Source organism: Talpa europaea, assembly GCF_964194135.1.
Source record: "Talpa europaea genome assembly, chromosome: 6".
NCBI classification, from domain to species: domain Eukaryota; kingdom Metazoa; phylum Chordata; class Mammalia; order Eulipotyphla; family Talpidae; genus Talpa; species Talpa europaea.
In genome coordinates, this window is record NC_140072.1 from 57,050,738 (window position 1) to 57,194,916 (window position 144,179).

Consider the following 144,179-nt stretch of genomic DNA (forward strand, 5'->3'; position numbering starts at 1 on the left):
TCAAACTGGTCTCATCTTCATTGTCTCACAGAAATTCCTTGAAATGTCTGGTGTGTGGGTGGAATCATTTTTCAGCTGTGAATAATGACAGATTTCCCCCTATCATTATTTTCCTTTGGTTGTTTCAAAGGGAATTTGGAGGAGAGGCAGGATGGGGAGTTGAACGTGTTTGATTATCTGTCACAGAATGGAAGTCTGTCCTTGACATTTCAGTCTCTTTAGACAAAGTAGCCTCAGCCTTATAGACCTGTAGGATGTATAATCCCTTTCTCTCATCATTTATCCCCCTTGTTTGGGGATTCAAGAAGAGTTTCTCCTCTTCTATGCTTCCTTTATGGATCCCCATCAAAATTATTTTGAAATTTGACTTTGTCTTTCTTTGTCTCATGTCTTTTCTCTCACATTTTTTTTTCTTTTCCTCTGAGCTTAGGGAGAATTTTGAGTTTATCAGACTGATTGAGTTCTCCTTCCTATTTTCTTTTTCCTGCCTCGTCTTTACTTCTCTGAGAAACTGGGGAAATCTTCCCAGTCCTCAGAATGATGTGACAGCATGGTTGAAGCTGCTGGAGCTACAACAACAAAAACAGGATTGACTGCACAACTCTTCTGTCTCAAACAAGCTTAAGGGAAAGGCTTGCTATAAAATGTGCTGAATCCTTACTATTGATAAGGGACTGATCACAAAGATCTACAAAAGAGCTCAGGAGAATCAACAAAAACAAAGTAAACAACCCAGTCAAAAAAAAAAATGCTAAAAAGACTCTTCTCCAAAGAGGAAATGCAAATGGCCAACAGGCATATGAAAAAATGTTCAACATCACTTGTAATCAGGGAAATACAAATCAAAACCACAATGAGATACCGCCTTAAACCAGTGAGAATGGCACATATTAAAAAACTGGCAACAACAAATGTTGGCAAGGATGTGGAGAAAACGGAACTCTCCTACACTGCTAGTGGGAGTGCAAACTGGTCCAAACACTATGGAAAGCTGTGTAGAGGTTCCTCAAAATACTAAAAGTGGAGCTTCCATATGAATTGTTGAATTCCAATTGTTGAATTCCATATGATCCAACTCCTAGGAATCTACCCAAAGGACACAAAGACATTAATTCAAAAGGACACCTGCACCCCTATGTTCACTGCAGTAATTTTTACAATAGGTAAGCTATGGAAACAGCCCAAATGCCCAAAATAGATGACTGGATCAAGAAGATGTGATGTATATACACAATGGAATATTACTCAGCAATCAAAAAAGATAAACTCCTGTCATCACAGCAACATGGATCATGCTCAGTGAAATAAGCAAGAAAGAAAAAGAAAAATATGGGATGGTTTCACTTGTAGGAGGAATGTAAAGGAGCCAAATAAGGGATCAGGGAAAAAAGTAATTATAATAAATTATAAATCAAAATCAACAGGCAACTATAAATCAGACAGTCTGCAGGGGAGGAGGGGGTAGAAGAATCAAAGCAGGGTTGGGAAGAGCACAAGGGACTATGATGATGGTGCACAGGTGAATTGGTGGTAGGAATTTCCCAGGGACTACACCTGAGAGAAGAAAGCAAACATATACAAAAGTGAAGAATGATGTAAAATATATATAAAATAAAAAAAAGAATAGGATACATGTTCAAGTGTGGGGATTTATTAAATAAATCATGATTTATTCCTAAAAAGAAAAATGTGCCAAATCCTCTGGGTATCTCAACACATCCTGGTCATGAAGGTCCTTCATGAGCCATAGGAGAAAACAGTGTCTTTATTAGCAGGAATCAGATGGTAACCCCAAGTCTTAGAGACTCCCACCTAGTGCCTTGATGTATTGGGGCTGCCCAGACCACCTGTGGACCCAGCAACCTCAAGACTTCAATACCAGGGTGTAAGTCATCTTGTGGCATCCCCTGAGTGGATACAGTGTACACAGTTGCAAGGTAAACCTGAGCTAGGGGATGGAAGCTGTTCAGCATTACGTCAGTCCGGCCTTTGGGCAACACTGGCCATGAAAATCACCCAGGTAGCTGAGAACAACCAAATTCATCTCACGTAGTCTTACCTCTCTGTCCTCCCCCCTTCTCCCACCCTTTTATTATGCTGGTGATAAAAACTAAAAATGGATTCAGTTAAGGTTTCCTGCTTTTTCCTTTGCCTAGAGATAAGGAGCACACTAATTCTGAGACTTCAGAGCGGGCTGATACTTGGACAATAACTTTGGATTAGATTTCCTTTTCTAACTCCCTTAACATGTTCAAAACTCCTCACTCTGCCTAAACATAGTCTGCCAGAGTCCTTTATAAGACCTCGCCCTCTTTCTCTCTCATACATAGATGGTATCTGACCTTTGCCCTCCTATGACCTACTATTCCAGGCACCCTTTCCTGTTTTTCCTCTGTCCTCTGTCCCTCTGCTGCTACTGCGGTTTGTCTGCAGGAGTTGTCACCCCCTCCCTGAGGATGTCCTGTGCTATTTACTCCTTAAGCTCTTGGGTAGTTGCTGACCTACACAGCAAGTTCAGCTGGCCTGAATCATTTAGGGGAGACTCTGGTGTTTGTGGCCCCACAATCACTTCCACAGAAGGAGGGGGAGGCTGATTACAGTGAAAAAGGGTGCTCTTTAAACATACGCTCTCTAATAAGTATGTAGAGGAAAGGAAAGGGAAATCTACGACTGGTCTATGAGTAGCAGTGCTCTTGCTTGCACAGTGAGGGGAGACTATGCCGGCATGTTACAGAAGGGCTACAGTCCTTGAGTTCACAACCAGCTGGAGCAACTATGCACAAAGGCAGCCCCGGCATATTCCCAGGGAGAAGGCCACACATGCCATTACACTCTATGTGCACGCAGACACAGAAACAGGACCTTCTGTGGCCAAGTGAGACAGTGACAGAATGTGTAGGTGAAGGGACTTGTGCAATTCCAGCAGCTTCCAGGGGCAACAGCTGGCATTTTACTCAGCTTAGAGAGCAATGAGCTCCATAGAGTTAGAATACAAAACATCACACCACCCTTCAGGAAAAATGACTTCTTTGTTCTGAATCACATTCTGTAGTTTTTTTTCCCCTCAATTCTCTTATACCACAGACTGAGAAGCAAATTCATAGCTCCCAATTTTACCTGTGAAATCATTCACACACACAAACACACACATATGCACAAGCAAAGGAACTGATACGGAAATTATTAAATAAAGATAGAAGGGAAAGGTATATCCATGGAGAGAGTGCTTTAAACAATAGCTAGGTTTGTCAATATCAAATACTTTGTTAAGCAAGCAGATAAATTCTTTCATTTAGTCCTCACAAAATCCAATTCAATGAGTATTATCCTATCAAAAATGTAGAAACTGAGACCATGTAGCAGAGAAGTAAACATATAAACCTTGGAGCCGGCTCAGTTTGCTTTCAAATTCAGGCCTGCTACTTGCTGACTATGTAACCCGACAAGTTACTAATTCTCTAGGTCTCGATTGTTTTCATGTGAAAGGGGGGTGGTGTCACTCTCATCAGATTGTGAAGATCCCAAATGAGATATGTAAGATGCTGAAGCTAGACTGTTAACATTTTAGAATATTAGGTTTCCTCCTAGATCTATAAATAAATGTTCAAAAATCCATTCAGTTCAGTTTACAAAAAAATTAGTGGAGATGTTTAAAAAAAAAAAAAACACCCGATTATCTGTCTGACTTAAATCAATTGGAAGATTTACAAAACTATATATATGGACTGGCTCTTGAAAATGTTGTGGGAGAATTAATGATTTCCAAGCATTAGAATGTACTTTGATTTGGGTACTCTTTAGTTTACAAGATGACAAATTATCTCTTGATTAAAAAGATTTTCCAGACCTTCAGGGGACAAACTCATTGGCTTGATTCTGCTGCTACTTCCTTCCACCCCAACTTTGTGTGTAGGCAGTGAGTAGAGGAGAGGAAACAGTTGAGCCTGGCCTTACCAGCTTGGACAGCCACGGTGAACTTGAAGTGCGTGTCCCAGCAGGAAACAAGGTGGCAAGTCCATTCTCTAGTCCTCCTCCAGGGCTCTGGAGAACAGGATAAACACGTGGAGAACTCCTGATTACATCCATCCTATAGTCATGCCAGGCTAGTCTAGGCAGGAGACAGAGGAACCAACAGAGTCGTCTGAAGGAGGTAGACACAGATACTGAAGGGGTCAAGGGGCCACTTATTAAAGACAGTGTGTGTGTCCCCTGGACATGCATGGGAGTGGACATGGGAAAAACATACCCAGGACTCACCATGAAACCCCCTGGTCATTAAGGATCACCAACATATCTTCTGACAAATGTATTAGAAGGACTGGTTTCTCAATGGAAATTTATACTACTTTCAAAATCCCTTTCTATGCTGGTGCTTCCTGCACAAATGTTTAGGCTAATGGCCTGGTGCTACCTCTTTAAAACTAGGACCATCAGCTCATGTGAAACAAACCTAGATGCCAGAGGAGGCAGTGGACTGTGCTGGAAGACGATCCACGCTTTGGTGGTAGTGGCATGATAAGGTACATTTGTAGAGGTGTGAACCTAAATCCCTAAAACATATACAGTATTGTAACTCAATGTTACCACAATTAACATAAGTAAGAAACAAACAGAAAAAGTCAACCTTGAGAGTCTGAGCCTTGGCCTGAGAAAACGTCAAAATTTTCTACCCCCACCCGACCGCCCAGCAGAGCAGGGGTCTTCTCCTGAGAAGTTAGGCTGGAGGGGTCAGGAGAAATGAGTCAGTTCCTAAGCTTGGGCTACCTGGAGAGTTAAGACTGGTCACTGCCAGTCTTACTCGGGGGACAAGATACCTACTATAGACCATCCCCAGAGAACCTTCTGTGCATCACCAAAGAACACACGGTCCTTCCATTGCCTGTTCCCATCACATCCCCAGATCCCAACACCACGGGTTAGCTCAAAGTCACACATCCTGAATGGGCCACCCAGGTGGCTCCAGAGCACACACCCCTCTCCGGTCTGGGGTGTGCTTCCTGCTCTTGGCCTCAGCTGTTTGTGGCGGGCCGGGGCGGGCTAGGGTACTGGTGAAGGTGGACAAGCAGGTGCCGGGTAGAAAGAGACCCCTCTTCATGATCAGCCCCAGGCCGGACTTAGGAAGACACAGATCTTAACAAAGCCTCTGGCAGGGCACGCGGGCGGCTGTGCTCGGGCGGCAGTCCTGCCTGGAATCCTGTTCACTGGGACGGGACAGGTGGGAAACCTGGCTTAACAAATTCTTCCCTTGATTCTGGGGCGCACTTTCCTTAGGTGAAGTCCTGGCAGGCGGCCCGAGAAGCGCGCAGGTCTCATTCCGGGCCGCGTCCCGGCTCCCTAGCCCGGAATGAACCCCCGCAGCGAGGTGGGTGCAGGTGACCCGCGCGCCGGCGGCTCCGCTCCGCCGCCTAGAGCCTGGCAGCCGCCACTGCGCGGGGCCGCTCGGGTTCCGCGGCCGGGCCCGACCCTGCGCCGGCACTGCCCTGCCAGTCTCGGGGTGGTGTCTGAAGTCGGGCGCTTCCTGCCGTTCCTCGGCCTGGGTGCCGGCTGGGGCGGCGGGCTCCAGAATCCCCGATCGCCCCGCCCCGCCCCGCCGCCCGCGCCCTCCTGGTGCGCGCGGCGTCCCCGCCCCTCGTCCCTAGCCCCCACCCCGTGCCCTTAGGGGGTACCCCACTGGGGCGGGAGGGTGGTCCTCCATGCCCCGGCCGCCGAGTGGCGGGGAGGTGACAGTAACCGCCTTCCCATTTCCGCCCGGCCGGCCGCGCGGCGGGGTGAGCACCGGCTCCGAGGCGCTCGGTCCTCCCCCCGCCCTCCGGCTCCGGGGGCTGGCCCTGCTCGCCGCCGCCTTTTTCCCCCGCACCGCGGCGCCGCTTCGCCACTCGGGCACCGCAGGTAGGCAGGAGGCTGGAGCGCCTGCTGCCCGCCGCCCGTAAAATGGTCACCTCGGCTGGACAGCTCGCCCTGTTCGCGCTGGGTAAGTACGCTGCCTGCAGCACGCCGTGCACCCCCTGCCCCCCACGACACCCCTCGCCCCCCTGTCCTTTCCAGCTCCCTTTCCCGGGGGTTTCCTGCGCTCGCCTGAGAAAGTGGAGGGAGGCTGCTGCTTTCCAGGGGCTGCAGGCTGGGACACAAGGGGGAGTCACTAGGGCTTGCTAGAGATTTGGGGAGCCCTTTCCAAAGAAGAGGACCGTCGAGCACCCAGGCTTTCCCCGAAAAGTGGCCTCCTCGGCTGTGCGTGAGAACGTTTTCCTGGGAAGGGCAATCGGTGTGTGAACGCGCTTGAACTTTCATCTGCCGCGGCTGGGTGTCCGCGCCCCAGCCCGCACCTACCTGCTCGCCGCGCGGGGGCCCCGCCTGCCCTCGCCGGCGCGGGCGGGTGCGGGCTCAGCAGGGGGGCCGCGGCCGCCCCTCCAACCGACCCGCCTGCCTTTTCGTGCCCTGCCCACCTCTGAGCCCGGGCGATGGACAGTTGTTCACGTTTAGCCGGGTCGCCCTCGATCTTGAACTTTCAGAGCTCTTGCGCGTTGGGGTAGGTTTTGGATTTTTGTGCGGATTAATTGCTCCTTTAATTAACTTCCCTGAGAGAAGTGGTGTAAGTGTCAGCGGAGGGCAGGAGCGAAACCCTAGACCGGGCCAGTTTCCTTAAGAGTTTGCTCTTGGAAGGGAACCCGCATGGGGGAAGGGTGGGCAAGACACACCCGCGAACTCGCGTGCGCGCTGAGGAAGGTGAGTTTTTCAGCCGCGAAGTTCGCTGGACGGTCAGTAAGTGATGAGAGTTCCCGCGCCGCGCGCAGCCAGGCCGCCCTGCCCCTCGCCGGGCGAGGCAGCTCGGGTGTTGAGATGGCAAATGAACAGCCCAGGTGTTGTGGTTATCCCTGCAGCTTCTCGAAATGAATTGTACTATATGTCCTCTGAATTTAACCTCCTAAAGCAAGTTGCTCGCTACAGCTACAAGGACATCTATTAGAGTTTGAGTAACGTGGTGGAATCCTTTCTCCCCCCAAAATGCCGTAAGCCACAACTGCACCCACTTCCATGTACAGTTTCAGGGGGTTCATGGACCTGCCTGTAATCCAGCCCATGAAATGATGATTAATAACCTAGCAAAAGGGGAGGTATCATCTAAGGAAAATGCAGAGTAGTGGTTGAACCCGTTGCTGCCAGTCGTACCCTCACCTGAAACTCACCAACAGGTGGCATGATTGTGAGCGAGCTTCTTATATTGATAATTGTTCTGATATTAGATTTTTTTTAAGCAATAAACCATCACTGCTGGGGCAGAAGCTTCCTGGATGCTGTGCCCTGTTGTAATGATTTTTTGCAAATACTAATAGTAATCATAATAGCCAATGCTATTTGAGCACTTACCCTGTGCCAGACACTGTTTCTGGTGCTCCATATGTAGTAACTCATTTAATTTTCGCACTAACCTGGTGAAAGAAGGCATTATCCCCATTTTATAGAGAACAAAATCAAGGTACACAGGGATCACAGGAAGTAGTTGGACCGGGAATACTAAAGAATATGGAAGGAGTTTGGATATTGAAAGTCACCTAAGTGTGGTCACCATAATTCCATCTCTCAGTTTGGAGACTTTTCCTTGAAGTGAGATTGTGTGGAATACCCTGGAATTTGCTGTTAAGTTGGGTTTTCTGTTGGACTTCTAGGATCTCACTGTGGCCTTAGGTTATTTAGTGAAAATTAGAGGTAGGAAATAATGATTGGCACATTTGAGGAAGCCTTGGAAAGTTGCCCCCCCCTTCCCCCATCATTCTATATGTGCCCATGAAGGCCGCATTCACTCATCAGTAATTTTTCTCTTTTGCCTAAGAGAAGACTACCATTGAAACCTAAAACTTCAACTTAATCCTTGTTTCCTTCCTTCAGGAAAAAAAATGTATAACCTTAACAAGATTGATCAGTATGTAAAAGCTGCCTCATACTATTCCAAAATAAGAGCAGTTGGGAAAAGTAGAGAAAAAAGAAGGTAGGAGTCATTTCTACCAGTGAGGACTCCTTTTTATTTATATTTCCTTTTTTTAAGCCATTAGTTCTGTGCATTTATTAGAACTTCTGTTTCTTGCCTCACTTTCTGCTAAATGACTAAAGACTCATCAGTGCCATATGCATCTGTAATTTGCACATATCCTCCAAAATTGCTTTCCTCTCTAAGTTTTTTTAAATGAGTTGAAGGCAGTTCCAGGCGAATCAGCCAGTGTTCCATCGCTAACCAAGATCTAGAAAACCTGGATCTCTTCCCCACATTCCTGGGGACAGTCAGAGAAGGAACCCGTTGTTAGGAGTCTCAGTCGGTGCTCCTGATTACTTGGAACCTGCGTGCTGATTGATGTTTTGGCAGAGAGCGTGTGGAGGCTATTGCTTAATTGGCAACATTGGGAAAGAAACCCAGGTCCCTGTGGCAGCTGCCCCCCCATGTCAGATTTCCAAGGCTGGCAGGTCGAACCTCACAGGGGCTTGGCACCTTCCATCCCACATCCTCCTTTGTGTCCAGAGAGCAAGATGTGTAATCTTGGGCAAGTTACTTATCTTCTCTGTGCCTTGTTTTTCTCGTCGGTAAAATGGTGGTATTAAAAGGGTTGTTGAATCTATTTAATGAACATAGAATGGTGCCTGGTATGTGGTTAAGAGTTTAGTTAGTTTTAGGCCCATCATCATCATCCTCATCGTTACTTTTGAACTCCATAGAATTGCAGTTATCATTGCAAATTGTGTTGATTCCGTAATTGGGAGTTTTAGTCTTCTTTGTCTCATGTCCTAGCTCCCCACCCTTCCTAAACCAGAAAAATACTACCCAACCTAAAAACCTATCTAATGATTTAGTGACAAAAGGGGGGTGTTTGTGGACACCACAGATTCTTTAATTTTGTTGCAAAACATTTGTATGTTAACATTTAGTCATCAGTTGTTTATTGAAATCAACACTAAGTTCCAGTTTCCTCATCTGTAAAACGGGATTAATCAAGCTGTATCCATCTCACAGGTTGTTGTCAGAATCAAATGTGATGGAGAATATGGTTGATATAAACTATAAAAATAAATGATTTTTATAAACTATAAAAGTAAGTGATTACACACAAAATAAAATTGATTTTATGATACGGAAATAATATACCACCTAATCCAGAAGTAAACATTATCCTTTCTATGCGTGGCTCCCAGAAGTAAGGCTGGATGTAGACGTAGGGCACATAGTGTCTTTAAGGATGGATAGAAATGAAATAGATCAGCTTCTCAGTGGATCAGGGACTGAGGCACCAGTGGGAGGCATGCAGTGCGTCATCCATCAGAGTAGGCATTGGAGCTTTGCCATAATCAGGGTACCATAATCAGGGGCTGTTCACTTGGACCACAGACTCTAAAGGTTTGTATATGGAAGGCTTAGAGGTTAAATTTCCCTTCTTTGCTTTCCCAAAATTTGATTTCCTCATTTACTTTTCTGTAAATACCCATTGTCCCCTGCAAAGGGGACTTTTCTTATAGGAGTAAATGATGTTTCATGTTACTATGGTAAAATATGAAAAACAACTGACTTTTCCATTGGATCTATCTCCAGGGCCTTTTAAAAGTGTTTTAAACAAGGTCCTGCTCTTTAGGCTGCCCACTAAAAGGAACGGACAAAGGGAAGTGGAGGTTGGATCAACCAAAGTAAGAAAAATTTGACGTACCGAATTGGGCATTTAGGGCTTGGTTTCACACTCATGCCCTCTGTAGTATCTGCCACAGCAGTGCCCTCAAAGCAGAACCGCCTGGAGGGCCTGGTAAACCAGAATGCCCAGCAGGAGTGGGAGAGTTTGCATGTCTGACAAGGTTCCCAGGTGTGGCTTCTGCCACTGGTGGAGAGGCAAGGGGAGAGACACTTTGAGAACCACTGCTCTGTAATCATTGCTGTTAGGGAAACATCTGGCTCAACCATTGGCATTTTATCTAAAGCATAGCCTGATGTTTATAAATGCTGCTGTGGATATATGAGCCATTATTAAAGGCCTTTCTATGGCCAGTCTTGCTGACCAGGGAAGGGGTAGAATGCTTGCTGAGATTTCCTAATTGTCACAAGTGTTCTTGGACATTATCCGTGGAGGATGCAAGGAACCCATGTTATTAAACTTATGCTGAATGATGCTAAGTCATGTGATGCTTTCTTTTTTGGATCGTCAGATATGGACTATTGTTTTGCTACCATTTCAAACACTTTTAATCACATTTTAAGGTGTGAACTTAACTACATGAGCCTTTAGCACAGAATGAACATTCCATCTAGAAAGAGGATTGGGGTGCTTTCATGGTGACTTGGTTTTGCTTGCTACCCCCCACTCCCACCCCCCACCCCCTGTGAAATATCAAGTATAAAAACCTTTCATAGATAAGGAAAGACAGAAATCTAGATTAGGAGAACTGTCTAGGCTCCCAGAACCATCTCTTAAGAGCTCTTCCTTTCAAGGGTAAGGACACTGCCTTTCAACCCACTCTAAAAATCTGGGTAAATTCTTTTGAAACATTTGAATTGGCTGCATTGAGTATGTCCTAAATCATTGTCATATGTAGACATGTTTAGATTGGGTTTAAAAAGAGTTGGAAGTTTATCAAAATGAAACTTTAGGTCATTGCTAGTACTTTTTTCCTTTAGTCAGAGGAAACACAGTTTCTCCTATTTATTGTCTCTTACTGTTTTGTTTATGCTATTTTCAACATACCCAAGGTTTTCATTTTTATGTAGCAGAAACCATCTTTCCCCAGAAGTTTTCCATCTTTACTTGTATAGTTAGAAAAACCATCCCTATCCTAAGATAGGCAAACATTTACTTATTTCTTTCATCTAATTCTTTAGTGCTCTTATATAGTATGTATTATTATATATGTTATATAGGTATATTGTACCATATTGTACATAGATAATATTGGACTATCTTATCTATAATTTATTTTGGTTTATGGTGTGAGGTACATTTCACATCTCATTTTTTTAAACTGCCTGCCAGCTAGTAATCTCCAATATTACTGGAATAATCTATCCTTTCCCCTACCCCCTGGTGACTTGAAATTCCATTTTTATCATATGCTAAACTCATAAAATTACTTGAATCTGTTTGCAGAATTTCAGTTTGGTTACATTCTTTTGTGTATTCGTCCTTTTTTTTTTTTATAGAGGCATGTTTTATTTATTTATTTTATTTGTTTGTTTGTTTTTGTTTATACATGCACTGGGTACAGTCAGAAGCGCAGGAGGGTGAAAGAATTCACCAGAGCCAGAGTGGGGAGCAGAGCAGGCAGAAGGACTGAAGTACACTGCTGAGGGGAGCAGCGGGCGGCAGGAGAGGTCTGCGCGCCACGTGGGATCCTCCTCCGGTGGCTGGGGAGCAGCCGGGGATCAAACCGGCACCACAGAGGCTGCGGGCAGCTTCGCAACCCAGTGCTCAACCGCTGCGCCACCGGGGAGGCCCTGGGTTTTATTAATTCTAATAGTCCTTCACAGGTGGATGATCATGTGATCTTCAATAGTGATAACTTTGCCTCCTTCCTGTTGAATATTTTCACCTCATTACTTTTTCTTACAGTGTTGAGCAGAAATTTAAGAATGACATTTTTGAAGACTGTAGATGTGCTTATATTTCTCTTGATTTACTGATAATCTTTGTAACATTTAACAGTTAAGTATGAGGTTGGCTTTTTGGTTATCTAAATGTGCATGTGCATACACTACATATGGATACACTCTATCCTGTTAAAACATAGCTTCCTAATCTACTGAAGACTTGGCATTATGCTTTTTTTAAAGCAGGTGAAATAATGTATGTGTGTAGGAGCAGGAAGGGCACTGAGCAGGTTTTCTATGATTTGGCAGAGCAGATAAAAGAGAGTCCTGGAGCCCTTGGTGACTTTCTCAGGCTTTTATTGAGCTTTTATATGTAGTGCAGCAACAAGGTACATGGCAGGGTGCCTGGAGGTAAGGGGGGTGTTGGGGGGGGGGACTGGGAGACCTCCAGGCCCCAGGCAAGTCTTCACTCAGGGCTTCTCTAGCGTTCTTTCTCCCCTTCTCCAGTTCTCTCTCCTGCCCCTTTCTCTCTTAGTGAATATCTCAATACTGAGCCATGGCCCGCAGAAGTAAACAACACAGCTTACAACATCGTTACAACTGCAGGTGCCCCATCAGGCTGGGCAATCTTAATGGCAGGAGGGTAGAAAAGCCTGAAAATCACTCACCCTACAATGTGTTTTCAGTTGCTCTGAGGATAATTATTGGATTGTGTGAGAGTCAGCCCTAACTCCCCACATGAACCTTCCTGGCCTCGTGGTCTCTGTCTCTCATATGTGCTGCTGGCGCCCAATCATTCTGCATTATTTGGGGCCTTATTTTCTTTTTTGGATTTTCATATCAGCATTGTGTCATCTTTATAAAATAAGTTTTAAAACATTCCATCTGTTTTGTGCTCTGGAATGGTTGAAACATCACGGAAGCCAGTGATTCTGTGAAGGCTTGAAAGAAATTGCTTATGAAGCGTCTGGGCCTGGTCCCTTTTTAGTGATTGGTTCAAATTTTCGACTTCTTGAGTCAGTGCAATAGTTACTTATTTTCCTCACAATCTATTTAATTCAGATGTCTAAATTTTTGGCACAGATTTATAAATGCTCTCCTTTTCATTTAATCTGTTCCTCTTGCATCTGCAGTCCCAGTGAAATGTGCCTTTACCAAATACAAAACAGAGTAAGTGCCTAGGCCACCTCAAATAAAAAATATCTTAAGGTTATTTTCCTCAATAATGATACTTTTGGGGTTAAAGAAAACCTTTTTAATCATTAAACCAAATTCAAGGGCAAGTTTCACATTTAATAGTGTTCTCAGAAGTCCAGGTAATAGCTAGTTTATTTGTGTAACTGCTGAGTTGTTACAGTAATGCCATTTCTGATTTGGATGATACATGACATTAAAATTTCTAGCAAAAGCTGCTAAGTAGCTTCCTGATAGCTCCCTAAGTTTCAAGGTTCAAAATCCTACAAATACACTGTGGTGTACATTAGATGCCACTGTAGTACTTGGCGCAAGATGAGCTCTGCTTATATGGGAGAGTTTGGTTGTTGTTTGCTTTTAGCCCATTTTTTGTTTGTTTTTAAGATCTAAACTTCTTAGCAAGAATATTGGATTCTTATTAAAAAAAAAAAAAAGACCCTATCTTCAGTTTGGGTTCTTGGGGGTACTTACTTTGAGCTTGAATGAGGTCAGTCAACAATTCTCCTGGGTGCTGAGAAGATAGATGCAACTTTACTGCTCTTTCGTCATCCCCTGCTGGGGTCTAAGGCATTCTCTGTGTAATCACTGCACTTCTAAGAGGTACAGGAGATTAAGTGGCTAAATGGTGCGTATGATGTAGTGACACAAAAGCAGTCAAAGCTGATAAATGAGAGGTTTGCAATTACATACTCTGCTCCCCTCCCCTACCAGGCCTTGGCAACCAGCATGGAAAACACAAACTTAGGGTCCTTTTCTTGGTTGAAAGAAACAGCTTAAGGCCTGTAACTTCTACCGTGGCAATGGCTTGTAGGTATCTGGAGGCATATGAACTCTGGAGGGACATAGCCTGTTCACCTTACTTGTCACCAAGCTCAGTTGGAAACTCTGGACTGGACCCCTTCTCACCTTGGGGTGGTTTCTGGGCTATTATTTTTGCGTCGAAGGAGTGCAGCATCAGGCCAGTGCGCATGCTGTACACACTCCCTGCCAGCAAATTTAAACAATGACAGACTTTTTTTGCACATAGCAGACCTTGGGTGTTATAATTAGGGTTTCAGGGGATAAATCATAGGCCCCTAAACTGGAATGAAAGCAAGCCTGGGGCCTGAGCATTTTTTTAGGGAGGTGAGGTAAATTCATAGATCACACAGATGGGGAGTCCTTCTGGATCTAGACTCTCTAAACCTCCTCAACCTCAAAGAAAACCCCAAACCAAACACACCTCCTCTCAGTTAGTGTGCAAACCACTTAGTGTTCATAGAACAGGATCCCCACTGGTCACCATCTCTCTACCCAGGCCATTCAGGAGATGCTTCTCTGCCAGCCTTGGTTAAATTCTATTCACTTTTTTCCCCAAACGAAATAGAAATAAGAAACTACAAACAAGCAAATCTTAAAAAAAAAAAAAACAACACACACACAAAAAACAAGTTCCATTCACCCTCTTACTAGGTTTGACTTGCAGTTATCCTATCAAATCTCTGTGTATAGATATAGATATTTGTTTATTTTTTTCCTTCAAAAATGGTGTTTGGTAAATTGTGTTTTGAAATCATCCTTTTACTTACAGTATATAGGAAAAACATTTCTGTGGCAAAAAGATATCTAGGGCCTCCCTGGTGGCGCAGGCGGTTGAGCACCACACTGTGAAGCTGTCCGCAGCCTCTGCAGCGCCTGTTGGATCCCGCCTGCCAGCGAGGGTCCCACTTGGCGCAGCAGACCTCTCCTGTCTCACCCGCTGCTCTCCTCAGCAGTGCATTTCGTCAGTCTGCCTGTTCTGTTCCCTGCTCTGTCTCTGGTGAATCCTCTCACCCTCCTGCACATCTTGCCTGTACCCCGCTTCTTGTATAAATAAATAAACTCTTTAAAAATATATATATATTTATACATATATCTCAACCTATTATTTTTTTAAAGACCATAACATAGTCCAATATAGGGCTTGTCATTGTTTATTTATTCATCTCTTATTGATGGAGATGTAGGTTGTTTCAGACTTTTAATGAAAGCCTGAAAGTGAAAATTCTTGCAGCTAAATCATTGCCAGCATCCTTTAATTATTTTCCATGGACAAATCCCCAGAAACGAATTACCAGGTCAAAAGATACACACATTTTTTCCTCTTAGTATGTTTTAACAATCTACCCTCTAGAAAGTCTATACAAATTTATACTCCTGTCACCTATGTGTGAACAGCTACGTATCAGCAAATTTAATGATGATGAATAGTGTTGTTTTCTATGTTAATTATGGGGGTTAAATGGTGTCTCACTGTTTTCTTTTGTATTTCCTCACTTAAAACCAAAGTTTGGTACAACTGAATATTCTTTCATATCTGAGTATTTGAATTTATTTTCCTGTGCATTATCTCTGTCCTATACAAATTTATACTCCTGTCACCTATGTGTGAACAGCTACGTATCAGCAAATTTAATGATGATGAATAGTGTTGTTTTCTATGTTAATTATGGGGGTTAAATGGTGTCTCACTGTTTTCTTTTGTATTTCCTCACTTAAAACCAAAGTTTGGTACAACTGAATATTCTTTCATATCTGAGTATTTGAATTTATTTTCCTGTGCATTATCTCTGTCCTTAGACCATTTTTTGAGTAGGCTTATTGATTTGTAAGCAATATTTAAAACTTTGTATATACAATATTTTCACTTTCCCTTTAAATATGTTTTGCATTTGGGTTTGCAGAATTATGCTTTTATTTTTCATTTTTAAGGACTTAAAATCCGTTCTTTATTCCATTATGATTTTGTGTCTTGGGGTAGGAAGGGGTTTGAGGTAGCCCTTTTGTTATCATTTCTCATTGCACTTTTATATTGTTACTTAGAGATCTAAATTTCAATTCTTTAGGAATGTATTTTGGTGTAAGATGTGAGATAAGAATCTAACTTGCCTTTTTGTCAAATGATTCACTTATTCTAGGTCATTTGAATGATTTGTTCTCTACGTAATGATTTCAAATCCCAATTTTGTCACTTGGTACATTCTTAGGAGGACTTGAAGTTTCTGCTCTGTTCCATGAGTCTGACACTTATCCTGTATTGAACTGTTTTTGGGGGTGGAGATCATGTCATTGACCCAGGAAGTTGGGCAGAAAATATTGAGAACTAGGAAAGTAGCAATGTGATCTCCATTTAATAACTAGACTTCTGCTTCTCTCCAATCTCAGTGTTGGAGAAGAAACATCTGCGTTAGTAGAGGAAGGGAACACTTACTATGGTGTGTAGGGAAGAATGACTTCCATGTTCCTCCTGGGGGAAGAAGAAAGACTTACCTCATTCCTCACCGAAGCTGAAGACTGATGAGCACTGGGTCTCACTGTTCATAAAGGCTTGGTGAACCTACCTGTCCTCTCCTATTCTTTCTGGAGCCATGTGCTTGTAGAAATTGGGGGGCCTGACAGGCCTGCAGTCTTCCATGTGACATTCTGCTTAACTGACACTGTATATTTTTACATCCCTTTCTCAAACAGAAGTACTATGGAATATGCTAGAACCACAGACCAACCCTGACACATCTCCCTGGGACAGGGAATAACTAATCAATATATAACTTAACTTGCAAGTCATAGCATTGTTTTCTGCATTAAAGCAAAGTCAGATATATCAGACAACAGAATGCAAGACTGAAATATCAAAATTAAGTTTTGGGAGCTAAGACTTCAGGTAAATTGTGATTTTCCCCCATGATTATTTCAGACTTATTCCCTACCCCCTGAGACTTTAGAGGAATGTGTATGAGATCTTTCTCTTTACTATTTCAGAAAAGTTTGAGAAGTACTGTCCCATAGGCGGATGGCTAATTTTCAGACTTAACGTAGAGCAAAACAGTTACTAATTTAAATAACTTCATCATTTGTCTGCTTACTTTGGATTTAATTTGAATTCAAATTTCTTAACATAAAAATTTAGGATCTTTCTGGTTTTTCTAGTATGTTCATTCAATAATATACATTTCCCTCTAAACACAGCTTTCACTGCATCCCATGAATTCTCATATTTCCATTTTTATTTGGTCAAAATATTTCCTTACTTCTTTTGAGATTTCTTCTTTGACCCATATGTTATTCAGAAATGTGCAGTTGATCTCCAGTATTTGGGGACTTTCCAGCTATATTTCTGCCATTGATATCTTGTTTAACTCCATTGTCGTATGAGAGTAGACACTGTGTGATTTCTGTTCTTTTCAATGTAATAAGGTATGTTTTATAGCCCAGGATGTTCATGTGAATGTTCATGTTGTTGCAGGGCAGGGAGAGGGGCACCACAGATCCCGCAAACCTGCCTGCTCAAAATAGGTTCTGCCATCTGCCACATCAACACAAACATATGAGACTTTAATGAAAAGGAACTTTAATACCATTGGTAAACAATACAGGAAAGGCAAAGAATATAGTTTCTAAATCAAGAACCCAAAGTTACCCATCCCCTCGTGGGTAAAAGTCCACCCAAATGGGATTGGCCCAGAGCAAGGCCCGAAAGCCTGCTACAAGTCTAAAGCACCTTTCAGTGGGGACCCACAGAAAAGGATCAGAAACAACTAGACAAGTCTGGGAGGAAAAGAGCAAAATCAAAATCAAGGTAAAAGTTGCCATTATTATCCTCCCCACTGTCTCTCACCCATATCTGTTTCAACCAGTCCATGACCAAAGGGCAAGCGCAGTTTCTTTACATGTCTCTCTGCTCCATGTGCCTCCTCCAGGTCTCCTTCTGGCTCTCCATCCTGCTTCCTTTCTTCCTCCTTCCCTTCTGCAGCTTCTTCTCCCAGCTCAGCTCCACCCTTCTCTGGGTAGGGCAGGAAACCTGAAACTTCCCCCTTTCCTAGGGACCACCCTGTTACATTGTGAGCTTCAGAAGAACGTGTGTTCTGCTGTTGTTGAATGAAGTCTATGGATGGAGAGATGCCAATTATATCCTGTGAGTGATGGTGGTGTAGAGTTCAGCTGTGTCCTTAACTGATTTTTACCTGCTGGATCTGTCCATTTCTGATGGAAATGTGTTGAAATCTCTAATGATTCAATACAACAATGGAATCATGCATTTATCCTTCTATTAACTTTTACCTCTTGCATTTTGATGTTCTGTTGTCAGGCACATGCACATTAGGACTTAACGTAACTTCATAATTCTTTAAAGACTCAGAAGCTAATTTCAGGGTCCCTTAGTATCTGAAGGTCATCACTTGTCCCCAGGCAGTACCTATAATTGATGTAAAACTTCCCTATTGCCTGTGAATGTGAAGTTTCAGTGAGTAGAGTTTTTTCCTGAGTTAGTTAAGCAGAATTCCGCTCTATTTTAACTTGTGAAGAGAGAGCAATAGGAAAGGCATTAATGAAAAGTTTCTGCACTGTGACCAAGGTAGTGGGACCTACTCTGCTGAGGCCATCATTTCAAATAAATTCTTATTTTGAAGACTCAGTAGGTTGTAGAAGGTTGCCACTAATGGACTGGTTCTGCACCAGTGAACCACTTGAAAGTTAGTGATTTACACTTAGGAAAACAACATCAACTCACTATGTAATGTGAGCTTCTTTTCTTGTAAAGTGCCTCTTTCCTCTATTGCGGAACCAGAGGAAAAAATAAACAAAACATCCCTTTCAACTGAATTAGACTTTTTGAATTGCAGATAAAAGGCAGGACGTTTTCCTTGTAACAATAACAGTAGGAGGCATGTGGAGTATCTCAGCTGTCATCCTGGATAGAATAAGTCCAAGTGGTCCTATAGTAGTTGTGATTTTTCCGAAGTGGGACTAACATGACATTTGTTTCTTAATTCACTCAAGGAAGCTACTGTAGTCACGTAGTGCTGTATTATAGAGCCAAAGAGATGAGGAACAAAAATAAGATCGCTCAGCTTAAAGAGAGGAGTGCTATTTGTTTGTTTGTTTAGGATATTTATTTATTTTATAGGTAGAGTGTTCACCTCAGCAACATTTAACTGTGTGTCAGATCCTCTGCTGGGTTTGGTGATATTAATGCAAAGAGGGTCATAACCAAGCCCTTGTCCCCCAACCCTTAAATGCCTCGTAGATTGTGGCAGAAGCAAACACAGTTTTCCACAATAATGTGAGGCCACAGTGGGCACTGTGGGCTACAGAGGAGGGTTCTTGGTATGGCAGGGCAATACCTTCTGAAGAGATGGTGGCCATCACTGAGAACAGTGCCTGGCACATGGTAGTCCCTTAAGGCGTCTATTCATCCTCTGAGATATTGTGGTTATCCTCATTTTACAGATGAGGAAACAGACACAAAAATGCCCAATCTCCCAAAGCCAACATGTGGCAAAACAAGGACTTGAACCGAGGACCCCGCCTGCCATCTTGGCCATCCTGCTCTTCTCCTTCTCTGTACCAGTCATGGAAGACTGTGAATGCTGAGCTACCTGGAATCCTTCATTTCAGAGATCACCATTTTGTAGCAGACCTTACACTTTCAGACAAGTTCACCCCTAAATATTTACTATATTGACAGTCACTGCCATGCAGGTAATTGTCATGCCGGCTAAGAAGCAATATGGCTACTTCCCAATGCCATGGAGCATCATAAAGAGACAAGTGTGATAGAGGTCTTTTTTCCCTCCTTCAATCAGGAGTTTAGATATTCAGAAGATAATCCCAAGTGATGTGATAATTGACATGTTCTGATGACCAGGCGCCCTCTAGTAAGAAATTCCTCCAAGTGGGCCTGTTTGCATTTCTACTTTACATTTTTATTTATTTATTTATTTATTTTTATACAAGAACCAAGGTACAGGCCAGATGCCAGGGAGGGTGAGAGGATTCACCAGAGACAGAGTGGGGAACAGAACAGGCAGACTGACGAAATACACTGCTGATACTCTACATTTTTAAAGAGTGTTTGTTTTAAAAGGTGATCTTGTCTGTTTATGCAGGGAGCCTGTCCCCCCTTGGGTGGTGTGCCTGAGGTTCTCAGCGCATGTAAGCTGTCACCTCTCACCATCCTCTCACCTGATCTGCTGTGCCTCTCTGACGTTTCCCCCAAGTAATATGGAAAGATGGCCAAGTCTTAACACTTTAACACTTTTAGTTCTTCACAGTCCAACTAAAGATAGAATTTGCAATAACAGAGTTGCTAATTGCTGGCTTACTTTCAGACTCTTTGCCCCAATTTTAGCAATGACATGTACCCACAAAACATAGGTGATTCCATGAACTGGGTAGAATAAAAGATCAGCACAAAAATAGCACTTGCTCTTCCACTTGTATGTAGGACCTTCCTTTACTCAGCTGGCAACAATTTTGATGGTGTTTGCTCCTCTGGGAGATGATTTAATATCTGGATCTGCAGGTTGCAGTGTGAACATTCCACAGATGTTTATTAAATGTGACTTTTTTTTTTACTTTAGGTAAAGGTAAAGGAATTATACACATCAGCAAACAGTGTATTACTAACGCACAAAACAGCTGGTGGGGTAGGCCTTGTATTGCCGTGTTTGAAAAATATGAGGGTTAAAAGCCTGGATCTTACTTAAAGGACTTTATTTGATAATCCTTTCCGAGAACAATCTCTCATTAATTTATTTGTAAATTAAATCCTTCATGTCTGATTGGCTTAAAGTAGATTGACTGCAGTGTGTTCCCCCACCCAAAGTTGACTAGTTAGAAACTGTGTCGCAGTCCACCCTGGGGGGCCGTAGGGGAGAAAAAGATGATATTTTAGGGATCCAGGAAGTTAAACTATCCCCTGAGATTTAAACACAGACATAGAAGCTCCTTATAAAAATTCTGTTGTTCTCAGAGCAGAAGACCTGTTTGTATTTTCCACGGGCTTCTCCACACTGCACCAGAGGCTTCCTTGATCTCCACTGTGTCACCTAATCTCCCAGTGACTCACTATCTTACATTCCGCCCTCTGGTTGATGCTTTTTAGTTGTAACATTCAAGAAAAAGAAAGAAAGAAAGGCTTAGCTTTTGGAACAGAGCGATCCCTTTGTGTCCAAATGTCTTCACCTTTCCAGCTATCACCCCATAACCCGAAGCTCCAAAATTGTGAAGCTGGAGAGTAACAGTGAGGAAAAGACTTGGTGAAATAAACCTCATTGTTTCCCAGCAGTAAGGGAAATAAATGTGCTTCATCACTCACAGATGCACTTTACCTATGACATTTTCTGGCTGTTTTCTGTTCTCCTGTGGGAGGAGCCCCCTGAAGCAGGCAGAGGGTTCTGCTCCAGTGGCTGACTGTTTGCAGGCCAGGGATGGAGATGGCCTGAGAGGCGCTCACAGTGCAGAGAGCCCCGCAAGCCTGCCCTGCAGATGGAAGGTTTCTCTGAGCTCCAGCCTTGAGAAGTGAGCCTTGGTGGTGGAGGGGTGAGGGGGTCGCATCCCAGAAGAGAGGATACGATATGCATCTTCCCCTGAACATTTTCATTAAACAGGACAGGTACTGGCCACCCTAAGTGACTGGGGGAGAGTTCCTGGCCCCTCCAGCGTGCATGGTCTCCATGTCTGAAAATGCCCAAGCCCAGTGGCTGGTCCTGGCTCACTGAAAAGATCCTCTGAGGGCCATGATGTCATCTGACTCCAGTGCCAGCCAAGCAAAAGTGGGCTAAAGGCCTTGAAGATGAAATCAGTAAATTTACTTTTGTGAAAAATTATGTGTTGACTCCCAGTTAGATAGCTAGAGAACATGAAAGAAATCTGTTCTTAGATTTCTGCACTTTAGCTTCTTTCATAAATGAGTCAGTGATGGTGTTCACCTGGGCTCCTTAGTACCTGATGGGCAGCTTTCAGAAGCTCCATAGGTAGAAATTTTCTGAAAATCTAGGGCTTTGTTTATATAAATATCTTGTGCTTTGAGGAGGTGATAAATCGGTATGAACCGCTATTATCCTTAGGGACTGTCTCCCTTACACAGAAAGGATAAAAAAGACCACTTTTATTTTGTAGTCATAACCAATATCTCTCTCTAGATGACCTCTTGAACCATTGACAATAGCATGAATATGTCTGTGTGTGTGTTTCTTCTAGAGCTTTTATTTCCTACCTCATGGCCTTTTTATTTCACCTCCTTTTGCCCTTTTTCTCAATTTTTGCTGTGCTTTGCACACTACCTAACATTTAATACTCAACTGATGTATTTTTATTGATGACAAATAATTTAGCCTGAGAGGCTCTACTTCTGTCTCCTTTTCCTACCCCTTCTTACCCTTCACTCCCACAACTAATTGACATAGAAGCAGAGGGTGTTTTCCGAGCAGGAGTGGGAAAAGGTTCCATCTTCTAGGCCAGCTGTGATGACTTGGAAGCAGCTGTTTAGAAGGATTTGGATGGTGCATCTGAGTTGAGGGGGTGACAGTGCTGTGATCATTAGCAGTGCTTGCTGTGAGCTCAGAATGGATGTGATGGTCCCTGCGCAGTGTTCGTGTTCCTGCTTGAGGTGGAGGGACATTTTTCTTAAGAATGAGAGAAAAACATGTGCTTCCAAGGACTGTGTTGAAGAAGTACCCACTTATGTTGCTTACATTTCATGCCTTTAAAAGTAAATGCTCCAATTTCTACAAAAGTGTTCTATAAATCTCATACTATAGCCTTGGAGTGTCCTGTTGGGCAGGATCAGCGTGCTGGCGAGGAACCTATGAGGGTGTGAACTGGTATGTCCTGTCATCGTCCCGCACACTGGGGCATTTGGTTCCCTTCAAAGTAAGAAGCAGAAAACCACAGCTAATGCTGGATGACAAAGCTGTGTTGACATGCAAGTCTGTTGATCTTGGACCCTTGTGGAGTGACTAGCAGGAGTGTCCTGGCTGCTTCCTACTCAGAAGGATCACTGGCTTCTACCCCTCTTCAAGGAAAGGACCCCTTTCCCAAGAGGATAATAGGCCCCACATACCCAACCCCAGCAGCCGGCTCTGTATCACTATACCCACATCATCTAGGGGCAACCTTCTCTCTTTCATTCTCTTCCACAGGCACTGGGGAGGATATGGAGGAAAGGAGGGAGTTGGGCTATGCCCACATGGGGCATCAGAAGTTTCTGTGGTGCCAATGCATTTAGAGCAGAGAATCACAGAGCAGAACACAGCCTCTGGGCCTGTGCATTGGCAGCTGCACAAGCTCTGGTCGCAGGTGAACGGGAGCCTATTTGCAGGCTCTTCAGGGCCTTCGTTTTGGGCTCAGTAGTCCGACATGACAAAGTAACCACTTAAGCTAAAGCTGACCCAGAGACTGGGGCCCTGCACTTTGGAACCTGGGATGTGTTAGGCCAACCTGCAGCTGGTAGCAGAGGGCATGCAGCAAGTGGGATTAAATACGGTATGAGTTTCCAGAAAGCCTTGGGGGTAGCTGTCATTTGTAGGCAGATGTGCCCCAGATGTTGAACCTGTGTCTTGTAACTGGTTAGGGTTGCCTTGGACTGAGATTTTCTAGGCTCTACCTGGGGATCATCAGGAGTAGAAACTTCATTTGAATTTTTAGGACCCTGGAAGACATCAAGGACAGAGGGCGGAACCGGAAGGGAACCATTAACTAAAGCTTTTTAGAGAAGTTTGAGAACACTGGGACCAAAATAAGATTAACTTGTGTATCTTTGACTCTTGTGGGCTGAAGACTGCTGATGGGTTTCTCTAGGCCTATGTTCTTGTGAATTCATTTGTTTTTTAGTTTTTTAACAGAAACAGGGTCCTCCATCTGAGGTGCTTAGGAAAGGTTTTTGAAAACACGGATGTTTGAACTTGAAAGTTAAACATGGCCTAGGAGGGCCTCCCTGGTGGCGCAAGGGGTTAAGACGCAACCTATGAAGCTATCTGCAACTACTACAGCATGAGTTGGATCCCCAGCAGCCAGGGAGTTATCCACATGGTGCAGCAGACCTCTCCTGACTCGCCCGCTGCTCCCCTCAGCAGTGTGTTTCGGTCAATCTGGCTGTTCTGTTTCCTACTCTGTCTCTGATGAATCGTCTCACCACCACCCCACACACACACACCTCTGACCTGTACCACAGTTCTTGTATGCATAAATAAAAAAATCCTTAAAAAAAAAAAAATGGCCTAGGAAGGTGAGGAAGATGAGAATAATGCAGATAGACAGAGGGTGAAGCGAGCAAGTCCCTGAAGGAAAGAAGCTAAAATCTACCTCCCATGTTCAGTCCTCACAAGTTCAGTGAGTCCTTTCAGCTGTTTCTAGTATATTCTAAGCTCTGACTGCTTCTCATAATCTCCCATACTTCCCCTCATGCTTCACCTGGGTTCTGCCAGAGGCTCATCTGCACTTTAGTTTCCAGTCTTACTGCTGCAAGGCCTCTTCTGATTTCCTTACCCTGAGTGATCTTTCTAACACATACATCAGATGCTGTCACTCCTCTGCTCAAAACCTGCCAGTGGCCATGCAGCTGGGCATCAAATTCAGACTCCTGCTTTACCCATAGAGATGTTTCACACCACTGTCCTCCAGCCACGTCAGCGTCTCAGAGCTCTTCCTTGAACAGGCCGCCTCAAGACCTTTGCATTTGGAGTTCTTTCAGCTTTGGATGTTCTTCCCTGCATCCAAAGATATTTGCAGAATTTGCTCTCTCATTTTATTTGGGCCTGTTAGATGTCATCTGCTCAGAAAGAACATGTATGTCCTTGGCCACGCCACCCTGAATGTGTCCAATCTCATCTGATCTCGGAAGCTAAGCAGAGTCGAGCCTGATTAATAAGCATATGGCAGAAAGGACATCCATGATGACTCTACACACATACATGCACACCATGATGATGAAAATATTCCAGTATATGCATTATTTCTTGGAGAACTGTCACCACAGAAAAATTCTAATGGTGTTGTCCTATTCCAGAGAAAGAACCTTTGTTCCACAAAGTCTTTAAAAAATGCTCCTACTCAAATAGGAGTTTCATCTTTGTCTTCTTTGGTTCACATTCCCTGGAGATCTCTTTTGAACTCTCTGGCAAATTTGTCTTAAGAAGGAACTGAACCAATTCAGCAAGTATTTGTTGAGGGCTGTCTGTGTCAAACACTGTTCTAGGCACTGAGAATAAAGCAAACCAGAAACACCCCACACACATTCACACACACACACACACACACATACACACACATTTAGACCCAAAGGGACAGAAAATAATCCAATAAACATATAATAAAATGTCAGGCTGTGACAGTTCTAGAATAGGGAGTGAACGGCTAGCTTCATTAACCTTGTAGGTACAATAGCTAAGCTATGGAAACAACTCAAATGCCCAAAAATAGATGACTGGATCAAGAAGATGTGGTACATACACACAATGGAATATTACTCAGCATTCAAAAAAGATAAACACATGCAGTTTGCAGCAATATGGATGGAGCTAGAAGGGATCATGCTCAGTGAAATAAGTCAGAAAGAAAAAGAAAAATACCGGATGGTCTCACTCATAGCAGGAATTTAGAAAACCTAAATAAGAGACCAGGAAAAAGACTAATCAATACAAAGTAATAATCAAAATCAACAAGCAACTATAAACCAGAGACACACTATGGGGGGTGGGGGGAAGGAGAGGGGAGAGGAAGAACTAGAGTCAAAATAAGGGGGGGGTGCAATTGTATGGGGGAATATAACCAAAATGAAAATGCATACATTGTGCAAAGATGAAAAATGATGTAAGAATTATTAAAAAAACAAAAACAAAAAACAAAAAAAAACCTTGTAGGAATGTCTTTCCAGAGGGTGGTGCTGAATAATGAAAATGCCCCCAACTCTCTCTCCTCCCTTTCCTGCCTGAAGTAGAAGAAGGGGCAGGGACAGGTGGGAGGGGAGTTCTCTATAACTGTAGCTTTCTTTTGTTATGGTAAAAGCAGTGTTTGACACCCTCTTGTGAGCCCAGTCTTCAATGTAACTGGAGGGTCAAGAAGTTGGGTTCAACCACCTTTCTGGAAATTCTTGTATTCTGCCCCTTCAGTCATAGAGCTGAATACCAAATGACAACAGATTGAATGTTGTATTCATAGCTTGTCCCCAGCTGAGAGACAGCACATCTAGGCTAGGCCTCTATTTTATGTTACAAACCACAGGAGCAAGACCAATTGCTCTCTGGAACCCAGATATCCAGATTCTAGATTTCCTCCACTATTTTGAAAGCTACTCAGGTTCCTGACCATCCCTGTCAATGTCTCTATTGAACTTAGTGGAAAACCCCTCACTCATTGCTCCTCCCCTTCTTCCCCTCTACTTCCTGCTCTCCACCCCCATACCTCTTCCATGGCCCATTTCCACAGACTGTGGCTCTGCCTTGCTCTCTGTGAAGCTCAGGGTTTATGGGGTCCAGCCCAGTCAGATCAGTCACTGGCCAAAGCTGTTCATTGCTTCTCCCTGGGAGCCAAACGTTTGTTGAGCACCACCTACCATACATTGCCACATTAATTGTGCTTCTTGCACTAAGTTTTCAGTGGCTAATTCCTGGTGATGGCAAAGCCTGGCCAAGAAGCAAGCTTTGTCATCTCTCTTAACACTTGGCTGAATCAAGGGGATGTTGTCAAGATCATGGAGCCAAGAGCCTCATGCTAAGAGCCATGGGGCTCTGTGGAAGTCTGAGCAGTGTCTTCTCTGTATTTCCAGAAAAGTCCAAACCAAGCTGCTTATGCATTGGCCTTCCTAGGAGATGGACATTTCATTTGAATTTAGGACAACAGTATAACTGTACAATTACAATTCAGAATGTAAAGTATTTCACCTTAATAGTGTTGTAATTGTCATCAGCTGTTATTTTTTTTAATATATTGCTTTCAGAGCATTTTCACATCTGTAGAAAAAATTGAGTGGAAAGTTGAGTTCCTATATACTCCTTTCCCCTACCCTATTCTTTCCCCTATAATTAACATCTTGCTTTAGTGTGGTAACTGCTACAATTGATTAGCCAATATTGCAACATTATTTTAACTGAAATTAATGTTATTTAACTGAAGTTCAATACAAACTAAAGTCCCTGGTTTACATTAGGGTTTACTCTCTGTGTTGTACAACCTGTCAGTTTTAACAAATGTATGGCATGTATCCCCTGTTGTAGCATCATACAGAATAGCTTTTCTACCCTAAAAAACCCCTGTGCTTTCCCTGTTCATCCTTTCTTCCCTTGTCCCAAACCCATGGCAATCCCTGGTCTTTTTACTCTTTCCATAATTTTGCCTTTTCCAAAATGTCCTATAATTGCAATCACATAATGTGATTTTTCTGATTGATATCTGTCATTTAGTGATATGCATTTAAGGTTCCTCCATGTCTTGTTGTGGCTTGATAGCTCTTTTTTATTGCTGCATAATATGCCTTTATTCACCTGGGTGTACTGCAGTTTATTCACCTATTGAAGGATGTCTTGGTTACTTCTAAGTTTCAGCCATTATGAATAAAGCTATAATAAATACTTGGATGCAGGTTTTTCCGCAGACATAAGGTTTTGATCATTTGGGTAAATACCAAGGAGCTTGATAGCTGAGCCATATGGACTATGTTTAGACTATGTTTAGTTTTGCAAGAAATCACTAAACTGTACTCCAGAGTAGCTGTACATTTCATCAGCTGGTTTTTGTTCCTACACAGCTTTCATGTAAATGAATCTGATTTTTCTAGTGAAGGTTTCAGAAATAGACTGAATTTAATAATCCAAGGCATTTTCTTACTGTGCTCTGATCTGGGACTTAACCATACAGACTGCCACCTACTCTTCTTTCTGTCATTCTCCTGTTCTCCCAGAGCTCAGACATCCTAGCAGGAATCTCCCTCTTTTCCCTGACCCATCCTCTCTTTTGCTTCTCATCTCTATCCTGTCTACAACTAAAGTTAAAGGTAAATAGGAAAAGTGGCAGGTGCAGAGTTGATGGGGAAGGCCCACTCCAATTTTTCCATAGAAGAGTTTCGTGTTTTCCCAAGGGTTCATTTTTTTTGTTTGTGTTTTTTTTTTTTCTCTGCCTTTAAAATGCTTTAAGTTGAGGGCCTCCCTGATGGCAAAAGGGGTTAAGATGCAACCTATGAAGCTGTCCACAGCCACTGCAGCACCAGTTCATTCCTCAGCCAGGGAGCTACCCACATGGCACAGCAGACCTCTCCTGCCTCCCCCGCAGCTCCCCTCAGCAGTGTATTTCAGTCAATCTGCCTATTCTGTTCCCCGTTCTGTCTCTGGTGAATCCTCTTATCCCCCACACCTCTGGCCTGTACCCCAGTTCTTGTATGCATAAATAAATAAATCTTTAAAAAAAATTTTAAATAAAATAAAATGCTTTAAGTTGATACCACTAAAAGGTCCATGATGCTCCCACCCTAAAATGTGAAGACAGGCATGTCTTGTTCCTTACTGGTTTGTCCCCAGAGTCAGCCAGTGAGGCATCCCACATGACTCAAATCCTTTTGGGGCAGTCACTGAACAGCTCTGCTACACGTGACCAAAAGAACACGCATTGGCCTAAGGGCGGCACATCAGGAGCCTACAATGAGACAGTGGACTGAGAGACAGCCCGATGCATCACCGCTCCTGCTAATTCCTTCCCTCTTGTGGTTCCTGGGAGACTCCTGGAACCCCATGACTATAAAACACTAGGAGTGGGTTTTGTTTATGGCTTGTAGGCCTTGTTACTTTATAGGTAGGCTTCGTGTTGTGCAACCCAAATGCTTCGGGTTAATACAGAGGAACAGACAGATGCACTTGAGAGTAGAGGGAACTGCTGAGTGGGAAGGGTGCGCCCCAGCTAGCGGAGGCAGCCCATCACCACGGTCCCACTCTGAAGACCATTGCAAGGCTTTAATGCACGGCCTGTCCATGGTGTGACTGACAGCTCTGTGAATTTCCCCTGAGTTTTCGGTGCTTCTGCCCATGTGCATTTGGAGGCAGACAGGCAGAGTGACCTGTGGTTGAAGGGACTTTCCCTGTTTGAGTCCAGACATTGTCAACAAGGTGAACCTGCAGCAAAGCCCTGCGCATTACAGAAATACAGCTTCCCTGACCTCACCCACTAAATATCAAGAGTGCCCCCCTCCCACAGTCATTGTAACAATCAAAACCAACCCCCATTTGTTTCCCTGCTGTTTCTAGCAGGCACAGACAGTGGTGCAAGCCCCTGACCTCAGGACCCATCTAATCTGGTCAAGGTTTGCCAGGGACAGGAGACCAGGCTGAGCTCCTAGACATCCAGGCCCTTTTCAACAGCTGGTACCTCACCCTGTCACCCTGGCCCTTTTCAGACCTGCTCTCTCCACTTCATCTACCTCCTCACATCCAGGGCTCAAGGAGAATAACAGAGATAGTTTAGCAGTCTGCAGGGTGGCTGCTGTGGGTTGAGAAATGCGGGGTTGCAAGAACTTCAGGGTATTTTCCCCTTAACTCCTGAAACTGTAGTTCCGGGGATTTGTTTCCTCCATCTGAACCCCGCTTCTCAGTCAGTGGCCCTTTTCTAGTCAAATGAGTTCTCTTAGGGGTGCTCTACAGTCAGCCCCAAGAACAGAGAACACGTGGGGTCAGAGCTGCACAGAGGTAACTGGCATTGAAGCAGATCCGTCCTTCTGTTCCCTCTCCTCTGATCCCCCCACCCCCGCCCAGGGTGCATGCATCTGAAATTCCACATGAAACACTGGTATTTTTCTTGGCCTAAACCCCATCCTGCAATGCCTTCTGCAGGGTGGTTCCACAGGTGTCCTGAGCGTGTGCAGTGGCAGGAAGACGTGAGTTTGTCATTGCCAAATTATTCACATGGAGGAAATGGGGCAGAGTTCAGGGAGTGCTTATTTTTTACCTCCTCCCCTCTCATAGCCTACTTCCTAGCTATGCACCATATGGATGGAGGACCTTGACAGAGCTGAGGGCGGGTCTGCCTTGGTTGGAGCTGCCAACATCTGAGATCCATAAGAGCAGAGCTGCTGCTGGGCCTGGACCTGGAGGATGGCGGTCCTGGGGCTACCACAAGGCCAGGGGACGGCGACATGGGGCCAGTGGGTCTTCATGGAGGTGGGGTTGGCGTGAGAAGGGCCTGTAGCATCTCAGGAGACTCCTCCTGAGCTGGCATGTAGTTCCTGAGGTTCCTGGAAGCCTGGCTCACAGCACTGAGGGCTGGGCCCTGCAGAGAGGACCGATGTACTGCCACTTTATCCCAGACATGTCTCTAGGCCACTCCCCCACCCCTTCTTTCCTCTGGGACTCTGGGAAAGTCAAGTACAGCCCTTCCACAGACACCTTGATGCCTCGAGTCAGTGTCAATCAGCTGGAACAGGTTTTTGGAGTGCCTCAGCTTGGCATAGCTTCTTGCGACCTCAGCTCTGCCCTGGTAGAGCCTGTTGATGATTCAGCAACTGGGGAACTCCAGCCAGCCCAGGAGGCTTGGCAATACTGCCCTGCTGCCCTGCAGTGCCTGGATGGGGGCGCTCAGCCAGCCCGCACTGAGCAGGCCCTGTGGAAGAGGAAGTTTGACTCAGTACCCAGACCCAGTCCAGGTCTTGATAAGGCTTTACCTCTGCCAGAGATGACTGCTTCCTCCTGGCCTAAAAGTAGTGCTGTAGATTCGTGCAGATGGGGGGTGAGCACAAATCTCGCCAAGGGTTTGTTCAGTGAGTCCTGGCTGTTTGATAAAGACATTTTACACCTGTGTGCTATTTGCTTTCTGGTTGGGTCTCCTCCCAGATCCCAGATGAGTGGGCAGCATTGTTCTAAGGCTTTGAAGTGGGCGGGGGGTGTCAGGAGCATGGAGAGGAAGATGTCTGTGTAGCAGCGCAAGGTGTTGCATCACACCTCCCAGTTCTTAGAAACAGTGGTGTCTCAACAGCCAGCACCCCCCTCCTCCTGCAAGGATCTCTGCAGCTTTTTTATTTAGTCGTTTATTTTTTGCATACTTTTCTGGAGGGTGGGCAGTGAGTGGGCAGTCGCCTCCTTTTACAGCCGCGTTGCTTCTCTGATGCCTGTGCACGTGGGGTCAGTCCTGGGTGTTTTTGTTAGAACCTTGACTCTAAAGAGCTCAAAGCACATCACCAAGATTTTCATTTGCCCTTTGAAATAGGGAAAGAAATACAGCAATCAGTTCTCCTCAGTCAGGTGGGAAATGAGGTCTGGGCTGAGAAAGAGGGAGGAACAGGAGATATCAGCCCCACAGGTGACTGGAGTGGGCTCCATGCCCGTGGCTGGTGCTGATGGGTGTGCAGAGGTGAAAGGAGAGGACGCTGCCTCAGGAGTGCTCGGGGAGTGTCTAGAGGATGTGAGGCCAAGCGAAGCCCAAAAGATTGGGTAGAAAGGTCAGGGCAGCAGGCGGGCTTTCTAGGGGGGAGAGTTGAGTTCGTGCGTGTAGGAGACTTAGGTCAGGCAGACATTTGCTTGAATTTGGCTTGACTAGGGAATGTGGGGGATACCTGAGAACACAGATGAGTGTTCGCTTCAATTGTGTCTCTTCTCTGGACTGTACATGTCTTGTGGCGCGTCCTGCCTTCACCTGAAGCACCCCCAGAAGTGAGTATTCAGTAAACAACCCCCTGGGCTGGCCAACTGGCCAACCAGGCTGTTCAGTGAGCTCTGGACTCCTTTTCTTTTTTGTTTCCTCCTTGAGGTCCTCAGGTGCAGGTCTTCCTATTGTCTCATAAAGCTTTCAGGATAAGCCTACACAATGAGTTAGGAGTCTGAAAATAAAACCTTCAGGGGTCATCCCATCGGGTGACCAAACATCCCATCGGGTGACCAAACATCCCATCGGGTGACCAACCTTGGCCCAGCAGCCCAGCAGCTTCGGGAGGAGGGTGGCACTTCCTCCCTGGGTTTCTCTCCTTTCTATGGTAGTGACACTGGCTCATTGAACTAAAAGCCACATTTTCACTGACCACCTACCTGAGTGCTAGTGCAGCCAGACATTTATAAGGAAGCTCAATATGGTGGTTTCCAAGAATCAGAAGGATAATTTCTCGTATACGGAGTATGTTGAAGATGTTGTGAGAGAAGGGACAGAAAGTGTTCCTCCACTTTTCTCTGCAGAACCCCCTACTGCCCCACAGTGGGAGTCAGTACACACTTACTGAATGAGTGAATGGATACCAGTTTTCAAGTGTTCGCCATCTCCTCCAAAACCAGAATAAGAGCCACGACTCAGGGCTGCAGCTGTGGGCATCTAGGCTAGAATCAAGGAAGGAATTCCCAAGGATCTGCCGCTTCCCCCACCCCCTGCACTCAGTACACACTGCACACGCAGTCTGCACACCCCTCCACCTGGGCTTTCAAGCTCCTGACCTCCTGGACAAGTTCAACTCAGCGTGATGTGAGTTGAAGGTATGAAGCCTTATGCCAGGTGTGATGATAGAGACGAGTAAGGCACAGTTCCTGACCACACTCAAGGGAGATGAAGACGAGATGTGAAAATTTCCAAACTACAAGGCAAAAGGCAAAATCAATTTAGTACCGCTCTGAGAAAGAGATGGTTATTTCTGACATTTGAGGGAGCCTTTGAGCGGCTAGTTTGACTCCCTGAGTGGAGACAGGCGCATGCTCGCTTGGGAGACCAGGGTTCTATTAGCTGTAACTAAACGACAGCAGCTCCCATTGTGGCAGGTTTGTTATGTGCTACTCAATATGCCACATGTTTCTCTTATGTCCTCCCATTCGTCTTTTCAATAACCCTGCACAGGAGTTAGATATCTTCATCTCTTTTTACAGTGAAGGAAACCAAGACTCGGGCAACAAAGCAAAGCTCACATAACCTGAAAGGATTGGGTTCAAGTCCTGAGTGCTCTGAATTCTCGGGGCAGGCCCTGTGCAGGGAAAGGGGAACAGTGCTGGGCCACTGGCATCAGATTCCCTACTGGAATCGATGGGAGGACCTGGAGGAAATGAGGCCCAGTACCAGCGTCAGCACCTTAAGTCTCTGCCCAGGACTTTAGACTGGGTTCTGTGAGCAGGGGAGCCCTCTGGGAGTCTACGGGAAAGGAGTGTGATTGTCAAGGACTTAGGAAGCTCACTCTGACTGCAGGAGCAAAGGTAAAAACACTGTTGGCATGAAAACCAGTTAGGCAACTATTGTGATAGCCCAGGAGGGATGATGAGGCCTAAATTGGGGCATTGGCAGTGAGGATGCAGAGGGGTGGATGAGACGACAGTGTGGAGGCTGGATGTGTAGGAGGCCTTGGCTTGGATCTGGGGTGAAGGAGAGGGAGGGGCTGATGATGGCCCTGGGTCTTTAACCCCACCCCAGATCCTCAGAGGTGGAGGAAGTGGAACAGGTCAGGGGATGAGATGGGTTTATTTTTGAACATATGGTTTAAGGGAAAGGCCTGTGGAGAGTGGTACGGGTTGGAGATGGTGCGTGGGGTATGGAAGCCGGGAAAGTGTCGCTGGCAATGTGAGATCTTCGTGGTGACTTCCGCAGCCCATACTCATCTAAGATGCCATCATTCTCTGATTGTGTGGTTATTGTTACAGTCCCATCTGGCCTGGACACTTTGAGGTCAAGCCAGGTTTGGTTTGTTTAGGTTTTGCCCATGGCACATAGATAGTCCATAAATATTTGATAAATTAACATAGGCAAACAGCAGGTTTTTCAAGTGCTCAAAAGGTGTAATATTCCAAGGGCAGTGCCATTGAATATCAGTGGCCTGCAGCCCAGTGACCCTGAAATCTCAAGTAAAGCCCATTGTTGAATTCCTCTTGGTGAATCCAGGAAAGAGGGCAGGGCTGGGAATTGCTGGCCACCTCCTCTCCTTCCTGGATTTCTGTGAAGTTATGATGCAACAAGCCAGGGAGAAATCCGGAACAGAACTGCATCTGCGTGATTAATGAGTGCTTGCAGTGGTCTAAGGATTTAGTGTACTGATCTCATTTCACTTGATCCTGGCCATAGTTGTATGAGGAGATGTTATCCTCACTTACAGACCAGGTTGGATAATGTAGCCTCTGCCCCACAGGTATGGAGTGGCAGAGCCTGGATTTGAACCAGGCCTGATCACAAGACTTCCTTCTGCTCTGCCTAATAGCCCTTCAGCCAGAATTAGCAAATGGGTGAGGGCTGCAATGTAGGTATCCATCGACCCATCAGAATTATCCTGAAAGTTCATTCTGAATATGCTGGTTTTTCCTATTCACAGATATTTTGAAATGGCTGTGGAAACTACCTGTATGCCTGGGTTAGCACTGGCTTATTTTCCATGACATCATAATCATGGGGTATTGTGTGAGTCTCATCAAGTTGGACTTCGCTTGCTGTGGCCACCCCGGGGAGCAGCCACAAGCCTGCCCCTGCCTCCCTTGCTGTGGTCACCCCAGTAGGAAGGGCAGCCAGGTCCTGAGTTCACTGACCCAAGTCCATTTCTTAGACTGCGAGCTTGGAATATATGACCAAGCCAACATCAAGACTGCACTGAAGATGCAGGACATGGCAAGAGCTCATTTAGTTTTAGAGACAGGATCTCTCCCATCTTCTGATATTTGATATAAATGTCATGCTAAATTGAAAGACAAAATTACCATAAATGGAGCACTCTCATTGAGACACAAATACGCAGCTTTCATTTTTGCCTAATCCTTTTCCAACCAGGAGATCTACCACAAAGTGTTCGAACATATGCTAAATGGTTGAGGATGATGGGCAGCCCTGTATCCACACAGGCACCTGGAATTTATAGAGACTGGCAGGTCTTCTGGTCCAACACTGTCATTAAAGATAAGGAACATGAGTTGAGAGAGTTGAAGTGACTTATTGGAGGTGACACCTTTTGCAAATGAGCCTAGTCTCTAGGCTCCCCTACAGCCTGTGTTCCTGTATCTTAGCACAGACCTGACCTATCTCCAGGAGAAAAGAGGAGGAGGAGGTACTTTCTAGCAAGTCTGTATTCTTCATGTGTACTTCACAGGGTAAGCAGAGCAGTGTGAGGTCAGCTGCTCCCTGTAACATGTCTGCCACTTACAAGCTGAATGACCTTGGGAAACTTAATCTCCTTACCTCTAAAATGGGGATGTAGCAATGCCTACTTCTTAGGACTTGTTTTGAGTATTGAGAGATAATGATGCAGGACATGTGGTAAGTGCCCAAGCAAATGTTGCTACTATTATTAATAATAATACCATCAGTCACGATGATGATCTACAGCTGAACAACGTGAAGAGGGAGCTGGGACACCAACTAGGCTCAGGGGTCTTTCTGCACCTCCTGCATTGAAACATCTTCCTGGTTAACTTGTCCCATGTCATGGTGTGTCCGGGCACTGGGGTCAGGACCTCACTTGAGGGATTGTAACTAAACCTGTCCACTCCCTGCATAGTTGGTTTCTTTGCTCGACACATCAGGACCTGCTGCCTGACATACAACACTAAACTTTTGACATAATTTCTCGATTAGACTCTCCTTGGGTAGCAGGGTCCAACCTGTGTTTTGAAAGCAGTGTTCCAGATGCTGGGATGGTGAAAGAAAGAAGCGTCTGTCCCATGATCTCGTCTACCCAAGGTGATTCATTCCCATGCCACATATTTCTAAACTCTCCATGCCTTCCCCTGAGTTTCCCTAATCCCGTTGGGCCAGTTCCTCCACAAATTCCTGCACAGCTTTGCCTGACATCCTCTAAAGAGAGTGTCACCGGTGCCTCTGTAGCAGGGGCAAATGTGTCACCTCTAACTTGGAGAGAAACCATGGCCTCTCTGAGGCTGGGGCCCTGGGGTTGCCACATGGCTGCCTTCAGTGGGGGCTTTTTTGGATTCACCTACAAGGGAGTCAGGGGCAGGCTTGTGGCTCTGGTCTGCCACCTTCTCTGTACACCCCTATCTCTGAAGCCAGCACCTTCACCTGGCTATCAAAACCTTGCATTTAAAAATACTGATAAAACAAAGCAGTGTTGCAGTTTTTGATAGTTTTAGTTTCGCTAGTTTTAGTTTCGCTGTCATGTTTGCAGATGAAATTGAAATATTGGCATATAATTCAAAAGGGAAGTTGCCTTAGAATTTGGGTCTTCTGTGACCCATTTACACATATTTTGTGCCCACATGGCTGCCTGTGGGTGTCCTGCAGACCTCAGGGTACCACCTACCCCTTCCTGAGTGGCTGGCTCTGCCCCTCATGACCCTCAGCCCCAAGCATAGTAGGAGAGGAAGGGGGGAATCTGGCTGCCCCCTGAACACACCCACACTCCCTTCTTGCCTTCTCTCCCCTCTTCCTCTCTTTCTCCTAACTCCTGCCCTTCCTGCTCTGCATTAGCTCTTTTTCCATATGCCTTCCTCGCCATCTCCTTAAATCCATGGCATCCTTCATTTAAAAGGTACAAATGGGCCTCCCCCGTGGCGCAGCGGGTTGAGCGCAGTGCTGTGAAGCTGTCCGCAGCCTCTGCAGCATGGGTTCGATTCCCGGCCGGCCAGGGAGAAACCCACATGGCACACAGACCTCTCCTGCCTCACCCGCTGCTCCCCTCAGCAGTGTCTTCAGTCCATCTGCTTGTTCTGCTCCCCGCTCTCTCTGGTGAATCCTCTCTCCCTCCCATGCCTCTGACCTGTACCCCAGTTCTTGTATAAATGAATAAATCTTAAAAAGAAAAAGGAAAAAAAAAAGACGCTCTACTTCTAAAAAAAATAAAATAAAGTAAAAGGTCCAAGAACATCTCCATCCTCCCCACATCTCTCTGGCACTAAAACCTCACCTTCCCCTCTTCACTCAGGAAGCCCAGCTCACAGGATCCCAAAATGGGGAAACGAGTGAGCCACACCGTAGAGAATAGGAGGGAACCAGGTAGCAAATCCTGGCTGTCACGGAGGCCCGACCAGGCCGTAGTCAACTCTGCTGGGGTGACCAGGGGCCCGGTCATGCTGCTCCCGTAGCTAGACACGAAAGCTGAGTGTCCAGCCACAGAGGAGGTGGCTGGTGACGATGGGGGATGTCCCGTGCAGAGACACAGCTGGGTGCCAGTCTTGGACAGGAGTGAGGAGCCACGTGGAGATGCTGGGGGAGGGAGGGGTGCCCTGCTCTGTGACCTGGGGGAGCTGGGTGCCTGGCATTCCCCGCTGGCACATCAGAAGATGAGTTTCACTCTGGCTTCATTTTGTGAACTCCCAAGATCAATAGGCTAGCATCTCTTCACAGTCTTCTGTTGGAAACTTTTATTTGCATTCCAAATGGCCCTGTCCTTCCTGAGGGCAGCCAGTCTATGTTAGGGTGTGGGGATCAGCCTTTCATAAAGTTTTTTCTGTTGTATGTGGTTTTCCCCTCAAACCACCTCCTTTTCTTTTCTTTATTCTTTTTGAACTCCACAAGCCAGGGATTCCCCTCTTTGGAGCTATTTAAACAGAAATGGGAAACTGGCAGGAGCAGCCTAAAAGGGACACCTGGTCCAGAGGAAGGTGGCTGTGAACCAGGGCAGGCGGGGTGCAGCTTTCAGCTTGTGACCCGCGCCGCCAGCTTCTGTCTGGACTGGGTGTTGTCTCCGTGGAACTGCTGTGTGTGCAGCTGTCCCTGGAGCTGTGCTGTCCCCACACAGGTGCTCCAGGGAAAGATTTCCTCGGTTTTTGATGAGTCTCAGGGTCTCCGAGGCCACATGCTTTTAGAAGGCCTCACACAGCCCAGCTTTTCCAGGCACAGCGTGGGGCCGGCACTGTGGACACCTGGGCTCCTGCAGACTGGGTGGTCAGGGGTTTGCACATTTACACCCTTGCCCTCAGCGGATCTTGCTCCTAGTGGGGCATGGGGAGGGGTTGGAGGCAAGGGGACGAAGAAACAAGGAACATGGCCTCTGGAAGAGAGGGACCAAGCCTCGCCTGCTAGGCCTGCTGAATCTGTCATTTGGATTCACTGGGGATTGTAACTGATAAGCATATACCTGCCGCATGTTGTGACAGCCACGGCCAGGAGGCTAGGTTGAGGTAGGCTGATTAAATTCTGTCTTGAGTAAGCGGGTCGGACAGACTTAAGTTTGGATTTGGCTCAAGAGATTGAGCACATTTCTGAACCTCTCTCAGCCTCAGTTTCCTCATGTGTAACACCAGGTGTCTCCACATGCTAGACCAGAAGGCAGGGGGCGAGGAGGTGCCTATATTGTGGATTCCTATGAGGATAGATAAGTTGGCACAGATATATCCCCAGTATTGGGCCTGGGACTGGTGCGTGGCCACCAGATGGTCCCCACCTGCCTGAGAAGTAACAGAGGCCACCCCGTCTCTCTGTGCTGGGACCCTGGTAGGGAGTTCGGCACATAGTGAAGGGAAGGGGGAGGCCCAGCCTCTCCTCACAGAGCCTCAGCTGAAGTGGTGCCTGAATTGAATCGGGATGGCAAGGAGAAGCCTAGGGCATTAAGGAATTGTTTTCCTTGGGAATGAGAGGGTATAGAAAGGAAGTATTCTTCTTGTATTGTTCAAATTATGAATAAAAACCCACTGTCTTTCATCTGTGGAACATGATTTTGCAAACACTAATTAGTTCCACAAACACCTTTGTGAGTTTGGCAGCTGCTCACTCACAGGTGAGGAACAGAGGGGGATGAAGTAACTTGCCTCCAAGGCTGGGGGAGCAGCCCCCTCTGCATGCCTAGCGAATAGGTATCGTCTCTCCTCCAGGCTGCAACTGCACAGTATTTGTTTCTTGTCTTGATTTTGCTTAAGCAGAGGTTGACACGGAGCCCAGGGATTAGACTGTGCTTCCTCTGACTGGCAGGACAGGGGAGGGAGTTGGCAGATAATTCATTCGTTAAGGGACAGTGTGTGACAGGCCAGTAGTGCTTCCTCTCAAGAGGTATGCAAAGCATCCCCGTGTCATTCTTTATGTTATTACAGGTCACTGGCTGCCTCTTGTCCAGAGTGGTTTGTGATGGTGCTGGCAAAGTCAGATCATGACGGGTCCCTAGTTGACAATGTGGAGCTTTAAGATTTTCCTGGCTTTGGTGGGAGTGTGTCACTTTAATGCTTGGTGTGTAGATCACAGACCCAGCCTGTTAGATATGTCCAGGGGTATGCTAAGAGCCACGCTTCCAAGCCAAAGTGAGTGTCGGCTCAGCGGAGAAAAAGAATTGCATCAAGAAGACAAGCAAATGTACCTTCTCTCCTCACCCACCCGTTCTAGCCAAATATCTGATTCAAGACTCTGTAGGAATTTTTGGGAAATCCAGGCCAGCCTTTTCAGTAAAAGCAGTCTGAAGTTTTTGTGATATTTCTCATTTTAAAGGCCTAAAGGAAAGTCACAAGCATGATTGCAGTATCTGCTCCAATTGTGTTTTTCTCCAGAGAGTCAAGACTTCTGTGTCTATACCCTGAATGAAAAGCTTCAAAATATTTGCATTGAATGGGGGATAAACAGTACAGATGTTTGCTGGCTTCCCATGCTGACTTGATTCTTCTGTCTTCTGGGACAGCCCATAGGTGGTTCAGCCGTATCTCGCAGCTACCGTGGCATCCTTATTGCATTTCAGTTTTAGGAAGTTATTCTAAGTGAGTTCATGTTGATTGCGTAATTCACAAGAGGTTCCTTCTTCATTGGGATTTTGCTGCTCTGTTTCCAGAAACCCCTGGTACTGTAACATGAGGGCATGTAAGGTTATCTGCTGGTGAGGGTGGCTCCATGGGCATGCGACTTCTGTAGTCACACAGTCTCACGCTCACATGGGCCCCAAGTTGGGGTCTGAATCCTGTGCTGTTGCAATCTTGAAATTTTTGATAGTCTTATCTATGAATTTCTGTCTTGTAAGTGAAGTCCAATGTCACCATGCAGTGGGGCCTTTGAAGACTTGACTCCCATGGTCCTGCCTACCGCACCTCCCTGGCTTCCCTGGGTGGACTCTACCACACCTCACCCCACATCCTGGACACGAGAATGGTTAGCGTTAGGAGTGTGTTCCTGAGCTATCTCAGGGAAAGTTGTGGTGGCTGCTGCCCACTGAGGACAGCTCCCTGGCTGTCACCTCCATGGCATGTTCAGAGGGGAACTAGAAGGAGCTGAGCCTCCCCCTACGACTGAGCCACATACCTCAGGCATCCTGGCACAGAGGTGTATAATGCCCTGGGGCAGTTACCTGTCCACCTTGGGTTGGGGTGGCTGGTCCCAGGGAAGAAGAAATACCTGAGTAGACTTCCCTGCCCCTAGGTGGTCCCTGCATGTCCATCCAGCTACTGGCTGGAGGGGAAACCCAGCAGGTGGCCAGACACCTGTTTCCTGGCTGGGTCTACCTTTACACCTGGTCCCGAGCGCCTGTGAGGAACTGTGCTCATCCTCCAAATGTGTGTCTCTCCTAAGAGGCAAGAACTTCTGTGTCTCTACCCTGAGTGGAAAGGAGAAAGGCAGCCCTTACACCTGCACAGCGGGGCTTTGCACAAGCCTCCTCCTACCCAAAAGGGAGAGACGACATAAATAGCAAATAAAAAGCATCGTGACACACAGAGCAATGTGAGTGTACTTTTAATACCACCAAATTGTACCCTTAAAAGTGATTAAAATAGCAAATTTTGTGTTGTGTGTATTTTACCTCAAAAAGTATATTTATAAAGTGTTGAAAAAAACAAAAACACCACAGCAGGTGGTGAAGAAGACTGTTGAAAGCAGGAAAAAGCTTTGTACATCATGGTACCTTTTTCCCGCTTTTTGAACAAGGTCCCTCTTTTCCATTTTGCATGGCACCCCACAAATGATGTAACTAGGCCTGCCTTTGACCGCTTAGTCAAACCTGTAGTTTTCCAAGGGCTGAGCCACAGATCCCAAGCAAGTGGTTTGCTGAGCCAACTCTTACCTTTTCGTTCTTCTTCCCCTAACAGGTATCTTGTTGGCTGTGTGCCAGGCCCTGGAGAACACCACATCGACCCTGAGCGGTAAGTGTGTGCCCTGGGTGTGGGGTGGCATGTGGAGTACAGGAAGGGAGCAGAGCCTGGCTGGTCTGTGGAGCCTGAGCTCTAAGCTTCTTTCCCAGGCTCCAGCTGTCTGAGCCCACATGGGCCTGGCTTTCCCCAGCTCTGTCATCTATCCAGGGGCTGAGGCTGTGCTCCTGGAACACTCCTGGGCAGGGCTGTTTCCTGCTCCCCCAGGGCCCTCTCCTACCTCCCTCCCTGTTTGAGGGAGCTGGGGAGCAGCCTTTAGGACCTGTGAGCTGGGGACCATCCCTATTTTTAACTCATATGATAATCCATCTAATGAACCCAGCCACCTGAACTCTTGTCTGCTTTCGTCTGGTGATCTTTGCTTAGTTATTTTCCAGTGTATTTTTGACATTTGTAGTCAGATTTTCCTGATTTCATTTTAAAGATCCTAGATGAAGAGATTGGAAAGATCAGGAAATGTCCGAGGCAAGACACTCATGGCCGAGCTCTGACAAGGCAGGGCCCTCACGCAGTGCCTCCTTTCCAGCCTCTGTCCCTGTGCACTAATATTCTCACACAAGTAGTCATAGCAAGAAATTATTTTGCTTCCTGTTTTTTGAACTCAAATTTTGGGTTGTGCATTTTTCCATGTTCTGGAAAGACTTGAAATGTATCCTTTTAAAATGTCATGATGTTCCAAAAATAGAATAAAATAAAATAAAATGTCATGATGTTCCATTAAAATGGACATATGTAATTGAATGAAGCATTCCCATTTGGATATTTCTGTTACCTCCAGTTTAAATTGTGATGCTGCATCTACATACCTAGAAGCTTTTTCCTTTTGGGGGGACTCTTTTGACCATAGCAAGAATAGCTGTATATATGGCTCTTGCTATGAATTACCAAATACCTTTGCAAGTGAATTGAATTATGCCAGCGAAGCATGGGTATGCCAGTTTTATCATTCTCTCATCGACATGGAGTGTGCCCCATCTGTTCCTGCAGTGGCCCCCTGCTCTGTCTCCCTGGCTATTTCAGAGAGGTCTATGGAGTGAGGAGAGGGTGGTTCTAACCAATCGCATAGAATCCCTGGTACTTTGATCTTCACCTCTTCTAGACCCTTCCCTCCTAACACACTGGAGGTGATGCTGCCACTGCCAGTTGGAACCATGGCTTCTGCAGCACCACGATTTCCCCTTGGAGCTATTGTCCTGATGCACTTGACCCTTAAGTCGTCCAGGCCACTGTGGTCTATGATGCCATAGAAGAAAATGCCTCTCATCCTCTGTGGGGTGCTTTGTTGGGGCTGGGGCTAGAAGGGTGTGTCTATCCCAAAGCAGAGCTTCTAGGGTCTGGTGTTTACTAGAGTTTCCATGAAGCAATTCTTTCACTTTTTAATTATCTCCCCCATCACCAAGTGCTCAGATATGAATTTATGGGGGTGGGGAGGACAGCTTAGTGACTTCACTGTGCTGTTTCCAAAACTGACCTGACCCCCTTCCTAGGATGCTTTACCTGCAGGTGCATCCTCAGTCCCTCATGGTCCTCTTGACACAACCAACCATGCGGAAGGAATATTTCCGGTTCACCCTCCTCCCAGTCCCCAGCCATTCGTCTGAAGGAGAAAGGCCTAGAGGGTGTCATACCTGAGCTTGTTCCCTGGGGAGCCTCTTGCCTATGAGCTTTGAGGTTTTCTGGTCACTCCTGAGCAGACATGGAAAGCCTGTTGCCTTTATTTATAAATGACTGTCCTTGCTATAGTAGTGATTGACTTCTGTTGCATCTTTCCTTTCTGGACCTCCTGTGAGAATGTTTCTAGTGTCAACAAGCACCTGATGTTTACTTTCCCTCACTGCAACATATGCCTAAAAAGGTGCTTGTCCTACTTTGTTGCGTTACCTTGTAACCAGCCAAATGACACTCTGTGGCCCATGTGGAAGGTGAGAGCAGAGGCAATGCCACATCCCCAGAAATTTGCCAACTCCATGTGCCAATCAAGGGTTGTATGTGGGCTCAAAGGAACAGGTGCAGATCCCTCATAGCTTTCTGGTGCTCTTTGAGAAATAAAAGTTCCACATTTTCATTGCTTGACAATTGCCCTGCCCTTTCTTGTTGAGGTTTCATTTCAGTCTTCCTTTCTTTTAAACCCCCTGTTGTAGAGAGTAGATGATGCCAGAGGCACAGGAAACTGGCACTGTCGCCATTAGTAAATGTTTCTCAGATATCCACCTTGGGCGGAACATTGAAGGGACACAGTGCCTTAGGCTGGGGGTCAGGAATCCTGGGTGGTGGGCCCAGATGATTTCAGTTTGGTGCAAATTATTCACCTGGTTCCTGTTTGAACCTTAATTTCCTCCTCTGTTGGACTTGATTTTGGAATACTAACATTTTCACAAAACCACACTGATGGGTTGGAAGGGTGTAAGGGGCAGGACAGGACACAGGGCAGGTTTTCTGATCCCATGCAGACCGGGTAAAGGAGGAGTCAGAGTCCTCAGTAGTTTTGCAGGTTTTTTATTTGGGGTTCACCAGGCATATGGCAGGCAGGGGTGCTGGCTGGGGGGCTGGGAGGCTGAAAGGCCTCCCAGCCCCCAGCAAGTCTTCACTCTATCTGGGCTCTCTGGAGTTGGTTCTGCTGCTTCTCGGCTTCTCTTTCGGCTTCATACTGCTGCTACTGCGGCTGCTGCTACTGATGCTGCTGGCGTCCCCCCGTGACGCCGCCCTTAAAAGCACAGTCTTAGCTCAGCTGAATCCCATCCACCTATGCCCACACCCTATTCCAGGTGCCCGCCATCAGGCATGCATTCAGAACAAGGATCCATCATCTATCCTGATGGCGGAAGGGCAGAAAAGCCTGATATTTTCTTTACCCTACAAAGGGTCACTTGGGAAGGTGTGTCGTGAAGGATTATGAGACTGTTAGGAGATACGACAGTCATCAATGGTGATGGCCCCAATCACCCAGGGCAGGGAAGTGGCAATGTGCCTGTCACTTCATTCTCTTACAACTACATCCAAAGAAGCAGTCCTTCTCTATCCTTATCCTTATCCTTATCCTATGTGGACCCCACCACACAGGTGAGCCCATAGCAAGACCTATGACATAGGCAGCTTCGGCTGGCTGCCTAGTGCCTGACTTAGAAAATAATATGACAGGAGTGAAATCAATAGTCTGGAGGTTGAGAAAGAAAACTTTTATGTGATTAGTTGTCAGTTTGTAAAACACGAAGAGAAACATTAGCTGGAGGCAGGGTAGGGGTGGCAGCACCTACAGCTCAGAAGAGCTGTCACACTCTTGAGGAAGGAGTTACGACTTGTATTCAAAACGTGCCTTTTAATACCCTTTAAAAGGGACAGAATGCACCCATTTAAGTGGCTGGGTGGCTGCTTGCTTAACCCTCCAAAATGTTGCCCAGTTCCCAGGCCGCCCATCTGGTTCTCATATTTCCATGAGACTCACACTAATGACCAAGGGGTGTGGCGAGGGCCTTGCTGAGGAAGCTGGAAGCCAGTTCCTGGCTTCACTCTGCTATCTGCCTTGCACGATCTGGGTGCTTAGGTGGCTCTTTAAACCTCTGAACTTCTGCTCCTTCCTCCAACCTGTGTCTAATGACACCCACCTGGAATTGGGGAGTGTTTGAAGGCTTGCTTAATTTAGTGTCTGGGAGACTTTTCAGAGGCAGTGATGAAAGAACATGAAAATTCACAGTGGTGTTATTCATGGGAAGGTCACCATTATCAGCTCGCTTGGGGAGATGGTGGTCAGATTTTGATGGGGACATTGAGCTTAACTATGTTGAGAGGGCAAGTTTAGACTGGGGGTACAGAGGGAGAGCAAAGCAGATTATAGGGAAAAGCCTTTGAAGGTGTTGCTTGTTTGGAAAACAGGTAGAACATGGGTCAGCCAGAAAGCAAGGGATCTGTTTATTGCTCATCTCACCTAACAAAAGCTTTTCAGAACTGCAAACTGCTTCCCCGTTCCATTGTCTGGAGCTTTCCCACGTGGAGCTGAAGTCATTCTAAAATTAGAAGCTCACGTGTTCTACCAGGTATAAGGTTCACTGTTCCAAATATGTGTCTATAGCACAAGAGATTTGGACTGTATTGGTTTGGGGATCAAAGCACATATACCTGCATGTGCTGGAACTCGCTTGCTTTAAAGAATGCCTGGAGCACTGAGGAGCCTTAAGAGAGAATGAGGGGGCCTCCCCGGTGGTGCAGCGGTTGAGCGCTGGGTTGCGAAGCTACCCGCGGCCTCTGCGGCGCCGGTTCGATCCCCGGCTGCTCCCCGGCTACCAGAGGAGGGTCCCACATGGCGCGCAGACATCTCTTGCCGCCCGCTGCTCCCCTCAGCAGTGTACTTCGGTCCTTCTGCCTGCTCTGCTCCCCGCTCTGGCTCTGGTGAATTCTCTCACCCTCCCGTGCTTCTGACTATACCCAGTGCATGTATAAATAAATAAATAAATAAATCTTTAAAAAGAGAGAGAGAGAGAGAGAATGAGGGATTCTTTCTTTTCTCCCAAGGATATTATTCCCTTGCCATCCAATTCTTCATTGCACATTCTGCTTTTCACAAGGGAAACTGCTGGATCAGAAGGAAGGTTGGGCAGGGTAGCAAACAGGCCATAGGATATAGAATCAATGATCATAATTCCACCCACCCACTGTGTGATCTTAGTAAGAGACGACTCTTAAATCTCCCTGAACCTCAGCTCCCCACCAATAAAATTAAGGAGTGGACCTCCCCGGTGGCCTAGGGGTTGGGTCTCAGCACTATCACCACTATAGCCTGAGTTCAATCCTGGCCAGGGAGCTAATCCACATACGGCGCTGCAGACCTCTCCTGTCTCACCCACTACTCCCCTCAGCAGTGTATTTCAATAAATCTGCCTGTTCTGCTCCCCACTGTCTCTGGTGAATCTTCTTACCCCTACACCCCTGGCCTATACCCCAGCTCTTCTACACAAAAATAAAAAATAAAATTAAGGAGTGGGAGTAAAGCAGTAACTTTTCAAACTGTGAGTCACAAAATAATTTTAGTAGGTCACGACCAACATTTTTCTTAAAAGAGATTGGATAATTTATTATGGAATAGAGCATTTCAGCATGTGTTCCATAAAGGAACAACAGTATTGCTTCATGCCCTTTCATTTCAGTTATGCACAGATTCACATGTTGGCATCTGCAATATTTTACTTGTATAATCTATACCCCCATTGCATCCTTTATAATTTTCATGTTTTATTTCTTTAGTGTAAGAACTTAGACACTTGCAGGGTAAATATGTAAATCTCTCTAGTCCTATACATTTCACACACTCAGCTCACACACCTAGTCTTTTGTAGTTGTCTTCTTCACCCCTAATTTGACAACAGTTCTTTTAATCTACTCACCTTCTTCCAAAACACTCAACTTAAGAGCAACAGCTCTTTGCTTATGCACAGATATTTCATTAGTTTACGTAATATGTAATTAAATTACGTAAATACAATTATGAGTACAACTGACATAAACAGGTTTGGGAACAAACACAAATGTCCTCTGGTAAATACGCAGCTTAACTGGTAAATACAGAAATAGGCTGGTGAACTAGTCAACTAAAAGCTTCTACGTCCTGAGGGCTATAGATGTTTCACAAAAGAATGGAGAGGATGAAACTGGGTAAATCAGAAGTTTGTTTTAAGTCAAGCTGGGTTAAGAGAACATCTACCATATTTGAAAGAGGGTTAATTTAGGAGTCAGCCAACCCTCAGGAAATCCACTTAAGCACTGAGCAGCCAGGCCCTAAGCTGAGAAGGAGAGAGACTGTCTGCAGGACTATTAGCTCTAACACTTCAGGACACGTAGTCTGTGCCTGCCACAAATACGATCATTCTAATACCGATCCAACCCATTTCTGTGCCCCTTAGCTCAGAGGCTCAAGAGAGAGTTGTTTGTCTCGATTGGTCAAGGACTCGCCCAGCAGCTGTGTCAGGGTTGAGAGGGGAAGGCTGAAAAGCAGTGAGTTGTCAAAGAGCAGCCCAGGCCTTGCAAGGCAGAGTCTCTCTTCAGGCCTGGATGAGGCAAAGACCAGCAATGCAGAGCACTTACGTGCCAGACCCTGGTCACAGCAAAGGCCTGCTCTCAAGGACTCAGACTCCCCTGGGGAAGATAGGAATATTGTAAATCTTTCAAAGTGACATAATACTGAATGCCAGCGTGTGTGAGGTGAAATAACTACATATATTGCTATAAATTGGATGTGGATATTGGCTTTCTGGGAAATAGCTTAGTATAAATGGGGAGCTAAATTCTTTAGAATTAGAAAGCAAAACCCTTACAATTGACCATGCCTTGTGACCCAATCGTTTCACATTTAGACATTTACTTTACAAAAATTATCAGAGATGTTAAGTGATTATCCATTACAGTGAAAGAGGGTCAATTTAAATGTCAATAAGTCGGAAATAGTTAAGGAACAGGATGATAGATGGGCTGTAACGAAAGCCTTTTAAAATCATGTCGATAAAGCATATTTAATGATAAAAGAATATTTAGTGATATGGGAAGTGTATATAAAATAGAAATAGAAAAAGTAGTACATAAAATTGAAGGATATCTCGATTTTATAAACTATACATCCGTTCAAAAATAAAGGGCAAACATTATATAGTACTAACATTTTACCTCTGGCTAATGGAAATATGGTTGATTTTATTATATTTTTAAATGTTTTATTGAACTTTGATGAATTGATTTCTTTTATTGCTTTTTTTTTATTGTGGTAATGTTGGTTTACAATACTGTATGTGATTCAGAGGCATAGATTCACACCTCTTCCGATGCATGTTACCACATCACACATACCACCAAGGCACCCATAATCCTCCACCATAATATTGTGGGGCCTCTCCACTTTTTGCTCTCTATCCTCCTCTTCCTCCTCTGGTAGTTATTTTTTTAAGATTTATTTTTATTTATTTATGCATATAAGATCTGGGGTGTAGACCAGAGGTGGGGGGGGGTGAGAAGATTCACCAGAAACAGAGTGGGGAGCACAACAGGTGGATATACACTGCAGAGGGGAGCAGTGGGCGAGACAGGAGAGGTCTGCTGTGCCATGTGGGTTAGCTCCCTGGCTGGGGATCAAACTCATTCCACGGTGGGTGGCCGGTGATAGCTTGATAGCACTAAGACTTTAACCCCTCACCACCAGGGAGGCCCACTGCTGGTCATCTTTGTTCTACAGATAGAGTTCCTGGACTTCAAGAGAGAGTTGTTTGTCTCGATTGGTCAAGGACTCGCCCAGCAGCTGTGGCAGGGTTGAGAGGGGAAGGCTGAAAAGCAGTGAGTTGTCAAAGAGTTCTACAGATAGAGTTACTGTTTTGGCTTTGACTGACCCTTTGTTTTGTTTTTTTACAGTCCACATATAAGTGAAATTATCTGATATTTGTCTTTCTCCTTCTGACTTATGTCACTTAGCATTATCCCCTACACTTCCACACATGTTGTCACATGTGGCAAGAGTTCATCTTTTTTATTGCTGAGTAGTATTCCATTGTGTGTATATATCACATCTTCTTAATCCACTCATCTGTCCTTGAGTACTTTGGTTGTTACCGTAACTTGACTGTTATAAACAGTGCTGCAGTGAACATAGGAGTGCATACATCCCTTCAAGCTGAGTAGTGTTTTTTGCATTCTTCAGGTAGATACCTAGGAGTAGAATTGCTGGATTGTATGGCACATCTATTTTTAACATTTTGAGAAACCTCCACACTGTTTTCCTTAAGGGCTAGACCAGACTACATTCCCAGCAACAGTGTACAAGGGTTGCTTTTTCTCCACATCCTCAACAATATTTGTTTTCTTCTGATCTTTTTGATATGGGCCACTCTCACAGATATGAGATGGTATCTCATTGTGGTTTTGATTTGCATTTTGGAATATAGGTGATTTTAAATTCCTTTGTACTCTCCTGTTTTCCACCAGGTATTCAGTGAGCATGTTTTAATACTATAATCAAAATTAAAGGGACTGTGTTTTTTAAAGTAAAGACAAGACAGTGGGTGCCACCTTGCCCTGCAGCTCTGTCTGGCAGTGTGGATTGAGTACTGGCCAATGAGGTCTTGCAGTCCCTCTACTGAACTACCACTGAGGCTCTGGCCATGCTGCTTCTCTGGGGTAAAGGGACCTGCCATACTGGCCTGCATGAGGGTTGCCCCTGCCCCTGCAGTTTTGATGTCCAGGCCTCATCCTCCTACAGAGTGGGTCCCCAGGGACTTTGCTGTCTGGGGAGGCTGCCCCAAGAAAATAATCGCCAATTGATCTCCCAGCTCTTGGTATGTGTATTGAAGCTCTTTGTCTATGGTCATTTCCCTCTTAAATCTTGACCCACTTTGCAGAAATGTTTAAGTACCTGATACTTCTAGGTTTCAGCCAAGAGGTTAGACTATTGTGAGGCCCCAGGCCTAGGGCCTGTCTCTAGAATGTGAAACCTGTGGGACTAGATAGGCCAAGTTCAAACTCTGCTTCTTCCATTTACTAGCTGTGAAACCTTAGATGGGCTGAGTTTCACCTGACTGAGCCTCAGCTTCCTTGTCAATGAAACGGGGGTAATGGTAGGACCTACACATAGGATTGTTGTGAAGATGAAGAGATTATATGTAAAGCACTTGGAGCTGTGTACACACTCATAATTACTCTCAGTGTGAGCTGCTCCTGTTGCTACTCACTATACTATTGTCAGTGCATGTATTGTGAAGCAAGAGCTGTATCTGTGTGTTGCTTTTATCACCTGGAGCTAAGTCCTAAGGAAGTGGTTCAAACACGTCAGGGTGCATAAGCATCTTCCTGCTAAATGAGTTAAAATGCAATTTCCTGCCCAAACCCATCAGCTTCCTTCAGAGGTTGCGATGCATTTTTCTGAAGGTAGCAGCATTTCCCTATCCCTGCCATTCTTGTTGGATGGTACAGTTGTGCCTTTTGTATTAAATTATATGTAATTAATTCATATATAAGAACTGCTATGAAAACTCAGTAACACTTGAAAGTTGTATTTATTGACCACAACAGAATTTATGGAGCCTTAAGGTCACAAAGTCCACTTGGATGACAACACAATTCTCCCCGCTTCTTTGGGTGCAGTTCCCCCTTGCTAGCTGCTTAGGGTCTCTATCCAGAGGTAGTGGTTTCTAGGTTAGAAACCTTCACTTTATTCCAAGAGCCTGTACTTTACTTGATTTCAGCTGTTCATTAACAGGTAAGAGAAGTATGTTCTTTCATCTATTTAAGTTTGGCTTGATGGAAGATGCCTAAAAATAAAAAAAAAAATTAAAGAAGCCCAATGGTTATAATAGAGTCTATAGTCAGACAGCATGGGTTCGGGTCTTAGCTGGGCCCCTTGGGGATTGTGACCTTGGGTGAGTTTCTTAACTACTCTGTTCCTCAGTTTCTCCATCTGTAAAGTAGAGGTAACAGCAGAGTCTACCTCACAGGGTCATTATGAGGATTTAATGAGCTGACATATGTAAACAATGGTAAGTTCAATCTAAGTGTTTGTTATATAAATCTTTTATAAAGACAGAGAGGGAGAAAGAGATGACATGCATGTAAGAAGTGATATTTGAAATACCAAGATGGCCCAAGCCAATAGGTGGCAGGCATATGAGTCAAGTTTAAAGTCGCCAAGGACTGTGACATGGTGAGCCACCTAACTCATGCTCAGGGACATGCCCTCGACACTTGGAGCGCAGACCATAAGAAACCCCACTCTGTCCCCAGGAAGTGGTGTTCTGCAAGCCGCTACTCCAGTAGGAGCCAAATGATGGAGCTTTCCTTTTTAGAATTACAATACCCAATAGTAGAGGAAATAGACTCTGCCCTTTCGGTCACAGTTGCAGGAGATGTGGGATATTGTGAGCAATGAGATTTAGGACTATAGAGAAATTGGTGAGAGCCACCGGGGATGCTGTACAGAGAGGCTGAAACAGCACAGAGGTGAGAAGGGCAGGGCCACTCCTGGGGTGCTTACTTTCACACTCGCCGCGTGGAAGCCCTCTGGCACCCACCTCTGTGTAAAGCAGAACCCGATGGGTCGCTCTCACTTCATAGGAAGGGTTCAGAGAGAGGTTGGTGATCATGTGTGGGGACTATTTATAGAGATTTATATGAGAAAAGTTCACTCCTAATTTCCCTTTTGACTCTAATGATTTAAGAATCTAAGTGGGAGTACAGGTTAGAGATGTTTAAAGATGGAGAAATAATTAGGTAGTTAAACGGAGAGTATAACTCTTTGTGGAATGAGAGCTATTGGGATTAAATGACTCTTAGGATTAACCATCCAGGTGACAACATGGAAGAAAATCTTATCTTCTAAAAAAAAGAAAAGGAAGGCCAAGTTCTTTGGTACCCTTGAGAAAGAGGGTAATAAACTAAAGGGATTTGGGGAAAAATTTGAGTTGGCTTTTTTTATTGGTGAAATATTGTTACGACTGAATATGGGTATTCACTGCCCAGGGCTGTGCTGGGCATAGGAGAGGGACAGGGCACATTAGGTAGAGCGGGTAAGGAATAGTGCGGCAAACTGTTACTTGAACTGAATGACTGCCCACAGTGTTGTAAGTGAACCTATGTCAGACAGTCCCTGTGCAGCTTGCCCTGTGCCTGAGGAGACTGCAGCAGGTGCCCTAGAGAAGCAGATTTTTAATCTGAGTACCACCATCATGGAAGACCTGCCCCATCTGAGATCTGGCTTTGGCAACAATAGAAGACTTAAAAATCTATGTTTGGTTCAGCATCCAGGATCCCTGGTCTGTGAACCTCAGAAAAGGGTATGCCCTCCAGACCATCTCTCAACAAGTTAACTTTAAAATATGTTGAGAATTCTGAAACAGAGTGAAAAGCCTTGACCTCCCATTTTACCCACATACACATTTTGTGTGTCTCTCATCAATTATAGCCACAGTTGGCTTTCCCAGAAGGATGAAAAGCATCTGTGATTAGGATACAGCAGAGGAGGCCCAAGTTGGCCTGGTTTTACTGAGCTTGAGGGAAGTTGCTCTGCTGAGACAGCCTTGCTCCCTTCCAATCACCTTTCAAGTTAAGATTACCTACCTCGGTAAAGAGTGTTGGTACCACAGAACTTTCTGAATAGTTACTCTCATAAAGCATCATACTGGCTAATTAAACCCAAGAAACCCAAGGAATTTTCCAAAAGTACTTTTTTGGCATTAGTGGTGCAGGTTGACTTAGTTTCTAAACCCAGCTTAAGGAGTACAATTTTGTAATTATATCCCCTGAACCAGGATATTGTTTGGAGAGAGGGCTTTGACAATATCAGTATTTGAAAACATCAGTGCATTTTTATTGGAGTTCAAAGGCTTACATAATTAAAATTCTGGCAACTGGAGAATGCTGAGTTCATATTTTGTTAAGTGAATGAGTGCCTAGTGCTCAGGCCACTTGCATGTGGGTCCTCCTTGAAATGAGTGTGTCTTTAGAAGATTCTGGCTGCTGTCTAACTGCGCTGTCCAATACAGCAGCCACATGTGGCAATGGTTCCCTCTCCACTGGCGTCAGCCTGGTGATTGCAGGAAACTGCTGACTCAGATTTAATCTCCATTGTGAAAATGTTCTGAGTAGGGAATGTTGAACTGTCCTTTAAGATCCAGGTCGGGCATGTGCTTCACAGTGTTTCTCTAGCCATCTCTGGGCAAAATGAATCTGTCCCTCCCTCTTCCATGTCCTTGTTTTTGAGATATTTGGTTTCTTTCCTTTTGTCTCCTCTTTCATGGTAAGCTCCTTGAGGGCAAGGGGACTATATTGTGTTCATCTCTATCTATACAAGATCAACCATCAGCTCAATGCCTGACACAATGGATACAAAGTAAAAGAATGAATTTGCTTTCTGTAATGCACCAATTTCTGTATAAAGATAGAAAACACAGAAAGCTACCATAGTGTTGGGATTACTTCTGAAAGTGGAGGCCTCTGGCTGCTGGCATAAGAATTGCCTAGAATGCTTGTAAAAAAAAAAAAAAATTAATATTCCCAGGCTTCATTCCAGACTAACAGGTTCCGTCAGGAGATGTTAGAATATACTACAGGGACAAAATAGCATTGGCTTCGTTGCAGTTTAGTTCTCACTCATTCAAAGTCCACTGTGGGCCCTGGTGACTCCTAGAAACTGCTGAACTGCTGACTCAGGTTTAACCTCTGTAGCAGCAGGTGGAGTGGAAGGTCCAGACACAGCTGTGAACCCTCCCACCCAGACCTGTCAGTGCTACACTTCGCTGCCCAAAGCAACTCGTGAGGCCATAGCTAACTTCAAGGGGTATGACGACCCAGCCCTCTGCGTGTCTGCAAGTAGAGACGTGCGTCTATTGTACAGGAGCCAGTTGTGAATCTCCGAGGTGGGCACTGGGACTCTGCATTTTAGACTGTTGGTGATTTATATTCACACTAGAGCTTGAGGGCCACTGGGTAGGACAGGAGTTCTCAACCTGGGCTACACATGAGAACTACCTGAGGAGTTTTAAAAACACTGATGCCATGAGCCTCCCCTGGTGACGCAGCGGTTGAGCACTGGGCTGCGAGGCTGCCCGCGGCCTCTGCAGTACCGTTCGTTCCCCGGCCGCCGGCGAGGGACCCACAAAAAATAAAAAAAAAAATTGATGCCATGACCCACCCTCCCCCCAGAGATTCTAATACAGGGGCTGGGGGAGAGGTCTCCAGGCATCAGCATTTGCTAAATCTCCCCAGGGGTTCTAGTATGTGGCCAGGCCAGGAAACCACAGATGTAAGAAAAGGAGCAAGGACCCATGAATCCTGATATGGATCCTGACTGAGCCTCAATTTGCCCGTCTGTCAGTGGTAGTGAAGATTGGATGAACGTGAACGTATGTCAACTGCAGTCAACTGCATACACTAACAGGTGTGGACTTCTCTATGAACTAGATTCGCGCTAACCCTTGTGTACACAGGCTGTTTATGTCCCTCTACCACATAGACAGGGAAGAAGGACATGTCCCCCTCACCTCTGCACCTGCCTCCTTTTATAGTAACTATGGGGGTCCATTCTCCCTCCCCTCCACTTCTCTGGGTGATAAAAGGGAGAAAAAAGAAGGGGAAACACTCCGTCCCTGCCACTATTATCTTCTTCCTAGCCTGTCCCCAAACCCCTAACCTAGGGTTTCTTATCCTGCCATTGCCCTTCCCAGATACATCCTCCTCACTCTTCTTTCAAGCTGAAACCTGTGCCTTATACCCTAGCCCCCTATCTCCACCCCATCCCTAAAGACCCATTCCCCAGGTGACACTGGGTCTCAGGCCAGGACAGACAGCAAGCACCCGGGCAGGGGGAAGCCTGTCCCAGCAGTCTCGTGGAGCAGCACAGGGAATTCATTTTCTCAGGAAATCGGACCCCACAGCTTGTCCCATGCAGTGTCAGGAATGGCTGCTGCAGCCACTCTCTGAGAGATAAGATGTACAAGTTTTGCTGAGCTAAGCCAGCCCTCTTGCCCACTCTGTAGCTTTTGTTTCAGATGAGATTGTGAGATCTAACAAAATGATTTGCAGACAAGCTCCTAAAATGCTATCATTCCGTCAGCTGGAAATTGCCTCAGAATTTGGTTTTCTTTGACCATAAAAATACTGCTTGGGCCTTCTTCCATGGACAAAGCTAAGAGTTCACGCTGGAATAAGCTGTTTTTAATTACGTTTCCTCTCATGTCACATAATCTTCAAGGCAGAACAATGCAAGAACACCTCAAAGGAAATAAATGCAATGCCATTTATGAAAATACAGACTTGTGCGTTTGATATGTTGTTGACTTTATAATAGGATTGAAAGACTCTCTCAGCCTGGACAGCTGTGATCTAGAAGCCTTCTAAATGATTCTTGCTGGTAGGGCTGATATGGGTGAGGTCCTTGGCAATGGAAGTTTTCATCAAGCATCAAATTACAGGTCACTCCATACTTTCCAAATGCATGTGGCTACCTTTTCCTTCCTGCCCATCAGACTGAGTGTGCGCACCATCGTTAGCTCTTAATCAGAAACTGAAGGTTCTGGAACGCAGTGTGCCCAGAGGAAAAAATGCTAAGGGGGCTCAGCCCCTTGCAGGCAAGGAGCACTGGCACAGCTTTCCATTTCTCCATCACCTCCCACACAGTAGGTGCTTTTCATTGTTTTGTGCAAGGTGTTAGCTCTGGTAGAGATTATGGAGATTCCCTGAATTGAACAAACGCTTAGCAATCTGAAAGTGAGCCTTCACAGATAAGATTTCTGTGGTGTACTTCTCTTGTAAATGAGACAGTCAAACATGTCATCAAGTGTCTGGGTTAAACTATAACCAATGCAATATCTTCCCCGTCACCCTGAAAGTTCCTGCTGCGTGAAACCCCCATCTTCCAGCAGCAATTTACCCCTGTCCCTCCTGACCCTCTGTGTTCAGTTCCACTTTCTTTTTCACCCTTCTTCTCTGTCTCTAGGCTTTTGTTCTTCCTTCTGCCCAGGACACTCTTTCCCCACTTTTGCCGTGATAACTCATGGGTGACCTGGAATCTCAGATCTGCTTCACCTCCTCAGAGAGGGCTTCGCTGAATGGAGACCCTTCTGCAGCTCTCCGACACACCTCTGTTTATCTCCTTCATGGCGCTGACTGCTGTCTGTAATGATTTCACGTGTTTATTTACTTGTCATTCGCCTGCCTCCCCCAGCAGACCAAAGTTCCTTGAGGGCAAGGATCTTGTCTGTCTAGTTCATTAGTACATCCCCAGTGCCCAGCACAGTGCTTGGCACACGGAAAGGACTTTATATTTTAGTGATGGAGCAGGTAATGGACAAAGGAAAAACTAAGCCATACCAAGTACTTCACATCATCTTTGTGTCTTTACAACAGTCACAGTTGATATGTGGGAAACTGAGGGCCAGAGGGTGTCAGTCACTTGCCCAAAGTCAGAATTTGAAACAGATTGCTGACATTTGCTTTCAGTCTACCTGGATGCAAAGTTCGTGCCAGAGTCAGGTCTGTGGCTCCGGTTCAACCTTAAGTTGCCTTTTTCTATATCTTCATAGGTATATTAGTAGGAAGTATTTTGCTTATTCCTATGACTCAAAACTTTTTGTCTATGGCCTTTGAAATAGATCATTTCCCACTGTTTTGCACAAAAGAACTCTTGGTAACAAGGAAGTATTCCAGTAGAAACATATTTTGGAGGGAGTTGTAGACATCTGCTCATTTATGGATGATTCTTATTTGAGAAAGAATGCATGTCTTAAAGTCTACTTTCTGGAAAACAAAACAATAACAATTAAGGCAGTGCTTGCAGATCAGGCCCAGCTCCCAACAACATTGAAGTTGGGCTAGTGAGGACACTCAGCCCCAGCGGGTCCCACGCATGGGTGTGGTGGCAGTGGCACAGAGGTTGGCAGCAGCCAGCCATCTCAGACTTGAGGCCTGACCAAGGGAGCACAGCAGACTGACTGGAAAGGAAGTAAATTACTCCTCTCACAAACTATATAATTGTACACCTAGAAACACAAGCCACAGAATGCCTACTAGAATGTTAACAATATCTGGTAGGGTGCAAATAAGAAAATAAGTCATCACTGCTTCCTTCAACCATCAATAACCAATTAAAAATCTACGATATAAATGGACTGTAATCTATCTAAAAAATATGTTCAAAATCTATTTGAAGAAGACCATAAAACTTTCCTTTTGAGGGAATTTATTTGACTAAATAAAAGACCTCTGCCATGATAGCAAGACATGATGTGATAAACTGTTAGTTCTTCCAATTATTACTTTAGAAACTTAAGGTAGTTCTAGCTAGCCTTTTCATGGGATCACAATAGTTAAGGCGGAATTTGACTCAATGATTCTAAAATTTGCCTTTAAAAATAAGGCATTTAAAAATGTTGATTAAAAAGGGAGCGTATTGGTACCACCAAGTATTAATAAATAATATAAAGCTGCACTAGTTAAAACATTGTGACACTGGCATAAGAATAGATACATGAGCCAGCATGGAGAGCTCCAGAAGAGAACCAATTACACACAGCAGGTTGACAAGTGATAAAAAGTGGCATTTCACTTCCCTGAGGAAAGAGAGGATGATATCACAAATAATTCTGTAGGATAAACACTAAAGAGGAGATATCATTAGATATGAAAATTTAATGACATTCTAAAATAAATTCTAGCTATTTTTGGGCCTCCCTAGTGGTACAAAAGGTTAAGCACTGTACTAATGGGGCAATCTGCAGCCTCTGCAGCATGAGTTCGATCAACCCACATGCTAAAGCAGACCTCTCCTGTCTCGCCCGCTGCTCCCCTCCAGCCATGTATTTCGGTCAGTCTGCCTGTTCCATTCCCCGTGCTGTCTCTGGTAGGTCCTTTTAGCCCCCGCATCTCTGGCCTGTACCCTAGCTCTGTGTGCATAGATGAATGAATTTCAAAAAAAAAAAATCTAGCTATTTTTTCACTGAAAATATAAAATTTCTCTACAAAATTAAAGATGAATATACAACTTACAAAAAAGGACCAATATGAACATTAAAGGTATATGAACATAAAGACCATAATGGAAAATAAATACACAGAAATTTTAATTTTCTGCACATTACCAAAAAAAAAAAAAACCTAAAATAAAATCCATAAACATTATTAGCCACTATTGGTATCCTAAAAAGCCAACTCTATACAAAGTATCTTAACACTAATAGTAAAAAATTTAACACACCAGTGGTAGAGTAAGAAGATTCTTTGAATAGACAGGTCACAAAATAACAACTACCTTTGGCTAATAAACATAAAAAAGTAGTCCCGCCTTGCTAGTCATCCAAGAAATGCAAATTAATTCAAGACATCATTTTCATTGATCAAAATAGCAATGATAAAAATAAGTGTCCATGTACAAAGTAGATAAGGTCAGACTCGTATTGATGGGTGTGTAAGTTGTTAGAACTTTTATGAGAGCCATTTGGTAACACTTATCATAAAGGCTTTAAAATGCCCTGTTTACCTGTTGACCCTAAAATACCACTTCTAAGAATTTATCCTAAGGAAATAAGCATGGGTAGATTTGTGTCAAGACTTTGCTCTGATGATATTCATTGTAGCAAGATAATAGGAAAACATCAAACATTGAAATGGTAAGAGGTGCTGAGGAGGTGTAGAGTTGCTTTGAAATGGATGGGCAGGGCCTGCCCCGTATCACCAGGCCACATGAAACTTTTAGTGCTCGGGTCATTGGCTGTGGGTCAAAGGAGGCATAATTTCAAAGACATGATGCATTTGATGGTCTGTCATTTGGGGTTTTTTTTTCTTCATTTGCTGGAAATTTTTCAGGTTTGAGTCTTTCAGGTTACTGTGAATTTGGCACCAAATCCTTCATTTACAGTTTTGTCACTGAACACCTGCTTAGATTTGAACAGTACAAGTGGGCATCATTGTCTGCTTGAACTTCTGACTTGTGTGGTCTTCCGGATTATAACTGTACAATCAAAAAGTATAGATTGCATTTTCCTACTGCTCTTCCCAGTTTTGCATTTTAGAAGGGTTATCAAACTTGAAAACGTTTTTCTGCAGACAGACAGAGACTGGACAAGCAGAAAAGAATTCTTTGTATCTGGTGTGGTAGGCTGAGTAATGATCCCCATAGATGGCCACATACTGAATCTCAGAACTTATGAATATGTTACCTTACACAGTAAAAAGAATTTTGCAGATTGATCATATTAAGGGCCTTGGTATGGGGAGATAGTGCTGGATTATCTGGGTAGACCTGATGTAATTAAAAGGGACCTTATAACAGGGAAGCAGAATGGCCAGAGGCCAAGCAGGAGAGGAGATGCGGGGAGCAGAGATTGATGCAGTGATGAGATGGAGAATCCTTGCAGCGGGAAAGAAAAAGAAACAGATCTCCCCCAGAAGGAACCAATGCTGATAACACTTGATTTTAGCCCCATAAAATTCATTTCAGTCTTTTTACCTCCAGAACTATAAAATGATAAAATTTGTGTTGTTTTAAGTTACTAAATTTGTGTGTAAATCATTAATAGCAGCTTATAGAAAACTAGTAACATTTGGGAGAGAAGAAAAGTTGAGGAGGAAAGTTGAGCTGGCCCTGGGAGAGACGGACCAGCATGCAGGTGGCAGCCTGGATCATCTAGATCATCTCTCTAGATCTCATTTTCTTCATCCCTAAGGTTCTCTTCTTGCTCTAAAGTTGTGTTCCTCAAACATTTGTTTACCATCTTTAGATACGTCATCGTTATGACACTGATAAGTATGGGTGAGGCTGGTGAGTAGATATTTGTTTATTTGTTTTGGAAGCTGACTATGCTATTGTTAGCATTTTCCTTTTGGGGGTGTGTGCCTGGGAGTGGGGTGTGTTCTCTCACAGAGGATCCAGGAGAACCGCGGCAAGTGCTGTGGAGGCAAGCGAAGACATACAGAGGTTAGAAGTTGCCAGAACCACGGCAGAACGGCAGCAAATCATATGCCTGAGATTGGGCATGCAGGCTTCGGTATTCCACAGTGATTGTAAATCCTTCTAGAAGGATTTTCTGGAAGTTGCTCCTACTCTGCCCCTGCTCCTATTCACTGCAGTTTGGCAAATACAGAATAAGTTTAAAGTTATAATGTCCCATCAAAGCCTGCAGCGGTGCCCGGAGTGTCCACAGGCACTTGCCCAGCCGACCTGCAAGCCCCGCCCAGAGGAAAACAAGTCTCATTCAGTCCTCTCTACACACACTGTCTCCTCTCTATCCCCCAGAAGGCACACAGTCAGTGCTGCCCAAGAGAACTGTCCAAACATTAGCAGTGAGAGTTATCACTTGAGAGCAGAGTATGTGCATGTTCAATAATTTGTTACCGGGCGTTTGGGGATTTTATCACATACACTCTTTCCTCTACATATAAGCACAAGAACCGTAATCACTATCCATTACTGTTTGAATTTGAATACATTAAAGATAAACATATACATGTAGTTTTCAGATTGGTGTTTATAATGATAAGGGTCCACCACCACAGTTAAAACTGAGAATGAATTAATCTTATCGCCAATGGGCACAATCTACTAGCATTTACACCCAAAGTAAAATTGTTTTTATCAGGGAATGACATAAAGACACCTTTGTTTTTTGGAGTACATTTGAAGCACAATTGATGATTGAGAAACATGCAAGAGTGTCATAGTTACAACTTGTCACCCCAACGGGTGGAAAATTCATGGAATGAAACAGGGTTTTGAAGTTAATATGGGAATATGGAAAACCCCTGCTTTATGTGAATTCAGTTCAGTAAGGAAAAGGGGAAAGTTTTCTCTTCTACTGAAGTTTTCCTGCACAGGTAAAGAACTTGGTTAATATTTGATGAAAAGATCTATAGAACTGAAGGTCCCACCTCTAAGATACTGAAGCGGTACCTCTGCACATTTCCTGGGTTTGTGATCTCTTCGTCATAAAGAGGATGGCTGGTGGCCTGGAGCTTCCCAAAGGACGAGGGGTAGAAACTGATAGCCATGGCATCTTTCCGGTGGCATCTTCCCTGTGGCAAGGAAGCTGTATGTGAGCCTTTTCTTAGCAGGTTGGAAGAGAGGAACAAGGGACTTTCATCATAGTAGAGGCCTTCCAAGAAGAAAGGTGGTGCCAACAGTTATGTCCATGACACCCCATCTCCAGCAAGGGGGCCTGACTGACGGGACAGGGTGACAGGGAGATGTCACAGTGTACTCCTGTGTTCCTTTTGAATTTTCAATAAGATAAAGGGAATGAATGTTTTTAAATACTAAGTTTCCTGTATGCCAGTTCACAGCCCAAGGAGATTCCTGGACACATAGGTGGGCTTGAAGGAGTCCCCTTGAACAGAATGACATGGTAGGGTGACTTCTGGATGGTGCCAAGCTAGAAAGTGGTCTGGCTCTGGAGGTTCATGGCCTCCTGAATACTAGGGAACTGAAAGCCAACCTCCCAACACCCCATTATTTTTCCTGGGGAGGGGAAGGGCCCATTCCAACCCCTTTTCTGACACTGTGTACCTCAAGACTGAATAGCCTGAGAATAGCAGCACCCAGCAGTGCAGGACCTCATCCTCAGTCCCACTCTCAGAGAACGCGCTGGGTTTCAGGTGGGGCCGTGGTCTCTAACAGTGCCTCCTTTAGGAGTCAAATTAAGGGTGGATGGGCTGGTGTGTGAACCCGTGCTGCCCCGGGGCTCGGAATACTGGATACTGACCATTTTTTCCACTGTCAGTTCCCACTGAATAGGGTCATGTCACATGTAAAACCTGATACGATTGGGGAAACGTGAGCCAGGAGTCACTTTATATTTTCCTGAGTCTAATTTATGAATGGCTGGGATTGAAAGGAACGGTACTTACTGGTACCCGACCCCCTGTGGTGTTGGCACCCCCCAGGATCAGGTAACCATGAGAGCGCTGGAAGCGCCCAGCCTGGAGTTGTCTTTAGTAGCCTGATGTGCAGCCTAGGGGCCTGGAGCGTTAGGGCAGATGTCTTTTCATAGCTCACCTATGAGTTTAAAGCAAAATAAGGCAGGAAGTAAGAGAGAGAGAGAGACCAATTCATACCCCCTTGATTATTTTTTCAACATGATGCTGAAAGACATTTGTGTTTTTTGGAAGTTCTGTCCCCTGGCAGTGAAATAAAACCTCCTTTCTAGGCTAGAAAGATTGATGTCCAACTACATTAAAGGACTATGTGAGTAAAAGGAAACTCTGTATTCTACAAGTGAACACAAGAACTTCCACTGTGCTTATGTAACTGTAGTGCAAAGCGCATTATCAGACCCGAAATTTGCAATGCAAAAATAAAATTCTGCTAATAAGACTGAAGCACAGAAATGTCCCATTTGCCATGGTTTGAAATTTGTTATATGAGCAGATTTCCGGGTTGTTTTTTTTTCCTCACAAGGTGAAGTAGATGCAGGAGAGGAAATGTTATCCTTTCCCTGAAGAGTATAATTCAACCTTGTTTTTATCTTTCTCTTCTTAAGGACAGTAAATCCCACCTCCTGTCTTAGCCACGGTTTCCCTTTCCTCAGTTTCAGTTACCCACAGTCAACTACATTCCAAAAATATTACATACAATGTGGTATTTCAGAGAGAGACTCATTCACATAACTTTTATTGCAGTATGTTGTTGTAATTGTTCTGCTTTACTTTTATTGTTGATCTCTTACTGTGCCTAATTTATAAATTATTATTTATACTAATGTATGTATATATGGGGGATAAAAGAGTGTATATGCGGTTCGGTGCTATCTGTGGCTTCAGGCATCCGCTGGGGCTGGGAATGTACCCCCCTCAGGAAAGGAGAAACTGCTGCGTAAAGGCACGCCAAACAAATCAGCGGTCATGCTTCTCGATGAATTTTACAAAGCTTTCTATGATTCCTTGTGTAGTCCAAGAAGGAATTGCTTATTTTTTTTTTCTTCTTTTTTCTTCTACTTATACTAATGGTTCTCAAACTTGGCTGCATAGTAGAATCACCTGGGGATTCTTAAAATACCTCAAGGTCCCAGCTGCACCCCAGAACAATTAAATCATAATCTCTGGGGGTGGCCCCAGTCATGGGTACTTTTCCAAGGTGAGTCCAATGTGCAGCCAAGATGAGGCAGCAGTAGACCAGAGCAGCTCTTCTCGAACTGTGTGGACACAGCCCTCCGGGTGGGGGGTTGGGGGGGAGGGCGGGCAGGCAGGGTTGGGCGACTGGTTAAAATGCAGATTCTGATTCAACAGCTCCGGGGTGGGGCCCGACACTCTGCATTTCTGACAAGCTCTCAGGCAGCACCAGCGCTGCTGGTGTGTGGACCCCACTTGGGGCAGTTAGATGCTAGACTGTAGGAGAGAACTTAGAGCAAGACAGTAGGTAGCAGGCATGGTGGTTGTAAATGCTGCACTTCTCTCTTGTCCCTTGACCACTGTCCCTGCTTTGAAAACCGGCAGCAGAGCCACCAGAATCTTTTTCTTCCTTTTCCTGTGAGGTGTTGTTTGTTTTTTCATTTGTTTAAGACCCCAAAACAAAAGAGAGGGGGGAAAAAACCTCTTTCTCAGACATTTCCTAAGGGACTACCAGTCAACCCCAGTGTGGAGATTGGGGTCCTTCCCCCTCGAGTGGGAGGCAGGTGCCAAGGTCTGCAGGGTGGCAACCTGTGTTCTCTGCGCTGGCGTCTCGCCCAGTTGTGGGAACATTCCCCAGGCTGCCCAGGGAACCCTGGTCTCGTGCTTCGTCTGGTGGGGAGGAGAGATTTCAGTAAACACTGCGTGGGAAGAGGAATGAAATGGGCAGAGAATGAGGTTAAGGAATGGGTGTGTGAAACGCCAGGTTGAGCGAGGCCAGGGTGCCTGGGAGCAGCATTCCAACACCCACCTCTCTGACAGCTGGTGGGAGAAGGTGTTCACCTGCCGAGGGAGGCAGGCCATGCGGGGCATCTGAATGCGAGTACCCATGAGGGCTGATGGGACCCTGACCATTTTGGCCTCACTTTGGGGTCCTGGCCTGAGCCACCCACCCCCTAGGACCCGGCTGTGGGATAAAGAGGCAGCTCCTACCCAGGCCCCCATTGCAGTCACTGCACAAAAAGTCTCCAGACCCCCTTCTGTCTCCTGGGTTGGGAAGGAACATTGTGCTCCTCATGGCCCCTCAACTCCTGGAAAGGTCTGCTTCAAGGCCACGATCCCTAACATTAATTTGTCTACATTGGCTGGCCATCCTTTGAATCAAGGAAATCTTTGGACCAGGCTGGACTTTCTCAAGTATGTCCTTTCTGTGGACAGTGGGTGATTCTACTACCCAAGACTGAGCTAAAAATGCACACAAAGGGAAACTGACTCAAGCTCCATTTTCCTGCATGGCCACTTTTTAGTCAAGAATCTACTAGGGGGCCTCCCTGGTGGTTGAGCGCAGCGCTGTGAGGCTGTCCACAGCCTTTGCAGTGCTGGTTCGATCCCCGCCGGTCAAGGAGCAACCCACATGGCGTGGCAGACCTCTCCTGTCTCGCCCACTGCTCCCCTCAGCAGTGTATTATGGTCACTCTGCCTGTTCTGTTCTCCGCTCTGTCTCTGGTGAATCCTCTCACCCCCCGCACCTCTGGCCTGTACCCCAATTCTTGTATAAATAAATAAATCTTTAAAAAAAAAAAGAATCTATTGGGGTTCCTGGCTCTCCATTGCATCAGATCTATTCTACCTCCTCCCACCTCAACCCGTTACCTTGTACATTTCCACAAACATTCCATATTAGAGGGAACTGATTCCCCATTTTTATTGCACCTTTGAAAATCCTGCATTCAAGTTCACCCTCTCCAACAAACTCTCAGGTTAAATCAGTCACATTTAAGCAATCAACTCTACATTCTCCACTCTTTCAGCACCTAAGCATAGCATTGATAATAGACCCATATTACATTTGAATTTCTGTGGAACTCCATCCTTCTCACAGGGGTCCCCTACCTACCTCACCTGATAGAATCAGAATTTTAATACAAAAAGAACCCTGGCTATACAGAGGAAACCCATTTCATTGAGGAGTATAACTGAGAACCAGCGAAGGTGTGATTTGGCCAAAGTCATCAACAGTAGGTATCCTAGCCATCACCAAGACCCAGATTGCCAGCTTATGGTGTCTTATGTTGCCATTCTTGCAGCCCTGGCAAGTCTCTGCAGACTCAGGTGCACAGTATTACCAAGGCTGACATGACCAGCGGCCCTTTACTCATCCTATCAGGGACAGTTAGCACTAAGTAGAGGCCATTCCACAGAAATAACAAATGCAACCAAAGTTATTGTGTGCAGGATTCCATGGAACTTTACTACAGGGGGCATGACGATTTGAAGATGGAAGTGTATAGTATGTTTGTGACTAGAAAAACTTCATTTTTAAGTAGGACCATTATCCCTAATTTGTAATGTCAGTCTCTGAAGATTTGGATATTGGGGAGAGAACTTGTAAATGATTCTAAAATTCATCTTAGAAAAGAACAGATGAGAATATTCTGTTTTTTAAAAAAAATGAGGAACAGAGAAAGACAAATTTGTACTGCCAGATATTAAACCATATTATAAAGTTACAGTATTAAAATGGTTTGGTCATGGTATAGAAATAGATCTCAGTAGAACTAAACAGAAAGACCACAAAAATTAGTATATGATAAAGGTAACATTTCAAATCAGTAAGGAAATAGTAAGTTAGTCTATAAATGGTATTGGGATAATTTGTTGACTATTTAGAAAATGAAAGTGTATATAATATACACTGATATAAATTATACATGGCTTAGAATTAAATGTAAACAATAAAAAAGTGGAAGCAAATGTAGATAAATATTTATGTAATCTTAAGGAAGGGAAGGCCTCTTTAATCATAGCTAAGGTGATTTCTACATAAACAAAACATAGACACAAACCACAAATTATTTGTAATATATAAAAAACAGGATACATAGTTATTGTTCTTATTATTTTATAGACCTCTTACAAATTAACAAGAAATAACATACCAGTAGAAAATGAGCAAAAGATACAAATAGCTAAATAACCAAACTTGAAATACAAATACTAGTAGTCATAAAAAAAATTCAACATCATAAATACTCATGAAAATGCAAATGAACATAAGTCATTTTTCATACACGTCTATGAAACTGGCAAGAGGGAAACAAAAGATAATATACGGTATTGGAAAGAGTACAAAAAACATTTCATCTCCCCCTTTCAGGAATATAAATTGTTATCTACGTCCTTGAAGGCAACTTGGCAATATGTCTCAGGAGTCTTAGAAATGAGCGTTCCTTTATTCCTTTGTCACAATTAATTGTGTTCCCAAGAAAAAATATCATAAATGTGCATGATCAAAAATCTGTGTAGAAGGATATTCGGTTCTGTATTATTTACAAGAGGGAGATAGTGCTAAGCTAGTACAATGTCCAACAAGAGGAGATTGGTTAAAGAAGACTTCAACCATTGAGGATTATCTTGGAGCATTATACTGCTAATTTGGGGAAATGATGATGGTGTCATTTTACTCCCCATTGGGGACAGAGTGGGGCCACTCTGGAGTATAATAAAACTTATACTCCAAAGTGATCACAGTCATTATCTGCGAGTGATGGACTTTTTAGTTGATTCAGGTTTTGTCTACCTTTGTGCTTTTCTGTTCTGTCAAGTTTTCTGCCTTGAACAAATGTTGCTTTTGCATTTTCAAAAGTTACTGAAACATGGGGGTGGGGAGGCAGCATGTACTAGTATAAGTATCTAGTAGAATTTGCTTAGATTTTTTAAAAGATTTATTTAGTTATGCATACAAGAACTGGGGTGTAAGCCAGAGGTACAGGGATTCACCAGAGAGAGTGGGGAGCAGAACAGGCAGATCTACTGAAATACACTGCTGAGGGGAGCAGTGGGTGAGTTAGGAGAGGTGTGATGCGCCATGTGGGTTTCTCCCTGCCTGGCCGGGGATCAAACTCATGTTGCAGTGGCTGGTGAGAGCTTGATAGTGCTGTCTTTAACCCTTGCACTACCAGGGAGGCCTTGCTTAGATATTTTTGAGAAACCACATAGGTACTTATAGTTGGAGTCTGGTACCACCAGGAAAAGTATGCCCTAGAGGGACCCAAACAAGGATCAAAGAGGAAATATCCTGCCCTTGTTCCCTGGGCCCTCCTTCCCATAAAGACTGCTGTAGACTAGATGGGGATGTTCAGAATTTCAACATGTAGGGCTACAGAGGGCATTTTTGCTATGTTGTCTGGAGGCAAAATACAGACCTTCTCCATTGGGCAGTAGACAGTAATGACTTCCTGACTTGGTGCGCTAGGAAGAATATATTCAAGATATATTAATTAAGAGACTTGGGTATGTGAACTTTTGACTTTCAAATTCCATCATCTTCATATCTGGGAGAGTAGAAGAAAGAGTACTCAATTCTAGGAGAGGATGGATGGGTGGATGGGTGGATGGATGGAAAGGGAGGAGAGGAGAGAGAGAGATGGGGAGGAAGAGAGAATATGAATGAACAAACCACAGCAAGATTCCAGCAAGAGATGGACTATGGCATGCAGAGACAGAGAAGTAAGTACATGGTACATATTTGGCAAATGAGTCAGCCAACTGATCACTATTTCCTTAAACAGAAATTTGGAGTTGATAAGATCAAATAAACCATAAACCTGTAGACTACAGAGAAATGTAGTTGAAAATTAAGCAGCACTCAGCCCCTTTGGATTGATTCCCAACCCTCAATTATAATATAAATATATTTTTAAATTTCACAAAACATTAATGGAGACCATGAAGTTATATTTATCAATTTAGGAAGGGAGAGTTTGAATTAAGAAAACAGTAAAGATGCAGAACACAGTAAATTATAAGTAATATAATAATAATATAGTATTGTATAGAATAATGATATATATGATATTATATTAATATAATAATACCTCAGATAACTGTAGACTTAGAGCTCACTTTGAAGGCAGTGAATAGATTAAGCTTGGAAATGTTTCTGGAAAACTGAAATGAATGGATGGATCCATTGTTTGGATAGGTGATTACAAGAAGCTGTGGTAGTAGAGGCTTGGTGGGAAGGAACATCATTGGAATAAGGCATTGTAAGTATCTATCTTGTTCTGGAGAACAACTAGGGTTCTTTGGCTGCAGTAATCAATTCCTGCTAACTCGGGCAAAAGTAACCTTGTCTGAAGGCTGTTGAAAGCTCCCAGAGTCGGCAGAAGAGCTGGACATTCATACCTGGAAGTTAACAGTAACCCAGGTGGCTCCAGGGAGCCAGAAATTGGAAATTTCAGAACCATCTCAGGACAGGCACTGTGCTCAGATGTCACTGTTACAATGCCCGAAGTCCACCACATTTTCTCTTTGCCTTCTTAAGATTCAGACTCTAGGAAGAAAAGATTTAAAGGAGGGTAATGCATTTGATCATGTTCACAAACCAGTATAAACTCATAAGGGAAGAGATAATTCCCCAAAAAAGACCTGGATGCTAAAGGAAGTGGAGACATGTTTGCCAAGGCAGCCCCAAAATGCTAAGCACAAATATGTTCAGCAGAGACCTGGAGGATTTTGGTTTTTTTTTTTTTTTCAAAGATTTATTTATACAAGCACTGGGTACAGTCAGAAGCGCAGGAGGGCAAGAGAATTCACCAGAGTCAGAGAGGAGAGCAGAGCAGGCAGACTGACAAAGTACACTGCTGAGGGGAGCAGCGGATGGCAGGAGAGGTCTGTGCGCTATGTGGGACTCTTGCCTGGCGGCCAGGGATCGAACCAGGGCTGCAAAGGCTGTGAGCAGCTTCGCAACCCAGCGCTCAACCGCTGCGCCACCAGGAGGCCCAACCTGGAGGTTTGATTCAAAATAATAAAGGAGGAACTATAAAAATTAACATCATCGGATCAATTTTATGGATAGGTGTTTCAGTCAAGTAGTTAATACTATCTGGATCCCGATTATGAAGCAGTCATAAGGATAGAATGCAGTTTGACAGCAAACTTAAGATTGGTACATTTTCTGGAAATCTCAGCTTACCACAAATTGAACACCTGAAAAATTCTTTGCATACCTGTTGCCTGTGGTGTTATTCAGAAGGTAGAGAAGACATCAGGGACAGCTGCTTCTCCTAATTCAGTCTTGACCAGAAAGGATAACAGGTTGCTATCTACATGTGTCCTTTAAATATTTGTAACAGTGAAAGAAGGAAATGCCAGCTAAAGTTCCACTTCAGAAAAGCAAAATCTAACAGAAATTCAGAGAAAAACCGGATGTGAGCCCATGAGGAGGCTTCTAAAAGCAATATGTTCTGGGGACATCAGGAAGTTTATAATGGTCCAAGGGTGCATAAGAAGGACAAGGAATAAACACTTGGGAAGACCCAAGTGCATCAGCAGAGGGGTTTTGTTCTGGCGTGCCATTTAATTAGTTGTGCGGCAAAGATCAAAAGAAAGACGTGTCCTAAGAGGTGTGACAAAGAATGGTACTGAATGGCACTTTGTTGGATGAGCAAGCATGTTGGTGCCTCCTGGGTGGCAGGTGTTACTCTGGGTGCTGCCAGGTGTTTATGAGAATGTCGGGAAAGCTGAAGGACAGAAGAATGAGGATTGCCCACAAGGCTACTGTATGTCGCGCGCGCATGCGCACGCACACACACACACACACACACACACACACACACACACACACACAGCTCTCTAAAGCTGTATTTGTGAAGAGACTAGTAAAAAGGGAAGGAAGAAGGGAGGAAATAAACCTACTCCTTGGAGCAGGTAGGATAAGGTTAGTACAGAACCAAGAAAAGATTTCTCCTGACTATAACTTTGTTTTCATATTTTCTGTCAAAGAGAAGGATCTTCAAATTAGAGAATATAAAACAAGCATAAATAAATGGAAGGCCAAATGAGGGTCCTAGAAGACCACCTAATGCTATAAATGAATTTATTTTCAAGAATGCAGATAAATCTCATTTCAGTATACTGAGACAACTTGTAGCAAATATTGCCACTGTTGGTAATTTTCAAGAAATTTTATAGTAGCAAATGTAAAAAATTCTCAAAAAGCAGAAAAGGACATAAGTTTCTGGCTTTATATAAGTAAAAATACTTGAAGATTCTTTAAAATGTGGATAATAAAGCTTGATTATACTCTTGGGAAGCGCTCCCAAATTATTACAGGAGCCAGAGAATGACTACTTGGGCTCCTGAATGAATCCACCAAAAATGAGTCACAACAGACTATTTCTTTTTTAGCATTAGAGGATTGATGAGGGATATGCTCCCAGGGTAATGCTATCAAGCTTAGTACTATTTGATTTCAAGAAAACACATGACAGAATCAAAGTATTCAGTAAGACAAAATGGAGAGATGCAAGTTAAAAGGGTAGCTGTTTCGTGAGATGGAATAATGACAGTGACCTCCTTAAATGAATGGCTTTCCCAGGTATATATCACTCAGGTTCACCTGTGAGCTTTGGGAAAGACAGAAGATCAACCAGAATGTCCCCAGAAAGTGTTCCTGTTGACCCAGGAGGGGCTCTCTAGGTTGTGCCAGTGGGATTTATCTTCCTTCCCTAATGAGAATTTTATGAGCAAAGTGAAAAAAACATATTAGGCAAATTTATCAAATTTAGAGGTAGATAATACAAAACTCAGAGAGATAGCTCAAGTGTTGGATAATAGAATAAAAGCTCAAAGGGGGAAAAAATATTGAGCTAGAATGATGCATCAAAGCCAATTTAAATTGAACAGTGACACATTTAACAGTATTTAGGTTAAGAATAATTATTTAATTAGGATGGATATGAGGCCAAGTTTGACACAGTTTATGTAGAGAAAGGGTAGAGGCCTTAGTTAACCACAAGCCTATATATTCCAACAGCATTCCAGAACTGCTAGGAAACTTGATAGAGAATTAAGTTATATTAGTGAAGAAATAGGTCACCGGGGATGCCTATTGTTGCTGTTCCCACAGAAGAGCTTTAAAGTATGAGTTCTGGGGCCACTGCCTGTATTTGACTCCCCCTCTGCTTCTTCTTAGTTCTGTATCTTTGGGCCCTAAATCTGTATTCCTCCTCTGTAAAATGCATAGGATAATGGAACTATGTCACAGGGTTTTTATAGGAATTAATTTAGATGGTATGTGTAAAACTTTTGGCTCAAGAGGCCAATACCTAAAGCATTTGGTAAATGTTTTGTTATTGGTGTTGTCATTGTTACTTTGTAGTGGACTGCTTTAAACAGGGTGCTAAATAAGTCAGAAACTGTCCTGAGGTAAAAAGTTTACAGCCTTTCTCATTTAAAGAGCATTTATAAGAACTTGGAATGTATATTTATTATTTATTGCTGTATGACAAATTACTCCAAAATTTAGCGGCTTAAATCAGTAAACATTTATTATCTCACCAAAGTTTTGAAAGTCAGGAGCTCAGAACCAGCTGAGCTGAGAGGTTCCAGTTCAGGGTTTCTAGTAAAAGTTTCTGTCGAGATGGCAACTGGGACTGCACTGTCATCTGAAGGCTTGACTGGGAGGCTAGAAAATGACTCACTCACATAACTTTTAACTGGAGGCCCTTTTCCTGCCACATGGGCCTGTCCACTGAGTATCCTGACGACCTGACAACTAGCTCCCCAGGTGAGCTGTCTGAGAGAGAGAGTGAGAGAGAGAGAGAGAGAGAGAGAGAGAGAGAGAACAAGGCAGAAGTAACAGCACCTTTTATAACCTAACCTCTGAAGTCACATACCATCCATATTCTCTCACTCACACAGACCAACTTGGAAAAATTGTGGGAAGGGATTCAGAGGCCATGAATAAGAAGCAGTGGGGATCACTGGGAGCCATATTGGAGGCTGGCTATTATCAACACACAGACTCAGTTTGGTGGCTGACTACAAGGACAGACTGTTGTATAGAAGAGAGAGATTTATTCTATGTTGCTTCCAAGGACAGAATTCAGACCAATTTGAATTCAAAACCACATAGGGGGTTCTCAAGGCAGATGTCAGCATGGTTAAAGAAAGAATCTCCTTCCCATAAATTGTCCCAAACAGAAGGTGCTGCCTTAGGAGGCTTGTGTGATGGAAGAACCAAACAGTCTGGGTGGAGCCCTTTCCACCATATGGAGGGGCTCTGGGTTGGCTAGAAAGTTAGACTTTATCACCAGCTCTGGAATAATTCATTCCTGGGATAGGGAAGAATTGTATGAAATGGGATCCTGTAGGCCTTTGTTTCTATTCTACTTTTGCTGGAAAAGAAATGTTTCATCGAAATGTAAAGTCTTTGTTCCTCAATCAGTATGGCTTGGAGAAACTATTAAGAAGTAAAATGACCTGCTGCTTCTGGATTTCGCTAACATTTCACTTTTTAAGAATGAAGTTCTGACATTACTGGTTTACACTTAGCCCATGGGGTTTAAACCAGGAATTTCCAACTTTTTTATAAGGCAGAGCCTTCAGCTCATGTAAAGGACAGGCATGTTGGCACTGAGTTTTCTCACTGGGAATTCAGCAGACCTTGGCTAGAAGAATGAGTATGCAACTCTAGGGGCCCATAGGCAGGAAAGGCTCAGATATACATCAGGGGAAACCAGTTTACTCTCTGAGCATGCAGCTGTACTTGCTGACACTTTGCTGGGGAATCCCATAGGGAGAAGCAAGCATGTGTTCATTTGAAATATATTTTTCAATGAATCTTTGTAAATGTCTGGTGGTGAGACATTGTTATATTGGTCACCCTGTGAGTACATAATGTGGGCAATATCTACTGGGAAATGAAGGGAGCCTTGAACATACCACTCTTTCCCCCTCTGCTCTCTGGTGCTCATTGGAATGAGTGACCAGAGGAACGTGAAATTATTTCTAAACTTTTATCAGTACTAGAAGCTCCGAAGAATTTCTGCCTGTGAGTGTGCAGAGGGGATCCCTGCTGCCCCAATGTTGCAAGGCCCCCTCCCATAGGTAAGGAATAGAAGCACATCAACATTCCAACCTTGAGAGGCCAGGATATGTGGGTGAGGGCTGACCATGTGGTATTAGGGCTTGGGGACGTCCCTCTGGATCCTTTAAATGCCACAAGAAAGGATGCCAGTCAGGACCATACTGAGCAATGAACTTGGGTCAGCTTTTACTCCTGGCATGACATGGGCAAACAAAGAGGAAAGTCTTCTGGCCCAAAGATAAAATCCTCTGCTATCTTTTCTCTCTCTGCTGCTTCTAACAAATAGATACCTCAGATATTTGAAACCAGTATATTTAAACTTTCTCTTTTCCATCTTTATCAGGATCCAAAATATTAAGTGGAAACACATCAGTTGTTTCTGAAGGGACCTACCTTAACACCCTAAAGTAGATTCTTTTCAAAGTAGATTTTTATCTATAAAGATGATGATGTAATCAGTTACTGGCCACGTGGAAAGATTATATAAGAACAGTCTTGAGTAATTTCAGTGATTGTATTTACTCATGAGAAGTGGAAAAAGATTTTGGATAATCTTTAATTTTCATCAAGACTTAAGATGACATTGCATCTATTAAACCACAGGTAAGCAACAGCTGCAAGGAGATGAAAAATATGGCACTCAATTTTGGATTCAGTATGGACCAATGAATAACAGATTCGATGTTACAGTAAATCAAATCAGTGAAATTGAAAAGTGACCTGGGAAATTTCTAGAAATATAACATTTAGGACACAAAGACAAAAATTACAAGGGAAAAGAATCTGGAAGACAAAATCAGGGGATCCAATATACAGAATAATAATTCTAAAAGCAACAAGAGAGCAAACTAAGGTTAGCACCATCATCAAATAAATAAATAGATCTTTCTTAAGCTAAGATCTGTCCTTAAAATTGAAACCATGAACTTTCATTGCAACATAAGTTTTCATTACAATGAAATGAAATGAAAAGAAGTGGTGGGTGGTTTCTGGGACCTATAGGTTGTGACCCAAGTTGTTCATATACAAAGCCATGAACATGGACAAGGAAACCAGCAGACAGAAGGTTGCCGGTAGTTCTCTGACACATAATATTTCATTATGTAGACATTCTCCTCATGTGTCTTTTCTGGAAAAATTGTTCAAATATCTTCATCAGTTAGATAACAGCTATGTCAAGGTAAAAAGCCCCAAAGTGGGGAAGATGTTTTTTAGGAAAACCAATGATGTGTCCAACTCTTATCAGTGTAGTTACACTAGTACCGATGTCAAAATTATTACATATATTACATATAAAAATAGCATAATAGACCTCTGAAATCAGATTATAGTAAAATTAGTAACTGAAGACAAGGGGAATGCAGAAGTTAACATATACTGAATTTTTATCTAATGGAACAGCCAATTTCATTTTTTTTTTAAAGATTTATTTATTTATATAAGCACTGGGTACAGTCAGAAGTGCGGGAGGGTGAGAGAATTCACCAGAGCCAGAGCTGAGAACAGAACAGGCAGACCGAAGAAATACACTGCTGAGGGGAGCAGCAGGCACGGCAGGAGGGGTCTGTGCCGCCATGTGGGACCCTCGCCCGTGGCCGGGGATCAAACAGGCGCTGCAGAAGCTGCCTGCAGCTTTGCAGCCCAGCGCTCAACTGCTGCGCCAACCGGGGAGGCCCCCCAATTTTATTCTTAACATTGATAATTAGAGAAAATAAGTTAAAATAAGTTACATATTTAAAAATGTAAAGATAACCAACAGGCTTAAAAAGAGAGTGTATATATTCTGAACCACTCAAGGGAAAAAGCATCAGAAATACAGTCCTTTATTTTAAGGACCAAGAAAAGAAAAACTGCTAGAAATAATAAGCATTTGTAGAACATTCTGTTAAAACTGTGCTTATTTCTGAATGATAACAAGTAATTATCTTGGGATTTTTGTATTTTCTAAAATTTCTTCAATGAACATGTATTATTTTTAAAATAACAAGTTATAAAACTCTCTGTGGGCTGTTAGAAAAGCTGTTTGATATGTAATACACTACAAATAAAACTGAAGGCTGGATGAAAAGCCCCTATTGATGACAATGAGATATTATCAAGATACTCTGGGCCAGGCTGGGCTTACTTTTTTTTTCTAGTAGTATTGATTTTTCAGCTGGTGAGATATAAGAAATGGCAATTTGGATAAGCTGTGGGGTACCCTGAAGTTATAGTGGTCACAGTGCTATCCTGCCTTGGTAATTTTTGTCTGGAGTGTTTTGATAGCCCAGTAAGTTCACACACACTGTATCATTTCAACCCAAACAGCCAAACCCTGCCTGCTTCAATCATAGCAACACTGTTTTGTGTCTGGCTTTGTTCTCAGACTTACTCTTGAAGAAACAGCCTTTGTTCTATCTACATGTTGCCCTTTTTCTTTTTCTTTCTTTCTTTTTTTTTTTTAAGATTTATCTATTTTTAAACAAGAGCTGGGGTACAGGCCAGAGTCGTGGGCAGGTGAGAGGACTCACCAGAGTCAGAGCAGGGAGCAGAACAGGCAGAAGGACCGAAATACACTGCTGAGGGGAGCAGCGGGCGAGACAGGAGAAGTCTGCCGCGCCATGTGGGATTCCTGCCTGCTGGCCGGGATTGAACCCGCACTGGAGAGGCTGCGGACAGCTCACAGCGCTGCCCTCCTTAACCCCCTGTGCCACCGGGGAGGCCCATGTTGCCCTTTTTCAAATGCTCTTAAACCTTCAGAACAAGAACAGGTCACCCCTGACCCCCAAAAGATGATTACTTCTCCTGCAGAAGTTTGTGAGTGTTGGCCTGAACTCTTAAGGGGTTTAGGAGAATAGACAGGTAATTCTTCAAGGGGAGAAGCACCAAAATTTTAAAGTGGAAACTTCCTGTCAGAGCTAGATTGACTGCAGATTCTAAGTGTAAGACATGTTGGTGTTTGGGTGAGGTTCCCAGAAGGACCAATCAGAGAAGGGAAGAAAAAGATGTGATTTACTATGAGGATTTCTCCCTCATTAGAAATTCACTGACCCCCAAATACTGTTCAGACTTTAGGCTTCCATTAGCATAACACTCCCTATTGTAACCAAGCCCTGAATATTTATTTCCTGCACATGTTAGTTGCTGGCCTTGTAGACTTCTTTCCCCGTAGTTAGTCAAGGACCCAGGCTCCTTCCATCTTGTGGCCCCTTCTTCCTCCATGTCCTTAGTAGAGTTCTCTCCATTTAGCCTGCAGTTAGGGAAAGAAAAAGGGAGCTCTCACTGGGGAGCTTTTTATGAACAAAACCTGGGAGTGGCTCACATCACTTCTACTCACCTCCATGGGCCATAACCTGGTAACATGATCATACCAAACTGCAAAGGAGACCGGAAAATGTAGTCTATGTGCCAGGAATAAAAAGGAACATCACTTTGTAGGATCTCATGGGAATCTCTGCCTGCTTCTCATTCCCTGTCCCCTTCCTGGAAGGGTTTCCCTGCTACCCTCTTTTAGTTAAAAAAATTGCATGAGTTTAGAAATTGGAAATGCAGTGGGTCAATAGGCCCTGCTCTTCCTGGGGGTTGTTGTTTAGCATAGGAATTGTGTGAGGTTTCTGGGCCTAGAGGCCGAGCCTGAGGTCAACTCATCCTAAATATCTTTCATGTGAGCATCTTTTCTCTTCTCTATGTATTTTGTGTCTCCTTCCTCTTTAGCCCCTTTTAGTGATGAAAAAAGAGACAGTAACATAATTTTAAATTCAAATCTAGATTCCTAAACGCTAGTATTTTACAACTCTATATAGTTCTGTGAGTAAAACAATTAAAAGTTGGTTAAATTTTGTTTATAATGTTCTGGATTTGAAACTCTAAAATGATCCTTTAATAAAATTTGGAAAACTGCAAAAGAGGAAATGATTACCCATCACCCCATTGCTCTTTAACAGCTCCATGTCTTTCCTTTGGAATATAACCATGATTGAAAGGCTTTAATCTAATGACAACCAAAATCATTAATATCAAAATCACATGGAAGAATCATATTTTTTTCCGGACACAAAGTCCAATTTACATCAAATTTTTAATTGAACTTTACCTTGAATTAGTCTCTGGATGCCTTAGTTTCCCCATTTAAACCAAGGAAGCATCCTTCATCACCCAGAAAGCATTAGCAGATTATCAGTAAAAAAAAATTTTGCGACCATAGAATGTTCTAGAAAAACAGTTATCCCACTAATGCTTACACATACTCAGTGTGGAAGGTTTGGAAGGATTATGGTTCAAAGACTCCACAAGCGGAAGCCTTTTTTCCTGAGGGCAAATTGAAGGTTTCCTGCCAACCACTTTACTTAACAATTTTAACATTAATAATGAGAACAGAGACGCAAAGAAACTGCAAAACCAGGTAGCCCTGGGCTCCAACGGGGCTGATCCTCCAACAAAGCCAGAAGAAATTCCCCGGCCAGCGTAATTCTAGTTCCCAGAGCTGTTCATGTTTGGGTTCAAAGCTGGCTGGTGAGAGCCAAACATAGATATCCTTGTTTACTTTGTGAATGGAAATTTGAAGTGAAGTATTTTCAGAATGCTGGTTGACACCCAAGAGGATGTAATTAGAATAAGGGGCTTTCTGGTTTGAAGATATAAAAGAAATGATCTGTCTCTTTGAAATATTATTATTAAATAGTAATAGAGGAGAGATTTGGCTTTCAGTCTTCAAAGAAAAATCATGACCTGCAATTTTCTTAATTGGTTTTTTGCTTAAAATTACTAAGGCCAAAGTCGGGATAGAAGGAACAACCTGGGGGCTGAAGAACAGTGTCATGTGGAGGAAGAGGAATCAGTGAGGGTGGGGGTAACCTTTTGTGTCTAGAGCATTTCCTTTCTATTTCCATCTTATTTTAGTTCATCATCGATCTAGGATGCAATTGGGGGGCTACCTGGAGTATCTCACACATTCCTCTCCCCTTCCTCATGCCCTTTGGGGGAAGTGGTGGTGTTACTGGTTGGAGCTGGGCGCGGTAAAGAGGCTAAGTTCAAATATGTGAGCTGTGCATCTTTAGTCTCTGGTTTTAGCTTGTATTTCACAGCTTCACTGAGATTTATGTTAGCTTCCTATATCTTCTTTGCTAATGGTTAAAACCATTTTGCCTTGGGACTTTAAGCTGTTTTTATTCAAAAATAGCCTTGAGAATTTCACGGTAATTCCTGACTTGTTTTCTCTCCAAATGAGTTATCCGAACTATAGAAGGTACACACAGGATTTCTTAACCTTCAACTCATTCTTGTTCTCTCCCTCTTAGCCCCTCTCTCTCTCTCTCTCTCTCTCTCTCTCTCTCTCTCTCTCTCTCTCTCTCTCTCTCACACACACACACACACAATGTTATTCATAAACAGTATCTTTGTAGAAAAGGAAGAAACATGTTGTCTGCTTCTTTACCCATACCTTTCTATCAGTTTGGTCCCATGACATCTAGTGCCATGTACATTTTACTCAAAGAAAGAAATGATCAGAGGAAGTAAAATTAGCACAGATGTTCCTTTAGGTCCCCCCCACACAGCATCTTGCTTAAAGCTGCAAAAGCAAGTGAAGAGTGTGTTTAAGCAGAGCTCTGAGCCAGAAGCACTGGTCTGTTGTTTATAAGCGCCATGTAGCCCAGAGGGTGGGCGGCTTTGTGGGGCAACTCAGTTCCATCCTGTGAATCATCCTGCTACTTCCCGCTACTCCTTGATTAAGCATCTTCTGTGGATGAATAGAAATCCCTTTTGCATCTATGTCTGTTTTTCAGCCACTGCTCCTTTGTGGGAACAATTAGTCCCATATGTATGGTTCTCCCCCAAATAAAGTGATACTTCCTCTTATTTCTCCTACCAGTGCCCTTTCTAACTACTAGGAACTGCCTAACAAGTTCAGTGTTCTCCTTCCTCGCTGCCACATGGCTCGTAGTTTGTAATTATGGGCCTTCCCAGCGTTTGTCTTCCTGAACTTGAAGTGTCCTAATTTCTACAGCTCTTTATTCTCTTAAAATCTGAGAGAACTGAGATAAAATTCCAATCCCAGTACTTTCTAGCTGCATGTCCACTGGCAAGGTTATTTAAGCTGTAGTGTTGTTTTCTCATGAAAAACAGAGACTAGGAATGCTTACCCCTAGGGTGGTTTTGAGGTTTAATGCGATAAAATAGGGGTGAGGGTGGGTAGGGTCTAAAGCAAGTTTAAAGTGAAGGTCAAATAAGGACAAAATTAGCCAACGTGGGAAAAGGTTGCTAAAGAATTAGTAAATCTGTATTCATGGATCTTGTTATAGGAAAAAAATGTTATTTTTCAAGTTACTCTCAGGAAATGGAGACTCTCAGGGCAGGGGTGCTATACTCTGGACCTGCCCCCCTCATGGAGAGCAACAGGAGGGAACTGGCACTGCTTCCCGTTCCTTTACCCCTTTCATTGTTTAAAACAATTGTAGCTTCTCTCTGAAATGACTATACTATGAAACTGTTTTATGTCCTCATTTTTAAGTATTCTCTGTGGTCGGCCTTAATAGTGAATGAGTGAGTCGTTATATTTATCTCACCCCCACAACACATCCAAAACGGCAAAATCGAGTTCCCCTTGTTGGTCAGTAGCCCTTGGGAACAAGATAAATTTCCTACTCCTATAAATGTGATGGGGCTTTCTTTTCTGTTCTCTGCTGACTCCCTCTGCTCATTTGGAAACTGCCCCCTTGTACTTGGTGCCCACTTAACGCGGCCTCAGGAAGGGCCCCAAGTGTTTTCTTCTCCGATGGGGTGCTCCTCTGTGGTGAAGGTCAAAGGTATTGCCACATTTGCTACTGACCATGCTTCTCCTCTTTGGGATCCCTTATAAAGCAGATAAGAATTATTATTCTCCCCCAGATGCCCAGGGCTGAATCCCATCAGCTTCTCTAAGCCCTGCTGCAGCGTCCCCCACCCTGGTGTCAGCCTCCTAACCAGCCTTTTCCTGGGCGCACCTGCGCACTTTGCAGGTCATGAATTGCCCGTGTGAGTTTGGCATTAAATCCCTGGAAAACGGGCCTGGCAGAGGCCCGCAACAAGCCTCCCCTGGTCCAGCACTGAGCCCAGACTGTGAATGACTCTCACCTGGCGCCAGGATAGGAGGAGGCCTTGGCACCTGGGCGTGGCAGAGTACAGACCCCACTACTGACTCCCATCTTCATTAACTGAATCTGCTGCCTTTTCTCCTAGACATTCCAGAAGCATTAGTTGGTGCTGTCATTGTATAGTGTCTGAAGAGAAGATATTTAGTCCAGGGTCAAAAGCCTTAACTGAAAGTTCCTACTAAAAAGCCAGGCATCATTATTAAATTGTCAGAGAGGTAGCCATGACATTTGAGGAAGTAATGAAATGGCCATAAATGATGTAAGCTTTGCAATGAGCAGGCGTGTTCACAACTCCTGACATCTGGAGAAGAGAGTGAGGAGCCTCGGCCTCAGCTGGTTCCCACTGACCAGCTCAGCAAAAAATCCAATTAGAGCAGCTTTTAAAAAGGGGTGATTCTACCTGGTGGTGTGGACACTGCTCCCCCAGGAGCAAGGCTGTCTGAGGGAGCTGTCCAGATGGCTGCTCCCCGCCCTTCTGAACTGGAGAGCCTCCTCTTGTGAATTGAGTCCGCGGTTTTGTACCCCTTCGATTGCTATTCCAGACCCTCTTCCCATGAGCGGGGCTGGTTTCCAGGCCCCATTAGTGGATCTGTGGTCTCTGGGCAAAATTTCACAGTTTCCCCGGAGAACGGTGGTGTCTGCAAGATGTGCATTTGGTTAACATGTTGAAGAGGCCTCTCATAAATTTCAGAGCAACAGGAACTGAACAACTTTGAAACTCCAGCTGCAGATGGGCTCAGTGTGAGATATGCTCTGAGCACCGGAACATTTGATTTTCCCATCAGCCCCCAACACTAATGAGACCCCACGCCTGGGGGAGCCAGTGCCGGGCCCTGAGCTGCTCCCCACCTGGCCCTCCCAGGGGCCTCCTTGGAGGTTCCCTGTCACCCTTCACTGTCTTCCTTTCTTCAGTGACTATTGTTTTCTCATTTAAGTATCTGGATCTTTCCTTCGTTCACTTGGGAATTCCTTGAGTCTTCAGAAAGGAGATTGAAAAACGAGGGAGAAAGGAAAGACTGGTGAGAAAGATAGAGAGTAGAAGAAGGAGAGGAAGGGACAAAGAGTGAGGAGCTGAAAGACTCATTCTCTGGGAAGATGCTTCAAATTAGGGGGTTTCTTTGGGAAGCTCATTTTTATAAAATAAGTAGAGGCAGTTGCTTGGCACCCCTGGGGAGCTGGTGCTAAGTTACTGAGCAAATCTCCCACCTGTTGTGACCACCAACCTTGCCTGTTAGATTCTGAGGTGCTGTTGAGAAACCCCCCACCCCACCCCTGCCCCGCTCCTCCTGAGCCTTTGGGAAGCTCTGGGCTTGTCTGTGCCAGCTGATCATGCTGCAATGTTGGGGTTTTCTTTGTTGATTCTGATGGTATCTGAGGCAAACGCCTTCAAAAACCCCAAAATAAGGGCAGTTACTACCCCCCTCCTTGTGGCAGGCTTCACATTTGACGCAGGGCTTTTAGGTGCTGTCTCTCCATCTGTCTCCCTCCCTCTCTCCTCCTCCCTTCTTTTCCTTCCAGGCTGTCTCCTCCCCTGCATCCCCCAACAGACATACACACCTCTTACCCATTTGCATCCCCTTTTTATGGTACATCTTTTTATAAAGCCTCCTCAGGTCATTAATGAGAAGAGGCAAATTTCCATAAATACAGGTTAAGTGAGACAGTGGCATGGAGTCCACTCCTCACCAGTTTGGAGGGCAGCATTGCCAAAACACAGATCCAGAGATTTTCCTTGAGTGCACTTCTATTGACCTGGCCCCTTACCACAAAGAACTGTAGCAGATTTCAGGCATCAGTGTTACACAGGAGTTTGAAGAACTGGAAGATCATCAGTTCTAAAAAAGATCCCTTTCAGCCTCCCTGTCATATTAATGTTTCTATGAGGACTTTTGTCTCCATCCTTCATTTCCTGTGTAATCCAAGCCTGAGTCTGAAACATTAGCCTATGTCAGAATTACCTGGAGGGCAAACGTATTCTATATCAATGATCTCAACACGCCTTACTTTAAAATTCACCTGAGAGTTTGTCACACAGATTCCTGGGCCCCACCCCACAGATGCTAAGTCAGCAGGTCTGGGATGGGGTCCAGGAATCTGGCTTCCTAACGAGCTCCCAGGATGTGAAGCTGCAGGTGCACAGACCACACCTTGAGAAGGCTGGCTCCAAGCCGTGTCAAGGGGCTCCCTCTAGCTGCTTGGACACAGTTGTCTAAAGCCCTTTGGTGGAGCTTATTAAAAGCCTTTTCAAATTAAATGAAATCAAATTCGATGCTCTACTCTCCAGCCCCTTCACCTCTCCATATTTCCTCCATCGTGAGTTTAGTGAGCACAGAAGAGCCAGTTATGTGAACTCCATACCCTTCCAGTCTCAACTTAACATCCCAGTGTACACTGTCACTGAGTGACCGAGTCCATTCATCAGCCACTCCAGCCTGGGACTCAAAGGTAACGGCAATCAGCCAAGCTCATTGGACCCCATGCTCTGGAAGCTGCTCCTACACAGACACCAGCTGCATCCCAGAGCAGGGGGACTGGCTGTCCTGGGTGGACATCTCCACCTGGTTTTGGGTTGCCCCACCTGTCCTCACAGTTGAAAGTTACAATCAATCATTAGGGGCTGACAGAGACCTTGGGCTTTTGGTTACACTTCTTTGAATTGATGGCAGAGGAGGGAAATGATGTACTCTGTGGTCTTACCACATGTGGGCATCTTTGGCATCTGGGATTGTCAGTGGTAATAGGAAAGCTGACAGCTGAGTGGTATGGACCAATTTGTTGAGAACAGTACTTGAGGTTGCCTCCTTCAACCTCAAAGCCAACGTGGGGGCGGGGGGAGGACTCCCCTCCTTATTGAGGCAGAGTCAAGCTGGGACAGCCCAAATGCTTCATCCAGGTGGGAGAGGCAGGATTCAAACCCATGTCTCTCTGCTTCAAAGGCCCAGACACATAACCACTAAGTACTACTCTCTCACTGTCCACAGTATTTATATTTTTAGCTCCTGCTATTTCCACTCAATTATGAGATTTCCACAATTATGAGACTCCTGGAAGCAATTCTTGAATAGAGAGAGCCAGCAATGTGAGTTCAATATTTAGTGGTTGTCTAAAACCCACAATACAGAATGGTCTGTCCTTTCTCAAAAAGCAAGGACTCCAAGAACATGTTCTTTCCAAAAACAGTAAGTGGAAAAGACGCACTTCCCAAATCCCCAACACAAATGTAAGAGGACCCTTTGAAAGAAGCCATGGAAAGTACATCCATTATGCCATCTTGAAATAGCTGCCTGCTGTGTCTCAAGTGTCATTTGGATTAAATAAGATAATTGATTGGCACCTAATAAAATAAATCCAAAGTCATATCTCTCAGTCTAGCCAGAGGTGTTCACGTGTTGTTCTTTACAGTTCTCCTCGCTGGCTAGTTATTTTTATTCCTGTCTGAAAGCCAGGGAAGGAATTCCCTGAGAGGTTTGGTGATACTCCAGGCTCTGGAGAGTGATGGGCTGTGAGTAGGACCCATCTCTACCCCAACTCGTTTCCCTGCCCCACCCCCCTTGGCTTGCCCAGTACTGCCCATACAGCTCCTGGATGGACTTCTGGGCCTCAGGCCATCCTGTACTGCCATGCCTTTTCTCACCTCCTTAGAGGAACCCTGCTACCCTTTTTGCATATATCCTCCCCAGACTTTTTCTTTCTGTCTGAATTGCTTCATGTTTAAATGTTTAGTAGAATCCTACGATACAGACCATATTGGAAACATACTTGTTTCACTTGCAATATTATGTCACAAACATCTTTTTGCATTTTCAATCGTTCGTCTTCAGCAACAATTTAATGACTCTATTGTGCTCTTATATCTTTCTTCTGGTCTTTCATGTTTAAAACAGATTTTTAGGAAGGCTGTCTTTAAAAAGTAAAATTAGATTGCTCTGGGTAATAGGCTTTAAATGGTAAAGTTGCTCTGGTGTCTTTGAATTATACTGAATCTTTTGGAGAGACTGCTACTTTCCACAAAAGTGAATAAACAAAGCCCTGCTGCAGAGCACGGGATGCAGGAGGCTCTCTGGTTCTGGACTGGCCGTTAGAAAGTGAGTGTAGAGGAAGGAAGCTCAGGTGGGGACCAGAAATCCTAGCTCTCAGGGCTCCACCCCTTCTTGATCAGAGAGGTAGGGGTGGGGGGACCTGTCTTCATTATGCAGTGGATCTGAGCCAAATGTCTTTTCTCTCCCCAGCAGATCCCCCCATGGCCGCAGCTGTGGTGTCCCATTTTAATGAATGCCCGGATTCCCACAGTCAGTTTTGCTTCCATGGAACCTGCAGGTTTTTGGTGCAGGAGGAGAAGCCAGCATGTGTGTAAGTGTCCCCTGGTGTCCTGGGGGGTGGGCAGCCCAGTTCAAAGAGCAATCACCTCCATCAGGTGTGCCTGAGGCCCCTGGAACCAGACATGTGAGATGATCGGGACAGCTGAGGGACCCTTTGCTTCAATCCAGATGGCTAAAAATCCAAATTTAAGGGCCCAATCCAGAACCACTGAGGCAGAAACCTTACGGGGAGTGGAACCTGGGGACCTGCATTTGTTTACCAGACAGCTCATGCCATTCCTGGGTTCAGCAAATTCCTGGATTCAAGTTAAGTGCACTACCTAGAATTTCTGGAGGGAAAGGCATTGGGCTGGATCCCTTTGAGTGACCAGGGTCTGTAGGATGAGGTTTCTATCCTCCAGCATCATTACAGGAGGCTAATAAAATTAGCTGCAAGTGCACACAAACTTAAGTGGTAACTGGACAAGGAACAAACTTGGAAATAAAAATGCATGCCTATTCCCACGTTAGGCCCAGCATGAGCTCCCTGGAGCTTCCTAAAGAGTAGCTAACTAAGTCCACCCCAACCAACCGACTTGAAACTCCAGGAAAGAGACTCAGGAATCACATTAGTCAAGAGCCACTGGTGACTGCCATAGTCAGCCAGACCAGGGAGGAAAGGCGCTTGAGGAAAGCATCCCAGAGCAGGTAATAGGATTTGTTTCATCAGGATGAACAGAAAGTTTACTCCAAAGTGAGAGAGTCTGGGGACCTGCTGTTGCAAGTCAGAGCAGCTACAGCAGTGTGGAGATGAGACTGGAAAGGGGCTTTATTCTCTAGGCATTAATGGGAGCCATGCTGGTTTTGAAAAGGGATGTTTTCAGATAATTAATCTGTCCATTATAGATTACTGTTAAGTGGCCCATACTCAACGTTGGCATTCTTGGCATTTGGAGCTAGAAAATTCTTAGTTTAGGGACCCATGTATTCAAGGACATTAGCAGCACCCCTGACCTCCACCCCCTAAATGCCAGTAGCACTGCCACCATAACCCCATCGAGACAATCAAAAATGTCTCCAGAAGATAAAATTTGGCCACTTGTGAGAACACAGATGGAGCTAGAGGGGATTATGCTAAGTGATATAAGCCTGAAGAAGAAAGACAAATACAGTGTGATTTCACTCATTTATGAAATATTAAAAAAGAAAAAGATAAAACAAACCCTTAGACTCTGACAACAGAATAGTGGTTACCTAAGGTGAAAGAGGGGGAAAGGAATGGGGGATGGAGGGAGGCAATTGGTTGATGGTGGATAGTGACTGGGCATGTGGTGGCGGCCATGGAGACGTGAGAAAATGTATCCCCAGAAGGTATACAGTGTTGTAAACTAATGTCACCTCAATAAATATCAATAGATAAAAAAGAAATTGCCTGAGGTGGAGAAAGGGGGTGGCCCCAATCACTGATCTATATGACAATGCCATTTCTATAGCACAAAAATGGTTGAGGGCCTCCCCTGGTGGCGCAGCTGTTGAGCTCTGGGCTGTGAAGCTGCCCGCAGCCTCTGCAGCACCGGTTGGATCCCTGGCCACCGGCGAGGGTCCCACATGGCGGCTCAGACTCCTCCTGCCGTGCCCGCCGCTCCCCTCAGCAGTGTATTTCATCGGTCTGCCTGTTCTGTTCCCAGCTCTGGCTCTGGTGAATTCTCTTACCCTCCTGCGCTTCTGACTGTACCCAGTGCTTGTATAAATAAACAAACAAACAAACAAATAAATAAATAAATAAATAAATAAATAAATAAATAAATCTTTAAAAAAAAAAAAAGAAAGAAAGAAAGATTTAAAAAAATGCTTTAAAAAAAATGGTTGAAAGCCAGCAATTTCATATGGCCCAACCTAACACCAGTAAATAATACTGAACTTTTGCTTATTGCCATGCGCTCTCCATGCGTTCACGCTTATAATCCCCGCAACGATCCCTGAGGTAGGCACAGAGAAGTTACCCCTAGGTCACATAGCAGAGCTCTGGCTCCTGAAGCAGAGTCCACGATGTTTAAATGTATCAGATGCTTTAGCCTGGAAAAGCTTGGGGTCCAGGAGAGCCTTTTCCCATAAGCAGTGCAGTTAGTGCTCGCCTCTTCCTGAGGCACAGCTGTCTGAACCTGAACAGGCTTACTGGCCACTTCCTCCTGGGGGGAGGACAATGTGAGGCCCCCAAGTCATGCCTCCAGAGCTAAGAAACACCCCCAGGTGAGGGCCCTCCCCACACCCTGAATACAAAGCACATGATGATAGTAGACACCGTCTTTATTCATGATTATCATTCTTGTTTAAATACACATAGAGGACCCTGGGGTGGGTTGGGGAGGCTGCTGGAATTGTTTTGTTAGTAACCAGATCACTGTGGGAAAATACTGGCCCAGAAGGCAGCTAGGAAACTCCCAGTGCAGCAGGCAGAGGCATTCTTCCCTTAACATGACACAGTGCAGGGGGACCTTAGGCTGGTGTATTTATTGGACAGATCTCTTTGAGGAGACTTCTGATCAAAAGAAAGCCAGCAGCTCAATGTTTCTACCTCAGGTGCCTTCCCCACAACAGCAGGGGCAGCTGTCCACTTCCTGAGAGCTGGGTCATTAGCTGAGACAAAGTCACCCCCCTTAATTATAGCCAAGACCCCCGTCAGCTGGGTGGCTGTTCTCTTATTCTCCTTAGCCTCAGTCACAAGTACTGCTCTTGGCTCAAGGGCAATCACTGTCCATCATATTCACGCGTCATCACATTTGGTAATCAGGGTGACTGTGTCTTTCCATTCACATTATAAATATTACTATTAATAATGATAGTAATAACAATAATAGCAGCTCCAAATATGAATTGTATCTATGTGCCAGGTGCAGCTGGAGCTAACTTATGGAGTCCTCACAGCACCCCTCTCAAGTAAGGTCTCCTGCCCTTATCATGTAAGTGGGCAATTGGAGGCTCAGAGAGTCCCAGATCCAGCAAATTCCAGAGCTGGAATTCAGTCCCTCTGACCACCAAACCCCTGCTCTCAGCTTCTGCCCCAGAGGACTCTGGGGCCCAGCCTCAGAGTTCCCCTCAAATTACTAAGTTCTTTTGTTTCCAGGAAAGGCTGATGCCTTGCCCCTGCAGGTAAACCTTCCTCCAGAAAATAGGTCAGAGTCAGTCCCCAAGCCATTGTCCTGACCACAGACTCTTACCAGTTCCTTCCTGTGTGAAGTCAGTGGGAACTGCTGAGACACCCATGCCCTTTGGAAAATTTCATCATGTGGGAGCAGCATGGCCAGGCAAGTGCTCAGCGCTCTTCACCTCAGCGACCCACTGGATCTTGGTGGCCCAGGGGCAGCATTCAGCCCACAGTTATGTTTTATATGCAGTGGATGATGATCTTCATTGTTCTTTAATTAGTTGTCATCACTGTAGAGAAGTCAGGTTCCACATCTCCACGCTGACAATGCCCAGCTTCTCTTGAAGGAGCAGCAGAATGACAGCTCCAAGCCTGTGCTGGAACACGCAGCCTCAAGGCTGAGATGCAGGTGCACCTCCCTGCACCCCAACCCCCACCCCAGTTCTCCAGCTCCCAGCCCTGCTGCTCTCCACACTGACACAAATGTCATTCCCCCTTCATCCTGTTGCCACCTCTATTCTGCTAATGCTTGCCCACTTTATTCACTCCTGCAGCTGCCACCGGAGCTTGTAAGCTCAGTGAGGACAGGACCACACCTATACTTTTTTTGATTTCTGATACCTAAAAGAATGTTCTATTTTGTTAATTCCCACTAGACCTGAAACTCTGAATCTGCAGAGAAATCTGTTGGGGAGGAAGCAAATCATCTACCCTTCTAGGTCTGTACAGCTGGAAAATAATTAAATTGACATGAGAGATTAGAAAGAAAAAAGACAAACTTTAATTATGTGTGCATAGAATAATGGAACCTACCATCTGATCATTCCAGTGAAGTTATATAGTCTCTAGGAAGAGGGCACTAAATTTCGGAGAGAAAAACAGAACAAAGAACTTGCAACTTAAAGAAAAAGAATGTTGCAGGATTTAGCTGCGTATAAGTGGAAAAGAGACCTGCAGGCCCTAAACCTGGGATGATAAGGCAGTAAGGTTGTCTCTCATCTCCCGGATCATCACAGAATGGATTTATTTCCTGTTTTTAAGGAAAGAGATAACACACATTCTGGTCCATAAAACTGACATACCTTGATATTATGGCCGCCTCGTGGCCATATAAATTAATCCTACAGTGAGTCAAGATTACAGTCTCAGAAGAGGGAACTTTTTCTTAATACTATCATTCTTAAGCTTTGTTTTCAATATAAACAATCATCTTTCAGTTCCTGAGAATCTAAAGTGACATCTCACACTAAAATGAGGTAAAGAAAAAGAATTAAAACAAACAGCTAGTCAGGGAGAGCCAAAAGTAGTGAAAATGGGCCTTAAAGATTTATGTCTAAGGAACCCCGGATTGTATTTTATGTCTCCTTTTCATAAATCCCATGGTGCTCAACTATATGAGAAAACAGGGGGGGAAAAAAAAGCCATAGAAATGCAAAGTTAGGGCCGTACACCATTTATTCCCTGAGGCAGAGTCCCCACACTGTTGGTTTGCTGCCTGCAAAAGCCTTCAAACAAAGGCAAACAGTTGAAAGAAGCCACCCAGGTGACTTGTTTTGAGGGTTCCAGCAGTTGGTAGCCAGCAAAAACCAGTTTGAAGCTTCTCACCTGTCCCAAGTGCTGCTCCGTGACTGAACTCCCCGACTTAACTTTCCCACAGCAAAGTGTGAAAACAAATTGCTGTCAGCCAAAGAAAACATTCCACATGGTCCTGGCCACAGCGCATTCCAGTGGGATCTGACAGAGTCAAACACCCAGAGAAAAGTGACCGCCATCCCTGTGCCTGCCCAACCCAGGACACCTCCCAGGAGACTTGATGAGGAGTGGTTTTCTGCTGGTTCCTAGCCACTCCATGTAGGTCTGCTGTCATTTCAACCACCAGCAGGTGGGGGTTGGGGAGAGGCAGGAACAGAAAGTTAGGACTTCACTGCTACCCAGGTGCCTAGAGGAAATGCAACTCCTCCTCTCCTGCCACCCTCACCAGATATTGAAAAATCAAAGCAAATACTGAGCATTGACTATCAGGCCAGATAATGCAGCAGATAAAAGCCTTACTTTGGAGGTCAGACAGACCTGAGTCTCTTACACCAGCAAATTTAAATTTTGGTCACTTTAAGTGACATGTCAAGCCTCCGTTCCTTTGCGTATAAAATGAGGATATTACAATACATGTCATAGGTCCCAGTGACCATAATGCAGAAAGGACAAGAGCCAAGAGCCACTGGACACAGGCAGACATTTAATTTATTTAATTAGTTAAAATTTAGCCTCTCAGTCTCACTAGTCACATTTCAAGTATTTATTACCTCTAGTTGGCCAGATATAGACATAGAACATAAGAGTTCAAGTTGCGGCTGCCATCGGCACTGTCACCACTATGATGCGCCCATTATTACCATCACAGTAGCCGAAGGCGGTTGTCAGGTGCTGATGAAAGTCCAGGAGAACACATGGCTGTCCCAGGAGGCACATTGGTCAGAGCTGCCAAGGACACCCTTACTCTAGCCAGCCCACTCACTCCTCTCCAGCCTCTGGGCAGAGGGATTATAGGGTTTGGCAGGTACAGCTATTAAAAAGCCAAAAGTGGGAGCACCCAGCGCAGGTGTCACTGGGATCAGTGCCGCTAGTCCCACCAGCCTGACTCCCACCAAAGGGCACATCAGTGTTTATGAAGACAATACCTTTCAAGAGGCTTAAAAATGCTCCCATCCTTTTATTTATGTTTTAGCACCTATGTAGCCCTTCCTTTGTATCAGGCACTACTTCTTGCACTTCATAAGATACTAACTCCCTTAGTGCTCATAACAACTCTATGAGATAAGTTTTATTACTCTCACATTTTAAAGGTGCAGAATCAATGATACAGAGAGGTTAAGTAATTTGCTCAAAGCCATGTAGACAGTAAGTAGGGAATGGGATTTGAACCCATCATAATGAAATTACAAAGTCTGTGCCATGTTACACCCACTTTTGGGACTCTGGCCAGAGGAAATCATCTCAACACAAGCAAAGGTGTACACTCAACGATAATCACCTGGCATCATTCATGACATCAAGAGTGGAAACAGAATTGCCATTTCCCCACTCTTTAAAAACACCCAGTTCCCATTTTCAGAGATTTTGATCTGGAGGATCCTGAGGGGAGACTGGACTGAGGGCTCTTCGGCCTCCCAGCTGTGCTTGGGCTGATTGGGGCAAAGATTTGCTATTCTCAGGCCTTGCTCAGCCATGCCCGGGAGCCTCATCTACCAGGCAGCAACCCAAGTATCTGCTGGGTCTCCCCTCTTTGGGGAAGTTTTCATTCAGAAGTACATTGGGCTGCCTAACTCAGTGAGACTGAGATTTGAGTATTGGCAGCTGTGACACTAAGGCTCAGAGGCATTCTTGTGGCCACAGACTCTCCTAATGGGCGAGGACCTCTGCCAGGGGTTGTTCGGAGGCAGAACTGGTTGTGAAGAGCCCAGCATGTACAGATGGTGAATGTTCATCTGGGAGGAAGAACAGCGGAAGTCAGAAAAGTGTGACCTAGCCCAGGAGGTATCCTTCTTAGTTAAGGCAGCATTGTTTGGGAGAATCTTTGCAACTTGTCACAACTACTTCAGGGAGAGCTTTTTATGAGGCAGTCAGCATCCCATTTCTTTTTGCTGTGAGGTTTGTGAATTTGTCATGAATCTTTATTCCAGAGTATCAAACCAATTTGCATTACCCCAGAAAGAGCTTCCATGAGTGATATCGGTAGTTTCTAGAAGCTCCCAGCTTCCTCATCAGTAAAACAAGGTAAATCATAGCCTAGACCTCACATGGCAGTTGTGATTGATTGGTTTAAAATTGTCAGTTCATGTAGGAGTTTAGCCTAGTGCCTGTGATAAATGTTATATATTGGAATTGTCACTTGGCTGCCACTATGGGGGGGTGGGGGCGGGATTTCTTGGAATCCCCAGCATTGATTTATTAATTCATAGCGTTTTCAGAACCAAGTGTTTAGGGAACTGTTAGAATCATTCTGTCCCAGAGTCTGCAAGTTAGAGTAAGAACATTTCAAGTCATGTGAAATTGCCCTGTGGGATACTCACCCTCCTATAAACTGGGTCTTTACAAATATATATGCAAATCCTCACTACATTACCCTTTCCTAGGAGAATACAGCACTAATACCTACCTACAGAGAAGTCCCATTGACTTAGTTCTGGTTAGAAATCTTAACATTCATCCCAAATCTCAGGCTCTCCAGTCCATTCTGCTCAAATAGTTCAACAGAGTTTTGTAGAACTAGGTATTGCCCCAAAGATGATATGAAAAGAATCCTGACCAACATTGAAGGAAATGACATTACTTGAGGACCTGATTTTGTTATACATCATTTCACTTAAAGTCACAGTTTCTGAAAACCTGTTGACAATATTAGGTGAAGACTCACTATAAAATTAAATTGGTAAAAGTTAAATAGGTAATCATAGATTAGAATAATTATTTTTTATTTTTTATTTTTTTAAATAAATTTTATTGTTATATTCCCCATACAATTGCAGCCCCCCCATTCTGACCCCAATCCCTCCCCTCCCGCCCCCCTAAAAGTGTCTCTGGTTCATAGTTTTTTGTTGATTTTGATTTTCACTATCTTATAGTTATTCATTTTCCTGGTCCCTTATTTAAGTTTTCTAGATTCCTGCTATGAGTGAGACCATCCGGTATTTTTCTTTTTCTTTTTGGCTTATTTCGCTGAGCATGATCCCTTCCAGCGCCATCCATGTTGCTGCAAATTGCATGTGTTTATCTTTTTTGAATGCTGAGTAATATTCCATGGTATATATGTACCACATCTTCTTGATCCAGTCATCTATTTTTGGGCATTTGGGTTGTTTCCAAAGCTTAGCTATTGTAAACAATGCTGCTATAAACATAGGGGTGCAGGTGTTCTTTGGAATTGATGTTTCTGTGTCCTTTGGGTAAATACCTAGGAGTGGAATTGCTGGATCATATGGAAGCTCTATGTTTAGTAGGTCCAGAAATCTCCACACAGCTTTCCACAGTGGTTGGACCAGTTTGCACTCCCACCAACAGTGCAGAAGAGTTCCTTTTTCTCCACACCCTCGCCAACATTTGTTGTTGCTAGTTTTTTTAATATGTGCCATTCTCACTGGTGTAAGATGGTATCTCATGGTAGTTTTGATTTGCATTTCCCTGATGACAAGTGATGTTGAACATTTTTTCATATGCCTGTTGGCCATTTGCATTTCCTCTTCAGAGAAGTTTCTTTTTAGCTCTTCTGCCCATTTTTTGACTGGATTATTTTCTTTGTTGTTGTTGAGTCTCATCAGCTCTTTGCAGATTTTTGTGATCAGTCCTTTATCATTAGTGTTGGGTGCAAAAATGTTCTCCCAGTTGGTGGGGTTTCTCTTTGTTTTTGTTATTGTCTCTTTTGCTGTGCAAAAGCTCTTTAATTTGATGTAGTCCCAGCTGTTTATCTTTGCCTTCACTATCACTGCTTTGGGTGATGTGTCTGTAAAGATGTCTTTGATGTGCAAATCACGTAGTGTTTCGCCTATATTTCCTTCTATATATTTTATGGTTTCAGGTCTTATGTCTAGTTCTTTAATCCATTTTGAGTTGATTTTTGTGTATGGTGTGAGGTGGTGGTCAAGCTTCATTCTTTTGCATGTAGCGACCCAGTTTTCCCAGCACCATTTATTGAACAAACTTTCTTTGCTCCAATGCATATTCTTTGCTCCTTTGTCAAAGATTAGTTGACCATAAATCTGTGGGTTTATTTCTGGATTTTCTATTCGATTCCATTGGTCTGTATGTCTGTTCTTGTTCCAATACCATGCAGTTTTGATGATTATGGCTTTGTAGTATAGTTTGAAGTCTGGGAGTGTGATGCCTCCATTCCCTTCTTTTTTTTTCAGGAGAGCTTTGGCTATTCGGGGTTTTTTGTGATTCCATATGAATTTCATCAATAGTTGTTCTATTTCTTTGAAGAATGACATTGAAATTTTGATTGGAATAGCATTGAATCTGTATATTGCTTTTGGAAGGATGGCCATTTTAATAATGTTTATTCTTCCAATCCATGAGCAGGGGATGTCTCTCCATTTCTTTGTGTCTTCTTCTATTTCTTTTAACAGTGTTTTATAGTTTTCTTTGTATAGGTCCTTTACCTCTTTTGTTAGATTTATTCCCAAATATTTGATTTTTTTTGTTTCAATAACAAAAGGGATGGTCTTTTTGATTTCTTCTTCTTCAGATTTATTGTTTGTGTATAGGAAGGCTACTGACTTTTGCGTGTTGATTTTGTATCCTGCCACTTTACTGAACTGATTGATGAGTTGAATTAGCTTTTCTGTGGAGTTTTTGGGGTTCTCTATATATAATATCATATCGTCTGCAAATAGTGATAGTTTGACTTCTTCTTTTCCTATTTGGATTCCTTGGATGTCTTTCTCTTGTCTTATTGCCCTGGCTAGGACTTCCAGTATTATATTGAAAAGCAATGGTGAGAGTGGACATCCTTGTCTTGTTCCAGATCTTAATGGAATTGCTTTCAGCTTTTCACCATTGAGAATGATACTGGCTGTTGGCTTGTCATAGATGGCCTTTATGATGTTGAGGTATGTTCCTTGTATCCCAAGAATTTCAAGGGCTTTTATCATGAATGGGTGTTGCACTTTGTCGAAAGCTTTTTCAGCATCTATTGATATTATCATATGGTTTTTATATTTCTTTTTGTTGATGTGTTGGATAACGTTGATTGATTTTCGGATGTTAAACCATCCTTGTGCCCCTGGAATGAATCCAACTTGGTCGTGGTGAATTATCTTATGGATACATTGTTGGATTCTGATAGCTAAAATTTTATTGAGGATTTTTGCATCAGTGTTCATTAGGGAGATTGGCCTGTAGTTTTCCTTTTTTGTGTTGTCCTTGTTCGGTTTTGGTATTAGTGTAATGTTGGCTTCATAAAACGTGTTTGGTATTGTCCCTTCCTTCTCAATTTTTTGGAAGAGTTTGTGAAGGATAGGCACTAATTCATCTCTGAATGTTTGGTAGAATTCATTTGTAAATCCATCAGGTCCTGGGCTTTTGTTTTTGGGGAGGTTTTTTATTACCATTTCAATTTCGCTAATTGTAATTGGTCTGTTTAGGTGTTCTATTTCTTCTTTATCTAGCTTTGGGTGATTGTAGAGTTGTAGGAATTTGTCCATCTCCTCTAGATTGTTGAACTTGTTTCCATATAACTGTTCATAGTAGTTACTGATTATAGAATAATTATTTTTTAAATGGCATCCTACCAAAAGCAGATTCCTTGCAATCTCTCTCAAAATCCAGTTGGTATTTTTCATAGAAATAGTACAAAAATTCCTAAAATTTGTATGGAACCATAAAATATCCCAACAGCCAAAGCAATTCCAAATAAAAAAGAACCAAAATAAAGGTATCATATTCTCTGATGTCAAACTATACTATAAAACTATAGTAATCAAAATATCATGGTATTGGTATAAAAAAGACACACAGCTCAATGGAAAAGAATTGAGCATCCAGAAATAAATCCACATGTATATGAATAATGGAGAAAGTCTCTTCAATAAGTGGTATTGGGAAAACTGTACAACCACATGCAAAAAAATGTCTTGTGGATTCAACTCAAATGATAAGCAAAAATAAACAAATGGCACTACACCAAACTAAAAAGCTCTAAACATAAAAATAATCATCATCAAAATGAAAAGCCAACTTACTGAATGGGAGAAAATATTTGCAAATAATATGTCCAACAAAAAGTTAATACATGAAATACATAAAGAATTTATACAACTAATAAAATAAAAAGTGAGCAGAATGTACAATTCTCCTAAGCAGACATATAGATAGCCAATAAGCACATGAAAATATATTTATCACTTTATAATTAGAGAAATGTAAATCAAAACCACAATGAGCTCTCACTTCACACATCTTAGACTAGTACCTATTATCAAAAAGGCAAAAACAAGTGTTGGTGAGGATGTAGAGAAAAGGGAACCTTCATACATTGTCTGTAGGAATATATATTGATGTAGCCACTACAGAAAATAACATGAAGATTCCTCAAAAAATTAAGAATATACAAATGTGAATTTTTAAATACTATATAAATCAAAAGTAATATATAAATTTAATGTAATCCCCATCAGAATACCAACAATATTTTTAAAATTTATATGAAACCATAAAAGAGGGTAGGTAAAATGGGTAGGTAAAAGAGGATAGGTAAAAAGGGGTCTATTGTGTGGTGACAGATGGAAACTAGACCTTTGGTGATCGTGATGTAGTTTAAACAGATGTAGAATTATAAATGCTGTGTGCCCAAAACATGTAATCAACCAATATTACCACAATAAAAATGTATTTAAAAACAAACATAACCCGGGCCTCCCTGGTAGCACAGCGGTTGAGCGCTGGGCTGCGAAGCTGCCCGCAGCCTCTGCGGCGCTGGTTCAATACCCGGCCACCCTGGGTGAGGGTCCCACATGGCGCGCAGATCTCTCCTGCCACCCGCTGCTCCCCTCAGCAGTGTATCATCAGTCTGCCTGTACTGTTTCCCGTTCTGGTGAATTCTCTCACCCTCCCGCGCTTCTGACTATACCCAATGCTTGTATAAATAAATAAATAATTTAAAAAAAAATCATCTTAAAATGGCGATATCATTAAAAAAAAAAAAACACATAACCTGCCCCTGGGCCAAGCCCCCCATTCTTCTCCCTCCTAGCCTAAGTCTGTGGGTCAATGTTCTTACTCAGTGTCTGTGATCCAGATCCTTTTTCAAGAAAAGTCATCTTCCGGATCAAGAAGATGTGGTTTAGGGCCTCCCCGGGTGGCGCAGCGGTTGAACGCTGGGCTGCAAAGTTGCCCAGGGCCTCTGCAGCGCCAGTTTGATCCCCAGCCACTGGCGAGGGTCCCATATGGCACACAGACCCCTCCTGCCGCTCCCGCTGCTCCCCTCAGTAGTGTACTTCAGTCCTTCTGCCTGTTCTGCTTCCCGCTCTCGCTGTGGTGAATTCTCTCACCCTCCCGTGCTTTTGACTGTACCCAGTTCTTGTAAAAATAAATAAATAAATCTTCAAAACAAACAAAAAAAGATGTGGTTTATATACACAGTGGAATATTACTCAGCAATCAAAAAAGATAAATTCATGCCATTTGCAGCAAATGGATGGAGCTGAAGGGATTATGCTCAGTGAAATAAGCCAGAAAGAAAAAAAATATCAGATGGTTTCACTTACAGGAGGAATGTAGGGGAACCAAATAAGAGATCAGGAAAAGAAATTATAGTAAATTTAAAAAACAAAATTAACGGGCAACTATAAATCAGGGACCCTGAAGGGGAAGGGAGGAAGAGCACAAGGGACTATGGTGATGGTGCAAGGGTGAATTGGTGGTGGGAATTATATAGGGACTACACCTGAGAGGAGAAAGGAATGCAAACATTGTACAAAAAGAAAGAATGATGTAAAATATATATAAAATTTTAAAAAGCAAAAAAAAAAAACCTGAAAAAAAAAGTCATCTTGCTAGAGACATTCTCCCCCACCCACCCCCCACCTCCTGCTTTGTTCCTCCTCTGTCTGGATCCTGCTTTCTTCTCCCTGGATCTGTAGCAAACCCTGCTTGGCACTTGCCCTCCTCACTGCCCTCCTCAGCTTCCTTATTTACCAAAGATAGCAAACCCTTTCACGCTATTGAAGCTAAAACTCTCAAATCTTTTACTCTTTTAAGATTAAGGACTAAACCCAAAGCCACATTTGATCAAGAGTCTAATCTGTGCCATTCACCTCCCCATTGCAGTTTGGCAGGGAGAGTGGGGAAAGAGAGGGTGCCCAGACTTAGGGAGTCAGCAGGACTGCGTATGAATTTCTCTCTATTCCCTAACAGGGTAACTTCAGGCAGGTGACTTTTTGTGCAAGTATTAGATGAGAAAATGTATGTTACACATAAAATAATCCTTAACAGAAAAGCAAGTGCCTGAATTCAAACTTAAAACAACTTTAAGATATTAATAGATAACAATTGCATTTTGGGATAAAGAGAGCTAGTGAAAGACTTTTCCATACAGTAGCATTAAAGACAGAACTTAAATGCTCTGTCTGGTATCCCAGGTTGTAGCCTTAAGCAGCAAGTTTGTCAGCATCTCTTGTTACCGTAAATCTTAAACCCATTCAGGACCTGTCCCTTTAACATTAAAATGATGATATTGTTGTCAATACTGAGCAAAATGGATGCCTCTGGAAAATACCTTGTGTTTATCCTATGGTTCCAGGTACCCTTCTGGCACCTGGAATCTAACAGCCCAGGAGCACAGGGTTGGGGGAATCACAAATGCAATGCCCCTGGGGCTGACCCTGACAAGTAGCAGAGCCTCCAGGACCCTTCACCTCCTTTCATTTTTCCTTGTTCTTCAAAGACCTTTTAATTTAAAAGTGAAAGTGACAGGCTGGCTACTTAATCAAAAGGTAAACTCTTTCAAAAAAAATAGTTTAGCTATCATTGCCATGTCTGGAGGGAAAAACAAAACTTTAAATCCTGCCTGTGATGCCTGGTGCAAGGCTGATGGGGGAAGTCCCTGTGGGAAGGAAGCTCTCCTGAGAAGGAAATGGTGATCAAACATTTTCATTATAGGAAACTCACCCCATACAAAGGGACCTGTGTAACTAAGTCTATTGAGAAGAATCAATAGACTTGCTGGGAGGGGGAAATACCTGCATTAGAAAAAGGTCACCACTTCCTTTTGGCTAGAACATGGGAGAACCACTTGCACCCACCCCAGAATTGGGGGTAGAGTGTGCAATTTAGCAGAGAGGAGATGGAAGAAACAGCATCAGCTTTTAACCAAAGCACCCCTGAGTAGTAGCAGTACCAGCAATGATACCCCTTGGGTGGGTATTGCCCTTTCAGACCACTCATGTGCTCAGGGACATTCTTTTATGCCCTTACAGTCCTCCAGTGGAGGCCAGTGTGGTTGGAAATGAGGACACAAGGCTCCACAATTCAGTGGCTTCAAGTCCTACAAGTGCCAGATAATGGCACTGGCCCTACCTCAGTATGTGCCCCTTGGGCTGGGCCACCCAGTAAGTGTTGGCAGCACTATTTGAACTTGAAGATAACAAAGCAAACTACAGCCTATGTCTCCCGCTGATTGAGCGTGTTTTTCTTTCTCTCATCATCAAAAATTCTGAATACACACATTTGGTTTAAAAATAACCTTTCTTTTTAGGAACTGCCAAATGTATTTCATGCCATATACACGTTGGCTGTCTTCTTTATTCCCCGAAGAGCTGTCATAGTAACGATAATAATGAATGCTCAGCTGATCAGGCTGGTCGGTTACTCCTCATTCTCCAGGCAAGAGGCACCTGTGAGGGAAGTAGGCCACTCTTACACCTTTGCCTCCAATTGCAAAGACTGGGGGGGAGGGGGGCCTTTGGGGCTTGCCCAGTCTCTCCAGGGAATTGGGAAAATGAGACCTGGGGAATTGGGAGTAATGCTGTAGGGTAAGTAAAATATCAGGTTTTTCTGCCCACCCTCCATTAGGATAAATGATGGATCCTTGCGGTCCTGAATGCATGCCTGATGGCGGGCACCTGGAATAGGGTGTGGGCATAGGTAGATGGGATTCACCTGGGCTAAGACTGGGCTTTTAAGGGTGGTGTCATGGGGATGCCAGCAGAAGCCAAGAACGAACGGAAGCAGAGAGAACGCCAGAGAGCCCAGAGTGAGGATTTGCTGGGGGCTGGGAGGACTGCCAGCCTTCCGGCCCCCCAGCACCCCTGCCTGCCATGTGCCTAGTAATCTAAATAAAGACCTGCAAAAGCCACTGAGGACTTTGACTCCTCCTTTACCCGGTCTGCTGGATCAGAAAACCTGCACTGTGGTCTTCCTGACCTTACAAATGCTGATGTTCCTTTCTTCCCCAGCTGCCATTCTGGGTATGTCGGTGCCCGCTGTGAGCATGCAGACCTCCTGGCCGTGGTGGCAGCCAGCCAGAAGAAGCAGGCCATCACCGCCTTGGTGGTGGTCTCCATCGTGGCCTTGGCTGTCCTCATCATTGCATGTGTGCTAATACAGTGAGTATTTGCTGCCCCAGAGGTCCTGCCTGGCCAGGGGCGTCTGCTCCATGCCCAGATAACAGAGTCCCCTCAGCATTTTATTGCTGTGATGTCTGGTTGCTGTCAATAAAGCCACATAGAGCTTTAATGACAGCCGTGCTGTACAAAGGGCACGCATCCAGCAGTGCTGCAGGAGCCAGTGTAGAATCCAAGTATAGAGCAGACACTGTGATCTATTAGTTCAGAGCCTTCAGAATTGTGATGGGGATGCAAAAAGGCCCCAGAAAGAGCTGGACGTGCTCCCAGCCTCCTTTGGGCAGTAGCAGAAGCAGCAGACACTTTGCAAATCGTAATGCCATTTTATTTTTTTTTTAAAGATTTTTTTTTTTAAATAGAGGCATGTTTTTATTTATTTGTTTGTTTGTTTTGTTTATACATGCACTGGGTACAGTCAGAAGCGCGGGAGGGTGAGAGAATTCACCAGAGCCAGAGCGGGGAGCAGAACAGGCAGACTGACGAAGTAGACTGCTGAGGGGAGTGGCGGGTGCGGCAGGAGAGATCTGCGCGCCATGTGGGACCCTCCTCCGGTGGCCGGGGAGCAGCCGGGGATCGAACCAGTGCCGCAGAGGCTGCGGGCAGCTGCGCAACCCAGCGCTCTACCGCTGCGCCACCGGGGAGGCCCCATAATGCCATTTTAAAGGTCACTGTCACTCTTACAACAGGCTGATGACAGACCTGCCCCTTTCTCTGCTTCTCTGCCCCTCCTCATCCTCCAAAATCCAGTTTCTGCCTTTCATCTTCCAGAAGGCTTCCTGAGCCCTAGACCAGCAGAGACCAATTTTGGGTATTTCTTAACCCTATTGGCTTCCCTTTATCTCCCAACTGGACTGCTTTGCAAAGGGAGAGTACCTGAGGCCACATTGCCAATATCTGGCCAGATTTATTTCTTGATAATATCTGAAGGCATCTAGGTCTCAGAGCATACCCTCCGGAAATGCATACCTGGGTATAAATTGGATATGCATAAAAATTCACAGAACTGCTAACGACCGTGTAGATTAAGTCAAGGTACAGACAGTAAGTGAGGGACTATTTTGGCAAGGGTTGGAGTAAGCACTTGCATGTCAGTGCAGGAAGTCAGACCTATTAACTCTCTGAGCTTGCCTAGGATTTGGACAGATATAAAAGAATCTTTGTCCTGTCTATTGGTTTGTTGCTGTTGGGGTACCTGGAGCATACACGTCTGGTTCTGGTCACAAACAGAGTGTCCCTAGGAACCCCAGCTTGTTGACAATAGCCAGGCCTGATCATATCCTTCTCCTGGGCAAGCTCGCATTAGTGGGGAGGGATGCGATCTGAACTGGGTTGGTCTTTCCTTCCTCCCTAAGCAGTATCTTAGGAAAACATGTTTGCAGGTAGAGGACAAGCGCCCGTGGTTCAGGCTGGGGCCTTGCCAGCTCTACCACTCACGAGAACACACCCTGGAGTGTAGAAGCAACCTGATGGACCGCTGGCCGTGATTCTCATGGCCAGATAGTTGTGTGTGCTCACCTGTCACTTCTGTGGTCCTGTTTCTGTGGCCAGGAGGATCTTTTAGGAAAAAAAACTAGGTGCCTACATGGGCCTCTATAGAGGGACTTAAAAGCTGGTTTTGCCAGATTCCCTGGACCAATCTAGAATACCTAGACAACTTCTTTTATTCCCAGGGAGGTAGCCAGTCCCACCTCTTCTCTGTCCTTTTTCAGCCCATCCTTGCCAGAGACCAAGCTCAGAAACCCTGAACCAGGGACTGAGCCGTCACCCCCTCCAGGCAGCTGATTGCCTGGGCCTGGAGCCTTCCAGAGTTGCACAGGTGGTTGGGACCAGCTTATCCCATGCCAGAGAGTTCTAGAATCATTGATTCCACAGCTCCAGGATGTTCCTGACTGGCTACAATCGGCAGTCACTCACAAGGCTGGATCAAAAGCCTACAGACCCCTCCAGCATGGGATGAGCTGCCACAACCTGTACTCTGCAACTCAGAAGGACCCCATATCCAGGCAGACTATGTTGGCCTCTCATTGGTCACCTGTGACAGAAGCAGGAAGGTCTCTTGGCCTCTGCTCAGCTCTTCCCTGGTAACTTTCCCAGGGCAATGCCAAGAGAGGGTATGGGGTAAGGATGCTGAAATGCCAACCAGCATCAAGAGGAAGCAGAGAACAGGTTTGTTTCCTCATCTCTGTTTTCAGGCTCATATCAGTCAAAGACTCCCCCTAGCCCCAGTCAGTGGTTTCCTAGATTATATATACCTTTAAGTTAGAATTAGAAATGAAGCTCTCCATGACATTGCAAGGGAAACAGTCACCCATGTCTCTAGGTAATTGGTGTTTTGCTCAGTGTCTTCTTCTCTGCCTTACTTTTGGGTTCCCTGATTCTTTTTTCATGCTAACTCTGCAAGCTGTTCATTCCTGCCTACAGAGGGAGGCAGGAACATTCATAACCCTGATGTGTTACCCAGACTCTGGGTAATGCAGGTTCACCAAGAGGTTGGGCTTGCCACAGTTGGGGAATGTTTATTCTCAGAGACCAGTTCAACACCACTGAGATTCATGACTCAATTCTCTTCATGGGTCAGTTCAGCTCATCCATGATCCCTGTTTTATGCTGACATAAAACAGCGACCCCTTTATTCCCTGCAAGTAGTCCCAGCACTTCCAGCCTGAGTGGCTGCTCTGTCCCAATCCTGACAGCAGTGGTGAGGCTGTTACCATATTTATGGTGTTACCCAACTGCCACTTAGTGGAGAAGGCAGCCAGGTGGGTGGCCAGGTTGCCCCGGGAGCCAGGAGCAGGACTGAACAAGTGGAGCTAGTCCTTTGGGATAGCCAACAGGTGTTTCATTGCTAGCTGACATCTGCCCCAAAGACCACCACCCCGAAAAGCCCCCCACGCCCTGCTGTGTCTGTCCCTCCAGAGGCCCCCATGGAAAGGCTGGTTTCGAGCCCAAAGCTGCCCATCAGGCCCCTTAGGTAGACGCCACACTGCCAGGTGGGTACTCGCGCTAGACTCTCGCCCAGGCCATCTTCTCTGTGTCTCCGCAGCTGCTGCCAGGTCCGGAAACACTGTGACTGGTGCCGGGCCCTCATCTGCAGGCATGAGAAGCCCAGTGCCCTCCTGAAGGGAAGGACTGCTTGCTGCCACTCAGAAACAGGTAAGGATCACGTAGAAGAGGGGCCTCTTCTCCCTCAGGAGATGCTACTAGGTGAGGAAATGACTATCTCCCCCAGGTCAGGGCACAAGTTCTTGGAGGATGAAGCAGGAAGAAGGGAGAAAAGGAAGCAGATATTTATCCTAAGGTGTGTTTTACTCATAAGGGAGCTCTTTTATTATTACTGGTGACTGACTCTGTCACCTTTCACAGGTTCCTTAACCTCTCTGAGCCTCCGTTTTCATATTTAAACTATATGCAAATTGACATAAATAGCAGGTGTGGTAGGCGGCACAGAACATCACAGAACGTGGGCTTGTGGTAGGTGTTCACCATTTTTCCCCTGAGAAATTGACCTCTCCCAGCAGAGTAAGTTTCTTGGTAATGCCACTCCTTTTCTACCCACATTTGAGAGGATGTTAGTTTTGAGCATGGGGTGACTCTGGCCTTCCAGAGATGGCTGCTGAGGCTGAAGCCCATCTCCCTGAGACAGTGCATACCTACATGACCTCATGTCCTATCTGCCAGGCTTGCTGGTCCTAAAAGGTGGGTTAACCCACGGGGCTGGACTAAAATCACCATGATTCACCCCGGGCCAGGGTGCTCCCTTTCCAGCTCCAGAGAACTTATGGGAGGGACCAGAGTGTCTGTGCTGGACTCACCAAGACAACCACAGAGGATGCCCTGGGCCCCACCCTCTGAGAAATGGACCCTTTCTTGTATGGCCTTAAGAGAAGCCATTCTGACACTCAAGCCCTGGACTAGCTCCTAAGCCACCCACCCAGCCACCCACGATGGGGGACTGACAACAGGCTGGGGTGACTCACCTCCAGTTGAATGAAGGCCCTCACAAGGGGGTGCATCCCCTGCTCTCTTCAGCCACAACTCATTGCTCTTTCCATCAGTCTTTCCTTTGGTGCTGAAAGCACAATTTCAGAAGCTGCTGCCCCTAAGGTTGAACCAGCAGAACTTGGACTTAGACCTGACTGCCTGGGAGAACCTAGTGACATTGCATGAGGCATCCCCAGGTTTCTGTCCCAAGCCTGTTTTCCCAGCATTACTGAGGTCTGGCCTACAGAGCTTACCCTATTTTTCCTTCCTTCCAGTGGTCTGAGGAGCCTGGAGAAGGAGCTCAGTCAGGCGGATGTGCAGCCTGATGAAGACAGGACTTCGGGCTGGCACCACAGGGATGTCTAGGCCGTGCCAGCAGGTTTTTCCTCCTCTGCCTGCCGCCAGCTATCCAGCCTTTAAATCTTTTGTGGGCCTTCCTTCAAATCTGTCATGAACTCTGTCTGCTTGGGGTTATTTGGTGTGACCTAGAGAAGAAATCAGTGGGCCACCACTTAAAGACTGGTCCCAAAGAACTGCAGAGGGTGGACTTACTGTTTACCTAGCTAAGGTGTGCACAGCAGTAGGCATCTGCATCCAGATGTGTGTAATTGTCTCCTGCCTGTCACGGATGCCAAGCTGCGTTTCTCTCCTCATCTCCCTACTACATATCCATCCTGCCCAGAAATTCCTATAGTTGTTACATTTGTTTCCCATCCACTTACTGGGGAAGAAGGTGGAGAAGAGTTCGCGGTTATCGTTAACATGAAGGCTTCAAGTGGAAGAAGAGCGTGTCTGACTGTCCACAGATCCTCAACCAGCCGACGTCTTCCACAGACACACGACACTAAAGACCTTCTCAAGCACTCACCACCACCCTCGGAGATAACTTCTTATTTATTAGATGGATGATGGTTTATTTTTAATCTCTTAAGACAGTGTAAAAAACATAAAACGCTTTCAGGCTTCTATGTTAATGATGTATGTATTGCTGGTTGTAAAGTGTCTGGCCTCTTCAGGACAGCTGAGGCTTGGGAACAGTCCCCCAGGGGTACAGAGATGGCAGCAGAGGATGAGTTGGTGAAGGGAACAAAGATTGGGGTTCAGAGATTGCCAATTTAGACACCAAGCAGGGAAATGTCTCTGGATAGATTCCGTGGAAAAGTCAGTAAATCCAGAGAGGTGTCACCTCTGTTGGAGGAGAGAGGAAGCAATGGCCTGGGTGTGTGTCTACACGCAGTGAACACCACACCTACTATACTGCCCCATGATTAAACGGATTCACTTCCTAGGGAGCCCCCGAGAGGCCATTTAGAAATGGCATTAGCAGAGAGCCATGGGCATTTGGGGCCACATCCATGAAAGGAGGACCAGGCATTTATTTTCCATGTCGTTGCTAGGCTAACTTGTTGCTTTATTTGTAAAGGGAGAAATTTTAACTTTCCTATTTATTTTCAGGCACTAAGAGAAATATTCCAGTGACTTTTTGATTTTCCATTCAGGATGCTGGTTTTATGAACAAAAACTCTTAACAAGCCTCCTCCACTGTGTGGGGTCTCACTTTCCCCTCAGAAAAAGAGAAATTGCCCTCCTGAGACTCTCGGTACATTCTGACCCACTGGGCCTGCTTGTAGGAAGTACTGGCTCCCTCCAACTAAACAGTGATTAAACTCCCTAGAAAATTTCATTAAAATTTGGAAACAGAATAAGAATGAAGTGATCTGTAAGGTCCATATGTGAGGGAACTATTTATCCATTGATGCTTGAAAAATGAGAGATTTCTGCCTTTTCCCCTTCAGTGCATCTAGCTCCCCACGTTGTCAAAAGGGACCTTTAAAAAGATCACATGGGCTTGAAATTTCAGGTAATTTTGTCCTTCCCTAATGCTTCTTCCCCTGTCTATTTCTGTGAATTTTCTCTGTATTCCTTGTAATTGAGACAACTATATGACCCTTATCTCAATTTTGGCACTTTCATTGAATGATGCCACACCAAAACATAAAGATCAGAAATGGATCTGTTCACCAGCTGGTCCCTGGCAAGGTAATTGACACAGCTCCCAGGTTTTCATTATAAAAGAAAATAGATTTTAATTTGCATTCCTAGGCCAGTCCTGCAGCAGCAGAGGCTTAACTGTAGCATCTTGCTCAGCGTCCAGTGCTATCGACACTGGCTTGTAAAACCCACTTTGCATTCGTCTTTCTCATTGGCCCCCCCTTAAAGTCCGAGAGTCTGGTTTTGAGAGACTAATGGAGTTATGTCACTTTTTTTTAACTTGAGACCACATTTTCACTTTAAGACAATCTCTCCCCAGTCTTTTAAAGACTATTTGAGGTCAGATGACCTGTAAAGAGTATAATCTAGTGTGAAAATATTTTCTGAGATTTTTTTCACCTACTAGATGGCAGGACCAATGTCCAGTCTTTGGACATCCAAGGGCCTGTGTAGAAGTGTAAGGAGAGGAGGATGGAAGCAAAGAAAAGTCTTTGGTTTCTTATGGGGACTTCAGATTTAGTGTCCATAAATGCTTTGGTCCAGCAAATCACAGTTGCCAGTGCCCCCTTCTTTGTGCCTGTACAACCACACAGTGAACTGGCTCTAATGTTTTGCTTCCTAGAAGTGCCTCCCATGGCAGTCCTCTATATACCAACTAGACTGAAAAGAGTTGGAAGGGGAGGCTGGAGTCAAGGCAGGCCTGACTGACCATTGTCCACACCCTGGGGTGGGAGAGCCTTCTTTGGTGATTTCTCATTTAGAAATCAGACAGCCAACAGCACTGGATCCTGGTACCATTTTATGGCACAGGTACTTTTCTGGTTTTCTGTAAAAATAAGCCATTTGGGGTTGAAAGTGGATCTTCTAACCCACCTCTGTCAGTCCCTGTGTTTCCTTCCTTGCCCTTAGAAAGCCAAGTGTTGTTATGATCAGGGTATCATTCCCGAGGTTTGGGAAGAGTCCCACCCTGCGCATGGGGACAGAGCTGTTCTGATGTATATCTCAGGAGAAATGAAAATCCCCCATTTTTAAAAAAGGGGGTATGCTTCCACTTCTTTTATGGAGCCTGGATTCTCCTCGACACGTTGTGACTTCTTCAAGCACACTGGCAAAAACATTTTCTTCTATATGGAAAGACTGACAGCAGCTAACCCTGACCTGAAAAATGCATCTGGACACATGTAGACCCAAGCAGGTAGGAACCTGCCATTGTGTCTCAGCAGAGGAGGTGGGCAGTGTGTACCCAGAGTCTGTTTTCAAGGAGAGAAGAGGTGGGATTGCTATTCCATGACCCACACTGGTGATGGAGAAGAAGTTGTGCTTCTAGAACTTCTTGAGAGAGTGTTCTCTGCAGGTGGAGAGAAACGTCTATCAACTTTGGGTTTTCCAGGGTCAGCTGGTCTCAGTACACTTGGACCCACTGGTTGCTCTGCCGGCAGTTTTGGCAGGAATGGATCAAGGAGGCTCCAACATTGCTCTGGGGGCCGCAGCCCCTTTGTCAAAGTCTAGGCTTTGATTTTTTCCCACCCTGCTCAGTAGAGCAGAGGACAGGGGATGGGAGATGATTCGAAAGTCCAGGACCAGGGGAACATCACAAATAAGACAAATACATGTTTGCTCTTAATGTTCCAACCTAAACCTGTTCTCTCCAGCCACTGATTTTACGCAGCTTTCTGAAAGATCTGGTGGTAAAGTACTGAAAAAGCAAACCCTCTTCCTGGTGTAATAACTTACTGAAGTGTTCAATTTCCATTATCTTTATTAACAAACCTGATGCTTTTTTTTTTTTTAGAACTTGTAACTCTGACTTCTGTATATGTTGCACTGAAAAGGTTAATATTTAATGTTTTAATTTATTTTGTGGTAAGTTAATTTTGATTTCTGTAATGCATTAATGTGATTAGCAGTTCTTTTCCTTAATATCTGAATTATACTTATTTAAAGAGTAGTGAGCAATATGAAATACAGTTGTGTTTTACAGTTATGTGCATTGTTGTTCAGTCGTACTGTACCTTATTTGGAAGGATGAAGGAATGAATTCTTTTTTTCCTAAATCAAGACTACAGCTTTTTTTTTTTTCATGAGACTAAGATACTGCTGAACCAAATTAAGATTTTTCTCTGCAAGTCTGGAGGAGAAAAAATTAGAAAAAAAAGGGAATTCTAAAATTGAGCCCTTAGTGATCCCTATCTTCATAAAGAAACCGAATTCTCTGAAATGCTTCCTGATATTTAATTATTTCATCTACTTTGTATCCAACAATATGCTACCTATTAGGGAGGAAGATACATAACACCGATCCCTGACCCAAAGGAATGAGACATGGATGGGAACACAGACAGTGCCGACAACAATTCTGGACTATCTAATCAAAATGCAAACCATGAAGTTGTAAGGGAGAGAATGTGTTCATAGTGGTGCTTCTCCAAGTGTGCTCCCTGGCCCAGCAGCATCAGCATTACTTGGAAAACTCTTAGGAATCCAAGTTTTCAGACACCACACCACACTACTAAACACCAGAGGTGTCGCACATACCCTTTGCTTCCAGGTGATTGGTTTTTGCTCAGTTTCTAAAACCACTGCACTATGGGACTCATCGAAGGGGTAAATTAAGGCTGGGCTTCCTACAGTTTTCAGGAGAGGCTTTATAGAGGCTAAGCACAGTTTAGTCCTATTCAAAGTGAATAGCCATCAGAAAGCCTGGTTTTGGATTAAGGCCTATATTTGTATCTTCTCTGCTCAACCTAGTTGAAGTGGAAAAAAAAAAAAAAAAAAAAACCCTGCCCATCTCCTGCCACACTCCCACCCCCATCCCACTGCCCACTTTCTATCTGTAAGGAATGGTTCTAAAGCTGTCAACCCAGATGTTATAGGCCTCACTGCACTTGAATCCCCATGGTTAAGCCTCTAACCCATGTGAGGCCCTCATCTGGGCAACAATCAAGAAATACATGGATGGGGCCTCCCCAGTGGCACAGTGGGTTGAGCGCTGCTCTGTGAAACTATCCGCAGCCTCTGCGACACAGGTTCGATTCCCGGCCAGTCAGAGAGATTCCCACATGGCGCGGCACACCTCTCCTGTCTCCCCTCAGAAGTGTTTTCCGTCCGTCTGCCTGTTCTGCTCCCTGCTCTGTCTCTGGTGAATCCTCTCACCCTCCCGTGCCTCTGACCTGTATCCCAGTTATTGTATAAATAAATCTTTAAAAAAAAAAAGAAAGAAAGAACTGCATGGAGAAGCAGCAGAGAGGAAAACAGTTGCTGAGTGGCCTAAGACCTTGGTCCCAATGACGGTTCAACTCTTTGTAGTGAGGGATGACCATGTGGCGCCTGTTCTCCCGGTCCCAGATGGCCTAGGGCTGGCCCAACTGCCAGGAAGTTGGAAGCCCAGGTAATTTCTTATGCTCAGATGGCCAGGCCAGTGTCTGTCCCTCAGTAGATTCTTTAGCCACCTCTTAGGACAGGGAGGGAGACACCTGCCGCCGACTCCAGGTCTTATTTCTTTTTTTTTTTAAGATTTATTTATGCATTCAAGAGCTGGGGTGCAGGTCAGAGATGCAGGAGGTGAGAGGATTCACCAGAGACTGAGTCGGGAGCAGTACAGGCAGATCTATTGAAATACACTGCTGAGGGGAGCAGGGGCAAGACAAAGAGAGGTCTGCTGTGCCAGGTGGGTTAGCTTCCTGGCTGGGGATCTAACTCATGCTGCAGTGGCTGGGGATAGCTTTGTAATGCTGTGTCTTAACCCCCTGTGCCACCAGGGAGGCCCCTCCAGGCCTTATTTCTAACCCATAGGATTTTCTACTCATTCCATTTCTTCTCTTCCTCCAGCTTCCCGAGTCCTTCTCTTGCCAAGAGTGCCTGCTTGCCAGAACAGGTGTTTTGGCTGCCCCTGGTCCTCATCAGGCACTCTGGACTCTCTGGGCTATTGGGAGGAAGGCCCACTCCCAGGGAAAAACACCTATGAACTCTAAACAGAGGCAGACCTCCCTCTTCATCCAGAAAAGATGCACTTGCCACCTTAAAGCCATGTCTGTACTGTTTAGGCCTAGTCTGCTTGAATGTTGTTGGCCCAAACTTCAGACCTTGTTTTGCCTGCTGGCCCTCACTCCTGCCTGGCCCAGTTTGGGGGTGTTGAGTGTGACCTAGTCTTGCTTAATCTTTCTAACTGAAAGCTCCTGGCCCTGCACCTGCCTGGATTCGAGCACTAACAGTCTTCTCCCTTTTCCACATTTGCTCCCTGCAGACTTTCTGCTTCTGACCAGCCCTGAGGTTTCTGCCACAGCCTTTTACCTCCAGAAGCAGGGAGTGATGTACCCATGGTCACATAAGCTGGATCTAGCACTGCCTGTTCTACTAAGCTAGTTGTCTCTCACCCCAGATCAGTTGTATTATAGAATGTATGAGCAGCTGTCAAAAATCTCTCCCAGTGATTCTAATCCAATCCCAGCTGAGTGCACCCTGGCTTGGGGAGCAGATGGCATGGGAGAGGATGGACACCTGTAGCTGAGAGTACCCACCCAGGGCAACCCCTCTCCCAGATGCTTACATAGCCCTTATCCAGCAGATGTGACCCCCTGGGGTAACATGGAGGGCTGGCCTCCTTTCAAGTGGAATCATCTAAGGCAGAGAAGGGAGAAAACTGTGGAATAGGGGCCAGTAAGGGGTGCCAGACGGCTGGCACCTGAGATTATGCTCAGATGGGCATTGCTTTTCAGGAAACAAATCTTGCAATTGAGAATAAAAGCAATGTCATGCTGAAAAAGAAACAGAAGAGGGAGAAAAATGTCTCTTTTCAGATACATTTACTCAACGGAAGATGTAGGCCCTAGTATGCAGGTGCACATGGGCCCTAGGACAAGGGAAACCCCTGCTGCCATAGCTGCCATGGGGACCCCCTCTCCTGCCAGTGGGGGATGCAGGGGCTAGGGGGTGGAGGGGAGTTGAGAGCTGAGCTGGGGGGGTGATGGGAACACCCCATAACTAGGGGCTGATCTGCAGTTTACACCCCAGAGGTTCCTCAGGTCTGGAAATGTAACATCTCAGAAGAGGAGCAGCACCCCTTAAACCCAGTCCCACCAGAACAGACCAACAGCAGGACCCTCCCCACTGCCTTTGTAAGGTGTGGTGAAAGTGGCAGTCTAGTCCTGGAGGCATAATTACTGGGCACCCCACTGGTGGAGGTCAAATTCCCCACCAGGGCCTCCATTATGACTCTCAGCTAGAGCACAGGAGTCCTGGGGTACAAGGTCTTTACCTGGGGCATGACTCATTCTCTCAGTACATCTAATGCCTGTCTGCTTAGCTCAGAGAGCTGTGAGACAAAGCTCATAAAATCCTACTTGCACAGCCTGATTCCTGGTATAAAACAAATCTAGAGCAATCCCAAATACCTCTAATATGTTGTCCCACTCAAAGGAGGCCCCATTCCCCCCAACCCCATTCCCCCCGCTACCCCATCCTTCCGTGACCATCAATTCAGGATAAAAGAAGGCATGGGGAGGAAGGAGTGGCATGAGAAGTATATCCAGAAAGCCAGTGGCAAATGAGGTCACATCCAGAAGTCATGGGCCCAGGACACCACACTCCAGAGGAGTGTGAGGAAACTGTGCTGGGGCATAGGAAGGCATCATTCTGGCCTCAAGGAGCAGGGCCAGATGCAAAGAGGCAATTTCAGCTCAGCACAGGATCTATTCCAGGGTCAGAGCCACTTCCTGGCCTGGCAGCCCCCCAGGCTAGTAGGCTTCCTAAAACAGAAGTGATCAGGCAGAGGCTGGGTGACCACGAGGGCACAGAGGGTCCCCTGATGAACTGGAACATGAGCCTGAGACCTCTGGGGGCAGGTCCATCTCCAGTGTTGCAACCACCATCTCCTGACGAAGAGCCCCCAGGTTCTACAGGGCTCCAAGACGCCCCCTCCCGCAGCACTCTCCTAGAATATTTCCATGACTCCGGATACTAGCTTCTGTCCTGCTACAGGCCCGGTCATCTCCCAGTGCTTCCAGCCATAGGGGGGCACTCAGGCCCTCTCTGCCTTCCCTCTCCTCCCACCTGCTGGCATCAGAGCCTGTGATGTAACCATCCTCAGAAGGGTCTCCATGAGGAAAACACCACCATGCTGACTCTCAGGAGAGGGCCTTCCTGTTCTCCTCGGCCCCAGGTGCCTAGCTGGCCAGTGGCTTGTCCGCCCTGACCCACTCTCCACCCTTCCCTGCTCTGTGCCTGGGAGGCTGCCCACTGCAGGCTGCCTCTCCCAGGTTCTCTTGTCCTCTGGCTTCCGGTTCAGCCACTAGGAGGCCTGGGGGAGGGTGGGGAATTTGACCTCCACCAGCAGGGTGCCCCGTAATTATGCCTCCAGGACTGGAATGCCGCTCTCACCACACTTCATTAACACGGCTTCCTCCCCTTGTCCCTTCTGTCCTTGGGGGCAAGGGGGAATTTCCCCACAATTGTGAATTTAACTTTGCCAGCCTTTCTCCCCCTTGCTCTTTAATTTCCAGAAATGCTTAACCAGAGGCCAAAAATCCAAATGCCTACATGAGGTTGGTAAGGTGAATGAGGGCAACTGCCCTAGCATGAACGTCAGGGATCTGGAGGCGGCTGGTGGTGATGGGCTGGAGTGCACCGTCCCTTCCAAAGGCGCAGTCTCTTCTCAGCTCCAGCAGCATGGCCAGATTTTCGTCTTTTTCTTTTTCAAGAGGAACAGAAAATCTGGAACTTTTCATAAAATCTCTCCACTTCTAAATGTAGCTCAAATTTGTAAACCACTCTGTGGCCCCACCAAAATGTCTGCAGTTCCCCATCCGTTTGTCTGTCTCCAGGTCACCATTCGTTTGTTTGTCTCCACCTCTGCCAGGTCCTTTCACACCTCTCTGGCTTCATAGTTCTCCTTGCTAGGAATAGATTTTTCTGCTTCTTTGCCTGAAAAAACTTCTTCAAGAACAGGCTCACACCTCATTTTCTCTCCGAACACTTCCTGGAACCCCATGCACAGCCTTCCCAAAGCACTTCTGCATACTTGTGTTAAGACACTCATCTCATTGCGCTGCTGCTGTTTATTGCCAACTCCTCCACACTTGTCCTGTGCCTTGGGTCATCTTGTGCCCAGGTCTTGAGATCCTCAAGGTCAGGAACCTCTGTTCTATCTTAGTAGCCCAAGCATTTAACACGATATCTGAGGCATGGAAGGTAATGCAATAACATTGAACAAAATCATCAGATACATTGGAATTTGGTCGGACTGGGGTTGTGCCTCTGGAGGCAGAGGAGCAATGTCCTGTCAAAGGGCTGGGTCCCGCAGGCTGTGTCATTGGGACTCGGTGCTGGCCGCTGAGTTAGCGCACAAGTGACTTGATCTTTGTGAACCTCCCTGGTTCCCTATCTGCCATGAGAAACTTCTAGCAAAAATACATTACACATTCTGACCAGTGGCCTACCAAGAATATAGTGACAGTCTAGATGGATTTGAGAGGAAGTTTTTATTCCCTTTTCCTTTTTTCCCCCAGTTTGATTATTTTGATGGAGAACAAGAATAGAAAAAAAACTAAAAGGGAGATGTGCACAAGACCAGAAACCTGACTCACAAAATGCCAAGAGCTGGAGGTGGGGGTAGAAGGGATTAGCATAGCTATTGACCCAGCTATGGATACCAAGTTTCCTTAGGCTCTGCCGCCTAGATTAGAAGGCATAACTTCCAAGCAAATATCAGAGCTCACATCCAAAGGTAAACATATGGAGATTGAGCCCATTGTGAAATATCTGGTCCCATTCGGATTCTGCATAGTTATCCAAAATCAGCAACTAACCTAAAGGCTCACAAGGAGTGACCCCTCCCAAACAGAAGAAGACTACATCAGTGCAGTCTCTGCACAGGATCAGGGCAGCAGTTCCTCTGCCCACCTGTGACTATGCAGGTGCTTCTTTTCACCATTCTCTCCTCTGCAGGGCAGCAGCTCCTGCCTGCCCGTGACCTGTACCATGCCGGGACTTCTCTTTACTGACCTCCCTCAGCGGAGGCAGCTCTCCTCAAGGCTGCCCGCCTGCAACAATGCAGGCCTCTCTCAGCAAGCCTTTCCCTTTCGGGGCAGCTCTTCCTGCCCGCTTGTGTCTATGCAAGTTTCCTTTATTCCCCCGTCCCTTTCCCTAATAAACCTTTCTCCAAATATAACCAATGTCTCTGTCTCTGCTACGTGTCGCTGAAAAGGGAGCTCTGGTGAAACCTTTCCCAGAGTGAACCTAAGGACCCCGCACTCCAAACCCACAGACTCCAAAAATGACAACAATTTGATGCCTATATCTTTTGTGAAATTGTTAGGGGGAAAAGGATGTCCTAAAGCTAGTTCCATACAGGCTTTGTTGACTCCACCCCTGACTGTAGACCAAAGCCAGAAGACACTGGGAACTCCAAATCCCATCACCACCAAAGGGGAGGTGGCTGGGACCTGAGGGTGGGGTTAAGCAGCCAGGTTTGGTATAAAGCCAGACACATGGGCTTTGGAGGGGTTCCCCATTTTGACTCTCCGCCAGCTCGCAGCGTCCGGCCAGCTCTGAGAGTGCCTTTGGGTTTCCAGGTCGGCGGATCGGGTAGGGCGCATTAAAGACTTTATTTCCCTATTTTCTCCCTGAGTTGTACATTTCCTTAATTCCCTTTCCCTTGTAAATAAACCTTTTATTAACCTTTTTGTGTGTGCCTGTAGTGGAGTGTTAATAAGTCCCTTTTAAGCTTGAGGGTGAGGACCCACAGCCAGGCAACCCGTTTTATATCGGGGTTGCTCCGTAACAAAATGATTACCACAACAGGTAATACCACAATAATACCTCCATTTACTCATATAATTACCGTGAGAGTGTGTGTGTCTGTGTGTGTGTAGAACATTTACGATACACTCTTGTTAAGTGGAATCAAAGTCTCAAAGATAGTTAGACAAAAAGTTTATTATACAATCAAAGTGAAGTTTTGAACCTGGGAAGCAATCTGACAGATTTTACTGTGTGAGAACTGTTCCAACAATCACAAGTTTGAATTTAGTTTATGTAGATAGGAACAGTGAGTCATTGACATAAAAAAAAAAAATGTAATTATTCTTAACAGGGGGGCTTCTGATCCTGAGTTTTCAACCTAAAGATATGTGATGCTGTAACAGGGTGGTCCCCAGGAAAGGGGGAGGTTCCAGGTTCCCTGCCCCACTCAAGGGAGGGTGGAGCTGAGCAGGGAGAGAAGAGGCTGCAGAGGAGACTGAGGAAGGAAACAGGATGGAGCCAGAAGGAGACCTGGAGGAGGCACATGGAGCCTAGAGACAGGTGAAGAAACTGTGCTTGTCTTTTGGTGATGGACGGGGTGACACAGATGTGGGTGAGACCCGTGGAGAGGTGACAATGGCAGCTTTTTTTTTTTTTAAGATTTATTTATTTATTTATACAAGCACTGGGTACAGTCAGAAGCAGAGGAGGGTGAGAGAATTCACCAGAGCCAGAGCGGGGAGCAGAGCAGGCAGAAGGACCGAAGTACAGTGCTGAGGGGAGCAGCGGGCGGCAGGAGAGGTCTGTGCGCCATGTGGGACCCTCCTCCGGTGGCCAGGGAGCAGCCGGGGATCGAACCAGCGCTGCAGAGGCTGCGGGCAGCTTCGCAACCCAGTGCTCAACCGCTGTGCCACCGGCGAGGCCCGTGACAATGGCAGCTTTTATCTTGATTTTGATTTTGCTCTTTTCCTTCCGGGCTTGTCTGGTTGTTTCTGACCCTTTTCTGTGGTTCCCCACTGGAAGATGCTTCAGACTTGTGGCAGGCTTTGGGGCCTTGCTCTGCGCCATTCCCATATGGATGGACTTTTACCCACGAGGGGACGGGTAACTTTGGGTGCTTCATTTAGAAACTAGACTCTTTGCCTTTCCTGTATTGTTTCCTAATTGTATTAAAGTTCCTTCCCATTAAAGTCTCATGTTTTGTGTTGATGCGGCGGATGGCAGAACCCTATATAGAATAGGCAGGTTTGTGGGGTTTGGGCTGCCCCTCTCCCTGCCCTGTAACAATGCTATGTAGTACAGAGAAAGACAATGCTGGGGTTTAAGTTCTTCCTTTCTGAAAATGCACTGTGGACATGCGAAGGCTGAGTGCCCATAATTTAAATCTTCTTTATTGGGCTCTTTGGTTATTACTGGGAGTTGAAAGTTCTGGCTTTACCTGCGGGCAGTAGATTTTTGCATATCTGTTTCCCGGATTTCAAGTCTATGCAGATGACTTTATACTCTCCTCTGCTAGACCAGGGAATGGGGTGTTCCCAGAACATTTTACAATATGTTCACATTCCTTGCAACTTAAAAAAATATACAATATAGTACTGCTAACTATAGCCCCTATGTTACATGGCACCCCAGACCCTGCAAACCTGCCTGCTCAAAATAGGTTCTGCCATTCACTGCATCAACACAAAAACATATGAGATGTTAATACAATTAGTAAACTTTAATACAATTAGTAAACAATACAGGAAAAGCAAAGAATATAGTTTCTAAATCAAGCACCCAAAGTTACCTGTCCCCTCGTGGGTAAAAGTCCACCCAAACAGGATTGGCCTAGGGCAAGGCCCAAAAGCCTGCCACAAGTCTAAAGCATCTTCCAGTGGGGGCCCACAGAAAAGGATCAGGAACAACCAGACAAGTCTGCAAGGAAAAAAACAAAAGCAAAATCAATATAAAAGCTGCCATTGTTATCCTCCCCACGAGTCTCTCTCCGACATCTGTGTCAACCAGGCCACGACCAAAAGGCAAGCGCAGTTTCCTCATGTGTCTCTCTGCTCCATGTGCCTCCTCCAGGTCTCCTTCTGGCTCTCCATCCTGCTTCCTTCCTTCCTCAGTCTCTTCTCCAGCTTCTTCTCCCAGCTCAGCTCTACCCTCCCTTGGGTGGGACAGAAAATCTTTCCTGGGGACCACCCTGTTACACCTGTGCTGTACATTGGGAGCCTAGAATTTATAAATCTTACAAACTGACACATACTCTTTGACCAACATTTCCCCATATCCCCTACCTCCTGGCTGGCAACATTAATGTTTATTTAGACTTCACATATAAATGGATCACACATTATTGTTCTTTCTCTTTGTACATACTCATTTTACATACTATAACACCATCAAGCTTTATCCACATTCACATAAATGGCAGGGTTTCCTTCTTTTTCATGGCTGAATAATATTCATACGGTTTTATTAATTCACCCAAAGACATACACTTACGTTTTTCTATCTGTTGCCTGGTGTTAATAATACTGCAATGAAGATGAACACGGAGATGCAGATGTCTCCTCAAGACAGTGATTTCTTTTCCTTCAGATATATACCCAGAAGTGGTATTGTTAAACTATAAGGGAGTTCTCCTTAAAAAATGTTGAGGAATCTTCACACTCTTTTCCATAGGGACTGCCCCTATTTACATTATCAGCAAGAGCACACAAGTGTTCCCTTTTCTCCAATCCTCACCAATGCTTCCTTGTTTTCCTGATAATAACCATTCTAACAGGATTTCGGTATATCTCACTGGTTTTGATTCACATGTCCTTGATGGTTAGTGATGTTGGGCACGTTTTCAAGTACCTATTGACCGTTGTTATGTCTTCTCTGAAAAAAAAAAAAATGTCTATTCCGATACTGTAGGGTAAGGAAAAATATCAGGCTTTTCTGCCCTCCCGCCATCAGGATAGATGAGGGAACCCTGTGATCCCGAATGCATGCCTGATGGCGGGCACGTGGAGTGGGTACACCTGGGCTAAGACTGTGCTTTTAAGGGTGGCGTCACGGGGACGCCAGGAGAAACTGAAGCAGAAGCCGAAAGAGAAGCCGAGAAGCAGAAGCAGAGAACGCCAGAGAGCCCAGAGAGAGTGCAAATTTGCTGGGGGCTGGGAGGCCTGCCAGCCTCCCGGCCCCCCAGCACCCCTGCCTGCCACGTACCTGCTGAACCCCAATAAAAACCTGCAAAACCACTGAGGACTCTGACTCCTCCTTTACCCGGTCTGCTTGGGATCAGAAAACCTGCCCTGTGGTCCATTCCGGCCCCTACAGATACTCTACACATTTTTTAAATCAGATTGTTTGGTTTTTTGCTATTGGGTTATAAAAGTTCCTTATTTTTTTTAGTATTTACCTCTTATCAGGTAAGTGGTTTGCAATTTTTTTCTCCCATTGTGTAGGTTGCCTTCTCATTTTATTGATGGTTTCCTTTGTCGTGTACAAGCTTTTTTTGTTTGACATACTTCCACTTAATTTATTTTTACTTTTGCTATTTGTGCTTTTGGTGTCATTTCCAAAAAATCTTTGCCAAGACCAATGTCAAGGAATTTTTTCTCTGTTTTCTTTTAGGAACTTTACAGTTTTGAAGCTTACATTTAATTTTTGTGAATATTTTCAGTTCTAGAATATTGTCATGAAATAATTCAAAGCCACATATAGGCAAAGCAAAGCTGTTTATTTAGCTTTTTTTTTTTTTTTTGCATAAAAGAACTAGGCTGTAGGCCAGAGGTACAGGGGAGAGGGGTTCACCAGAAACAGAGTGGGGAGCAGAACATGTGAATTTACTGAAATACACTGCTAAGGGAAGCAGCAGGTGAGATAGAAGTCTCTGGACAGGGATCTAACTCAGGTTCAGGCTGTAGAGGTGATAGTGCTGAGACTTAACCCCAAGGCCACCAGGGAGGCCTTATTTAGCAATATTACACTCAGGAAGTGGTCAAAGCAGTCAGCATCCATGGAAGAGCAACTGCCCTGAATGGTGGAGGATTCCTGGCTTAAATGGGGTACAGAGGGTTACTCACTCTGTCCATTTTTGGAATTTACTGTGCAGGTGCCCCCAGGTACTGGTTTACTGGTCCAGCAGGAGTTCTAAGTCATTCCTCCTTCTACTGCACTCCCAGTGTTGTGGTTTTTTGAGTCCTGGGTTTGGAGTACAGGGTCCTTGGGTTCACTCTGGGAAAGGTTTCACCAGAGCTCCCGTTTCAGCGACACGTGGCGAGTTCCCCAGGTGAGTTTCTACACGAGACAGATGGTAGTTATATTTAAAGGGCAGGTTTATTAGGAAAAGGAACAGAAAAGTAAAGTACACTTGCATAGACACAAGCGGGCAGGAAGAGCTGCTAAGAGGCCTTGAGGAGAGTGGCTTCCACTGAGGGAGGTCAATGAAGACAAGTCCCAGCATGGTACAGGTCTCGGGCAGGCAGAGAGGCTGCTGCCCTGAAGAGGACAGTTGCTGAAAAGCACATGCATAGTCACAGGTGGGCAGAGGGATTACTGCCCTGAGCCTGTGCAGACACTGCACTGATAGTCTTCTTCTGTTTGGGAGGGGTCACTCCTTGTGAGTCTCAGTTGGTTGCTGATTTTGAATAACTATATAGAATTTGAAAGGGTCTGGAGATTCTACAATGGGCTCAATCTCCGTGTCTTTACCTTTGGATGCACCCTCCCTCGGATACCTACTTGGATATTATGCATTGTAATCTAGGAGTCTGCACCTAAGGATCTTGGTTTCCATAGCTGTGTCAATGGCTATATTAATCTCTTCTACCTCCACCTCCTTGTAAGCCAGGTTTCTGGCCTTGTGGCACACCTCCTTTTCAGTTTTTCTTCAATTCTTGTCCTCCACCACCAGAATATAGTTTCATTAGCCAGGCAGCAGGGTCTGCCCCACCCCATCCTGCTCTCACCGCGCTTTATCAATCCTGCCCATCGATCCTGCCCATAGGTTAGGGTGGGGGCTTGCCTTTCCCACTCTGGGCATTTCTTGACTCTCCCCTGGTTTTATCTGTTCTGGCAAGTGTTTCCTGTCATCCTGGATATAATAAACTTTAATTTTCTTTAGACATTGCCCTTTCTGCTCTAACTACTTAACATGAGTGGTGAAGATAGGTGTCAAATTTCATTCTTCTGCAAGTGATTATCCAGTTTCCCCAGCATCATTTATTGAATAGATCATCCTTTCCCACAGAGTTCTTTTGGTTCCCTTGTCAAATATATTTCTGGACTCTTGATTCTGTTCTGTTGTTCTCTGTGTCTATTTTTATGTTATAAGAATTTTTAACCCCTTTTACATTCTACTCTCTGGGTCAGTAAAATATAAAAGGGTAGACTCTTACAGAATCTAGAGAATTATCAGTATTTTCATAGCTCTATTTAGTTGCTGACTAATAATTCATACTTCAGTAACTGTCCTTCAGGAAAGAGTTGGGTCCTGTGTCTTTGTAGGCTACTTCTGATTGGAGATGAGAAGGCTATCTATGTAAGAAGAAGGGAGGGATTTTCTTCTAAGCCTTTAGTCTATATGATTTCTTTCTTGAAGTTGGCTCCCATTAATTCTAATATGTTCTCTTGGTAACAGGCAATGAGGTGATTTATAGTTCTACTTCAATTGAAATAGAACATTTTTAGTAATACATCATGAACATCACTCAAGGTCAACAGATATCAGTCTAAATCACTTTTCTAATAGCCATAAAGCATTCTATCATATAATTACACTATATTTTATTTAGCCTCATGACTACTGATAGAAATTCCCTTTGTTCTCAGTTCTTTGCTTCAAAACAATGTTGTATTCAACATCACTTGTAATCAGGGAAATGCAAATCAAAACTACAATGAGATACTATCTCACATTAGTGAGAATGGCACATATTAAAAAAACTAGCAACAACAAATGTTGGTGAGAATGTGAAGAAAAAGGAACTCTCCTGCGCTGCTGGTGGGAGTGCAAACTTCCATAGTGGTCCAACCACTATGGAAAGCTGTGTGGAGATTCCTCAACCTACTAAAAATAGAGCTACCATATGATCCAGCAACTCCACTCCTAGGTATTTACCCAAAGGACACAGAAACATCAATTCCAAAGAGCACCTGCACCCCTATGTTTATAGCAGCACTGTTTACAATAGCTAAGCTTTGGAAGCAACCCAAATGCCCAAAAATAGATGACTGGATCAAGAAGATGTGGTACATATACACCATGGAATGTTACTCAGTATTCAAAAAAGATAAACACATGCAATTTGCAGCAACATGGATGGAGCTGGAAGGGATCATGCTCAGCGAAATAAGCCAGAAAGAGAAAGAAAAATACCGGATGGTCTCACTCAGCAGCAATTTAGAAAACCTAAATAAGGGACCAGGAAAAAGACTAATTATAAGAAAGTAAAAATCAAAATCAACAACTATAGACAAGAGACACACTTCAGTGAGGGGTGGGGGAGGAGAAGAGGGATTGGGATCACAAGAGGGGGGTAGGAATTGTATGGAGAATATAACCAAAATGAAAATGCATATATTATGCAAAAATGAAAAATGATCTATGAATTATATAAAATAAAATAATTTATTTTTAAAAAATGTTATACATAAACTCTACTTAAATCATTTTTTAAAAGATTTATTGGGCCTCCCTGGTTGTGCAGGCAGTTGAGCACAGTGCTGTGAAGCTGTCCGCAGCCTCTGCACTGCCGGTTTGATCCCTGCCAGCCTCGGAGCATCCCACGTGACGAACAGACCTCTCCTTTCTTGCCCGCTGCTCCCCTCAGCAGTGTATTTCGTCAATCTGCCTGTTCGGTCCCCCGCTCTGTCTCTGGTGAGTCCTCTCACCCTCCCGACCATTTGGCCTGTACCCCGGATCTTGTATAAATAAATCTTTTTATTTTTGCATACAAGAGCTGGGGTGCAGGCCAGAGGTATGGGGGTGGTGGTGAGAGGATTCACCAGAGACAGAGTGGGGAACAGAACAGGAAGATCTACTGAAATGCACTGCTGAGGGGAGCAGCGGGCAAGATAGGAGAGGTCTGTTCGCCATGTGGGTTAGCTCCCTGGCCAGGATGGAACTCATGTTACAATGGCTGCTGATAACTTGATAATGCTGAGACTTAACCCCTTTCACCACCAGGGAGGCCCTCTACTTAAATCTTAATGTACTGGTACTTACTTTAGCATGGAGTGACACATAGGAATGACTAGATCAAAAGTATATATGTATCTGATTAGAGGTATATTTGGCTAACAGTAATAAAAACCGTATTAGTAAAGGCTTAAACAAATAGGTGTTTGTTTTTCTCATATGACAAGGCTCCAGAAGCAAGTAGAAGTGGTTATTGGTGTGGTTGAGGAGCTCTAGCTCTTCTATGTTTTTTTGCACAGCTATCCTTAGCATGTCAGCATTTTGTTCTCATGATTACAAGATGATGCCACCACTCCAAGTATCAATCGTATTTGTATTCAAGATAAAGGGAAAGACCCATATTTGTATCTTATATCAGCAAAACAAAGGTCTTCCCAAAGATACTTCAGCAATTTTTTCCCTTACATATTTTGTTGATCACTGCTAGTTGCAAGGCCGATTGGAAAGTTGAGTAACTGGAAATTACAGGATTATTATGATGGTCATACCAATTATAATTTATCACCTTACTTCCATATACAAAATTAAGACTATTGGCAAGGGGTGAAAAGCTTTGCACATTGCTTAAGCAATCAGAAGTGCTTACCACAGCACAAACACCTATTATTTTAATAGGTATTGCCAGGATGGCTTTGTAATAAATTATAGTCATTTGCACTTCTATCAAAGAGAGTGCACACTTTCTACATCCTTGCCAGCCCTACATATAACAAATCTTTGTCATTTTTAATGGTTAAATATGAGAAAAAGTATTTTATGTTTTAATTTGCACTTTTCTGACAATTAATGAAATTAAATATCTTGTTATATGATTATTGTCCACCGGCTTTCCTCCTCTCTAAATTATTATTCCTATTCTTTATTCATTTTTAGCTGGCTTGATTTTCTTTTCCTTGTAATTTGTAGGATCTCTTTGTGTGATAGTAACATTTTTTGCGGGGAGGGGCATTTCTATTAACACTTTTCCAAATTATTTGTTGCCTTTGACTTTATGGTGTATTTTGCCATGTTAAAAAGTATTATATATGTAGTTGATGTTGTCTATTTTTTTCTCAACTGGTTTTGGGTTTCCTGTCTTGCTAAGGAGTCTTCCTTTTTCTCCCTTAGTGCATTAGAAGTCATTCCAACCTTAGAAAGCAAATTAGTAAATATGATTAGATGTCCAAATGAGAAAGAGAGAGAATGAAAGCACAAACTAACTTATAAATGAATATTTCCAAATACCAAATAAAATTTTAGACTTTTGATTTGAAGTACATTAGAAAAAGTATGACAGTCAACAGGACAACAAGAATGAGGGGCAGCTAACATACTTTATAATAAGCCAAATGAGAAAAACCTTATGTGTAAGTCAGTATTTTCCTAAAATACTGAATCGGTTGCCACCAACGTTGTTAATAGTGAAATACTGAATTATTAATTTAAAAAATTGTGAACTTTTCACCACCATTATGGTTACTTATTATTGGGAAAGATCTGGCCAGGCAATAGACAGGAAACAAAAATTAGAAATTTAAATATAGGGAAAACAGGAATTGTATCACTAGGTATATGCTTAGAAAATCCTAGCAAAGCAACTAAAAATCTATTGCAACTGATTTAAAGAGCTCAGTGCACTGAATATAAAACATATTTTTCAAAGATCGGTAATACTACAGATCTTAATTTATGTCATTTCCTTGGAAGTTTTCTTTCACCCTTCCTGGACAAACTGGAGGGGTTTTGTTTTGTTTGGTCATTTGCAATATGCTCTCATGATTTCTCAGTCCATTTCTTCAATGCTCTGTGGCTATACATCCATTAGTGTGACTATCTGGTCAATGTTGGTCTCCCTCACAAAGTTACAGCATCTATGAAAGCAGGATGTGCCTGTCTTTACATATCCGTAAATCCCAGAACCTAGCATAGAACCTAGCCCATAATACATATTTGAAATGACTTTTTGCTGAGCCATAGAGCTAATTAACAATAGAAACAGATAAATGAAATATCTGGAAGTGTCTTTAATGAGGTATGTTTTCATGGTTAAGTATAAGGATTTGTGATTAAGTCCTGGCTCCACCGCTATCAACTTTGGGTAGGTTACTTAACTTCTTGCTGCCTCAGTTTCTTCATTATTAAGATGAAGAGATCCAAGATAAGGACTTACAGTTACCCTTTTTGTTGTTGTTGTTGTTAATGGGCTCATGCCCACATTAGAAGGCATACAACCTGGTATGGAAAGTGGAGGGGCAAACCTCTGGAGAACAATTGGGTTCAAGTGAGTAGAGACCTGCCTCAAAATGATGGGGAAGCAGATAGATGCTGGCAAAGATAAATGTCATACTAGACATTTATCCTAGTCCTGGAATCTCCTAGAAGTCAACCAAGGAATCAGGGTTAAAGAGTGAAACATTTCACACCTCTACCACTATGGGTGCTTCAGGCCATAGGACAGTCCTTAAAATGCTGCTGTAGCATCTTCTAAGCTAGGGACTGTCAGCTTGAGCCTGTGGCCCCTGAATGTGAGCAGTGGGAACTTGAGCCAATGAGGAAGACAGGGCTAAAAGAACATAACGTGAGAAAAGACACAACTGGGGGCCCTGTATACAAGAGGTTTCTCTCTATAACTGACTTCCATGTTATGCATAACACCTGTCCCATACCCACTTGGCACCATTACTGGGTACAACATCCACTGAAAGTTTTTCTTGCCTCTATCAGAATTTTAAGACTTAGGCTCTGGTCTAAGCAGGGCCATGAACCTCAGGGGAACACTCAGCCTGAGGAAGTCTTTGAGAACAGACTCTCCCCCCACTCAACCATGTCTCCATCATAACCATAGCACACTTCTGGTGCCACACACAGGAATGAGATCTACAAGAGAGACACTCTTTCAGACAGCACCAAGAGACCCTGGAAAATACACACCCCTCATCTGCTTGTGATCGAAATTAGGACTGTGGCCCATTTGCAGTTCAAATCGCAGTTTCTGGCTTTCACCCCTGAGAAAAACTCCTACTTGCAGAAACCAGTGTTGGACAATAGCTGAAAAGTCAGTGTTAGCCTGAGGCTACTGAAGAAAGTCATCTAAAGTTGGAGTCTTTGTAGATAACCTCCACCCTTTGTTAGGGGACCTGTAGCCCCTTAGGAGACTTGATTTCCCCCTGGCAGTAACTTCTTGATTCCCTGCTGCCCTGGTTCCTACTCTCTATGAGCACTAGAGCTCCAGTCATCCAAACAGGTGCAAAGACATCAGTCTACAAAGTAATAGACACCCCAGAATCCTGGGCAAATAACCTAGGATTATATCCTCTAATGTGTAATCTTAATATAAGTCCAACACATCAAGTTAAGGAAAGAAAGCTGTTTACTTCAACCCCTAAGAACTCAAAATGAAGAGAGAGATCACAAATAATGGGGGAAAAAAATCCAGCAAAATCTAAATCCAGAAGATCTAGGTAACTTACCTGAAGAATAGTTTAAAGCAATAGTCGTAACTATGTTTACTAAAATAAGAAAAACAATTGGCCAATGGAATGAGAAGTACAAGGATAGATAATGTAAGCAAACTTCAAATAGAAATAATGCACTTAAGGAATTCTATAACTGAGCTTAAAAATGTAGTAGAGGGGTTCAGCAGTAAACAAGAAGAAACACTGCTAGAATCAGTGAGCTTGAACACACAATAGTGGAAAACCCCAAGCAGGAAAAAAGAGAAAAGAATTTTAAATTTTCATTAAAACAAAAATTGTGTAAAAGCCCTATGAGATAGTATCAAGAGAAACAAGGTCTGCATTATTGGTATCCCAGAAGAAAAAAAAAAAGAGCAAAATGTGTAGAAACTGTATTTTACGAAATTGTGTGGATTTGTCAGTGGAAACCTTGCAGACCAGAAGAAAATGGCATGTTATGTTTAAAGTTCTAAAAGAAACTATTAGAAATAAAAATGAGTAAATTGTCAGGCTATGATATTAACACAAAGAAAATTTGTTGCATCCCTATATACAAATAACAAGTGAGAAGAAAAAGAAACTCAGAAAATAATCCCATTTACAATCACATCAAAAATAATTAAATACCAAGAAAATAAATTTAGCAAAGGAGATGAAAAATCTATACAATGAAAACTATAAGATACTGTTAAAAGATATAAAACAAGACATGAAATATATCCCACATTCGTGGATGGGAGAATTAATATTGTCAAATTGACATTCCTACCAAAAGCAACATATGAATTCAATTCAATTCCCATCAAAATTCTGATGCTATTTTTCAAGAAAATAGAACAAAAAAATACTAAAATTTATATGGCACCACAAAAGATCCTTAATAACCACTTTTGTGAAAAAAAGAAGAAAAATGGAGGCATCATGTTACTTGATTTTAAATTATATTCTAAAACAACAATAATGAAAACAGTTCAGTGTTGAAATAAAAATAGACACAAGGATAAATGGAATAGAACTGAGAGCCTGGAAATAAATTCACACCTATATCAACACCTAGTTTATGACAAAGAGGCCACAACTACATGATAAAGAAAGGAAAATCTCTTCAACAAATGGCATTGGGAATATTGGCTAGCCACATGTAAAGGAATGAAATGGAATCACTCTCTAATCCCATACACATAAATAAATTCAAAAATGGGTTAAAGACTTGGGCATAAGACATGAAACCATAAAGTACTTAGAAGAAAGCATAGGCTATATGTTCCATGGCATTAATGATAAAGATTTCTTTGAGGACTTGACTATACTGGCAAGGAAAATGAAAGCAAAAACAATTGGGACTATATCAAATGAAAGAGTTTCTCACAGTGTAAGAAAATTATCATCAGGTTAAAAGGACAGCTTTCTGAATTGGAGAAGATATTTGTATATCACAGATCAGATATGGGGTTAATGTGCAAGAAATAAGAACTCATCCAATTTAATAACAAAAAACCAAACAACCCAATTAAAAAGGGGCAGAAGATCTGAATAGATTCTTTTCCAAAAAGGATATACAGATGGCCAACAGACATATGAAAAAATGTTCATTATCACTTCTTAATATGGAAATGCAAATCAAAACTACAATGAGACATCATCTCACACCTGTCAAAATGACTTACATTCAAAAACACTGCTAACAAGTGTTGGTGAGGATGTGGAGAAAGAGGAATCTATACACTGTTAATGGGAATGTAAATTCATATAACCATTTGGAAAGCAGTATGGACCTTCCTCAAAAAACTAAAAATAGAACTACCATATGACCCATCAATCCCATTTCTGGGTATCTATCTAAAGAATATGAAATCATCAACTCAAAAAGTTACATGCGCCAGAAAGTTTATTGCAGCAATTATTTATAATTGTTTATAATTAATATTTGGACACAATCTAAGCACCTACTGATAGATGATTGGATAAAGAAGATGTGATTATTATTTGTGTGTATGTGTATTTGTGTGTAATACTATTCAGCTATAAGGAAAGATGAAATTTTGCCATTTCAGGCAAAATGGGAGGAAAGCTAGGGCATTATGCAATGTGAAATTATTCAGAAAAGTAAAGACAAATATTGGATGATTTCATCTATATGTGAAATATAAGGAAACTAAGCAGATAAACAGACACACCCAAATAAAAATAAACTAATGGACACTGAAAACTGAAATGAGGTTGCCAGAGATGAAGAGGATGAGAAGTAAGAGTGGGTATATATAATGGATGGTGGTGGGTGTTTTGTTTCATGAAAATAAGATGAGGGTATTTGTAGGGTAAGTGAAGTTGGTAGGCTTTCACGCCATTGACATCTGTGACTATCACCTGCGGCCTTGATCATGTTGACCTAGAAGGTTCTTGGGCGTGGGGCATGAGTGCCTGACTATGGACACCTGGGCATGGGTGTGTGCGCATGTGCAAGTGTGCACACATGAGCCTAGAGGTCAGGGATATAAGGATGGCATTTCTCAGAGACCGCTACAGTGGTGCAGCTATGAAAGGACGGCATAACGGCTACGAGAGGACAAGCAATGGCTAAGAGAAGAGATCATGGGAAAACTCTAGAGAAAGCCTAGAGCAAAGATTGTATAGAATTCACAGAGGGCTCAAGTTGCTATCTCCCTGCTGGCTTGTTTCCCCTGTTTACCATTAAAACCTGTGAAAATGATGCCAAGGGTTCCAAAATTCTTCAAATTGCTAGAACCAACTGTGAATGTACCTGACCTGGGATGGCTGCAAAATACTATTAAATGTACCTGTAGGGTAAGGTAAAAAGTATCAGGCTTTTCTGCCCTCCCGCCATTAGGATAGATGACAGAACCCTGCAGTCCCGAATGCTTGCCTGATGGCGGGCACCTGGAATAGGGTGTGGGCATAGGTAGATGGGATTCACCATCTACATATGGGCTAAGACTAGGCTTTTAAGGGCAGCGTCACGGGGAAGCCAGCAGAAGCAGAGAAGCAGAAGCCAAGAAGAAGCAGAACAAATGGAAGAGCAAAGAAGCAGAGAGAAGACCAGAGAGCCCAGATAGAATGAAGACTTGCTGGGGGCTGGGAGGCCTGCCAGCCTTCCGGCACCCCAGCACCACTGCCTGCCGTGTACCTGGTAAATCCCAATAAAAGCCTGCAAAGCCTCCGAGGGCTCCAGGACTCCTCCTTTACCTGGTCTGCTAGATCAGAAAACCTGCACTATGTCCATTCCTGCCCCTACAGTACCTAACTCAAGGAAGTTTTGTAAGGTTTTAATGAGTTAATGCATAAAAGCTCTCAGTCCAAAGACCAGTGAGCAGCAAATGCTCAATAAATAACTGATACATCAGCTATTATTAGCAATACAAACCATCCACATTTTCCATCTGTTTGTTTATTGTTTTTATCCTCATTGATCCCTAGGAATCATGTTACATACACATAAACAAGATCTCACTCAACTCAGGTGTGCTGTGAATGATCTTTGAAGCCTGTTCCCACTACCATGTCAACTGTCTGTTAAGGGAACACAGTAGAGACTAGGGGAGCCAAGTGTGCGCAGGGGAGCTGGGCCAACCAGGTTTCATCATGCCAGCTCCCTGGGAAATGCTTTCAGACCGGTGCTCAGTGACTTAGCAGTCATTGCACAAGGCACAGGGAACACACCCTCGGGGAGATGCACATAGTCACAAAGCAAGTACAGTGTGTCTGCCTGGCCCCCCATCCTTAAAGCAGAAGACAGTGAGAGGTAACAGACACGATGATGAGACTCCGAATATCATGTAACAACTTCACCCCTGAGGCACGCAGCAGGCCTTCCTCACTCACACCCATTCCAGCTGGCACCTAGGGCATCTGCCCTGGAAGGGACAGCTAGGGAAACACGTGGCACTGACTAACCACCTTCTCAAAGTGGCAATTAGTAGCACTAAGGCCATCTTTCCAGGACGACACACTCCACTCAGCCCAGCTCCCTAAGAGTAACATTAGCAGGAGGCCAGTTTAGAAGCTTCCTACCCTCTTGCTGCCCCTAAAGAACCCAGAATTCTGTATGGCTTGCACAACAATAGATCCTGTAATCTGTAGGTTTAGCTTGCGGAAATTAGAAAAATGAATGGCTCCTTCTGTGACCCCAAGACTGTAAGTCAGGAAATAGTCATCTCACCTGCCTTGGGTCACATCCCATCTGCATAAAACTTTGGGTTTCGAGTAACTGAAAACCCAAATAAAAGTGCGTTATGTAATATGTTTATTATGGGAGTTTAAGGGTAGTTTCCAGAGTTGGCTAATTCACAGACTCGATAATGTCTCCAAGGACCTGAATGTTCTCCATCTTTTTTGCTCTGCCAACCTCAGCATGTTGGGCAGTATTACCCCTTACCATTGCAAACAGTCTGCTGCAGTTTCAGAAATCACATGCATGCATGAAGAGGGGCTTTCTTTCCAGACAGTAAGTCCTCACATAAATTTGTCAATAAATTCTTGGAAACTATGAATTTAATCGAAATAATGTAAAATGTAAACAGCCTCTCAAATAATGTCATTTCCTTCAATGTGGGAAGGAATTGTCTTTTTCTCATCAACATTACAACAAAACAATGTTATTCTAGGACTATACATCATTTTCACAAGGGAAGAAAACCTAAGCTTACCAGAAGCCCCCCACCCACCAACCTTTTCAGCAGACTTCTCTTCCTGACCTGTTGACCCGAGCTAATCACCAAAAGGGGAATTACTGTGATTTGTTTGAACCAATCAGGATCACCCACCTGCACTGAAGGCAGCAGCCTCCCAGAGCCAAGTGCACATCTGCAGCAAGAAAGAACAGGGGCTGGGGCCTCCCAGGTGGCACAAGGGGTCAAGTCATAGCACTAGGAAGCTATCTGCAGCCACTGCAGCACGAATTCGATCCCTGGCCAGGGAGGTGACCCACATGGCACAGCAGACCTCTCCTGACTTACCCGCTGCTCCCCTCAGCAGTGTATTTCAGTACATCTGCCTTTTCTGTTCCCCACTCTGTCTCTGGTGAATCCTCTCACCACCCACATCTCTGGCCTGCACCCCAGCTCTTATATGCATAAAGAAATAAATCTTAAAAAAAAAAAAAGAACAGGGGCTAATTGCTGGATGGATGATTCACATCATTTTCCACATTACTTCTGCACACGTCAAGGCCCAGCTCAAATTAATCTGCTTTTGGAACCCCACCCAAGAGAGACCCCCAATTCCTGTGAGCTAAGAGGACTGGTTGCTTGAATGTCTTCTTTGTAACTAATAACTCACCATCTTGTGGTATTTCTTGAATATATTTGACATAAAATCAATTCTCACAGAATGGCAGGAGTATGAATGATGAAGGAAGGAAGGATTATGTGATTAAATGGATTGAAAAAGCATGGGACTGGAGGAAGCCAGACCACAAATGCATTCCTTCAGGAAAGGGAGAAAGAACTAAGATGAAGGCAGGAATAGTAAGAATCAAAGTACATGTCACACTTTAGAGATTTTGGTAAGATTAAGTCACTGATGGGATATAGCAGTGAGGAGCACTTGGGAGGAGTTGGTGATGCCACACGTTTTTACCTTGGACTCTGATTTTATTCATAGGAGAGGTAGGGCAGGAGCTCTCAGAGCCTGGAGAATAGCATTGTGAATTAATGCTTTCGGTAGAAGAAGCTTCTTTCTGGGGAACAAAAAAAAAAAAAAAAAAAAACCGGTAATGAGATCAGAGTCAACAGTCAACACTGTCACAGTGGGGCAGATAGAGAGGGCATGCAGGGGAGGCCAATCTTTTGTCTATCTGCTAGTGTTTGGGTTCCATCTGGCCGCTGGAAACTCCCTGAATGCAAAGCACATGCTCGGGACCTATAGTGAGAGGAGATCTCTCAGCTGCTGGGCTGGGCTGCTGTCATGTTAACTCCGGTGCCAGATTCAATGTCCATGCGGAGGCACACAGCCCTGTAAATGAGCCCCACAAACATTGAGGTTATGTGCTGCTGGGAGGAAGGCGGGGCAGTTCCACACACTGCACAGAACATGTCTGGGAAGAGGCCCACATTTTTAATTGAATGAAATCAGAGTGACCGATCACTGTATTTTAAAATTCTCTAGCTTAAAAAAAGGAATACAGAGGTATTTGGAAGGTGATGCTCCACAGTTTGAAGTATAGGAAACTGCATCAAAATTATCTTCAATTGGATTGAATTGTCACTGAGAATGGACGCGTAGATTAGAACTGACACTTAGAATCAGTAAGACCCTTACACTGAATAAAATTCACCAACGAGAGTCCAAGCTGGACCACATTCCTGGCAGAAGGAGCACATATCAGTCACCCTTCTCAAAAGACACTGTTCAGAAATTTAAGGCTTCCTCCTGTCCACTGACTCTTCAGTCTTCTCTTCTCTGGCCTAAACAATATTTATTTTGCTTTTCTGAATACACTCCCTTAATCACTTTTGCTCATTTCTGTAGCCACCGTCCTGTTCCTTCTTAGTGGTAACTCCAGATTGCTTCAGCAAGGTAGCAGAGGCCCAAACCTGCCTGGTGCAGTGAGAAAATAGCCATGCCTTTTTCCACCATTCTGGATTCTTCTTCTTAAGAAACAAGCAAAGACTGTAAGCAGGAGTGTCATAGAAAAAGACCCGTAATATATGTCCAAAATAACTAATAAAGATGTACAAATTAAAATATTAATATAGCATTTTTCAGTTATTAAATAAGCAAAGTTAAAAATTATTCTTAACAGGGTCTCCCTGGTGACGCAGACGGTTGAGCACAGCGCTATGAAGCTGTCCACAGCCTCTGCAGCGCAGGCTCAATCCCAGCCAGCCAGAGAGATAACCACATGGCACGTACCCTCTCCTGTCGTACCCACTACTCCTCTCAGCAGTGTTTTCAGTCCATCTGCCTGTTCTGCTCCCTGCTGTCTCTGGTGAATTCTCTCACCCTCCCTTGCCTCTTGCCTGTACCTCAGTTCTTGTATAAAAAAAAAAAATCTTTTTTAAAAATTATTCTTAACATCCAGGGTTGACAAGGGATTTTTAAAAATTTGATATGTAGGTATACTATCTGGAACAAACTCTATGAGGGGAGGAAGTAACAGTTGTCTAATTTCTAAGACATAATCACTCTCACCCATATATTCCACTTTTATGAATTTATCCTGCAAAAATGTTAGCACAAATGTGCAAAGATATATGAAAAGAGCTGCAGTATTAAAAATGGGCACAGCCTCTATGTCAATTATAGAGACTGCTTAAGTAAACAATGGTACAGACATACAAGGGAATTCTATGCAGCCATTAAAAAGAATGGTGTGGATCCTAATCTACAAAGTTGGAATGATATTAAGGATATTTTGTTAAGTGAAAACAAAATTTCAAAATTATAAGTAAAATATGGATGCATTTTGAAAAATCTGTGTGCATACACAAGCACAGTTACAAAGAAAAATACATGTTGGTTGCACATAGAAAGATGTATATACTATACACTCTACACTATAAGACACTCTTTCTTAAAGTGAGGTCCCTATACCAGCTGCATCAGTATCACTAGTGAATTTACTAGAAATGCAAATTCTCAGGCCTCACCCTAGACCAGCTGAATCACAACTCTGGGAGTAAGGTCCAGCAATCTGGTTTATAAACTTCCAAGTGACGCTGGTGCTCACTAAAATTTAATAATCACTGCTCGGGAAAAGGCAATTTTCTGGATATGGAGAGAAAAGAGACTTAGTTTAGGGGGACATTTCTACCTGTTTATCCATTTCTGTACTGTTAAGGGAAATGAGCTAATGAGGAATGCTTCTTAAAGTCAAATACGCATCTTACTGGGTTGTGGTAACTTGTCAGTTGAATCAACTTCTGTGCTATGCTTGAGGAATTTCCAACATGTGAAAATTCATATTTGTGAAGCTAATAATGTAGGAAGATACGTATAGTACTCAATAGTTTCTGATATTGCCTGTGTAAAGGGACCCATGTATCAGGAATTGAACTTGGATCTGCTGTGTGAACTGAGGCAAAGGAACTCAGACCCTGAGCCTGAGCTGCCTCATCTGCAACTGTGAATGACACCGCCTCACTGATCACAGGGAGGAGCAGATGGCGTGGACAATTAAGCACATCATTGTCATATTAGTACAATGTTTCTTAAAATATGAACGTGCCCTCAACAACTTGACCAATTCACCCTATTTTTCAGAGGCATTATCATTGCATGAAATTGTCCCAAAATGAGCCCCCTGGGACAAACGACTCTGTCAGAGACCCCCTGACACTCGCTTTCACTACGGTAATGGGTGAAACCTTGATGAGCCAGCAAGTAAGCACAAATGATTTCATTTCATCCATTCCCAAGCCATACCATCCGCCTCAAGCCTGCTTTGTGTGCTGTGCCTCTTTTATTGTCTGTGAAAGGCCTTCTTCTTCTTGTCTCTCTCACCTCCCTGTCCTCAGACAACAAAGCAGCCTTTTCTATTTGTACAAAGTCCTTGTTGCTTTCTTGATCCATGAGAAAACATGAAGCAGAAGAACAATAATGTGCTACTTCTTTCTGCTCCAATAAAAAAGTGTTATGAAACAGAAGCCTGGGGCCAAAGCCGGCTTGCTGTCGTGTGTTTTGACAAAGAAATTGTTTCTGCAAGCACAGTCCCCAGGCAGATGGCAGGAAACAGGCAGGTCGACACAGATCACAAAATTGGTAGACTCCTGCCCTGTTGGTGGGACCGTAGTCACCAGACCCAGCTAGATGCCCAGAATAGCAAGAGGGCCCTGGTCTTCCAGGAAGTAGGCCACAAATTTCCACCCCAGACAAGAGGGGTGGGCTCACCTAGGGACCAAAGGGTGATCTACAGTACATGGCTTGGGGACTTCTGGGGCTGGCCATAGCTCCCTGCCCCACCAACCCAACAATATACTTCCTTCCATTCCTCCTGCCTAGCCTTAGTGCTATTTTTGCCTCATTATTTCTGCATGTTATAACACCCTCCCCAAAAAAGTTTTCCTTCCCCTTCCCCAAGCAGCAAATGGCTCTTATTTCTACCTCTAGTCCAGTGCTAGTAACTCTCAGCCTATGCCAGGGGATTGGAGAGTTCCCTTCCTCCACCTGCCCAAGAAGCATGTGGCTTTTGCTTCATATGAAAGAAGAATCCGGAGAACAAGAGGGGTTCCAAGCCTGAGCACCGTGCAAGGGCAGGCCCTCTCGGGTCTCCTACCCCACGCCAGTCTCCTTCATAAGCACTTGGCGGAAGCTCATACAAAATTGCTGGCGTAAGTGTGGGCTCCCCTGGGATCTGGGAGTCCCAGAAATTGTAAATTATCACACTGGAACCACACATGGCTCTTTAGAATTCATAAAAATTGCAGCCCTTTTCTACTTGCCTGTTGTTTTGGCAATGTCCTTGCCATCCTCCACTAAAGGTGAAATGATTCATCTGCCCTTCCTCAGAAAGGTTTCTTGTCACTTAGAACTTAATGAATCTGACTGATTTGAGAGCCCAGCTTTCTGATGGGTTTGGAAACATTTACTGGCCTTTAAAAAATTTTCAACCTAGTTTTTCATCATTAGCATGTACACAACCAGCTCCTGTGACTTTTTACATTCTAAAAAGAGAATTTTTTTGTGATATTTCTTTTTTGAAATAGAATTTAGGAACAGTACAAGCTGAAACACATTGGACACAGCAATACTTCCATCCAAAAATATATAGAATCCCTCTCACAATGAGCAATGTGCTCTAATACTTCTTGCTTCAAACTTCAAGCAATGCTTTTTAAGCATCATTTGACCATTTTCAATGTTCTTTCACTGACAGATGAATGTATCTTCGTTTTTTACCATATTATTTTCTGAATATTTCAGCCAGAAGTCAAGGATGTTTCTTCAATAATGTGTGGGTTTTTGATCTTTTACTATTATATAATAAGTCTCGAAAGAAGCTTTATTAAGCTTTTTTATTAAGCTTTATTAAACATGCATTATTAAGTTTAATAAAATTTCCTAAGCAAGGCTGACTTTTTTATGATTTTAAACACTGCTGAAAACATTATAGACTTATTTATAGAGACATGATGGATGTCTTAGTTTTAAATGGATGCTTAGTTTTAAAGTATGTTGCTAACAGCCAGTATCATTCTCAATGGTGAAAAGCTGAAAGCAATTCCATTAAGATCTGGAACAAGACAAGGATGTCCACTCTCACCACTGCTTTTCAATATAATACTGGAAGTCCTAGCCAGAGCAATAAGACAAGAGAAAGACATCCAAGGAATCCAAATAGGAAAAGAAGAAGTCAAGCTATCACTATTTGCAGATGATATGATAATATACATAGAGAACCCCAAAAACTCCACAGAAAAACTAATTCAACTCATCAATCAGTTCAGTAAAGTGGCAGGATACAAAATCAACACGCAAAAGTCAGTAGCCTTCCTATACACTAACAATAAATCTGAAGAAGAAGAAATCAAAAAAAAATCCCTTTTTTTATTGAAACAAAAAAAATCAAATATTTGGGAATAAATCTAACAAAAGAGGTAAAGGACCTATACAAAGAAAACTATAAAACACTGTTAAAAGAAATAGAAGAAGACACAAAGAAATGGAAAGACATCCCCTGCTCATGGATTGGAAGAATAAACATTATTAAAATGGCCATCCTTCCAAAAGCAATATACAGATTCAATGCTATTCCAATCAAAATTTCAATGTCATTCTTCAAAGAAATAGAACAATTATTGATGAAATTCATATGGAATCACAAAAAACCCCCGAATAGCCAAAGCTCTCCTGAAAAAAAAAGAAGGGAATGGAGGCATCACACTCCCAGACTTCAAACTATACTACAAAGCCATAATCATCAAAACTGCATGGTATTGGAACAAGAACAGACATACAGACCAATGGAATCGAATAGAAAATCCAGAAATAAACCCACAGATTTATGGTCAACTAATCTTTGACAAAGGAGCAAAGACTATGCATTGGAGCAAAGAAAGTTTGTTCAATAAATGGTGCTGGGAAAACTGGGTCGCTACATGCAAAAGAATGAAGCTTGACCACTACCTCACACCATACACAAAAATCAACTCAAAATGGATTAAAGAACTAGACATAAGACCTGAAACCATAAAATATATAGAAGGAAATATAGGTGAAACACTACGTGATTTGCACATCAAAGACATCTTTACAGACACATTACCCAAAGCAGTGATAGTGAAGGCAAAGATAAACAGCTGGGACTACATCAAATTAAAGAGCTTCTGCACAGCAAAAGAGACAATAACAAAAACAAAGAGAAACTCCACCAACTGGGAGAACATTTTTGCACCCAACACTAATGATAAAGGACTGATCACAAAAATCTGCAAAGAGCTGATGAGACTCAACAACAACAAAGAAAATTATCCAGTCAAAAAATGGGCAGAAGAGCTAAAAAGAAACTTCTCTGAAAAGGAAATGCAAATGGCCAACAGGCATATGAAAAAATGTTCAACATCACTTGTCATCAGGGAAATGCAAATCAAAACTACCATGAGATACCATCTTACACCAGTGAGAATAGCACATATTAAAAAAACTAGCAACAACAAATGTTGGCAAGGTTGTCGAGAAAAAGGAACTCTTCTGCACTGTTGGTGGGAGTGCAAACTGGTCCAACGACTGTGGAGAGCTGTGTGGAGATTTCTGGACCTACTAAACATAGAGCTTCCATATGATCCAGCAATTCCACTCCTAGGTATTTACCCAAAGGACACAGAAACATCAATTCCAAAGAACACCTGCACCCCTATGTTTATAGCAGCATTGTTTACAATAGCTAAGCTTTGGAAACAACCCAAATGCCCAAAAATAGATGACTGGATCAAGAAGATGTGGTACATATATACCATGGAATATTACTCAGCATTCAAAAGAGATAAACACATGCAATTTGCAGCAACATGGATGGCGCTGGAAGGGATCATGCTCAGCGAAATAAGCCAGAAAGAAAAAGAAAAATACCGGATGGTCTCACTCATAGCAGGAATCTAGAAAACTTAAATAAGGGACCAGGAAAATGAATAACTATAAGAAAGTGAAAATCAAAATCAACAAAAAACTATGAACCAGAGACACTTTTAGGGGGGCGGGGGCGGGAGGGGAGGGATTGGGGTCAGAATGGGGGGTGCTGCAATTGTATGGGGAATATAAAAATAAAATTTATTATTAAAAAAAATTAAAATAATCATGAGATTATTTTAAGAATGGCCCAATTCTAGAATGCTGGTATCATCAAGCACTAGCAAGAATGTGGAGTGACAGAAACTCTCACCCTTTCCTGATGGGAATGTAAAAGGGTACAGCTGTTTTGAAAGAAAATTGGGCAATTTCTTTCAAAATAAAATATACTCACTCTTAAAAAAAAAAATAAAGTATGTTGCTAAATGTAATGGTATTACATAACCAGAAATTACTATTTCAGAGTGAGCTATAAACTCAGATGGTGGGTCACCTCAAAGATTGTGAATGTAGGGCCTCCCTGGTGTCCTAAGGGTTAAGTCTCAGCGCTATCACCACTAATGTCTGAGTTTGATCCCCAGCCAGGGAGCTGACCCACATGATGCAGCAGACCTCTCCTGTCTCCTCAGCTGCTCCCCTCAGCAGTGTATTTAAGTAAATTCACCTGTTCTGCTTGGAACTTTGCCTCTGGTGAATCCTCTCACCACCACCACCTGCCTCCACTCCCCCCAGTCCTCCCACTCCGTCCCACACCTCTGGCTTACACCCCAGTTCTTCTATGCAAAAAATAAAATAAAATAAAATAAAATAAAAAAGATTGTGAATGTAAGCTTTCAGCCAAAACAGCCATCCTTCAGGAAATCGCCAAAATGACAAAAACAGGGAAAGGGAAGAGGTGCCCCCTCTGAGTTCTCTAGGCCTTTTAGAAAACATGGAGCTGTTCCTTTGGTCATGTACCTGTGAATCTACAAGAAAGGTGATATTGTCGCCATGCAGGGGATGGGCCCTGTTCGAAAAGGAATACCTCGCCAGTGTTCCCACGGCCAAACCGGCAATCTACATTATTACCCAGCATGCAGTGGGCATTGTTGTAAACAAATGAGTAAGGGGCAAGATTTTTGCAAAAAGAATTAATGTTCATATCGAGCATATAATCCGCTCTGGGAGACAAGATAAAGTCCCAAAAGATGTGAAGGAAAGTGATGGGGCTGGGGGGGAAGTTAAAGAGAAAGGTACTTGGCTGCAGCCTGCTCCACCCAGGGAAGCTCGCTGTGAGAATCAATAGAAAGGAGCCTCTGCCTCTGGACCCCATTTGTTGTGATGAGGGGGGGCGGCGCAGGAGAGAAATAATAGACCCGCGTACTATTAAAAAAAAAAAAAGATTGTGAATGTAAATGCATATTTCAAATTGTCTTCTTTACCAGCTTTCTCCTTTTGCCAAGTCCTTGTCAGATCTGATTAGATTATCACTGCTTTTGCTTTGTGATTGGGCTGACTGATACAATCCATCCTGGGAGTAGACGCTTCCTCTACCATTTTTGTCACTTGCTTGTATTTAAATTTCAGTACTACTTTCAATCCATGGCCTCTTTTTTAAGCTACTTGTCCAATTTGTGAAGATTATTTTTAACCCCCTAGGTCCATTCATGCTCATCGCAGTTTGTCTCAATTTGCTAAAATGAAGAACTGAAAGCATGAGGATGTCACACTGTCTTCCTGTGTGGTTGTAAACCTCATTCTACCCTCAAGATAACTCATGTGCCAGGCAAGAAGGTGCTAGTCGCCATTTAATACAAGAATATTTAACTTCTTTATTATTTCTTAAGTTCGAAAATAAATAGAAATAGAAGTCCTAGTATGTTCTTCCCATTCCCCATTGGGTCATCCTTGTGGATCTTACAGTTTACCATGGAGCACATTTGTATAAAATGCATGGTGGATGCCTCACACATATTGAGTACTTGGTTAACGCAAATCCCTTTCCCTATGCAGGAACACGCTTGGAAAAAGACATTTGGACATCATTCAGTCCTTAACTCAATGTGAATCTTGGAGGTCTTTCTCTACAGGCCGGGGGTTCAGGGAAGACCAAGGAAAGGAATCAAATGAGGGCAGCACTTGAGGACTCAACCCTAGAGAAGGCTTAGAGCCTAAGGACAAGGAATGAGAATCACTGAGGCACTGTACTGGGGTTCTTACAAGGCTTGTATGGCTTATACAAGGCCATAAGCAAGGGAATGGCTGAGTGAAAAACAGCTCACCCAGATGTTCTTAAAGGCAGACTTTCCATATAAAGGAGTAGAAAGCCCAGGTCCCACCCAGGCAATCTGACCCCTGAAGAGCTAACTGCCTTAAACCCACAGGAGCTCAAGAGGTGAAAGCAGACTAGAACCTCCATCCCATTCCCAGCAACATATATTGTCCCTGACTTAAACTTTCCTCTTTGCTAAGTGCTCTCTGAGAAAACAAAGTAGATGGAGCCACTGTAGCCAACACCACCAACCTGGGGCTCCTGCATCCCTAGAGGTAACTCTAGTTGTGCTTGTCCTGCGCGCCACTCTGGACCTGGACAAGCATATAGGCCACTTCTGCCCCTGCATCCTGCTCCCTCCACAGGGAATGGAAACCAGCTTGTGACTCCTCAGAGGGGCAGTCTGACAAGGCGTCTCTGTGCCCACACAGGAACAGCTCTGTGTGTCCTGCTGCCAGCCCATGGCCTTTGATAAAGCCACACAGGGAAAACCTCTTTCGGGCAACAGGCATCACTAGCAGAGCGTTTATTGGCCGTAGCACTCCTGTGATGGTGAGTCACTGCCTCCTACCTCCAACCCACTTCAGAAGCACAACCAAAATAACGGCTTTCAAGTTAGCCTCTGAAGTGAGCCAAGGTTGGGGAAGCTCCGGCTTTTAAGATGCAACTTCCCTCCTGTTTTGAATGGTCTCCTTTGACTAACCCTAAACCAAGTTATCAGTCAACAAAAATTTATTGAGCACTTACCATTTCAATTCACTGCAACAAACATTGTTTTTTTAGTATGTTTACTTACACCCAGTGACAAGCAAAACTTCAAATAAAAAGAGACAAGATAGAAAATAGAGGCATGGGACATCAGGGCTAGAAGAGAACTATAGCTTAACTTTTGTCATAAAGGTGACAATACAGAGATCCAACAGGTAACTAGTGTCCAGCTAGTCCCAGTTAATCAATAGCATCAGAAATTGAATTATAGACTCTTAGAGTAGGATAGGACCTCATGTTTATTTTTTTTAATTTATTTTTTAAATAAATTTTATTTTTATATTCCCCATACAATTGCAATCCCCTTATTTTGACCCCAATCCCTCCCCTCCCCGCCCCCCACTCCCCATAGAGTGTCTCTGGTTCATAGTTTTTTGTTGATTTTGATTTTCACTTTCTTATAGTTATTCATTTTCCTGGTCCCTTATTTAAGTTTTCTAGATTCCTGCTATGAGTGAGACCATCCGGTATTTTTCTTTTTCTTTCTGGCTTATTTCGCTGAGCATGACCCCTTCCAGCTCCATCCATGTTGCTGCAAATTGCATGAGTTTATCTTTTTTGATTGCTGAGTAATATTCCATGGTGTATATGTACCACATCTTCTTGATCCAGTCATCTATTTTTGGGCATTTGGGTAGGACCTCATGTTTAATCCCTCTGGACTTCAACATAACTTTGTTAATACCTGGAACCCTCCCCTAAATATGCGGATTCAGGAGGTCTGGGGAAGGCCCAAAGATCTGCATTCCTAACAGCCCCTTCCCAAGCCTACTCCCCAAATGCAGCTGATTCCAATGCTGATGATACTCTTAGGGAAATGTTGTTCTAGTCCAAACTTCAAGTAAATGCCACATTTCCAGGAGGCCATGTCACCTAAGCTGAAGCAAACTCAGTGCTAAGGCAGTACGTTCTTCCTGAGAAACCAGCACATTCCACTGCTGAATAACTAACTGTACCATTAGAAAGTTCTCCTGTTTGTAACAGTATTTCAAGGAAGCACTTTCAGGTTGTGGAAGGACATGTGCTCAGGAGCCCTACGTGATAAAGGCATAGTGCAAGGCAACATGCAGAAAGCAGGAGGCAGACTTCCAAAACAGGGGTCCCTCAGGGGGAACTGAAATAATCGCCAATTGGCATTCAGGCCCAATAAGCTTTCCCAGGGACCCAGTGGTCGTCTACTCTCAGAAGTGGGTATTTAATTCTTCCCAATCTACTATCCATTACATTATATAGATCATATTGAACTTGATCAAAATCAAAAGCAATCTAGGCTTCCCTGGTGGCGCAGCAAGTTGAGCGCAGCACTGTGAAGCTGTCTGCAGCCTCTGCAGCAGGGGTTTGATCCTGCCAGCCAAGGAGATACCCACATGGCGCTACAGACCTCTCCTGTCTCACCCACTGCTCCCTTCAGCAATGTGTTTTGGTCAATCTGCCTCTTCTGTTCCCCACTCTGTCTCTGGTGAATTCACTCACCCTCCCACACATCTGGTTTACCCCTGTTCTTATATGCATGAATAAATAAATCTTTTTAAAAAATCAAATGCTATTTTTTTAATATCTTAGTACATTTTATTTTTTATTTGTTTAAAAAAGCAAATGCAATCTGTTATCAAAAATATTTTAATCAAAATTAAAACTTGTCAAAATTCCTCAGATCATTTTCAAGTGTATTGATTTTTTTAATGAAGTATGTCATTTATTTTACCTTGTTAATTTGCATCCTGTTGGTTTTTTTTTTTTAAGGATTTGTTTATTTTTACACAAGAGCTGGGGTACAGGCCAGAGGCGCGGGAGGGTAAGAGGATTTACCAGAGACAGAGCGGGGAGCAGGCAGACTACCGAAATACACTGCTGAGGGGAGCAGCGGATGCAACAGATGAGGTTTGCTGCACCAGGAGAGGTTTGTTGTACCATGCGGGAATCTCCCTGGCTGGCCGGGAATCAAACCTCCTATGCAGAGGCTGTGGACAGCTTCACAGTGCTGTGCTCACCCGCTGTGCCACTGGGAAGGCCCTGCATCCTGTTGGTTTTAATGAATTATTATCAGGATAGATTTTAAGCTTGGTTCTGTGACCCAATATAGTATACAAGCCACCATTCTATTCTACTGCCTCTATTTCAAGATGCAGGATTTTTCACATTTTAATGTTGTGTATATCAAGATATAGCTTACTATCAATGTTGAAAGAAACTTATTCAGCCACCAGGCAGAAAAAGAAATTAAAATACCTTTGTTGCTGCCTGGCAAGTGGGAAATTATCCATGCATGGAAGTGTTTGATCATCTTTTATTTCAGTTGAATATTTACATTTTTAATGCCATTCAACCTTTAAATTTAAATATAAATCCCTAATTACCAATTAAATACCATGGAAAATAGATTACAGAGCTTTCCCTGTCACATGCAAAGCCACTTAAAGTCTCTCAGAATAGCCTCTAGAATTTTTAAGACAGATTGGAGTGATCATTTCATGCCTGATGTGAAGAATTATTCACAAGATGCTGAACATCTATCTCAAAAACTTCCAGCTGACTTTCAAAAATAAGATTCTTAATTTCTAATAATATTAACTCAACAAAACTGAGAGTTTAATTAAATTAGGCTACTTAACTGATATGTAGTCAGGTTACTCCCCACATTTATTTTCTTAGTACTCAATGTCCAAGATCTCCAATAATGAGCACCCACCACCACCACATCAAGAGTACATTCTGTTTGGCAGTAAAGAATCATGGTAGCAGAGAAGGCTGTTCTTGTAATGAGAAAGGAAAAAGCCATGGGGCTTCTAGGAAGAGTCCCCCTTCCACACCAAGGGGGACTAAGAAAACAATCCAAGAGATTTCCCTTTCTATCTCTGGTGGCCAGGTCCAGATGCAAGGCCAGACCTGCCAGCAAGCAGAAGTCAGCAGTCAGGACAGCTGGACAAAAGAGGGACACAATGTTGGACCTTGATGACATTGGTGAGTCACTAAATTATCCAGTCCCGAAGCCTGTTTGACCTCAGAACTTCCAAATATGCAAGATAATAAATTTCCTGATTGCTTAAGCATAGTGAGGGACAGAGCTTGATTTTCTGATTACTGTCAATGGCTAAATGTTTTGTTTTGTCTTGTTTTGTTTTCAAAAAATCTGTTACTAAATTAACGATGTGGCTCATACTTGGTGGTATCTTAGCATCAGGAAATAAAGCATATTAGAAGGGATGCTCAGCATGAGAATATGCATTTTTAAAAAGATGGCAAATCCTTCACATTAATTAGTAAGTTTGTTCTGATACCAGTTGAAATACAAATGGAACCTGCTTGAAACTTGACATCATATTTTGGACGTTCAACTGGAAAATAACAGCAATAAAATAGAAAAGAAATATTTGAAAAATGGGTTTCATTTAGTACTTGTCCTATCAGATTTTTAAAATAGGCTATAAAACTAAAAGATGGAAAGCCATGTGGTATAGCAAAGAAAGACCAGCAAATGAGCAGAATGGGATAAAAAGTTCAGAAACAGACCCTGCATCCTGGTATGGTTGGCATCTCTTCCCTGGCAGTTCCACCTCTGGTTATGACATATTGTGTGACAGAGTTTGTAAATATAAGAATGATAGTAACAACAATAATAATAACAACAGCAACTGTAATACCCCATGTTGGTATATTATTTCTAGCAAAGAAAATGTAATTTGGCATAACCTTCTTTGAGGGCTATTTGGCACCATAAGGAAAGGAGGTATTTCCTTTAATTAAGCAATTTCACCTCTAGGAATTTATTCTGAGGAAATAATATAGGAAGTATATGTAAACATAACTGCAAAGCAAAGAGCAACCCCTTCAAAACTTGAAAAAAGTTATGCTAATATGATAAAGAAACACTAATTTTCCACCATCTAATTGACTATTTCAGGCAGAAGCACACCCACAGTATTTCAAGTAGAGAGGGATATGATACTGGGCATTTTGGAGCCAATGGAATGTCTGGTTAACAGAAACCAGGTGGAGGGGAGGGGTCACACTGGCAAGGGTGCAATCAAGTTTACAAAACGCTAGTGCTGCCACTTCCAGAGCTGCCTCACTCCCATGAAGCTGGTGACCAGATCTGGCTGCTGCAAAAATAATGGCTGGCTCACTGAAGTCACCCCAAGAAGATGGATGGACACCCCACCACCACCACTGTCACCCCCACCCAATCCTTGTCCAAGCTTCTACAGTAGCTTTCCCCTTAACTCTCTATAAAATCATTCAGTTTTCTAAAGAGCAATGATCTTGTGATAGCATTATCATACCAAGTATCTGTTTGCATGTTCATTATTTAACTTCTTACTGGAATACCAGACCAGTAAGACGAAAAACCACATCTGTGTTACCAATTGCTGCATCCCAGTCTGACACTGAGTACTTGTACTATTCTTGCACTATTCTTGTACCTTGTTCAAATAGGACTGGTGCTCTAATAGTGCCCTGGCTACTGTGGGGTCAGAAACTGGTGTCCAGAACCTCCTAGGCATGGCTTACTCTCCAAGTTAGCCGAGCCCAAGCATCAATCCCTTCCAAATCTAGTTGATGTATTTATCATTATCTGCAGTACATCTCCTTTTTATTTATTTCTTTTTTTCCAGTATTGCAATCCAAATAACACAGAAAACCTCAACTGATAACCAGGACCTGATTTTGGGTGATGTTAATTTTGCTGTAGCAATGCTTCAGTTGTAAGCAAAGTGTTTGGGTTCTTTCTTTTAAAAGGTATACTGATGGGAAAGCAGGGTCAGCTTCCAGATGCAACTCCCAAGAGCAAACTTCTGCTTTCTCCACACCTTCACCCATCCCAGTCCTGCCCTCACCCTTAGCAGCCCCCACCACACTCCACACCATTTCCACTTGGCAGTTCTCTCGCCCTCTCACCTCTACATATTTCTAGTAACTGCTTCTTGAGCTGAAATGAGCTTCAACTGCTTGCGTAAAATGATTTGCAATAAAACATGTAGCCTGAAGTGCTTCATAAACTAAAAATTCACACACAGGCAGCAGTATCATTTTTTGGTCTCTTAACCGCCACACAAACCTGTGAAAACAGCTCAAAGGCAAAAGATTGAAATTACCAAGCACCACACCTTCCTCTGTACTTGACTCCAGGCTGGGATCCTTGAACCAAACAGATGAGCACCCCTTTCTCTGAAGCAGGAACCTGAAGAAAGGTCCGCACTTAGTTATGAAGAACCTATCCAAGTTCCTATGGGAATTAGCCAACCTAAGAGCAAGAGTTATCAATA

The 144,179-nt window shown here is 43.9% G+C and overlaps 1 protein-coding gene across 1 annotated transcript; it reads left to right on the forward strand.

Moving 5' to 3' along the window:
• Positions 1–5,931: 5,931 nt before the first annotated feature.
• TGFA (transforming growth factor alpha) lies at positions 5,932–102,902 on the forward strand (the record flags this gene model as incomplete). The annotated part of the gene is made up of 6 exons (XM_084234843.1): positions 5,932–5,971; positions 40,405–40,458; positions 83,229–83,346; positions 98,388–98,537; positions 101,599–101,784; positions 102,812–102,902. 6 exons carry the CDS (start codon positions 5,932–5,934, stop codon positions 102,900–102,902), a joined length of 639 nt encoding a protein of 212 aa, XP_084090969.1.
• Positions 102,903–144,179: the final 41,277 nt, after the last annotated feature.